This window comes from Jaculus jaculus, chromosome 3 (assembly GCF_020740685.1).
Source record: "Jaculus jaculus isolate mJacJac1 chromosome 3, mJacJac1.mat.Y.cur, whole genome shotgun sequence".
NCBI lineage: Eukaryota > Metazoa > Chordata > Mammalia > Rodentia > Dipodidae > Jaculus > Jaculus jaculus.
This window is the reverse complement of record NC_059104.1, coordinates 148,010,997-148,132,892: the sequence shown is the minus strand read 5'-3', so window position 1 is coordinate 148,132,892 and position 121,896 is coordinate 148,010,997. Positions and strand designations below refer to the sequence as shown.

The 121,896-nt window shown below is 45.3% G+C and overlaps 1 protein-coding gene and 1 pseudogene across 1 annotated transcript; both read right to left on the bottom strand.

Annotated features, from left to right (window-relative positions):
• Positions 1-1,612: 1,612 nt before the first annotated feature.
• Abhd2 (abhydrolase domain containing 2, acylglycerol lipase) lies at positions 1,613-114,322 on the bottom strand. The gene is made up of 11 exons (XM_045145076.1): positions 114,190-114,322; positions 86,542-86,640; positions 82,085-82,284; positions 36,840-37,015; positions 34,821-34,988; positions 19,045-19,228; positions 14,464-14,556; positions 13,592-13,702; positions 11,093-11,162; positions 8,192-8,276; positions 1,613-5,705 (listed from the first exon to the last, which is right to left on the bottom strand). The coding sequence occupies exons 3-11, from the start codon at positions 82,276-82,278 to the stop codon at positions 5,509-5,511; spliced, it is 1,278 nt and encodes a 425-aa protein (XP_045001011.1). The 5' UTR covers positions 82,279-82,284; positions 86,542-86,640; positions 114,190-114,322; the 3' UTR covers positions 1,613-5,508.
• On the bottom strand, positions 71,033-71,099 carry LOC123459762 (annotated as a pseudogene).
• Positions 114,323-121,896: the final 7,574 nt, after the last annotated feature.

Here is a 121,896-nt window from a genome sequence, read left to right as displayed (position 1 = left end):
CATTGCTAGTTGCAAATCTGAAACACCTCAGAGAGTGCTGGAAGATTCTGTATCCCCTGTCCCCCCAAAATCCAGCAGCATGGAGGCTTTCAGAGTACAAACTCAAAAAATACAGTATTTCCAGGGCAGCATTTTAAGTTTCAGAAAACTCAAAGAGAACACAAATGAAACAGACTAGAATCAGGAATGTCAAAGTGATGGCTCTCAAAAATCAATTTGGAAGCAGATCTGCCAACACAAGATCATGGTCAACTGGACCCTAACCCCGAAGAGGAGAGAGGAGGACTGGCTCCCTCCTTCTGCCCTGCCCCTGGCGTTGCTAAGGCAGCTACAGTGGCAGAAAGAAGTCAAAAGCTCAGGTACAGTGAAGGTCTGTCTTCCTGAGGCAGTGGGAGAGACCCACATCACTTGAGACTGGTGTGGAGAGGATTCTGCGAGGACTTGTGCTTTAGGAAAACTAAAGAGGCCAAAATGAAACGTGAGCTAAACCTGACCCCGATGGCTAGGAACTTGGTCCCCTCACATCAGCAGCCTGGGAGAGCAGTGGTTGGCGCTGGGGAACAAGGAGGCTGGAGAGTATTTTCAGGGACTGTTAGCTGCTCAGTGTGGGTGGTCTGGGAGAAGAATACCCATCGAAATTAAGGTATTTCTATAGGTGCTAGAAATGGACTGTCCCCACTTATGGCAGCATAAGATTTCTTGGCTAACGGGGACCAGAAGGGGGAAGAAAGTAGGCTTTGGATTTTGTTACTAATTGACAGGAGTCTAGTTAAAAGTTGAGAACTTCATGAAACTCAGCATGTCAGACTCAATCCATCAGTAAGAAGCAAACTTCAACTTACTTATTAGGCACACATGAAAGCTCTACCCACATACATGTTTGGAAAGACCAGATTGGAAAATATGATGGACGGACTCTTCCAAAAGGAGTAATGATCTATGTTTTGGGAGTTTGGGGAGCTGGTGAACTGGACTCTGTGGTCTGCTGTTAGGGGCCTCCGTGGGTGGATGCCTAACTGGCTGTAGCATCTGGAGCCAGTAGCAACAGTGACAGGTTAGTAGAGGCAGCCTTTGCTGTGGACGGCATTCCGGTCCCCTCTGTGAGCAGCGGCCTGGTCCTCTTTCCTCAGCTCTAACTACAGTTTGGAAAAGGCGATCTTAGTTTAGAAGAGGACTTCCCTCTGCTTGGATGGCACAAGTGGAAGAAACCCTTGTCTACAGATACTTAACCTCTAAATGCCACAAGCAGGCCACTTTGCATGGCTTTCTGAAGTAGCTGAGTGATCCAAAGTGGCTTTGAACAAGAGTAAGGCCAGGAAGACCGGACCCGAGATGAGGTGTTTGGGTCCTTTGCGACCACTCATGCTGTTGAGGGCGAGAGGTGTTGAAAGAGCCTCCAGGCCACTTGAGGAAATTCTCTGGTTTGGCTGTGACTTTGCCTTAAACTTCTATAGTGGAAGAGTTTGAATTCCTGTTACACTATAAGATTGTCTTCATACCAGTGGATTCTCTGGACGCAAGTTAAAGCTTTTTGGGCAAGGAAAAATAATTCCAGATGACATTGTGACAGAATGCTGCAGTAAAATGATCCCTAGATAATTTTCCTATATGCTTAAAGGAGACACATGAGAGCCTTCAACTCTGTTTTCTTTTTTTCTTCTTCTTCTTTTTTTTTTTTTTTAAATCTGTCACTCTAACTTAGCATCAAGGCCAAGGCCATAGGAAAAGAAAAGCCTCTCACATCTGACACCTGCTTCCCTGGCAAACACAAATAAGAAGACGTGCATTGTTGTCCCAGAGCTGGCGAAACCCATCTCAAGTCACTCAGTTACAAAGGGAGCCCTCATTCAGATGCCAGCCATATAAGCTCAGCTATCCCGACAGTTCAGCTGAGTGAGGTTGTGCTTTAGAATGAAAGCCCAAGGAGGAGGGGGATCTGCCTGGCAATTCTCCATCCCCTGCCTGGTCACACTGTGCCCCAGTGGCCCTCACCAGCCAGTCACTGAACAGCAAGGAAACTACAATGACAATGGAGAGAAGGAAGAGAAGCTGGCCCATTCACAGAGCTCTGGATGATACCCGTGGTCCTAAGTAGGAAAAGTTAATTTCCCCAAACCCCTCTCTTCAAGTCCTCTCAAGTAAAACCTTAGGACTGTGACCCAGCTGTTTCTACCTGCAAGTGCCTTAGATGCTAGGTTCAAACAAACAGTCTGAAAGCAGATGAAGTGGTCTTCGAGATGACCTAGGGTGATGTAATGGCTTAAGACAGGGGATGTGAACCATTACTTCATCTTAGGACTTGCCCATACATACAGTATGAATGAGAGCTGCTGGGGATGAGAAACTGGGTCTCCTGGACCCTAGTTCCATAAGACCATGGGAAGCAAGAAACCTCTTCAGGTATATTTCAGATATGTATCATAGTCAAACAGCAGGTACCTTGTAAGTGGAAAACACTGCAGAGAGGTTAAAAGTACGGTAGTGAGAAACAACTATATTCATTCTGCTACAGAATCACTGGTTTAAGGTAACTGCAGGAAAGATGAAGAACTTCCCCAAGGCTATGAAACTCCCTTGTAGCAGAGATTCAGAGGATTGACACTTTTTTTCCCCAAGCTATATAATTATAATTTAATTGGAATCAACATTTTTGAATTGTCTGGGACAAAGGGAATATAGTGAAGAAATGTACTTTCTCCCTTGCATTTTAAAAATGTAATTCCAACCACAGAATTATCTAGACCTATGCAATTTATATCCTTAACTTGATTTTAGAACAGAATATTCAAATACTCTAAAAAATGAGCCTTGTTTTAGTCCAAATAAGACATTAATGGCAAGAAGACAATTCACTTCATTATCAGAAATGAAGGACTTTGGGAAGAAAAGCGAGAAAGCCCAGAGGAAGGAAAAAAGATGACCCACATAAAGACAGCTCCCTCGTTCATTAGCCAGTTGGCATCTCCACATTCAGTGCCTCTGTGCTCCCATTCAAGTCTAGACAAGAATCTTCCTGTACGGCTGCTACAGTCACGTTCTCATTTCCATGCTGGGGAGCTCAGTGCTTGAATAAAGAGCTTCAGTTGATTTCATGTGAACCAAAATGGAATGCAAGTGCTATTCAGAGTTACACATTAAGGAGATTTCAGCTGGGAGAAGCATCCCCTGCCAAGTTCTGGGGGTAGAATTCTGGTAGTATAGTAACAAAGGCTGTGTCCCAGGCCTGCAGGGCATTCCAGAGTTGTTGGACAGACCTGGATCCAAGGATAGACCCTCACCTCCTTCCATGTGAGTGACAAGGGGACTGAGTTTTTTTCTGTGTGTGTGTGTGTGGGGGGTACCTGGCCCATTGCTTTGTCAGTATGTGGACAGATGTGGCCTCAGGCAAATAAGGAAGCCCCTCACTTCCAGAGATGTTGACTCAATTGTTACATTACTGGCCCCAAATCCTGAGGAATGGAGGCAGTAGCACAAACTATGTCTATAAAGCTTCTAGAACACAACTGTGGTTGAGGAGAGGGGAAACTGGCAGAGGAGCTGTCTTCCAAACTGAGACATGGATGATAAAGTGCCAATCTGTGTTAGAAGAACATGCAGCGGAGAAATGACAACTTGGAGGGTATATGACAGAATTTGGTTACAGTTTTAGAAACTACAACAAAGCAAAGCAGAGACCACAGGAATCTCTGTCTTTTGAAGGAATGGCCATTGGTGATTTATGATGTTACAGGATGATCTGGTGATTGTCAGAAAACAACTTCTTCAACTTACAGACATACTGTCACAGTCAGCGGGGCCAATGCCTCGTCTACCTCCACCTGTGGCCCTGAGGGCTGACTTTCAGGTGCTCAGGTGGCTCCCTTAAACATCCACACAAGCCACTAGCTATATTCCAGTCTGTCCTGGAGCCAAAGGAGATGAAACAGAAAATACTTAAAAGAAAACAAACAATATTCAGGCAATTCATTTATAGCTCAGTTTAGTTCTAGATAGCAACTGATGATTTTTCAAAGTGCAGGGTTCTTAGAAATTCAAGTACTCTTGCATTAGAGAAAAGGGGTACTTGAACCCTAGAGTGATATGTCTACTTGAGAAGACATTTGGGAAAGATCTAACCAACAGACAACACATAAAAGATATTTAATTAAAAAGCTGGTTTCAAATTAACACCCTCTTCAGCTGGAAATATATTTCTCTAAACTCAGGTCCAATTTTTGAATTGTTTGGTAGCAAAATCCAGAATAAGAGGGATATGTGTTAAAAAAAAAAACAACCTAAAATATGAGTGAGTGCTTAAAGACACTCACCATCACCTTTTCATGTGAAATACGAAACGGGGAAGGGCAGGAAAAGGCAAACAGCAAGTGCATGGCTGGCCTAGGGAAGGGACTCCCAGGCTCCCCGGGAGGGGTGTTCTCGCAAACCTCAGTACGCTGAGTTTGTCATTGAACTTCAGAACTGGTGGTGGTCTCGGCAATCTACCTGGTCCAAGTCCCTCATTTCATGAGGAAGGGGATCAAGTCCAGAGGGACTTATTCAGGGTCATATAGCCGGGGAGAAGCAGAGCCGGGGCTCAGCCCAAGTGCCCACTCCCACCCAGGGCTTTTTTGGGGGCGCCACACTGAGACCATACACAGGGCAGCCACAAGACAGGGCTTGCTGCTCTGGAGACTCCTGGAAGCCGAGAGACATTATGGACTACATATTTCAATAGAACAAGCCACCAAGAGGATTTCAAGGTGCTGCAGTACGGTGTTTTCCCAGTTTGCCTGCTGATGAGAATCCCCTGGGGCACTTGTCAAAAATGAAAATCCCCGGGCCCTTCCCAGATCCACTGAGTCGGGCTCTGAGGGGAGGGACCCGGGAGGCTGACTTTTTGCCCAAGTGCCCCATGCAAGTCTCAGCAGCACAAGGTGCAAGGGAACAGTCTCAGGAGACGGCAAAGGAGAAACATTGGCTTGTGACTCAACGGACTTTCCTTTGCCATTTCAGAGACCACATTTTGCCCAGCAGGCCTCAAGCTTTTGGAGCAAGCGTCACGCTGATTGATAGCTTCAACATTTATATGCAGTGCTGCTCTCTTGTCAGGGTCTACACCGGGACATAACAGCCATCACGCAATCACATCCATCCATCCTTGACTGTTCTCAGGGAAAGGCCTTTTGATTGGCAAAGCAAAAGTGCTGTTCAGACACATTTTTAATAGGGAAACTAGTGTAATCGGCTTGAAAGCAATCAGATGTTGAAACTGGACAGGAGAGTTGAGAATCCTGTCGCTTGTCACCATGGCTAACAATGCAACGGAGAAAACCGTAACTACGCACGGAAATAGCCTGAAGCTCCCAGGAAGAGCCACCTACTTGAGACAGGTTGCATGGTGAGGCCCCCCTAGGACTAATGGTGTGAGGTCAGATCCAGGTCACTTTGGGAGATGGGAGACCTGAAAGAGCCAGCGAGGGGGCGCGGGTTCCAGAGGAGGGTTGCTGGAGCACGCCAGAGTCCGGAGCCTCATTCTAGCTCAGCCTCCACCTGCTCCGTGTCAGAGCACTGGGACTTGTTCCGTTCCCATTGGCAAATGGCATTGGCATACTCCACCACCAGCTTATCCATCCATGTCAGGGGCTCGGGGAACAGCACGGAGCCCTCGAAGAAGCCCAGGTGGCCCCCATGCAGAGGCAGCACAAACATGACATTCTCCCGTTTCTCTGCAGGGGAGAGATAGCCCGATTACTGCACTGTATTACTGTCTAAGACAAGAGAGCAAAAGTGAGCTGGCTGAGTGGCCTGGGCTTTCCTCCCAGATAAAAGACACTTAAGTGGACATTCAACCTATGTTCACTCTGCCTTGCCTACCTAAGTGGGCATCTAAGTCAGAGGGACCTTGTCTGTTTGGGAGCCTGCTCACCTTCGTTGTAGAATGGACCCCCAAATGGGCTGAATGGTAGAACACTTGCCTAGCAGTTGCAAAGCCCCTGAGTTCAATCTCCAGTACACAAAAATAAGTAAGTAAAACCTAGTTCAAAGAATGGGCACCAGCTTCAGAAATCCTTGGAACTCTGAGTGGTTCTCAGACTCACAGGTCCAGGTTGCCCCAAACTAAGAAGCTCTGGAGTGGAAGCAGGTGGGGGTGCAAGGGAGGAGAACTGAATCCCACCAGGGATACCAGAGCTTACCACGTGACTGGCCACACTTCCCAACTTGCATCTGGATTGCTTGGGATGTCTCATTTGGAAGAGACAGATTCTTTTAAAAAAAACTATTTATTTTTGTTTTTCGAGGTAGAGTTTCACTCTAGCCCAGGCTAACCTGGAATTCACTATATAGTCTCAGGGTGGCCTTGAACTCACAGGGATCCTCCTGCCTCTGCCTCCCGAGTGCTGGAATTAAAGGTGTGCGCCACCACGCCCGGATTTAAATTTTTTTTAAAAACAAATTTATTTAGAGAGTATGAATGAGAATGGGTGCACCAGGACATCCAGCCATTGTAAACCAACTCCAGATGCATGCATTACTTTGTACATCAAGACAGATTCTTTAATGTTGACTCTGATTAGATAACGTGAGGGTGGGTGGGTAGGCTCTGAGGAGAGGCTCGCAGCATTTAGAGCACTATTTACTACAGAACAAGGACAAGTCAACACACTCAGTGATTTTTCATGCCATCAATCTTTAAGACTAAAACTCAACTTAAAGTTGTAAGTTATGTTAGAGGATGCCCAGGCCCTCAAATGCCACATGGTAAATGGGCATGCTGGGAGTTGATGACCTAACTTCATTACATGAATCCATGCTTGGGTGAGTTGCACGGGATGCTGAAGATGTGTACAAAAGGGGCTTCCAGGGGGCTGGAGAGATGGCTTAGCAGTTAAGCACTTGCCTGTGAAGCCTAAAGACCCCGGTTCGAGGCTCGGTTCCCCAGGTCCCACATTAGCCAGATGCACAAGGGGGCGCACGCGTCTGGAGTTCGTTTGCAGAGGCTGGAAGCCCTGGCTCGCCCATTCTCTCTCTCCCCCTCTGTCTGTCTTTCTCTCTGTGTCTGTCACTCTCAAAAAAAAAAAAAAAAAAAAAAAAAGGGCTTCCAGGCTCAACAGGAAACATCTGTCTTCCCTGGGGAACAACTGAATGAGCTCCCTTGTGGCTCTACGGGGCTCTCTTCTTATCTCACTCCCTTTATTCTTCCTTTCCAGTTGCTGTTGCATTAGCCCTGTGAATGTTCTAAGAGTCCAAAAGGAGAGAAGCACTGTTGCTTTCTCCCTTGGCTGTGCACGAGGCTGAGTGGGCTGTGCACGTACAGGGAGCCTGAGGCAGGACGGGGGTTGATGGGACCTAGCTTCTATCTCATAACGTGCCTCCCCCGCAAGCAGCCTTCGTCCCGAGCTGTGTGATGGAGCTCTGCATGCTGTGCTACCTACTCTTGTAGCTGGGGGTTAGGGTCAGCTCTTCCTTCTGGTTACTGTTTGCAAGAGGAAATGTAATCACAGAGGACTGTGTGCTGCCTTAGGGATCTGGAAGTATGCAATTCACTAGCATTTCCTCCTGCCCGCTTCTCTCTGACTTCCTTACCCAGCACGGAATGTGACTGAGCTAGCTCGAAACACGAATGCTTCCATGAGCAATGTTCTCTGCCATTTCAGCTGCTTGTATTTTTATCCTCAAGGCAGATGGAGAGGCTGTCATCAGAGGGTGGAACTGGATTTTTTTTTTTGTTGTTTTTTTTTTTTGCTTTTCAGGACAATTTTAAGTCTAAATAATTCTTTAAGTCAAACCCTCCTATTTATGGAGCCACAGACCCGAGACAGTAGTTTTATAGATCACTAGGTAAGTTCCTTCAAGCCCTCTTGGCAACGGACATCAAAGATGGTCCTGTCTCCTGTATCAGGATGGAAGTCTAGAAGGTTCTGTCCAAGGCTCTCTGCAGTCAGGACTACCAGCCTCAACAGAAGAAGAATGCTGCCAAGGCCGGGTGTGGCGCACGCTTTTAATCCCAGCACTCGGGAGGCAGAGGTAGGAGGATCACCATGAGTTTGAGGCCACCCTGAGACTACACTAGTGAATTCCAGGTCAGCCTGGACCAGAGTGAGACTCTACCTCAAAAAACAAACAAACAACAACAAAATAGAATGCTGCCATGAGAGGCTGGTTCGCAGGAGCTGGCCAGCACTTAAGATGACTGGACTGTGGTAATACTCACCTGACAGAGACTTGGGAATGGTTAGAAGACTTTCATGCACCAGGGGGTCATCAGCCGCATTAACCAGCATGAGAGGCACATATATCTGCAGCAAAAAGGTAAGGCAGAGTTAAAACTGCTTGCTCCACCCCAGCACTGGGAAGACAAGAGGCAGGGGGATTGCCTAAAATTTCAGGCCAGCCTGGGATTCACAATGATTTGCAGGCCTGGCTGCATTACAGAGTAAGACCCTGTGCCAAACTCTCCTCTGTAGGCTGGAGAGATGGCTCAGCAGTTAAAGGCGCTTGCCTTCAAAGTCTAAGGATGTGGGTTTGATTCCCCAGCACCCATGTAAAGTCAGATGCATCTGGAATTTGTTTGCAGTGGCTAGAGGCCCTGGTGTGCCCATTTTCTCTCTCTCATAAATAAATAAATAAAAATTAAAAAGAAAAAAAAAAAAACTGCTTGCTCCTTGCCAGGCATGCCTTTGAAGCACAGGGTGAGGGATGCCCCATTGTCCCTGGCAGTGTGGGATGAGTGACAAGTGCTATTCTAGTCATAGCCCGGAAGAAGGTATGAGCAGGAACGAAGCTCCCAGGGTCCGAGGAGACCTGAGCCCTGATGGACACGGGGCAGTACTCAATGGTACTCCCAATCTAAGTGTTTCTGATTATCTTCTGATTGCTTAGCCATGCCTCTCAGAAAAATGACTTCAACAAGAAAACATAAATATTCATACAGCTTATACTGTGGGAAAGAAAAGTGACATATACTGCACCTGAGAGCAAGGAGACTTTCTAGAAGAATCTGAAGAATGTAATGAGTGGGAAAGGGTGTGGTGGTATATATCTGTAATTCCATCACTCAGGAGGACTGTAAGCTGGAGGCTAGATTGGGCTAAACAGGTAGGCCTTGTCTCAAAAAACCAAGGATTAGGGATGTAGCTCAGTTGTAGAGCACTTGCCTAGCGTATGCAAGGCCCTAAATCATTCCCTAGCATCACCCAAAGAACAACAACAGACAACCCCCAAAACACACAACTAGGAGTGGGCTGGTGGATAGGAGGGCTCAAGGCAGGGTTGTGTTCGATATGCAGTTTAGAACAGTCCCCTTTGGGCTTTGAGTGGAGATGGCCCTAGCGGGCAGTTTCTCAACTGTTGTCCTGAGGCAGCAGGTGGTGCTAACCTGGATCTCTCAGGTTGGCTCTATACAGCTCAGTATTTCTATAACAGCTTAAATGAAGATGCTGAAAACCCAGGTAATGATGGTGACCCAGCAGGGCTTAGGGCAAAGACAGCCATGTAACTGCGATTCCTAATTACCTGCTTTAGCTGGGGAACGGTGGGCCAGAGGTAGACATTCAGGAGGCCAAATGGGGAGTTCCAAATTTGTATAAAAAGAGCAACTGTGCAAAGGCCAAATGAGAGACTGGCTTGGTGGTGTTTCAGGTTAAAAAAAAAAATACATGGATGGCTGGGCATGCTGGTGTACACCTTTAATTCTAATAAACTTAGGAGGATCCTTGTGAGTTTGAGGCCAGCCTGGGACTTCAGAGTGAGTTCCAGGTCAGCCTGGACTAAAGTGAAACCCTACCTCAAAAACAAAATAAGGGGCTGGAGAGATGGCTTAGCAGTTAAGCGCTTGCTCGTGAAGCCTAAGGACCCCGGTTCGAGGCTCGGTTCCCCAGGTCTCACGTTAGCCAGATGCACAAGGGGGCACACGCGTCTGGAGTTCGTTTGCAGAGGCTGGAAGCCCTGGCGCGCCCATTCTCTCTCTCTTCCTCTATCTGTCTTTCTCTCTGTGTCTGTCGCTCTCAAATAAATAAATTAAAAAAAAAATTTAAAAAAATAAAAAAAAAAAACCAAATAAGACAAACAAACAAACAAACAAAAAACCCAAAATACATGGGAATTTGGTGAGCCACAACCTCAATGCATAAAGAGTTTACTTTTTTTTTTTTTTTTTTTTGGTTTTTCAAGGTAGGGTCTCACTCTAGCCCAGGCTGACCTGGAATCCACTATGGAGCCTCAGGGTGGTCTCGAACTCATGGCGACCCTCCTACTTCTGCCTCCCAGTGTTGGGATTAAAGATGTGCACCACCATGCCCAGTGATAAAGGTTTACTGTAGCTGCTATAAACTGTACTGATGTAAACAATCTATCTTTCTTTTTAGTTTTAGTTTTGGACATGATCTTACTGGCTAGGTACTTGCTATGTAGTCCAGACTGGCCTCAAACTCACAGTAATCTTCCTGCTTCAGCTTCCCAAGTGCTATGATTATAGCTATGTGTCACTATGCCTGGCTGTTTCAATAGGCATGTTCCTCATTACTTTGAAATCTCTCTCTTTTATTCTATGCTTGCCAGAGCATGGCAGGAATTTGGAGTTCAGTACTAGGCACCATGCTAATAATGGAAAAGAAAGAAAGAAAGAAGGAAAGAAAAAAGAATCCAGGATGGTGAGAAACCCAGATGGCTCTCCACTAAAAGCCATGGTAGAAACCACGCAGGCCAATGCTGCCAGAGAGGGCTCAGGAAACAATGAGATGCTGCAACAAGTTTAAGGTCCTCTGTTTGACCCTCGGGAGGGAGCAGATGGGTTTAAGCAGCTCAAGAATTGGAGCAGGGTGGTCTCAGAGGGTCAGGCCTGGTGGCTCTCATTTGTCATCCCAGCACTTGGGAGGTAGAGGCAGGAGGATCAGGAGTTCAGTCACTCTTGACTACAGAGTTGGAGGCCAGCCTGGACTACATGAGACTTTGTCTCAAAAACAAACAAGCCAATGCAAAACAAACAAAACGATAGCAGCAGCAGCAGCCACATTCTGGCCCTACTTCCACCAGGAAACTTAGGAGGGACACCTGTTGTACTGTGGGCCAAGCTGGACGGAGTGATGCTCCTACTGAGTCATTGATGGCCACTCACCCTGTGCAAGTACCTCATGCAGCTTTCTTCCTCATAATACTCCTTCAGGGAATTATAGCCATGGAACTTCCTGCAGCACATCAAAAAAAAAAAAAAAAAAAGCACATAATATTTGTCATAAAATTGAGTGGACTATTCTCTGGTTTCTGCACTAATTCACTGCAATGGTAGAAAGTACACAGGACAGGTATCAGAGTTGGGTCTGAATGCCTAATTTTAGTAAACAAATGCTATTTATTTACTAAAACAGATGTAGGTGGCAGAGTTTGGGGTCAAAAGGCCTTGCTTAAGCGTATGGATTCGAATCCTGCCTCTGCCGTCACTGGCTGGGTAGACTCAGGCAAGTGCGCAAATTGTGTGAGCTTTGGCTGTTCATCTGTGAAATGGGTCAAAGACAGGCCTTCCTTGACGGTGATGGAGATTTACGACACAGCAGTGCTTCCTGTACAGGGATTGACCTGGAGAAGGCACCCAGGTGCTATCTGTACCGATTGTCAGTGGTTGTGACATCTTGTTAGGGTGAATAAAATTATGTATTACCCTAGACCAAGAAAATGAAATTCAAACACATGTGCTAGAACTTTCTTTTCAACAGTTATTCCTGAACTGCTGTGATTTGGAATGAAGAGTGTGATCTGTACTGATTGTCAGTGGTTGTGACATCTTGTTAGGGTGAATAAAATTATGTACAACCCTAGGCCGAGAAAATGAAATTCAAACACATGTGCTAGAACTTTCCTTTCAGCAGTTATTCCTGAATTGCTGTGATTTGGAATGACAATATGTTGGAAAATAAGAGGAAGGATGGGGGTTTGAAGTTGCCGGTTCAAGAAAACCTTCAGCGCTCAGCCACAACATCCTGTAGCTCTGCCTAGCCCTGAGCTCCAAGAGGCTTGGTGAGTTCAGCCCAGAGCTCAGATCTCCAAGACACCCCACCCTGCCCCCCCACCCAAGCAGTGGATCTCTTCCACTTTCACCCTCCTCAGGCTGGAAATGACCCACCAAGCTCAGTGCAGACCGTTAGAGAACTCCTGGTGGGCACGAGGCTGTGTGTAAAGACCGCATCCAGGGTCTCTGTCCTTGTCAATCCCGTTCTCTGTGGTCTCCCCAGATTAGGCCATTCTTCTAGTGTGCTCACGATAGATCCATGAGGAGGCTGCTGACACTGGGTGTGACACTGCTACTATCCAATACCATGAGGAAGAACTTTAGAAGAGTTGAGGGACATTTCCTTTTGGGCTTAAATTTGGAAGATGAATGGGAAATTTAAGATATTTCTTTTTCTTATCAGGTCCCATAGTAAGTTACATACTATATCTTTTTTTTTTTTTTTTTGGTTTTTCGAGGTAGGGTCTCACTCTGGCTCAGGCTGACCTGGAATTCACTATGTAGTCTCAGGGTGGCCTCGAACTCATGGTGATCCTCCTACCTCTGCCTCCCAAGTGCTGGGATTAAAGGCGTGCGCCACCACGCCCGGCACATACTATATCTTAAGAGAGGCAAGTATTATTCATTTTCATCTTTTAAACACACCAGAAGCCAGCATAGGGGCTCACATTTATAATCCCAGCATTTGTGAGGCTGAGGTAGGAGGATTATCATGAGTTTGAGGCCAGCCTGGGCTGTAGAGTGATTCTTGATCAGCCTGGGTTAGAGTGAGACCCTGCCTCAAACACAAAAACTAGTTTCCAATTGTCTTGAGAAACTGTTAGGCGTGTTCAAGTTTCCCTGGTGGACAAAGGCTACTGACATCTCATGAAGAAGGAAAGTAGAGATCCTAGGCCCTCAGGTCAGTGGCCACCTACTGGCCGAATACCTGCTTGCTCCAGACCATATCTAAAAAGGCATCAAATGACAATGCGAAGGACGGCCTTTTTGAAGACAGTACCAAGGTCAGGGATCAAGCCTACCTTTTTCAGTGACATTTCTAATGTCACTCAGGCAGGTGCTGATACCAGGAAAGAGAACACTGTCAGGTCAAGACTGTAGGTGCTGGGGATCCAGATGAAGAGAGGAAACAAGAGGGGTGGATGGAATGTGTGCTTTACATGAAGAGATGCATATCCAGGCGCCCACAGAAAGAGACTGACTGTATGCTTTCTTTCAAACACATTGGACTCTTGGTCCATCTTTTGCTTTTCTCCTATTGGTACAGACTTAGTCAACTAAGTATGGATAAACATGGCAAAAGAAGTTATTTTCTTTTACTTCACTCCAAAGGCAGATGTAGGTGGACTGCTCTTGCCTTGTGTTGGGGCAGGACTGGAAGAGTAAGGACCTGGACCACCAGGATGTGCACGCCTAGCCCCTCAGTCCAAGCTGTCTGTGCCACGTGGGATGCATGGCCATATTCTCTACCCATTTTTCCTAGAGATTGGGACTTTTATGTGCAATCTCTTTTTGAGCATGACACACTACTTCAACGAAAGCGGGTCTAGGTAGAGCTGACCTGTGCCTTGCAGCCTGGCACCCGCCCCACAGCACTTGTTGGGGACCCACCTCATCACGTTGTCGTCAATCTGTGTCAGGGATGTTGCTGTGTAGAGCCGGCTCAAGTCTGTGTCTTCCAGGCTCTGGGGTTTCTTAACATGGTCTCCGAAAAGAGCTTGCCTGGAACAAGGATGGAAATAAAGTGATGCAGAGGGGCAACTACCACCACTGGACCTGCTTCTCTGCCCACAGGCAGGCCAGGAGTGTCCTATCTCCATTGGCTAGGGGATGTGATAAACACATACCACCGTCGGGTATGGTGGTGCCTGTCTTTAATCCCAGCACTCGGGAGGCAGAGGTAGGAAAATCTCCATGAGTTCAAGGCCATCCTAAGACTACATAGTGAATTCCAGGTCAACCTGGGCTAGAGGGAGACCCTACCTCAAAAAACCAAAAATGAAAAAAAAAATCACCATCAGCTACTGTCACAGACATCTGTGGCAGGCCACCGCTTGCTGGGCGCTGCTCTAAGTGCTTGACAGACTTGAGCCCACGGGCTCTGGGCAGGGTCAGCGAGGCCAATGCACAAGGACCCCAGCCTTGCGCAGGTGGGTGCTCTGCTCTGACACATGCTTGGTCAGACCCCAAAGGCCAGCGAAGCAGAAGCCGGTGGGCTACCTCAACAGCGACGGGCCGCTTTAGGATTGCTGTAACTGGGGAAAAATGGTGTATGACGAGGTCCCTTGTCTTGTCGGAGTGGGGGTATGGGGCAGCAGCAAGCCACTTAGCAAATTCACAGCTTGGGAGAGTTTGTTCTGTTCAAGCCTCTAATCTGGTCACGGAGTGGGCACCCATTTTTCTCCCTTCCTGGACAAGCAGAGTTCTGGCTCTTAGCTCCGGGAAGAAGCGGGTGTGTGCTGAGCCGAGGCCGCCGCGCGCACCTGTGTGAGAGGATGATCTTCTTCATGTTGTCGGCCATGAGGAAGTTGTAGAAACGCCGGCACTGGTCCCACTGCATGAAGGTCTCCTGGGCCCTGGAAGGACCACGGGGACAGTGAGAAGCCAGGAAGGGCTCTGTGATGGCCAGGAAGTGCCCATGGGGGTGCTGCTGCGGAGCAGCCCGCGGGGACAGTGGCTTGATATGCAGCACTCAAACGTGGGGAGAACCACAGTGCCCTCTGAAGATGAGCCCCCACGCCCCGCAGGAAACCTCCAGTGCCAAAGAGGCACAGCTGGGTATTGGTGGCACTCGACACCCTCCTGGACTTCTTTTAAGTCACAGAACCTGCTAGAAACAGAATCTGCTTGGTTAAAAAAAATAAGTGGAGAATGAAAAGGTGTGTGTATGTGGTAAGTTCATAAAACACACCCTGCAGCTTTAAGTAGAGAATAAGTCTCCCTCCTTAGGCTAGAAGGCCACTGTGTGCTGCATGGGAACCTCCCCACACAGTGCAGGCACAGAAAGGCCAGGCCAGGCCACCATGGATGGAATCCTAGCTATGGTAACACCAGACACATGCTTGGTGGTCTGACGGAGGGGTCTCTCAACCAGTGAGCCACAATCTGGCCCCTCTTCTCCCTGACCTTGGCCTCGGGTTGTCTCTTGCTGAGAGCACAGTCTTTCAGAACATCCCAGAGCTTTCTTGCCCTCCTTCATGTCTCCCTTTGCTAAGCTCCTGAGGGGTGGTCTTCCTTTCATAGCGCCGCCCTCAAAGCAGAGGGACAGCAGAGGTAAGAGAAGGAAGATGGTGCAGGTCAGAAAGCTAAGTTATAAACAAGTGCATCAGCACTGTGGGAGGCTGTAGGTGTGGGGCTGCTTGGTGAAAGGCTCTAAGGTTCACAGAGTTCCTTCCCACGGGAGAATGAGGACAAGGATGCTGGGCCAACGTTTCATGTAGCTTATTTTGGCTGATGTTGATTCCTGTTATCTTTAACAAAATATTTTTATTTGTGTGTGTGTGTGTGTGTACACCAGCATCTCTCATGTTATCGACAGGAGAGGATCTCTGTATCTCTGATCAAGTCTTTAGCAAGACAAATGATTTGTAGGAGATCATAACACAAAAGGTAGTTTTCTTCTTTTTCTCATTCTCTTCCTCCTCTCCTCTCTTAAAAGGCCTAATTTCTTTAATATCATCAGCATCAAATTGGAAGAAATAAGAGGGGAGAACAAAACTGAAAGATGGAGAAGTGCTTCCTTGGGAATTCGTGTTCATGAGAAAATGAGAGAGCACTTACATGAAACCGTGGGAGCACGGGAGTCAGGTGGACAGGATTCAGGTGTCACAGGGGGATGGGAACAGTAGTGACTCAGGAGAGCCAAGGGAAACTGAGGCAGAGAGGAGGATGTTATGGTATTAGCCGTGTGTTGGTGAGTGGAGCACATAACTTAACTTGTGAGAGTACAGAAGACCCCAGAGGTATGAGAAACCACATGAGATAGGCAGGACCCCGGGGTTAATTAAGATAAGGTCAACTCTGAAACCCAAATGTCTAAAATCCCTAGGAGAAGACAGGCCGAGAACACTTTGGGGGGAGAGCTGCCAGGACAGAGGCAAGAAGTGAATTTTACATTTGAGATGCAAGTTAAGACACACGCAGGCCTCATACTGCCCAGCCACCAGCCTTCTAGGGCTGAAAAGGCTCCTCTCTGCCTGTGATTGCAGAAAACAAAAAACAAAAGGGTGATATTGGTTTAAAATTTAAAAAAAAAAAAAACTGCCCTTCATTCACTCAGTCCTGGTTAAAAGGTTGAGGGAACCTAAGTCCTGGGCAGCATCAGCACACAGGGGACAAGGGCGTGTCTCTGACCTGTCCCAAATTCCCACTTGGAGGACTGAAGGGTCTTAGCTGAATGTTTATCATGCTCCAGAGGATAGAACAGCCGTTTTTCCTCAGTGCATGAGGCTGATGTTACAACAGGCAACTTAAGACAGTCTTAGAGGTCTTAAGGAAGGGAATGTAGAGACTAAGGAAAACACCTCACAGAATCTACTTTTCTACTTTAACTTTGCCTTATTTTGAATACCTTGCTGTACTAATCATGTGCCTTGATAACAGCAGGTGGCGCTATTGCAGCAAAATGCAATGAAATTGCCATTGTAAAGTTCTGCATTGAGAGGAGGGAGGAGACAAATTTGTTCTAACCCTCCTAGTTATCAAATCCAGTGCTTTCTGTACACAAGGTCAGCATTCACACGAAGTTCATGGTGACGCCCATGTTACAGATGAGAGGATGCTGAAAATGAGAAAGCAAGAGGACTCTACACCTCTCAACTCCTTCAGGCCTTGCTCCCTTCCTTGGGTCTAGTGGAAGGCTGGTCATCCCTTGATTACCTTTTCCTTTCCTCTTAAAAGTTATGTATTTATGTATTTATTTTTAATTGAGTGTAGATGTGTGCATGGGCACACCAGGGTCTTTTCTGGCTGCAAATGAATGCCCATGTGGCTTTACATTGGTGACTGGGGAATTGAACTAGGGTTGGCAGACATTGCAAACAAACACCTTTAACCACTGAGCCATCTCTCCAGCCTTGAGTAACCTTTTCTTATCCTGACGGCTGGACAGGATAGGAGTCTGACTAACTCTGGTTACATGTGGCTATGCCTTTTCAACTGGCTCCAAGAGTGTGTATGAGAAGATTCCCCACAAGAGGAGGAGGGGCTGACCTAGTCCTGGAATGTCAGAGCTAGATCACCAAATTCAGACACCTCTACACAAACGAAGCATCAGAAGTCATCTAGGCAGCATGCCAAAGGCCTCAGATGTCACCAATCAGAATCCCCAGAAGAAGGGGTCCCTAAACTGAATTTATTTCTCACATGATCCCCCAAGTGACTTTTTTTGTTTCTTTTTTAGGAGGTGGGGAGTTGTTGGTTTTTTGTTTGTTTTGTTTTAGGCCTAGGCTGGTCTCAAACTCATGGTAATCCACCTACCTTAGCCTCCTGAGCACAGGGATGGATTAAAGGCATGAACCAACCTGCCCAGCTTCCTCAAGTGATATGCAAGAAAGGGAGACAGTCAGCAGTTCATTAGATTGGTCTCTGTGACGCACTGACTTGACCCATCTCCTTCACTTTGCAGTGAACAGTGGGGATGATGTTAAGTAATAATTACATTCTGTGGTCTGGGCGCTATTCTAAGCATCTCATACACATGAACTCATCTGACCCTCATCATGGTGCTGAGGAAAGCTGGGACTTAAATCGTTGGCCCTAGAACTCAGGAAAGGTTTCATCAGGCACATGTTTCTGGTCCATTTTGGGTATTTTTAGAGTTTCTTTTTTGGTTAGTTTTACTCTTCATAAACAGTTTGAATTCTGGGCCAACAACTTCCCTTAAATTCCATTATCATATGCCTTTAGATATAATATAGATTGTCTCTCTCCACCAGAAAATAATGAAATAGGTTTAACCTGTAGCATGTAAGATATAGGTGAGACCAAAATGAAAGACCTTTACTAGGGCTGGAGGGATGGCTTAGCGGTTACGGCGTTTGCCTGCAAAGCCAAAAGACCCAGGTTCGATTCCCCAGGACCCACGTTATCCAGATGCACAAGGGGGCACACGTGTTTGGAGTTTGTTTGTAGTGGCTGGAGGCCCTGGTGCACCCATTCTTTCTCTCTCTCTCCCTCTTTCTCTGTCAAATAAATAAATAAATAAAAAAAATAAAGAAAGACCTTTACTAACTAAAAGACTGTTGGAGTGGGCAATGTGGTCCAGTGGAAGAGGGTTGGCCTAGCATGGGCAAGGTCCTGGGTTTTAGCATCAGCCCTGCACGGAGGGGAATAAACAAATAAATTAAATTAAATAAGTAAATTAGAATAAACAAAAAAATAAAAAAAAAAGAAAGAAAAGACATTGTCATGAAGGGTATGACAGGAAAAGCAAATGCACGCGTTTCACGGGTCTGGAGAGCTGTGTAACCCTGAGGGAGGCAGAGCAGCCGGCAGGCCCACCAAACTCCTCCTACCAGGACGTCGGCTGGCAGCAGACTGAGAGGTAGATAACCCTTTACTGCCGAGGGCAGCCAGTTCCCTGGGAAGGGGTCTCGAATGCTTTAAAGGTGAGGACACTGATTAAATGACGTCCACAGATCCCTTTCAGATGCCACCTGAGACTCAACTCGTGTAAGGAGGAGGGATCTGGGACCATGAGGCCCTTCTCTCAGATGCTGGCTACTAGTTTCCCATGTTCTCATGAGCCCAGAGTTCTGCTGTATTCCCAAGGCAGGAACAGGAACTCCAGGGAAGTAGCAGCTATCAGGGTGGCTTTGGTGATCCAACTGCGGGTCCGAGTCCCAAACACAGTTAAGCATCCCAAGTTTAACACTAGGGCAACTCTGGTGTATATGCAGATGCAAAACCAACTGAGTCCATGACCCAGAAACGTCTGCCCACTCTGCCATGGTGCGTCCCCCGAACTTCGCCTGGTGTCCTGGGTATCTCAATAAATAAATGATGCCAACTGAAGGACCCGATGGAGGAAACAAGCGCGCGTGCACGCGCAGTGGATAACTCACCTTAACGCGCTGTACCCCTGGCACACGCTCACACAGCACAGGACCTTTTCCTGGTTTGCCTGAGTCTCCCCCAGGTATTTGCACACGATGTTACCACCCAGGCTGAAGCCCACGACGACCAGCTGGGTCTGCGGATACGTCTTCTTGATGTAGTTCACCATGGCTCCAAATTCCCACGTGCAGCCTGCAAGCAAAACGGGGAAGCTCAGTCATTTCAGGTGCAACAAACACTGAAGAAAGCTGAGGCGTTACTAAATAGGTGCCCGCTTACTAAGGAAGGAGAGAGATGTCTGTGTGTTAAGAGAAAAGGAGAGATGGGCAGGGACGGCTGGGCTAGATGTAGTGAAGTTTCCTGATGTCCCATAGTATTAGAGAAAACTGAGCAGTGCCTGTGAGTGGAGGTAATACATATCAAATAGTTTACAATGCTCCTGCAAAGGTGGGCCACAAGATACTGGTTTAGAGGCTCATGGATATCCACACAGGTATTCAGGGGTGTGTGTGAGCCCCTGTGTTCACACATGGATGTAAATAAAAGCAAGAGCAAACCTCTTTGGGATAGCTTCTTGGGCTACAAATTGGAATGCTATACTCATGTGTACAATGATTCATGCTGTTAAAACCTCAGAGGACGTTATTCACAGGATCTTCTTGTCAGCTCTGGGAGGGAAGGAAGGTGTGCTTGAGTCCACAGAGACACCCGGGATGCTCTGTAAGGTAGAGTCTAAGTGTTCTTGGTGACACAGGGGCAGGGTGTCAAGGCAAACACACTCATTCAGAAATACAGAGGGGCTGTCAGAATGGACAGAGTGTCTGGGCCTGGTCTGCCCAGGAGGGTGAGCTCAGCTGCATCCAACCTCAACCCTGGGAAGCTGATGGAGCCAAGATGTGCTTTTGCAGCTTTGCTTCAGGAGCCGAAGGGTGGTGGCCATCTACAGGAAAAGGAATTCAGGACATCCTTCTAAGGCCCACCCTCGAAGTGCAGGGAGGCAATGTACAGGGAAACCTAACAGGGAGAGTCTGAGATGCTGTCAAGAAGCGCAGACCCCACAGACCAGCATGAAAGGGCAGATTCACAGAGGAAGCAGGACTGCCGAATGGTCCCAGCACAAAGGTTTGATGTCCCTGACAGACCTGAACAGCAGCTTTCTGAACCAGAAAGCCATGGGGAATGCTGCCTTAAAAAAAAAAAAAAAAAAAAAAAACTTAAAAAAAAAAAAACACCCTTAAGTGAGGTAACCCAGGCCCAGAAAGCCAAGCGCCACATGTTCTCTCTCATATGTTGATCCTAGCTACAGATGACTGGGCTTCTGCATGAGAATGAAAATACTTAGTAGCAGAGGCCAGTTAGGTAAAAAGGAGACATAAAGGGTAGAGAAAGGAAGGGAGGAGGATACTTAATAGGTTGATACTGTATATATGTAATTACAATGATTGTAATGGGGAGGTAATATGATGGAGAATGGAATTTCAAATGGGAAAGTGTGGGGGTGGGAAGGGAGGGAATTACCATGGGATATATTTTATAATCATGGAAAATGTTAATAAAAATTAAAAAATAAAAAAAAAAACACCTTGATTTATTTGCAAGCAGAGAAAGAGGGAGAGAGAGGAGGAATGGGTGCACCAGGGCCTCTTGCCACTACAAACGAACTCTGGGCATCTGGCTTTAGACGGGCCCTGGGGAATTGAACCTGGGCCCTCATGCTTTGCAAGTGAGACCCTTTAAATGCTGAGCCATGTCTCCAGCACTCCTCTACTTTTTTTTTCTTTTCTTTTCTTTTTTTCCAGGTAGGGGTTTCACTCTAGTCTAGGCTGACCTGGAATTCACTCTGTATTCTCAGGGTGGCCTCAAACTCACAGCAATCCTACCGCAGCCTCCTGAGGGCTGGGATTAAAAGCATGCACCGCCACACCCAGCTCTCCTCTACTTTTTTTAAAAAATTAATTATTTATTTATTTGAGAGTGACAGACACAGAGAGAAAGACAGATAGAGGGAGGGAGAGAGAGAGAATGGGCGCGCCAGGGCTTCCAGCCTCTGCAAACGAACTCCAGACGCGTGCGCCCCCTTGTGCATCTGGCTAACGTGGGACCTGGGGAACTGAGCCTCGAACCGGGGTCCTTAGGCTTCACAGGCAAGCGCTTAACCGCTAAGCCATCTCTCCAGCTCTCCTCTACTTTTTTAACATAGGGTTTCATGTACCCCAGGCGGTCCTCAAGTGCCTTATGTAGCCAAGGATCTTGAACTTCTGGTCTTTTTGAATCATCTCTTAAGTGCTGGGATTACAGGAATATGTCACCACTTCAGGTTTGATGTGTTAGGGATCAAATACAAGGCCTTGTGCACACTAGGTACATTCTACCAACTGAGCCTCATCTACAGGTCCCCCCATCTTTCTTTTATAGGGAGGTGCAATCTAAGCTAGGGCAACATAAACACATGTAGGAGCTTTTAAACATAATCAACTGGGCTGCGTGTTAGAAACAAGCATTTCTGGACCTTACCCCTCAGAGGAGCTGACTTATAAGATGGGTTCCAGGCCAATAGAGCTGCATAAACTTTTTTTTTTTCCCTAGTAATCCATATAATGGCACAAAATTTATATGACAGAAGATGTAATAAAAAATTAATTTCCCATCACTGAAGATGTGCAGAAAGAACAAATTGAGCCAAAGGATGGGGAGGAGAGCTCTGGAACATTGTCTTCTAGACACTAAATGGCTGTCGCAGTCAGGACCTCACACGGCTGTCATTGCCTGCACAATGTTGGGCCCATCAACATGTTGTCATAGATGACGGAGGAAGCCAAAGGAAAATGACATCACAATAGAGGAGGGACTAGTTGAAGAAAAGGTTCAGTGGAATAGAGGAAAAAAGAAGTAATGGGAGGGGATAATGATCAAAATAAATCATGCACATGTAAAAAATGTTTCCAAAATAGGGGTGGTGGCCTGTGGTGGTTTGATTCAGGTGTCCCCCATAAACTTGGTGTTGTGAATGCTAGCTCCCCAGCTGATGGATATTTGGGAATTAACGCCTCCTGGAGGGAGTGTATTGTTGGGGACAGGCTTATGGGCTTTATAGCCAGTTTCCCCATGCCAGTGTTTGGCACACCCTCCTGTTGCTGTTGTCTACCTTATGTTGGCCAGGGGGTGATGCCCACCCTCTGCTCATGCCATCATTTTCCCCTGCCATTGTGGAGCTTCCCCTCGAGCCTGTAAGCCAAAATAAATCTTTTTCCCAGAAGCTTCTCTTGGTTGGGGGATTTCTACCAGCAATGCGAACCCGGACTGCAACATGGCCTGTGCCTGTGATTCCAGCAGCACTTAGGAGGCAGAGGTAGGAGGGTCAGGAGTTCAAGGTCATCTCGGTTTCATATAGAAGTTCAAGGTCAGGCTGGAGAGATGGCTTAGCAGTTAAGGCATTTGCCTGAGAAGCCAAAAGACCCAGGTTCAATTCCCCAGGACCCATGCTAGCCAGATGCACAAGGGGGCGCACGCATCTGGAGTTCGTTTGCAGTGGCCAGAGGCCCTGGTGTGCCCACTCTCTCTCTCCCCCCCCCTCTTTCTCTGCCAAATAAATAAATAAAATAAAATATTAAAAGAAGTTCAAGGTCAGCCTGGAAACTGCACCTCAACAAACATAAAAGGGGGAGGGACTTATGAGGCCATGCCCCGTTCTTAGGATTGATAAGCAGTTAATGTTTTTAGGGAGGGGAGGAGGGAGAAAAACGTTTTCTTTTTTTTTTTTTTTAAATTTTTATTTATTTATTTGAGAGCAACAGACAGCGAGAGAAAGAGGCAAAGGGAGAGAGAAAGAATGGGTGTGCCAGGACTTCCAGCCACTGCAAACGAACTCCAGACGCGTGCGCCCCCTTGTGCATCTGGCTAACGTGATTCCTGGGGAATGGAGCCTTGAACCAGTGTCCTTAGGCTTCAAAGGCAAGCGCTTAACCGCTAAGCCATCTCTCCAGCCCAAGAGAAACGTTTTCTTTGGTGGTACAGGCACTGGTTGAGCTGCCCATGCTCCTGAAGTAACTAATTAAACTCACTGGCTCACACACACAAAACATGAAGTTAGAAGGGCGACTACTTAGGAAAAGGGAGTGAGTGGGTGTGGGAGAGGGACAGGAGAGGGTAGTGGGGTGCATATTATTAAGGTGGATTATGTATACACAAAATGTCATACTGAAGCCTACTATTGTGTATATACTTTATATGCTACTAAGAAACCTTCAAGACAAGAGGTAAGTTTCCTGTACTTTCTTTTATGTCAGAGGCAGCATACACATTGTTTAATACTGATCAGTTGGAACATCCTGGAGCTCCTGGGGCTTGGCAGGTGGAAACAGATGCTTAAGACCCTGGGAAGAACCAAGGGCCTTTTGCCCAGTAAGAGCCAGGTGCATCTGAGAAGGAAGCATGCTGCTCTCTAGGGAAACTCTGGAGCTTCAGGAACCTTCCCCCCTCCCCCCCCCCACTTTCTCTCCCTCTGTGTCCAGCAGAGGCTGGAGCGTTCTTCCAGCCTTCAATGAAGTCCTGATGAATTGAGAGAGCAGCAAGGCCTCTGCAGATTCTGGCCTGCAGGCAGCCTTGATCTTTTCAAAAGGCCAGACTTTCATCTTCACTTAGGTCAAGTTCATCCAAGTTTCTCTTTTTAAAAAAGGCTGCAATGGAAGGAATAAGAACCTCCAGGGAATGCTAGATATATAAGTGGAGCGTGAATGCACTCAGCTGGTATCACAGGTGCTTGGTTATACAACAAATAAGGAATTAGAAATCTCCACCATAAGCTGGCTATGGCACATACCCAGAATTTCAGCATTTGGGAGGCAGGAGGAGGAGTCACTGGGCTGACATTAAGGTGTAGTGGTGGGCTTGAAATTCCACTCTACAGATGTTCCCCCAGGAGTTCCTGAAGTGTGCTGTGTGGTTTTTGGCTTGCGCCCCCCCCCCCCCCCCCCCCCCGCTTCGACCTATGAAAGCAGGCCAGCTTCTTCTGCCATTATGGAACTCTCCCTGGATCTGTAAGCTTCAATAACTATCCCTTTCTCCCTAACTGTGCCTGGTCTGGAAGCTCATCTCAGCAAGCCTGAAGCCACCCAGTAAGACCCTATGTCACACAACAACAAAAACCAAACAAACACAAAACAACTGTTAGCCGCTCTGAACAAAATGAGAAAGGATTTTTGGAGGTACCCGCCCATCTGTTGCTGGGCCATCACTTTAGACTTCATTCCCTTTCTGCATGCAGTCAGTCAGCAACCTGACAGATGGGGGTACTGCTCAGACTTTTGGAAGCATCTGAAATGGAGCCTCTTTCCAAACATTTCTTCAAAGCCAGGTTTCCTGGGGCCAGTCTCCAACATCCAGGGCCTCCCTCTAAACTCATAACCACCAACAAAACCTTCCTGTCCTATTTCCTTTCCTTCCTTCTCTACCTAGTTTGACCTATAGTTACTATGTAGCCTAGATTGTCTCTAACTTGTAGCAATCTTCCTGCCACAACCTCCCAAATGCTGGGGTTACAGACATAAACCAATGCATCTGGTCTCAAAAACAAACTTTAGGCCAGGCATGGTGGCGCACGCCTTTAATCTCAGCACTCGGGAGGCAGAGGTAGGAGCATCACTCTGAGTTTGAGGTCACCCTTAGACTACATAGTGAATTCCAGGTCAGCCTGGGCTAGAGTGAGACCCTACCTCAAAAAAACCAAAGAAAAAAAAATTTAAAAGCCAAACTTTAAATATATACAACTTCTCGCTGTTAATGTTTCTTACAAAGACTAAATCAGAAAGCTTACACAGAGGTTAAATATCATTGCAAAAGTCTGGACATGAGGCTCAGTAGTAGAAGTGCTTGCACAGCATGCTTAAGGTCATGGGTTTGGTTCCTTAGCACTACAAAAATAAATAAATATTACTGCAAGAACAATACTAGAGCTCTGTGGCTGCCAAAGTGTGGCCCACTGTATGGGAACTTGCTTCAAATGCATGTTCTTGGGCTTCTGCCCCGAGCTCTAAAAGTGGGGCTTAACAGATAGTGGAGTTCACCCCACCTCCAGAGTTTCTGGCAGTGGGTCTGAGTGGCTGAGAGTTTGTATTTCCTATGCGATGTCAGGTGATGCTGATATGGTCCAGGGGCCACATTTGAGACTTACTGTCCTACTTCATAGGAAAGGTAGATGACATCCTCGGTCTTCTATTTCTTTTGTTTTCTAAAAGGTCAGTTGAAAGAGGTGTTTCATGTTATTCAAAAACACGAAAATTAGCTGGGCGGGGCGACACATACCTTTCATCCCAGCACTTGGGAGGCAGAGGTAGGAGGATCACCATGAGTTCGAGGCCACCCTGAAACTACATAGTGAATTCCAGGTCAGCCTGAGCTAGTGTGAGACCCTACCTCGAAAACCAAAACCAAAACCAAACCAAAACAAACAAACAAAAAAACAAGAAAATGAGAATTAAAATGACAATTAGAAAGCATTTTTCACTGCTTGCATTAGAAGATCAGTGAATTTGTGAGGCTGGAGAGGTTTTGCTGGTAGCAAGCCTACAGGTGTAACCACTGTGAGCTAGTGAGTGCACACTGGTGAGCCCGGCCTGGTGACACACACAGCCCTCGGGAGGTGGAGGCAGGAGGGTCAGCTCAAGTGATCCTCTGCGGTACAGCACATTCCAGCACATCCTGGGCTACGTGGCTCACAAAATACAACAAGCACAATCCTTTTGAGTCTTTGAGGCTGACAGCGGGAGGCTCCTGAGGTCAAGGGCAGCTTGGGTCACAAAGAGAGAGCTCCCGTGTCAAATAACAAAGTAAAAATAACAGTCCTTTGGCCCAGCAATTCAGATATAATACTCTCATGTATGTGTCAAGATATATGTACAGGAATGTTCTCTGCAGTGTTGTGTGTGGCAGCAAAAGCGTGGGAATAATCCACTTCCTTACTGAACATGGGTTAACGAAGCACCACACCGAGGTGATGCAGAATGGAGCATGGGACTGAGCTACCCCACAAAACGGAGGGAGCAGGAGCGAGGGCACCAGCTCCTGCATGTGCTTGTGTTAGAAAGGGTTGTATGTGTGCATTTACGTGATTGAGTATTTGCTAAAAACAGTGGCAGATATTGATTTTCTGAGAACTGTTACAGAACTGGTCTTCTGTGAAAAGAACCTTCATTTCACATAGTCTACATAAGCCTTGACACTGAATGTTTTTTACCAAGTACCTTCATTACATTTTTTAATAGAAATCTAGCTAGTTTTAACATCTAGCTAAGAAAAGATCTCCTTAGGTCAGTTTCAACTATGGTGAAGGTACCTAACACACCAGGGATGCTGGACCAGTGGTTTATGCTGGGGACAGTATTTGCCTGCATAAGAAATGGCTCTGAGGGTCTTAATTAAATTGTTATAAATCCTTACTTCTCCACTATTTCTTTGGATTTCGGCTTAATGCCATCCCTTGGCTACTTATTCATATCTTTATGCATTGTAACATTGGGTGAGCCTCTACTGAATTAAATATTCTGTAAGGTAAGGATGTCTCTGGCCTTGCTCCCCACTGCATCTGTGAGAGCAGGGGTTTAAGAAGGGATAGGAGAAGCCAGGCAAGGCAAACACTCTCCGCTAGGAGTGTAAACAGACAAGGAAGCAGGACGAAGTCACGAGAGGACCTGTCCTCTCTCACACGGGGAGTGGTGGTGCTGGACTTTGAATTGTGTGTAAACTCAAAGTGCAATTCCTTTGCCTTGTATCACACACCTGCACAAGCAGTAGTACGAGGGTTAACAAGGAAACCATTATGAAAGCCTTACTGTCTCCCTATCTGATTCCTCTTCCACCCATTCATCTTTACTCAGGTTTGAGACTAATTATTTAAAACTTGGAGCAGATGTTCCAATGTCACTGGGGCAGTTAGAAAACTTGAATTTGCTACACGACTGAGGAGCAATTATAGCTAATTGTGTAGGCACGTTGGGAGTTTCCATTTAATTAAACATAAACACATCTGATCTAGATAAAAGGCCAACGCTGCCTGGCACTGGTCAATCTGCTGAGTGTTCTATGAAGAGCTGCCGCTCGTCGTAGGCAAGGGAAGGGCAATGCCAAGGTGTGCCTGGTCGGTGCGAGGATAAGTTGCTGTAGGTGGTGTTGGGTCTTCCTGGGACCTTCACCTGATGTCAGGCACCAATGCCCTTCCTGGCAGAGAGACCCATGCTGGCTGGTTTTACTAAACACTATGGTAATCTATTTCAATACTGGGGATTTTAATGAGGTTCTACATATTTGATCCTTTTGGGATTTGCACCAATAACAAGATTATGTATCTAATCTCAAAGACCAGATGAAATATGAAACACTAGCGTGGCTTTAGAGATAAGCCTGACAGAACATTCTTGGGATGTTAACCTACTGAGAATGGGAAAAGCCTCTTGACTTTCTTTAAACCTCCTCCCCTATAGAAAGACATGGTGAAGACTTTTACTTCAAATACCATTTCCTGGTTGGCAGAGTGCTTGCCTAGCATGTACAAAGCCCTGGGGGTTCCACCCCAGCCTGGTGGACATACCTGTCATCCCAGCACTCAGGATGTGAAGGCAAGAAGATCAGAGGCTTAAGGTTATCCTTGGCTACATAGTATGCTCGAAGCCAGCCTGGGCTACACGAGATCCTGTCTCAGAAGCCAACAAGAAACGACAAAAACCCACATGGCATGAACATGACTAAGAAGATGAAAATAAAGGGATACAGAGACGTGCTGCTTGTGCATGGAGAGGTTGAGTCCTCTCTGTATTCTCCACGTCAGGCATGAGCCTGTGCACCACAGATGAGGGGTGAGTAGAACGAAGCCTGCATGACGTGCGACGAGAGCACGTGGCCCTGGCTGGTGACAGCGCCGCAGGGCGGGACTCTCTCTCGACACTGAGCAGCACGGCTTGCTGACGGCGGGGCTGGGGCCCAGCAGCCCCTGCCAATTGCAGAGTAAAGGTATGTGAGTCATTTTTTAAAGCTCTTGGGAAGCTACCAATGTGGTATGTTGAGTCACTCAGGAAGAAAATAGCTGCAGAAATGAAGCAAGAGCTCTTCTTGGCCCATCACATTAGCTTGCCTTGTCCTTACCTCTGAAACAAAATGAGTCCTTTGACTTCCGTCTCTCCAGTATCAAATGGCTAAAAGTGCCCTCCTATGACTGAAGACGTCGCATGTTCAGATCTTACCAGACTTCATACTGTTTCTCCACTATTCTACCCTAGGCATGAACCCTTCACCACATTTCCTGCAGTATCAGGCCCCGATTCTCAGTCCTACTAGGTGTTTCCCTAATATTCTGGAACTTCTGCAGTGCCCGTGCCCTAACCTCTCTCTCCCTTGCTCCTTGTTCTCTTCTCCCCTATGTTCTCTGTCATTATGAGAGTTGCCTGTTCAGAGCAGAGGTAACACAATTCACAGGTGTCACTCTGGAATCATGAATACAATCCCAAATTGAGTTTCTATCAGCCAAAATGGTAGTTACAACAACTTTACAGAAACATCTAGGTTCATGATCTAAGCAAATATCGTAAGACAGACTGAACAGTAAAAAATAAGGAGTTTTTTTAAAATTTACTGTCTGGGACTGGGGTGTAGTTCAGTGGCAGAGAATTTGCTTAGTATGCCCAAGGCCCTGAGTTTGAGCCACAACACGCCAAAACTCATAAGCAACTGGTGGGCATGTTGGTGCATATCTGCAATCTCAGAAGTATTTGGGAGGTAGAACTAGGAGGACTGAGGGATTAAGGCCATCCTTGGCTACATAGCAAGTTCAAGGTCAGCCTTGACTTTGTCTTAAAAAAGACCTGGGCTGGGGAGAGATGGCTCAGTGGTTAAAGGCACTTGCTTACAAAGTTTGCTGACCCAGGTTCAATCTCCTAATACCCACATAAAGCCAGATACACCTAAAAAAAAAAAGACCAAGAAGAAAAGTACTAAAAGAAAAATCATCTATGACTCTTTGTGATGAAGTGTCTCAGACTATATGTGATCTGTGTAGAACGCTATAAATTGGGAGACCATATGGCCTAGCTTGCCTGAGAGTCTTAGAGTTTAACTGCTGTGCAATTATTAAGATCTCCTTTGACTTCCAAAGTGTCTCACTTGGGATGCTAGAGTATATGGTCACCCTAGGGAAGAGCCTCCCTCCTCTATTCCAAGACAGAATGCTGCCCTCTACACAAGCCAAAGCTTTCTAGTTCTACCTTGAGGTTCTAAAAAAATGCTTTAAAAACAACAACAAAAATCCCAGTATTAAACTAAACTGGACACTAAAGAGCTCCTCCTCCAAGGAAGAGAATACACTAGAATGACTTCAGGTTTGCCTCTCAGGGTGCGCCACCTTGTGCGCATGTGCGATCTTGCACACGTGTGTCATCTTATGCATCTGGCTTACGTGGTACCTGAAGAGTAGAACGTGGGTCCTTAGGCTTTGAGGACAAGTGCCTTAACCACGAAACCATCTCTTCAGCTCAAGGTTCACTATTTTATTTTTATCAGATCAGCTAATATGTAATTTATCAAAAGAGAGATATTTAATATTTTATAGCTTGAAGAGTCTATGAGAAATCCTAAAAATAAATACTCAGGACTCATCAAAAGCATCAAGATAGGGAAAGACAAAACCATGCCAGGTTTATGTGGTGCTAGGGATCAACCCCAGGGCTCCATGCATGCTAGGCAAGAACTCTGCCTACTGAGCTACATACCTTGCCCTAAGAAAGAAAAGTATACGTATATATGATTTTTCTGAGGTGTTTACCTGCAAAACTTGTGTTCAAATTTTGGAACTGAGTCTGTAGCCTAGGCTGGCTTTGAACTCATGGTGATTTTCCTACCTTAGTCTCCTGAGTGCTGACATTATAGGCATGAGCCATCATGATCAGCATAATTTTTTTTTTTTTAAACCTCAACAAGAACAGCATCTTAGATTGGTCCTTGTGGAAGTTCAAAGGTTCACATGAGGTCAACTGTACGAAGCTGATATAGAGGCAAGGGTATTATTCAACTGTTCAATATACATGTTGCCTCTGTCTCCTAAGCTCCCAGAAAACACAAAGCTAGAGTGGAGAGCACATAAAAAAACAATAATCATTGTCATTTTCTGACCAATGATTACTGCCAGTCTTCTCAAAGCCCTTCTCAGCATCTCCACCAGGTATGCAACCCCTCATCTGCGGGTCTCTGAAGCCCAAGTGCTTGCTCTGTGTCAGCCTTTCCTGAGCAGACCTCTCTAAGTCATGTACCATAAACAGGAGATTAATAAAAATAATATACATAGCAGTTAAAAACTAAGATTAAGCCTCTGTCCCTGAGAAGGTCGCCAGTAGTAAATACTCTGTTTTGGACAAATTCAGTAAATAAAAATAAGGGAAGATTTACAAGAAGCATAAAAAAACCACCAGCCAACTGTGATATAAGGACTTGGATTCTAAATTGAAAAAACTATAATAGAAGGGGAGAAAAAGGAGAGTTGACAGTTGGGGAAGCAAACTGCTCTTGGGGAGAGCTGCTGTGATTGTGACACTATTGTGCTTCTGTTTAGGTTATGGGCTGAATGATGTGCCGGAAGATTCATATGTTGAAGTCCTAACCACCAGTACCTCAGAATGTCACTGACTTAAGGCTACAGTAAAGTTAAAATGGGGTGGTCAGGATGGGCCCCAATCTAATACAACTAGTGTCCTTTAGTAAGAGATTAGGACACTGACAGAGATACCAGACAGAGGCACAAAAAAAGGATGGCATGAACACACAGCAAGATGGCGGCTGCCCACAAACCAAGGAGCAAGATCTCAGAAGAAATAAAACTGGCCAACATCTTAATCCCAGACTCCAGTTCCGTAACTGTGGGCAAATAAATTTCTGTTGTATAAGTCACCGAGACTGTGGCACTGTTATAGCCCAAACGAATTATAGCAGTTTACAAAGTGTATCGGATACAATACAATGAAATGGTAACAGACAAAATGATTGGCTAGGTAGGACTTGCTTTAGAATAATCTTTGCAAGGGGATATAGGAAGGGAGTGTTTACAGAAGAAATAAGACTACCCATGAGTTTCTTGAGGTGGGTTGGCATACTGGGATTTACTCAAGGTTTATTCTTCTATTCTCCCTATTTTAGCATGTTTTGAAATTTTCTATAATAAGTAAAAACATAAAACTAATGAGGAAACAGGGGATAAAATTTAGGTCTGTGGCTCTAAAGACCCTGTCTGTACCACAGGTTCTCTGAAAGCTAGGACCCCAACCCTGACATCTTTTAAGAGGTTCCATGGAACTGTTTTGTTGATTCAGTATCGAACTACTGAGATAACTAGAAGCTCTTCATGAAGACATAGAAAACAAATGCCAGGAAGAGGAAAGTAAGAGCTACCAAAATAAATTCTTCAACTTAATTTTTAATACAAAACTCCTATTGAAATTGTAATAAACTGTGCTAGAGTTTGCCAGTGTTAACTATCCCTTTGTTCACCTCATGAAGTTAGGCTTGGCAATGCTCTGTACTTTGGCCAATAAATAGTGACCAGAAATTTCCACAGTTAGGTTCTTTCCATTATCTGGCAGGTAATGCTCCAGCTAGATCCTTGTATGAGGATGGTAATGATGAGACCTGAGGACCCCCAGGCTATGACATAATGTATAGTATGAGACAAAAATAAATCTGAGGAGCTGGGTGTGGTGGCACACACCTTTAATCCCAGGACTTGGGAGAAAGAGGTAGGAGGATCGCTGTGAGTTTGAGGCCACCCTGAAACTCCATAGTGAATTCCAGGTCAGCCTGGGCTAGAGTGAGACCCTACCTCAAAAAACCAAAATAAACAAAAAAATAAATCTGAGGATTGAAGAGATGGCTTAACAGTCAAGGTGCTTGCCTGCAAAGCCAAAGGACCCTGGTTTGATTCCCCAGGACCCACATAAGCCAGACGCACAAGGAGGTACGTGCGTCTGGAGTTTGTTTGCAGCAGCTGGAGGCCCTGGCACACCCATTCTCTCTCTTTCTCAAATAAATAAATAAAAATAAAATATTAAAAAAATAAATCTGAGGGGCTGGAGAGATGGCTCAGTGGTTAAGGCATTTGCCTGCAAAGTCTAACAACCCAGGTTCGATTCCCCAGTACCCACATAAAGCCAGATGCACAAAGTGGCTCATGCATCTGGAATTTGTTTTGAGTGGAGGCCCTGGCCTTGCCCATACTCTCTCGGCTTGCAAATAAATAAATAAACCAAAAAAAAAAAAAAAATCTGAGCTTTGGGAGTTGTTTCTTTCGACAGCCTAAGCTAGTCTATCTTGTCTGACACAGAAGCTCACCATGTGCATCTGGCTTACATGGGAGCCAGAGAATCGAACCTGGGTCCTTAGGCTTTGCAGGCATGTACCTTAAATGCTAAGCCATCTCTCCAGCCCTGATTCCATAATTTTAAAGTTCAACTGAGAGAAAATAAAAAGCCAGGAAAACAAAAGCACAGCTCCAGAAGCAATGACTCAGGGTCAGTACTGCCAAGTATCAAGCCATACCACAAAGCAGCAATAATTAAAAATCGATAGTGGAAAAACAAAATAAAACACCAGTGAGTCAGGTGTGGTGGTGCACACCTTTAATTCCAGCCCTTGGGAAGCAGAGGTAGGAAGACTGTTGTGAGTTTGAGGACATCTTGGGACTACAGAGCAAATTCCAGGTCACCCTGAGCTATAGTGAGACCCTACCTCAAAAAAAAAAAAAAAAATCAATAGTGACACTGGGTACATATTCTACAAATATATCTGTGCTGGAAGAACAAACAGCCCATACGGGGACAGCCGACACACTTACGAATTTAGTATGTGATAAAGTAACTAATCTGGGCTTTGCTCTAATGGATCATGACCTGATACATTAAAGCAAAGCCCAGATTAGTTACTTTTGAACTGGAAACATGCTAGAACTAAGAAACCTTCATCATATACTAAGGGAACTATTTATTCAAAAGGCAATTAATTTCTGCTAAAAGAACACCCAAGGAAACGCTGGTGCTCACTACCATCTTCCAAGTTACCAAAGATCTTTCATATTTTAGATTTCAATAAAGTAACTGAATTCTGGATTTTATACCACTTTAAGGTCATTTAAGAAAATTTTCTCTGTGTGAATGGGTTTGTGCATGCCACAGCACACCTGTGGAAGTCAGAGGACAACCATATAGTGTTTGTCCTCTCCTCCCTTCTTTTTGAGACAGAGTCTCTTGTTGTTTTGGCATAAGTGCCCCTGTCTGGCTGGCCCACAGGTTTCTGGCTTCATACTCTCCTACCTCCGCCTCCTGTTACTATAAGCACAGTAGGGTCACAGACCTGTGTACCACCACTTTGCGTTTGGCTTTACATGGGTACTGGGCAGGATTGGTCTTGGCTTGCAAACAAGTGCCTTTAACTTCTGAGCTATCTCCTCAACCCTAAGGTTATATGTTTGACTTTATCCCCTTGGGTTAAAAGATGCACATCAGGGTGTTGGAGAGATGCCTCAGCAGTTAAGGTGCTTGCCTACAAAGCCTAAGAACTGGGGTTCAATTTCCCAATACTCACGTACAGCCAGCTGCCCAGAGAGGTGAATGTGTGTAGAGTTTGTTTGTGGTGGTTAGGGGGCCCTGGCACACCCATTTTTTTCCTCTCTCTTGGCTTGCAAATAAATTTAATTTTTCGAGGTAGGGTCATTTTAGCCCAGGCTGACCTGGAGTTCACTATGTAGTCTCAGGGTGGCCTCCTACCTCTACCTCTTGAGTACTGGGATTAAAGGTGTGTGCCACCACTACTGGCTAATAAAAACATTTTGTAAAAAAAGATGCACATCAAAGATTGAAAAGATGTCAATACACAATACCCCTCCCCCACACACATGACATATACACACACATACATACATATAAACCAACAATGAGCCAATCAGCATAGCTATGAAAATCATCCATCTCTTCTAGGACACCTGTCTTTCAGGAACATTGTGAAAGTCTAAAACTATATGAATTTATTTGTAAAATTTTGTTGTAACAAAAAATGAATAAAATAAAATAATAAAATTGTTTTTTAAAACTGTGGGCTTTCCCTAGTTGGACTCATTTCATGAGAGTGATCTCATACCCATGAATTTCTCAACCTTAGATTTAACTCATTAGCCCAAATATACCATGCTCTTAAAGGAAGCCACCCATGGCCATTTTTCTGTGTGTACTGTCTTCTCTAGAGTCTATTCCCCTATACCAAGCTCCTCTATTTACCAGCTCAAATGAGAGCTCTCAAAGTCAATCATTTGCTTAAAGCTGAAAGCCAATCCCTGTCCCCAAGGAACTTGAAGATCCAGTACAAGTTGTTAATGTGTCAAGTTCTTCCTTCCTGACACTCATGAGCAACACACACTCTAACCTGCTAGTCACAAGGGCCACAAGAAACAAGTGTCAGGATGGCATAGTTGGGAAGGGCATAAGTTCAGCTCCTGGAGCTGCCTGGCTCCCAGCCCTGATCTGATGCCAGCAGGGCTCCTAGGCAGGACTTCTCCCATGAGCCCCAATTCCTGCCTCTAGTGGATGGGGGCGGTTGCAGTGTTCATCTCAAAGTTGCAGTGAGGCATGGCATCACAAATGCCCCATGCAAGTTGGCTGTGATGAAAGTGTGCCCCACCATCTCTCTAGATAGCCACAAATCTATGCTTCGAGCAGAACAAAACCGGGGGTGGGGGGGTGGGTTTCACTTGGCCACGCCCTTCGCTTACCATAGGTGAACATGCGCGGAGAGGTCAGCTCAATGTTGGGTAGGGCACCCAGGTGATTCAGCACGGCACATCTATAGCCGTTTTTCTGGGCATAGTCAACAAAGGTGCGGATGTACTGCTTCTCGCTGTGATTGGCAATTCCAGGACAGATGACCATGGTGACGTCATCTACAGGGGTGAAAAGAATATCCTGATGTGTCCATTCGATAGGTTAACACTGGCATAAACAATGGGTTGATATGTTGGGTCATGGGACTATGCGTCATTCTTTTTTATGTCTAAATGCTTCCGTATCATCTTTATTTTCCAAAACGGAGGTTTGTTCCTTTCACAGTCAGAAAAAAAATCATAAAACTGAGAAAATAGTTGCTTTTCTTGGGTGCAGATATTGTCTTCCCCAGAATCACCTTCCCCATCCTTGGGATTAGGAATGATGGAAAGACAGACAAATACAACTAAAATATACACAACTAACAGTCCATTTTGCCCCTTCCAGTTCCCCATGTGAGGACTAGGCAGAACAAATGGTGAAGGTCAACTTTTATTCTTTTTTTTTTGAGACAGGATTTCATGTACTTGGTCTTGAATTAGCTATGTAGCTGAGGATGACCTTGAACTCCTGATCTTCCTGCCTTCATTTCCTGAGTGCTGGGGTACAGTTGTGTGTGTTACCATGTATGATTTAAGTTTTATGTTTTAATTCTAAAAGTCAAAGCATCAGAAACAAGAAAATGAAAATAAGCCAGGCCCAGCACACGGGAGGCAGAGGTAGGAGAATCGCCCTGAGTTTGAGGTCACCCTCAGACTACACAGTGAATTCCAGGTCAGCCTGGGCTAGAGTGAGACCCTACCTCGAAAAACCAAAAACAGGAAAAAAAGAAAAAAAATTAACTGAGTGTGGTGGGAAAAGGCCTGTTTATTCCATGACTAGTTCCTGGGACTGGCTCTCCTGCACTGTAACACACGGGCCATAAACAACTAGATGAGTAACTTTTGAGTGGCAGATGCCATGAAGCAGTAAAGAGGGAGGCATGACGGCTCTGCTGGGAAGGGAACATGAGTTTGGTGAGTCAGGGCCTCCCTTAAAGGAGGTGACATTGGAGCTGAGACCTGAATGACAAAGAGGCAGCCATGTGAAGGTCTGGGAATGAGCATTCCAGGCAGAAGGGATCTTATTAGTGGATACTCAGCAGTTCAAATTAGAGTGAGAGAATACATTTACTGGAATTGACTCACAAATAATGACCACATTCATAACAAATTAGGTGCCTTTGAGTAAGCCAAAGAAAAAATGTTCCCTTTTGGTAAGAACCACATTCTAAAGGATGCTGGCATCAAACTCCAAGTTTCTCAAAAGGCCTCCTTGAGGAGCATTTTAAAATGAGTATTTATTGTATAGACTGGAAAGAACAATGACAAATTTCAGTAGCAATGGGACCTGGAGTTGTTTGTTGTACTAGGTGTCCCTGACTCATGAACAATAAAGATGGCCTTAATGTGTCCTTTTGTTCAAGGAAATTTATGCAAAAGGCAGGAGAGAGCATTTATACACTGTTACTCAACAAACAAATCCATCCTACACTCCAGGCTTCAGTTTCCAGCAGTAAAGTGTTAACTAACATCACCCACCTCAATGGGTTGTGAGGATCATGAACACAACAGCAAATGCACAGCATGTATACAGAACAGTCTAGGCTCTGCTGGCCACCACTAACCAGAGGCCTAGTCCTGGGGGCTCTGGGCACCAAACTCTCCCTCACCCCTTTGAATCAGGTTCTATACTTCACAAACAGATCAAGCTCTTCTCCAGGGCATTCTGGAGAGCTGTACATAGATAGACCAGCAAGCTCATGGTGGAACTGGTCTTTGCAGGTCTCTCCTAGGAGAGGAATCCTGGCAAACTTCTCGCCCCCAGATCCAATGGGACAGTGAGTGGTGCAGACATTTACACCATGCTCCCCACTGACTCATGCTACTTCTCCGAGTGGTGGCCTCATTCCATGACCTAAACGAGCTCACCTCCAACACAGTGCTCAGCCAAGGGCTCGAAGAGGTCAAATGTAGATGTGGCTCCATCGGACATGGTGATGAACTTCCGGTGCCCATAAGGGTGTGGCGATCTCACCCGCCCCATCTTCCCATACAAGGCTGTCTGGATGTGTCCACTTTTCCCCCAGATCAGTGGTGGAATGTATCTGAGAGAGAAGAAAAGGAGAGGTCAATTTCCTCCACATTCCTTGAACAAAGGAACCCTAACGCACTTCAGCTTTTCCTGACACATTACATCCACTAGGCAGAAGTATGATGGTTTTGTTAGCTTGCTTGTTTTCTCCATTTTTTCTTTTGGGGCCTTTTACATCCAGGAAAGCATCTACCACTGAGTTATATATCCCCAGTCCAAATATAGTTTTTTTTCAAAAAATTACCTTATATTCATGTCATGACTTGTCCCCTTTACATGAATAAATTTATTAATATATCCTGCATCAGATTAGTTACAGATATCAACCAAAATAACTCTGAACCCATGTTCATGCAAACAGCCCTTAATTAAACTCAGCAGGTCACAAAAAGCAAAAAGTCATGGAAACAGAAGAGGAACTAGCTGGGGAGAAGGGGTCCAGAGGTAGGAGGGGGGAGATAATATGAGTATAATGAGGGGTGAATATGATCAAAATACATTGTATACAGTGCATGAAATTGTAAGAAAAAGAATAAAAAAAGATTAGGCAGGACATGCTAATACAGGCAGGATTTCAAATAGAAGAGGAATAATTCAATATAGGCTATTTCCTACAGGATAAAAAGAGAGCAAGTAACACATTTTGAACATATTCTAAGTTTATTATCAAATGAGCTAGTGCATATAAAATAGCCAGCAAGGTGACGTTCTCAGTGAGGCACACTTTCTTCCATTCCCTGACAAGGCTGGCCACAGCTGCTGTGGTTGCTCCAGCAACAAAAACCGCTGCTCTAAGCAACACTGGGAAGGGCGTTAGACTCTTCTTAGAGCCTCTGAGACAGGGAGAAAGAGAGAGAAGGGAATGAGGAAGGGCATCACTCTATGTTCTAGAGAAAGTGCTAGAAGGGCACAGCAGTGTACCTGTTGGTTTAATGAAGGATAAAGGCTTGTTAGCCTAAGCAAGGCAAGATACCTCCCATATAACTGTCCTCTGTGAAAACACAGTGACTCTGAGCCTTGATAGGCATCAAGAATGCAAGAACCATAAACTTGTTTATTACTGGGAAAAAAGTGCTGTAAGTTACAACGAAGAAATGAGAATGGCTAATGACATCTGTATAATATGATCCCATTCACTGAAAATGATATTGGTTTTTCCCTAGTGGCTTTTCACCCAAGCTTGATGGCTGGCCATCAAATATATAGGTCGTTTTTTGAGGTAGGATTTCACTCTAGTCCAGGCTGACCTGGAATTCACTATGTAGTCTCAGGGTGGCCTCGAACTCTTAGCTATCCTCCTATCTCTGTCTCCCAAATGCTGGGATAAAAGGGGTGCGCCACCATGCCCAGCAAGTATATATACTTTTTTGTTTGTTTGTTTTTTGTTTTTGGAGGTAGGGTCTTGCTCTAGCTCAGGCTGACCTGGAATTCACAATGTAGGCTCAGGGTGGCCTTAAACTCAATGTGATCCTCCTGCCTCTGCCTGCTGAGTGCTGGGATTAAAAGCATGTGCCACACCACACCCAGCCAAAGTATATACTTAGTTAAAAAACAATGGGACTAGTGAGAGGGCTTAATGGTTAAGGTGCTTGCCTGCAAAGCCAAAGGACCCAGGTTTGATTTCCCAGGACCCACATAAGCAGAAAGTGGTGCATGCATCTGGAGTTCATTTGCAGTGGTGGAGGCCCTGACATGCCCATTCTCTCTCTCTGCCTCTTTGTCTCACCATCTCAAATAAAACAAAACAAAAAAAATTTTAAACTCAGCTGTTATCTATTTAAACAACAAAAACAAAGAACTGAAAAAACAAAAGTAACAAAATTTCCTTTGGCTATTCATATGTTCTGCATATCGTGATCACATGGACTCAATCCTGATGCCACACTCCTGACTCGAGGTCAAGTTACTGTCCTCTGACAGAAAGCTGGAAGAAGTTATTCTACATGCAGTTCAATGGGAGAAAGAGAAAACACCAGTGAAGATACTTAACAGTGGACACTGCAAGCCTTGTATTTGGCCAGCCAGGCCAATGAGCCAACGGGTGCAATAGTGGCATGTCTGTCATGGTGGAAACCAACTGCCCTCTAGTTGGACTGGAGGCCCGCTCCATGGAAGGGAATACATCCCTGATACTGAAAACCTACAATAGGGGTAGCCATGAGCCCTAGGGGTGTAACGTCTGCTGCTGTCTGGCTAAATGTATATACTATGCTCATCAAATTGCCCAGTATGCACTTCTCTTAATGTTCATTCCCTTATATTAATGCTATTCTCACTTTTGGTAGAGAATCTTCTCTTTTCAGATGGCAGTGACCTTGGGATGACTCAGAAGGCATCATGGTGCTGGAAAGAAGTGACAGGAGTGCTCAGCACTGCAAAATTTCTATCACACCTTCCAAGGCTCAGGGTCTAATGCAGAAGAGGTGGCAGAAAGAATGTAAGAGCCAAAGGAAGGGTAAGACTCCTTACAACATGCTCCCCCCAGACACAAAATGGCCTGGATATCTATGACCTCACAGTGCTTGACACCATCTACAAAAGACCATCATAATAGGAGGAAAAAATCATGACATCAAAGTAAGAGAGAGACTGATTGAGATGGGGAGGGGATATGATGGAGAATGGAGTTTCAAAGGGGCAAGTGGGGGGAGGGAGGGTATTACTGTGAGGTTATTATCCTCTGAATCCCCTCTGAGGCACCAGCTCCCCAGTGGCATTCTAGCTGTTAGCCTTGCTCCCCATCTGGTACTCCAGTGTCTACCCTGCCATTGGAATGAGAATCCCAACACAAATCAGGCCACAGCCCTTCGCCTGGCCTAAGAGGGTGGCCACACCCTGATGCTCACTTGACTCTGCATACACAATAGTAAATGTAAACCAGTGGCCCAACTCCACCTCAAGTGGGCAGTCTTCATGCACAGCTACCTCTGCTTCACACCCCAGGACCCTCCTGGCCAGCAGGGACCTACTTGTCTGTAGGACTCACTCCCAATCAGGGTGCTGGGACAGCTGTCCTGCCTGGGCACCGCCCTCTCTAGCACTAGCTGGCTTTTCAAGCCTGCACTTCCCACCACACTCTATGCGTTTGTCTTTGGTTCTAACCCCAGGGCCCTGACATACATTGAATGCTGAGGGAGAACTTGCTGAAATGAACAGAACACACATCTACTTAGCAAATACAAAAACACAGGTATAGGGTTTAAAATGTATTTAAAAACTAATATGTATCATAACATGGATTTGGCTATCATCTGATTAACATTTAGGGATTGTCCTCTTTTTAGCTCACTTAACTCCATTCTCAACACAGTGGAATGAATCTTTAAAGAGAGGGAGTGTGTGTTAGGAGGCAACTACCTCAGAATAACTTGGGACTTTCTCTTTAATTTCATTACAATACTGATAAAACACTGTTTTTAGTTAATGTCACAATAATACTCCAGGATTTACAAAGCTGAGTTTTTGAAGTAACTTCACTATGGTGTGTTTTTACTATAAGTTTTTGTATTTACCTAACTTATCCACAGACCACAAGAAAAAAATTAAAATTAGAAAGCAGAATAGATGTCTAGGATAGTGTAGGTTGGGGGGATGGAATAAGGATCCATAGGGTAAAATATTTTGCAATTTATAAAAACTCTGAAGTAATGGTAGGCACACAGAGGAACAAGCCTATTTTAACTATGTATATGGTAGTGTCTGAAGATATAGTTACCGGTCGGTCTCTTATCCCTGTCCCTATAGCTGAGCAGAGGAGGGGAGAGGGGAGGAAAGGGAAGAAGAAGAGAGGACGACTCTCTGTCAGGAGAATCTAGGCCAGCGTGGACCAGTTGAACAGACCGAATGTGGTGGAAGAACTGCTGAGCAGACCTCAGCCTGGCCCTTGGGAGACCTGGCAGTGTTTGCTTTCACCCTTTGGACGACCCAACCTGAGAGGCTGCACAGGGGGAGCCTTGGAAGATGAGGTGGGACCAAGAGCAAAGTGCCTTCCCCAAAAGACAGATCAATTTACATTCCTTCCAACAATGCAGGAAAGAGCTTGTCTTCCCCACCCTAATCAATAATTGGGATCATTTGTCTTCTATATTCTGGCCACTTTAATGGCATCTTATTCAGTGTGTTTAAAGTTGATTCAACCCATGCTTGAAAATCTCATTTGAATTTGTATTTTCATGACTCATGTGTTTACCATTTTTTTAAATTATATTTTTAATTGGTTTACAAAGTAATAGGTCCCCTTATGGCTTTCTCATACAAAGTTGTTATTTTTATTTCTTTTCTGTGAATTCCCTTCATATTGTCTATTTTCTATTTTAATGTTTTCCTGTTAATTTGTATTATTTAATTACCCTTATATTAAGCCATTATTTGTTGCAAATATTCTCTCCTAGTTTTTTGTATATTTTAAGAATTGTTATTTTTTATTTTATTTTTATTTATTTGAGAGAGAGAGAGAGAAGGGGTGTGCCAGGGCCTCTAGCCACTGCAAACAAACTCCAGATGCATATGGCCCCATGTGCATTTGGCTTACGTGGGTTCTGGGGAGTCGAATCTAGATCCTTAGGCTTTGCAGGCTGTGATAGTTATGGTGTTGTCAACTTGATCTGTTTAGTAATCCACAGAAATCCCTTTCGGGTGGGTCTCGGAGGTTGCTTCTAGGAAGGATCAACTAAAGGAGGAAGTCCTTCCCCCAGAGTGAGACCTTCCCCCAGAGTGGGCGGCCTCGCTCAGAGGGGTCTTTACATAAGGAAGCTCTGGGTCAAAAGAGCCCTTTACTTCTCTCCCTTCCTTCTACTTGGTTGCCGGAGCTGCTCGCTACCTTCCAGCATGGATTGAAGACCAGCATCAACTGAAGACCTGCATGGATCGAAACCCAGTGGCTCCTCAGGAAGCCTCCAGGCTTTCCAGCACCATCTGCAGTGCCGGGTAGGGATTGCAGAGGCATCTGGCCATGTGGACTGAGCAGCTACCAGGTTCCGTGATTCTTGGGCTTGCAAATGCTATTGGACTACCGTAAGCTGATCCAATAAATTCCCTTTTTAAAAGAATTGATTCTAGCAGTTCTGTTCCCCTAGAGAACCCTGACTAATACACAGGCAAAAAAAAAAAAAAAAAGCACCTTAACTGCTAAGCCATTTCTCCAGCCCTTAAACATGATTTTTAAAAACTTTATTTATTTCCATGTGTGTGTGTGCATATGTATGGGCACACCAGGGCCTCATGCCACTGCAAGTGAGTATCAGACACTTGGGGTCCCTTTTTGCATCTGGCTTACAAGGGTACCTTATGATTTGAACCTAGGCTGGCAGGCTTTACAAGTCAGTGCCTTTAACTATAGAACCATCTCTCCAGTCCTCCACTGTGTATTTTAAGTTGATATTTTTCTTTTAGATATTTTTATTTATTTTATTTTATTTATTTATCTATCTATCTATCTATTTGACAGAGAAAGGGGGGAGAGAGAATGGGCACACCAGGGCCTCCAGCCACGGTAAATGAACTCCAGATGCATGCGACCCCTTGTGCATCTGGCTAACGTGGGTCCTGGGGAATCAAACCTGAGTCCTTTGGCTTTGTAGGCAAACGCCTTAACTGCTAAGCCATCTCTCCAGCCTGATATTTTTTTTTTAAAATTTTTATTTATTTATTTGAGAGTGACAGACACAGAGAGAAAGACAGATAGAGGGAGAGAGAGAGAATGGGCGCACCAGGGCTTCCAGCCTCTGCAAATGAACTCCAGACGCATGCGCCCCCTTGTGCATCTGGCTAACGTGGGACCTGGGGAACTGAGCCTCGAACCGGGGTCTTTAGGCTTCACAGGCAAGCGCTTAACCGCTAAGCCATCTCTCCAGCCCTCCAGCCTGATATTTTTCTTTTTAAAATCTTTTGAATAATTTTTTGGTGTGTGTGTGTGTGTGTGTGTGTGTATGTGTGTTTGTGTGTATGTATGAGCCATGGCATCTGAGGAGGTCAGAGGGCCACTTCGTGGGGTCAGTCCTTACCTTCCACCTCATGTGAGGAAAGGTCTCTTGGTGCTCACTGCTGTATTTTCCAGGCTAGCTGGTCATGAGTTTCCAGGCTTCTCCCGACTCTACACCCGTCTCACATTTGGAGGCTGGGGCTACAGAAGCCCACCGCTTTCACACAGGGAGGGTCTGGGGACCTGAACTCAGGTACTCACATCCGTGCTACAAGTGCTCTGTCTGCTGAGCATCTTCCTCGCACTCCTCTTTGTCTTTGTGGGTGGGGGGGAGAACCGGGGCTCACCGAATAGTCCAGGTTGACCTTGAATGGGCAATTCTCCTGGTCCTCAGTCTCCTAAGTGCTGGGATTACAGGTTTATGCTGTGCTGTCCATCTTAAATTTATTTTTGCCTTACATAATTTTTATATTTTGAGGTTAAATTTAACAGTTTTAAAAATTCAAACCTTTGGGGCTGGAGAGATGGCTTAGCGGTTAAGGCACTTGCCTACGAAGCTTAAGGACCCAGGTTTGATGCCTCAGGACCCATGTTAGCCGGATGCATAAGGTGGCACATGCATCTGGAGTTTGTTTGCAGTGGCTGCAGGCCCTGGTGTGACCATTCTCTCTCTCTCTGCTTCTCTCTCTCAAATCAACAAAATAAAATATTAAAAAATTCAAACTTTTATGTTTTACATGTTTTGTTTATTTCAGACAGGGTTTTTGTTTAGCAAGGGCTGGCCTTAAACTCATCATATAGACAAGGCTGGCCATGAACTATTGACCTTCCTGCTTTCATCTTCCATCTGCTAGGATTCTGGGCATGCAACATCATACCTGGCTTTGAAGAGTATTTTAAAAATATTTTACTTATTTATTTGGGGGGGGGCAGATAGAGAGAATGGGCATGCCAAGGCCCTTAGACTATTTCTCTAGCCCCTTACATAGTATTTTAAAGAGAATTATTCTAATATCCAGTTATACATATATTCCTATAGTTTAAAAAATATGTTATCTGGAGCTGGGGAAATGGCTTGGTGGTTTAGGTGTTTGTCTGTGAAGCGTAAGGACCCTGGTTTGATTCTGCAGGACCCAAGTAAGCCAGATACACAAGGGGGCGCATATGTCTGGAGTTTGTTTGCAGTGGCTGGAGGCCCTGGTGCTCCCATTCTCTCTTTCTCTCTGTTGACTCTCCCTCTCTCAAATAAATAAATAAAATAAGCCAGGCGTGGTGGCACACACCTTTAATCCCAGCACTCAGGAGGCAGAGGTAGGAGGATTGCCATGAGTTCAAGGCCACCCTGAGATGACAGAGTTAATTCCAGGTCAGCCTGGACCAGAGTGAGACCCTACCTTGAAAAACCAAAAAATAAAAAATAAAAAATAAAGCCGGGCGTGGTGGCGCACACCTTTAATCCCAGCACTCGGGAGGCAGAGGTAGGAGGATCACTGAGAGTTCGAGGCCACCCTGAGACTACATAGTGAATTCCAGGTCAGCCTGAGCCAGAGTGAGACCCTAACTCGAAAAACCAAATAAATAAATAAATAAATAAAATAAAATAGTAAAAAATACATTATCCTTGGGCTGATGAGGTTAAAGGAACTTGTTTGCAAAATTGGCTGGCCTAGTTTCAATTGTCCAGGAATCCTATAAAGCCAGATGCACAAAGTAGCACATGCACATGGAGTTTGTTTGCATCAATAAGAGGCCTTGGAGCCTTCCTCCTCTCTTCTTGAAAATGAATAAATAAAATATTTTAAAGATATATTGTTCTATGCACTTATCTCTGTAAGTAACATGAAGAAATGATATAATTCATTTCTTCCTTGAGGACAGACAGGCTCACTGTCCTTACACAATAAATAAATGGTCCATCCATGTCATACTGATTCCATATATACCAACCATCATTCAACCATCATCTTCAATAAATACCAAGTTCCTAGGAAGTTCAATTTATAGTAGCACTCTATTCAGGTTCACCCTCAGCCATCTGTCTGTCCATGTTCAATATGACTGCTTTTATGAAAACAGTTATGGGATACTTTGACAGCCGTTAGTGCAGGCTGCCTTCATCATTATTTTTCAAAATTTTCTTGGCAGGCTATTTTTATTTTCCTGATGAATTATGGGATCTACTTGTTTAATCCCATGAAAATTTGGGGGATTCTGGCTGGAAAGATACCAAACATTATCCTGGAGATAACTGACATTGTCCCATTTAGAAACATGGTGCATCTCTCTCCTACACCATACAAGAAAACCTTATAGGTTTCTTCATGTTTTACAGAATACACACCGGGTACACATGGTATTTCTAAAGCTATTCTGAGGAGGGGAAGCATGGACATGCTTTACTCTTAACAAAGCTGGAACAATGTCTTCTCCTTCCTTATTAATCCACATGCTATTCTATCCGGTGTCATACTGAGGCCTGTGGTTAATAATAGGCTTGTTACTAAGAAACGAGCTGGACTGCAACAAAATTGAGGCCAGCCTGTCCTTATCTTCTGAAGCGATTTATAATCAACATCTGGCTTTACTAACAGAATTGCCCACTGGGAAAGACCATGAGGGAGAAATCTGGACTTCCCTCCCACCCACACCCCCAGGCGTGCACACGCATGTGCGCACGTACTCACACACACTGAGCGCTGGGCAGATGGAGCAGGGTGGCTAGTTTCTAGTCTCTCTCTCTCTCTTTCTGAGGTTAAGGCCAACAGATTGGCCTTTTGTTATGTGTGTGTGTGTGTGTTTGTGTGTGTGAAAAAGAGACAGAGAGAGCATTAGAGAGAGTGAGACACACAGAGAGAATTGGCATGCCAGGGCCTCCAGCCACGCAATAGAACTCCAGACACACGTGCCCTCTTGTGTGCATGTGCGACTGGCTTATGTGGGACCTGGAAAGTCAAACCTGAGTCCTTAAGACTTCATAGGCAAACGCCTTAACTGCTAAGCCATCTCTCCAGCCCTCTAGTCCCTTTTGAAAGTACGTCTGGGCTGAGGACATGGCACAGTGGGGGAAGTGCTTACTGTGCAAACACGAGGACCTGGGTCTGCTTAGTGTCATATTTCTATAATCCTAGTATTAGGGTGGAGACAGGAGTAGCTCTAGAACTTGCTGGGTAGCTATTCTAGCTGAATCGGTGAGTCCTAGGTTCAGAAAGAGACTCTGTCTCAAAAAGGAGGAAGTTGGAAAAAGCAAAGTTGACCAATGCTTACTTTGCCTTAACTCTGTGAGTGACCAATTCTTCCTTGTGAAACCTGGGTTGTTTGGTGTTAAATCACTTTATTGTTTGCTTTTATTTCTTTTTAAAAAAAATATTTTATTTGGGGAGTGGGGAAATGTGCCAGGGCTTCTAGCCACTGTAAAAGAACTCCAGACACATACACTACCATGTGCAGTTGGCTTATGTGGGTACTGAGGAATCCAACCTGGGTCTTTAAGCTGGAAAGCATCTTAACCACTAAGCAGTCTCTCCAGCCTGCTTTCATTTCCTTTGATTCTCTCAACCAACTTAGGAAGATTTGGCACACCGCATATGTTTCAGATATATTATCTGAGCTTGAACTCTCTTACCCCAGCAAATCCCAGCCAGTCCTTTCCAGTGAACCAAATGCCTATCAGTAACTACTACTTGGCATTTGAGTGGTTATCCGATAGAATAGGTTTGGTTAAAGCAACAAAACCCTATTCTAAGTTAGGGCAAAGAAGGGACCTCTAGAAGGGATGTGGGAGAGCTTATCAAATGAACAAAGGGCCCAAGAGCCAGGCATGAAAAGCAACACCCAAGGGAGAAATCGGGCTTCTTTAGGGCTATGCTTTTTGCAGTAGCATCTCACTCCACTCAAATGTCAACCCCGAGGACTGGGGTACAGAACAATGATTACCTGTGAAATGGGGTGTTAGGGGTTCAAGAATAGTCCTTGAACCCTGAACTCTATGTTCATGTCTATTTTTAACCAAAAAAATGGATAAAATAAGACTGGGAAGGATAATTATTAAATTATTATATTTATTTAGGAAAGTACAAAATCAAGAGAAGGAAAATACTCACTCTCTGATCACTTGGAAACTTCCAGCTGTGGGTGAGATTTTCCCTCTGCTGGGCCCGGGCTGGCTCAGTCCAGAACCAGGTCTAGGCCCAGGCCCAGCCAAGAAGGACTCGGCCTAGGTCCTACCCCAGGCCAGGAGGCCCTCCCAGCCCTTACTCTCTGCATGGGTTCTTCATTTCCTTCAGCTCTCTACATGGCAGGAGCTCCTTGAACTTTCTTTTCTATTTTCTTTCCATGCTTTTTACCGATTATCAGCTCCGTATCTAATCACATGGACTCCTAAACTACACATGGATACTTCTTTTTTCCCCATTTTGTTTCCCCTTACCTTCCAGCCTTCCCCTTCCCAGACTCCTTTGTAAAATCTGAATAAAATGTGGTCTTTTAAAAAATAAATAAGTAAATAAACAAGAGAAGGAAAACAAACACACCCACTTGGCCTGAGAGCCCACATGGTGGGCCTGGAAGAAATGTAAAAGATAGAGAGAGGAAAAGAAAGTACAATGAGCTTCTGCCATGTGAAGTGCAGGAGGGGGTAAAGAGACCACGTGACAGAGTAAGCTGGGGGGGAGGGGGTCTCCCCTAGTCTTGGTCTGGCTGGGCTGAGATGGGGGAAGCTTACCAGAACCTCAACGTTCAAGAGACAGCTAAGAAAGCTTGCCCTCCTCTGGTAAACATATTTATAACCTGAGGGTGGTGGGTCCTACCTTCCAGCTTGGGGGAGCCAGAGAGACAGCTGACTGGTCTGGGTTAGAGTCTGGCTGGGGAAAAGACTAGCCATGATGCCAAGTTTGGAGGCGGAGCTTGACCAACCACAATATCAGGACTAGATTTAAATTCTAGGGCAGGGGACCTCCCTCCCAGGAGGGAGTCAGGCTGTTTGTTTACCAAACTTAACTAGTTATTCAAGTTTTTTTTTTGTTTTGTTTTTTGTTTTTTTTGAGGCAGGGTCACTCTAGTTCAGCCTGGCCTGGAACTCACTCTGTAGCCCAGGCTAGTCCCAAATTCACAGCGATCCTCTTACCCCAGACTCCTGAATGCTGGAACACAGGTGTGAGCCACCATGCCTGCCACGAGTGTTTTTTTTTTTTTAATTTTATTCATTTTTTTGCTGGGCTTGGTGGCACCTTTAACCACCAAGCCATTTCCCCAGCCACTCAAGTGGTTTTTAACATGCACCTAATTTTCTCAAAGCAAATCTACCCGTGGAAGTTTGTGCAACTTTCTTCAAAGGAGACATCTAGGGCAGCAGCTTGAAAGACTCCGGTCAGGGGCTGCGATGTAGCTCAGTTGGCAAAGTGCTCACCTAGCATGCACAAAGCCCTGAGGTGGGCAGGCAGCACTGCGTATTCAATCCCAGCACGCAGGGAGGCTGAGGTAGGAGGATTAGATGTTTCAGGCCATTCTCAGCTACATGAGACCCTGTCTCAAAAAAAAAAAAAAAAAAAAAAAAAAAAGACTCCTAGCCAATGATTGTTACTGGTTTTAAAGAAAAGTAGTAAACATTTGAAACCAGCACTTTTGCTCAGTACTTTTATAGACCAAATTCAAATGACATGGACCTGATCATTTTAAAACATTTAATTCAGTAACATTTAACATATTTGCATCAGGCAGCCATCACTTGTATCTTAGTTCCAGAATATTTCATCACTCAAACAGAAATGCCATATGCATCAAAAGCAGACACCCACTATTTCCTTTTCCAAAATTGGCCTCTGACAATTTTTACAATGGACTGCCATAGTCTGCCTATTGTATGTAAATGTGGCCTTTTAGAATTATTTCATTAGCACAGTGGATCCAAGGTTCATCCATGCTATAACATGTTATCAGTACTTCATTGCTTTTTATGGCTGGATGTTGCACTGCACAGATGGCATATTTTCTTTGAGCATTTATTCAATGACACTGGGTAGTTTCCACCTTTTGGCTACTGTGAATAGCACTGCTGGGAGCATTTGGATATAAGCTTTTGTTTGGACGCCTGTTCATAATCCTTCAAGGTCTGTAAAAGAGTTAGAATTTCTGGGTCATATGGTAAGTTTATGCTTAACTTTCTTTTTTTTAATAAAGAATTTTTATTTATTTATTTGAGAGCAACAGACAAAGAAAGAGGGAGAGAGAGAGAGGGAGAGAGAGAGAGAATGGGAGCTCCAGCTATTGTAAACGAACTTCAGACGCATGTGCCCCCTTGTGCATCTGGCTAACGTGGGTTCTGGGGAATCGAGCCTCAAACCAGGGTCCTCAGGCTTCACAGGCAAGCGCTTAACCACTAAGCCATCTCTCCAGCCCAGTTTATGCTTAACTTTCTAAGAGCCTCTACTGTTTTCCATAGCAGCTGTACCACTTCATAGTCCAACCAGAAACACATAAGGGTCCCAATATCTTTGCATCCTCACCAACACTTGTTATATGCTATTAAAAATATATATTATGGGGGTTGGAGGGATGGCTTAGTGGTTAGGGCATTTGCCTGCAAAGCCAAAGGACCCAGGTTCGATTCCCCAGGACGCAGGTTAGCCAGATGCAAGGGCCAACACCTCGAGGCTGTCCTCTAACCTTCACACAAACACCATGACACATGCTACCTCCTAATCCCCATTCAGATGCATTAGTGGATAACTAAATACATTCCACCAGTCTCCTTTTTATCTCACAATGGCTATTAGTGGTAGAAATAATCAACTCACAGTAACACTGGCAATGGTTTAAACTGTAGAATCTCATATTATCTAAAAGTTGACATAAGAATTTAGTTTTTTAGGCTGGAGAGATGGCTTAGCAGTTAAGGTACTTGCCACCTTTGAAGACAAAGGACTCATGTTTGATCTCCAGGTCCCACATAAACCAGATGCATAAGGTGATGCAAGCGTGCAAGTTTGCACATGGGTACAAGGTGGCATGCATGGCTGGCGTTTGATTGCAGTGGCGGGAGGCCCGGTGTGCCAGTTCTTTCTCTCTCTCTCTCTCTCTCACATAAAAAAAAATTTAGTTTTCATACAAACATGTAAATCTGAACAATTTAACCTAAAAAGAGCTGAATTTCATGAAACTAACAGCCGCAGGAGAATTCATTGTATTTCAAGCTATGGCTGGTGATAATACATATAACTGATAAAAAGCCTTGGGATACAATACATCTCTTCTTCCTTCCTAGGCCACCTGAGACAAACTAACAAAGAAGATGATATCAGCTGGAAAGTAAGGATTGGGGAGATGGGGGAAAAAATTCCCCGTGTGGGTCAGCTGAGGGACAGTGGATGGGGAGGCTGGGCAGGCGAAGGAGCCCATGAAGGTCCTCTGAGGAGTTTTGCCTCCTCCACGACAAGGAAAGAATAAAGTTCACGCTTTCTCCAAGAGGAGTGGGAGGAAATAGCTACCACGCTCTAATTACCTACAAGAATAAGACTCATGCTAAGGCACAAGCTACCATAATCTTACAATAGCAGAGAAATGACATCAGCAGACTGAAACCTGGAGGCTTCCCCTTAGTGATTAAGTCACATTAAGGATGTTCTCCCAACAAAGGCCCCAGCAACGGAAGTCAGGGGTGTTTGAGAAAGGAATCATGGCTCTATCATCATGAATTTGTTTATCTTTTTCTTTCACCACAGCAGGATGAGAACTGAGTCTTTATCCAAAGCATGTCACGGGTTTTCAAAGTCCTTTTTGTTCATGATCTTAAATGCCTTTGACATCAGTTTTATGAAGTGGGCTGCCTGCTTTTCCATGAAGACCCTGAAGCTAGAGTTAACAGCTTGGTTGGCTACACAGCTAATCAACAGAATTAAGGCTTCGACTAAGGCACTGACCACAGTGGCTAGCCTTATTTGGAAGATGCTTTTAATCCAGAGATTGTACAAGTCATTTTTAATTTTCTTAAAATTTATTTATTTTTTTATTTATTTAGATGAGAGTGACACAGAGAAAAAGAGGCGGAGAGAGAATGGGTGCACCAGGGCCTCAAGCCACCGCAAATGAACTCCAGACGTGTGCACCATCTGGCTAACATGGGTCCTGGGGAATCGAGCCTCGAACAGGGGTCCTTAGGCTTCACAGGCAAGCGCTTAATTGCTAAGCCATCTTTCCAGCCCTACAAGTCATTTTTTTAAATGTAAGTTATCTAAAAACACAATGTAAATAGGGTTTGCAGCAGCATATGTAGCCAACAGCTAGCCTGTAGCTTTAAAAATATATCAAAGTAGCCAGGTGTGGTGGTACACACCCTTAGTCCCAATACTTGGTAGGCAGAGGTAGGAGGATCATCGTGAGTTCACAGCCAGCCTGGGATTACAGAGTGAGTGCCAGGTCAGCCTGAGCTAGAGTGAGAAAAACAAACAAACAAATATATACATACATATATATATACATATTGTATGTATATGTATTATATGTCTATATAATATATGTATGTGTGTGTGTGTGTGTGTGTGTATATATATATATATATATATATATATATATATATATATATATATATCAAAGTAGAGCTGGGCGTGGTAGCACATACCTTTAATTCCAGCACTTGGGAGGCATTAGTAGAAGTATCATTGTGAGTTCGAGGCCACCCTGAGACTACATAGTGAATTCCAGGTCAGCCTGGGCTAGAGTGAAACTACCTTGAGAAACAAAAACAAACAAAAAATCAAAGTAGCAGATGAGAAGCTCAGTGGAAGAGGTCTTTCCTACCACGCAGGAGGCCCTGGGTTCAATTCCTAGTACTAATACCGTAAAACAAACCAACCAGTCAAATTCCACCTACCCCCGCCCCCCAGCATTAGCGTGTGTAGACCATTTTAAAGGCTAGCTCCAAAGGTCATCTCTGCTCCAGCAACAGGGACATGGACATCTGTGGCAGCTACTACTGACAGACATTAGCTTCCCGAGGATCTAGTGAATGAGGCCATCTAAGCCAGAGCTGGAAGCAGAGAAGACAGAGCACACACTTGGCTCAAATTCTGGGGCTTCAGCAAGTACAAGACAACAAAGTCACTGCAAAGGGGACTCAGGAGTGCTTTCCTCCCATTCGAACTTTTGCTGCCTTCTCCCTTTGGCCACTCTGCTTTTAAGGTAGGGTCACAACTGAACTGGAGCTTGGATCTCAAGGTAAAAGCAACACTATCAACCACAATCAAGTCACACGCTGACCACCCCTTAGGAAAGGAGGAAGAAAGACAGCGTCTCCGGCCTCTGACCCCAGACTCCCGAGCGTCAGAACTGCAGTCAGGCTTGTGCACTGTGTCCACACTCACACTGCTTCTCCAAAGTGAAGCTCAGAACGTTCTCCTCCAGCTCTGGACAGACGTGTCAAGGACTGTAACTACGGCTTTGTGGCTAAGGTTGAAGATCGTGTTGTGAAACTGATAGAAAAAGGAAAACATAACACATTTAAAAAAATTTTGGTGTGTGTGTAGTATGTAGGGTGTGGTGTGTGACGTGTGCATGCGCAGAGTACATGTGCAGATGTGCGTGCCCTTGTGTCAAGGCCAGAGGGTCATGTTGGCTATCCTGTGTTGCTCTTCTGCACGGTGGTTAAAGCTGTTGTGTTTTTCTTTTTCCTAGTCAGACTGGCTGAATGGCGAGCCTCAGCAATTCTCCTGTCTCTGCTCCCCACAGGCCTGGGGTTATAGGAGTGCATGGCCAAGCCTAGCTTTTTAGGTGAGTGCTGGGGTTCACTAGACAAGTGGTCTCAGGTTCGCATGCAGACCTGACAAGGGCTCTTACCCACTAAGCCATTTCCACAACTCCAAAAACCTATCTTTTTAAATTTTTTGGTTTATTTTTATTTATTTGAGAGCTACAGACACAGAAAGAAAGAGGCAGAGAGACAGAGAAAGAGAGAGAGAGAGGGGGGGGGGGGAATGGGCATGCCAGGGCCTCCAGTCACTGCAAACGAACTCCAAACGCATGCGCCCCCTTGTGCATCTGGCTAATGTGGGTCCTGGGGAATCGAGCCTCGAACTGGGGTCCTTAGGCTTCATAGGCAAGTGCTTAACCAGTAAGCCATCTCTCTAGTCCCCAACACCTATCTTTAAATGTGAGGCTATAATGAGACACTCCCTTTGTAGAGAGAGACACACAGGCCCTGGCATTGCCAGAGGGGACTTGGGGCTCCCAGCTCACATGCAGTAAGGACCAGGGGCTCCTTTGGGGAGAGAGGCCGGCAGAAGTGCCAGCACAAATGAGGCTGTATGTGTGTTATTCTTAGTTTTCTGTTTCTGCAGTGCCTGGGACAGTACCAGGGCTTCATGCATGCTAGACAAGTGCTCTGGCACAGAGCTACCTCCTCACTGTCTTCTTCATAGCGATGAATTTGCTGAAGTCAAATGTGTATAAAATGGGGCTGGAGAGCTGACCTACTGGTTAAGGCACTTGACTGTGAACTCTAAGCACCCAGGTTTGACTCCCCAGTACCCACGTAAACCAAATGCAAAAGATAGCACATGCGTTGGAGTTCATTTGCAGTGGCTAGAGACCCTGGTGTGCCCATTATTCTCTCTCTCTGCCTCTCTCTCACTCTCTCAAATAAAATATTCTTTTAAAAACCCATCTTTAACGCTTTCTAACTGGACTGGAGGCCTAAAAACTTACGACGGGGGCAGTCGTAAGCCCTAGGGGTGTAACGCCTGATGGTGTCTGGCTAAGTGTATAATCATGTTTGCCAAACTGCCCGGTAAGTGCTTTTCTTAATGTTCATACCCATATATGAATGTTACCCTCACTTTTGGCTAGAGAAGCTTCTTTTTCAAGATGGCGGTGACCTCTGGGATGATTCAAAAGGCACCACAGTGCTGAGAAGAAGTGACAGAGTAGAGTACTAAGCATTGAAACATCTCTATCACACCTCCCAAGGCTCAGAGTCCATTGTGGAAGAGGTGGCAGAAAGAATGTAATAGCCAAAGAAAGGGTAGGACTGCTTACAATACACTCTTCCAGACACAAAATGGCCTGGATATCCATGACCTCGCAGGGCCTGGCACTCCCTACACAAAACCATTATAACAGGAAGAAAAGATGATGACACCAAAATAAAATAGAGACTAATTGAGAGGGGGAGGGATATGATGGAGAGTGGAGCTGTGAAGGGGAAAGTGGGGGGAGGGAATTATGGTTTCTTGTCTATAACTATGGAAGTTGTCAATAATAAAAAATAAAAATTAAAAAAGAAACCCATCTTTAATTTACCCCCTGCTTACATTCAAAGGCACTGGGCAGAAGAAGGGACTCCTAGCACACAGTGGTCAGTCTTCAGGACTCTGTCAGGTGTCCACGGTCCCCTCTGATATTCACCTAGAACTTATTCTTTTTTTAATTTTAATTTTTAAAATTTTACTTGAGAGTGACAGATAGAGAGAGAAAGATAGAGAGAGAGAGAATGGGGCGCCAGGGGCTCCAGCCACTGCAAACAAACTCTAGATGTGTGTGCCCCCTTGTGCATCTGGCTAACGTGGGTCCTGGGGAATCGAGCCTTGAACCAGGGTCCTTAGGCTTCACAGGCAAGCGCTTAACCGCTAATCCATCTCTCCAGCCCTAGATCTCATACTTGAGTGGACTTAAAAGGGCACAAAGCAAGATGATGACTATCTTGAGGGTCCGTGACTGAATCATCTGCATCACAGTTCTGGCAAGTACTAAGGAGAATTACGTGGGACCAAAGCGCCTCCCAGGACCTCCCAGGCCCAAAGGCTCTGACTGTTCCTAACAGATGCTGCTCAGCTCCTCATACACATCTCTGTCACTATGCACTCTGCCCTGCAGAACTCAGATGCTTCAGTGACTGAGGCAAAAAGCAGAGGAGTCACGCTGTCCCGCAAGGCAGTCCCAACAAAAGAGCTCTCTCCATCAGGTCTACAGTGTATGTCCACAGGGCTGTTTTCATTCCTGTCCTGACAAATGCACTCTCCAGAGCTCACCAGCGGTGAGCTGGGACACTGGTCTGCATTTAAGTCAGGGGATAGCTAGGACTGTTAGGAGACGTGGGCTCTGACATTTCCTCAGTTTCCAAAGAGAATGCCCATCTCAGCAGGCCTCCACTCTACACCATGCACACATTCAAGTAAAGAAAAACAAATTCTCTACCTCGGGAACAGTATTTGCTCACTGAGGAGGTAACCTTTACTTTGACCAAGAGATTTATTTTGATAGTGACACATGGACAGATAATGCGTATCTATGACTGCACTGTCAGCACCTGGGACCATGCCAAAGACAGTAAAGGACAAAGCCTACCTCCCCCTAGTTACATATTGATTCAATAAAACTCAACAAATAAGAATGCTGTAGTGCACACAGTGAGCAGAGCAAGGTACAGTGACTGCCCTTTCAGGACTCAAATAGGAGTGGGGCCCATGAGAGAGCACCGAGATATCTGCTGTCCCAGACAGGAGGGGCAGGCAATGTGGTCAGGGAGGCAGAAGGTGATACCATGAACAGGCGAAACCCCGTGGCTGAGACGTTACCAGTGTACCCCAGTATGGGCTGGGGAGTCTGAGGTTCTCAGAGAGTAGAAACACCTCCAAGCATCCCTTCAGAATCTGGGCTAGTCATGCCTCTCATGAATCTTCACAACTCTGAGTGCTGGTTACCTTCCTGTTTTGCAGATGACAAAAACAGGCCTGGCCTGATTTAGTGTCACACAGCCAGAAGTGACTCAGTCCAGAACTTTTCTTGCTAGGTTACACTCAAGACTCACCAACTCCTCAAAGTTGAAGTTAAAATAGCAATAAAATATCTTTGTGCCAGTTATTTTTCTCTGTGTCTGATCACTTATCAAACTGTTCTATGAAATCATGTATCAAGTTGCTAAGAAGCTGCTGGAACCTCTCCATGGTGCTTTGTGAATGCATCCAACAGAAAAGCATTCCTTTGGCTTCACATATTTTCTGCAACTGTAACTATCTTCTGAACAGTAGTGGAGGAGATACATCTGCTGGGTAATGATTTCAATAATTTGGCTAATTTCTAAAATGAGGTTGGAATGCTAACAGAATATACTAGGTCTCTCCTCAAAGGTAAAAGACACCCCAGAGAGTAATGACAGTGAGGGCAAGAGAAGGATGGTGGTGCTTCCACCAAGGTGGCCAGTGTCTGGTTTGGGGAAACACTTTTGCTTGCTTTAATGGGTGTGGGAGGGGCACATACTGGGAGTGATGCTCTGTAGCTTCAGAGGCTGAAAAATGAGCTCTGGCCTTCGTGCGTGTGTGTGTGTGTGTGTGTGTGTGTTTGCACGTGTACAGCATGTGTGAACACATCTTGTGGGTTCCTATCCTGGACTCTGACAACATGCTGGAAGTAGTCCCCCCAGGTCCCCAGCTCTGGAACCCAGGTCTCCTGCTGCCCCTGCCAGCTTCCCTTTAGTGCTTCTCTTGTGCCCAACCTGGCTGTCCTGAAGTCAGGAGTTCAACAGCAGGAGTGACAATTAATCTTGATTGTCAATTTGAAGGGATTCAGAACCGCTACTGAAACAAACTGGGCATGTCTATGACAGATTTTTAATTAGGTGAATTGAGGAGGCAAGACCCATCCTCTATGTGGGTGGCGATAAGGAACGCCGTGGGCTCAGGTCCTAGACTGACTGAAGCGGAGAACGCTAGCTGAGCATCAGCAGTCATCACTGGCTGCTTCCTGGCTGTGGACCCGGTGTGATCGGCTGCTCCAAGCTTCTGCTCTCAAGCCGGCCCGGCCATGACAGACTGGAACCTCAGACTGTGAGCCAGAAAAAACTCTCCTTTCCTTAAGTTGTACTTGTCAGGTATTTTGTCACTGCAGCAAGAAAGTGACGGACACAGCAGGCCTTCGGAGCTGCTCCCTTGGGCTTTACGCGGCTCTACTTGGACACAGCTGTCAGAAGCCTCTCTTTTCATGGCAGCCATGGAGTAGCCCCTGAAGGCACCTCTCACCAGCCCTGCTGGGAGGCAAGGCTGGGTGAGGTGCGAGAAGAGGAAGATGGCATCATGGCTTTGGAAACAAGCAGCTCCGGCCTCTTCCCTCGGGGCACACTCCCAAGCACCCAGGTACAGCTGCTGCCCTTTACTTTTTCACTGCTCTTGCTCAGTGCTGTTCCTGATGGGCAGGATTCACCACGGCAGCACTCATCCCAATGCAGGAACTACTCTGCTTCTGCCTGAAATGTCCAAAAAGACCCGGGAAAGCAAGATAGAACTCATCTCTCTCTCTGATACTGGCTTCTAAGTCCAAGACGGAGGGGCAGCTGAGCTGCACGGGCACATCTGTGAACCCTCACACATACTGGGTGTACTATTAACAGGAATGTTGCCAAGAACGAGCCCAGGAATGACAATAAAACTACTTAAAATGAAACCACACTTTTTTGCTCTAAGTGAAAAGAAATTTTCAAGTTCAAAGGAAAAAGTTTTAAAGCATCAGAATTGTATTCACATGTCAGATGCATCTGGTCCCTTGAGATGCATTTCCTGATACCTAAATAGCACTGAGGACTAGCTATGGTCCACTCTCCTGAGGTGCATCACCCCTGGTTTTGACTCCATGCTCTAAGGGAAGGAGGTTGTAGTTAATGCCATCCACTAAAGAACCAGTCCTGCAAACTGCTCGCTGGAGATTAGTCACCCAGCCTTGGCAGGAAGTGCTGTGGCTCCTGGGAGAGGGCTGCCAGGATGCCAAGCACAAAGCCCCCAAACATTATGTGAAAAACTTTATTCTCTGCTTCACTTTTCCTACTGAAGAATTATGGATTAAAAAAAAAACCACAAAAACAAAAACAAAAAACGCTGGGGTGCAGGAGAAATGGCTCTGAGGCTCAGTGTGCTTCCTGTGCAAGCATAAAGCCTTGAGGGGCCTGAAACTACCAGAGTTCAAGTCTCCAGATCCCAGGGAAAACCGCTGGGTGTGGACACAAGTGCCTATATCTCTAGTCCTGCTGGATGGCAGAGACCCCATGACACAGTAAAAAGAGGATCCGGCTCAAAAACAAGACCAGGTGGACGAGCGGCAGGACAGAGCAGGACATGCGACATTTCACTCTGGCCACCACCGCAAGAGTAACCTCTGCCGTAAGCACAGAGAGTGCTACAAAGGCACACACACATGCATCACACACACATGCACACATACACAAGCAAAAATTTAAAAAAAATTGGGCTGTGGAGATGGCTTAGTAGTTAAAGGCATTTGATTGCAAAGCATAGCATCCTGGGTTCAGTTCCCCAGCCACCCACATAAAACTGAATGAACATGTGTATGCAGCAGCAAGAGACCCTGGTCTGCCTATGCATGCAGGCACACATGCATGCATGCAAATAAATAATAAAAAATCTGTCTGTACTAGCCAAACCGGACATGTTGATACATGGCACATAGACAGCTTTGTTTTGTTCCTATGTCCCCCAGCGACCTCTCTCCTGTCTGGAGGACACACATACACAATGTCAATGACCTGCTGTCTGTCCAACCTAGTACTGCTTTCCATGACTTCCCAGGCCAAGGTCACTTCTGTGCCAGGCTAGGGAGGCAAGAAAGATAAGAACTTGAAAATGCCATCATAACTGAAACTATTCCTGGTAAGGGAAATGTGGACTATTTACATGTGAAGCTTCTGGATTATGTCTACATGGAATGCTCATTGAAGAATGCTTCAAATTAAAAGATGACTAAGGATTAAATGTTGACATTCTATATCAGCAGTTGGTACCACATGTCATCTTCCTTTGATGTGCAGCACGTAACTCACAAAATGACAAGCAATGGTGTTAGACAAAAGATGTGTTCCTAAAACTATTTCATTAAAAGTATACTGGTTTTGCCAGTAATTATATAGATCGTTATTAAGAAGTCACATTAAGAACCTGGCTCTATTCTTGTTCCCAGGAAGTTCATGATCATGAGATGGAGATTAAGAAGGAAATCCCATAATGCTCCTTTGGACTCCAGGAACTGGAACAAATGAAGTTGTACATCATCTACATCATGAACACATCACTCCTCACCAAATTGCCTATGATTTTAGCAGATACCTGCTAAGAACATCCGGATGTTTTATTAGGAATAAATGAGCACTTGAAATTAATATGGAGAAACAAACCAGCTACAGTAGCCAATAAAGTCTACAACAGAAAAGTAGATGATGAGCCGGGCGTGGTGGCGCACGCCTTTAATCCCAGCACTCGGGAGGCAGAGGTGGGAGGATCACCGTGAGTTCGAGGCTACCCTGAGACGCCATAGTGAATTCCAGGTCAGTCTGGGCCAGAGTGAGACCCTACCTCGAAAAACCAAAAAAGAAAAAAAGAAAAGAAAAGTAGGTGACGATCGGGCTTCTGCGTGAGAGTGAAAATACTTAGTGGCAGAGGCCAGTAAGAAAGGAAGGTGAGAGGCTGTCCTTGCAGTGCTCTGCCGCCCACAGCAGAGCACACCGTAGCCTGCAGACTGCTCACAGCGAATGTTCAGGGTCTCTAAATTTGCCTCATCTCTTCTGGGAAACTTAGAAAAGAAAGGCAGGATGTGAGTAAACACTCTCAAGATGGATTGTTCAATAAAATGTTAGGCCAAGAACTACTGCATGGTGTTGCAGATCTAGAATGCCAGCACCTAGGGATTTTAGAAAAGCCTACCGACGCAAGAATAATATTGAGGGCGCACTGCATCTCATACCAATGTCAATTCCAAAAGGATTAAACCTTTCAAAATAAAAATAAAATTAGCTGGGTGTGGTGGCGCACGCCTTTAATCCCAGCACTTGGGAGGCAGAGATAGGATCACGGAGAGTCCAAGGCCACCCTGAGACTACATAGTGAATTCCAGGTCAGCCTGAACTAGGGTGAGACCCTACCTTGAGAAAACAAAATAAATAAATAATTACTCATGTGCTAGGAGAAATTTCAGGTTTTTTAAATAGCCCTTTAGTGAAGTGAGAGTAGGCCGTTGGGTTGACTGGGCCCCTGAAAGTAAAAAAGGCACTTGCTAGACATCAAAAATGATCTGATTTCTTTTCTCTTGTCTAGTTCCCTAGATCTGCTGTTCTACAAACAACCAGGACCCCTCTTGGGAGAGAGGTCTTTCCCAGAAAACACTGTGGTTGGTTAAGTTTAGCCCTTGGAACTTGGTGTCAGGGCTAGTTTCTTCCTGAGACAGACCCCTAGCCCTAACCAACCAACTGTCCCTCTGGTTCATCTGACCCAGAAAGCAGGGCCCACCACCATAAAGTTATAAAAACATTCGCGAGGGGAGGGCACACTCTCTGAGCTGCCTGATCACTTGGGAAATCCAGCTGTCGGCGAGTTTCCCCTTGGCTCAGCCCGTGACCCCCCCACCCAAGCCCTTACTCTCCACGTGGGCTCCTCTAGCTCCCCATATGACAAGAGCTCTGTAAACTTTCTTCACTTTCTTTTCTTTTCATGGTTTTCCCAGGCCCTTCACGTGGGACTTTTAGCCATGTGGGTGCCTTTTCCTTGGCTCTGTACTTTCCTAAATAAATATAATAATTTAATAGCTACCCTTCTCAATCTAATTTTGTTCAATTCTTTGATTAAAATTAGAAACGAACCTAGGGTTTGGGGTTCAAGGACTTTCCTGAACCCTGAGCACTCCATTACAGAAGGGTTCCTCTCTTAGATAGAATTCTTTCCTAAGGAAAGCAGCAACCCCACAAGCACAAAAGAAATGGCTAAAAATTTGACTACGCACACATTCAAAAAATGTCTACCATGGGCAAAGTCAAAGGCAAATGACAAACCAGGAACAAATATCTGCAATTCCTATCACAAAGGGATCACTTCCCCAGTCCATATGGAGCTCTTTCAAATGATCAGAAAGGCCAATGACCATGAAGTGAATGGCCGGAGGCTGACAGCAAGCAGGTGGTTATCAAAAAAAGAATGAAACTAGTTCTTAACTGTGTAAGAAACGCATCAAAGGAATACAAATTAAAACCACAGTGAGAAAATACTTTTTACCAGTCAGCCTGGCTACAACAAGAAGGAGAACAGTCAGCTGGTTTGGGGACACAGGCGTTCTCATACAGTGCTGGTGGAAGGGGCCTGAAGACAAGGGCCAGCAAATGTACATTCCCTTTGACCCAACAATTTCATTTCTAGGCGGCTGTCTGACACTGACATGTGTGAATACAAAATGATTCACTGCAACACTGGGAAAGAAAATACTGCAAATAAAACCTGCACGTAGGACACTGCTTAGAGAATTGTTTCTGGACTCCTAAGCAACTTAAGACACAAACGTTGGAAATTCCTCTTAGATTAGGAAATATCTCCAGAGGATTTTAAGTAAAGAAAAAACAGCATGATGGTGTGGATCTGTAATCCCAGTACCCGGGGATTACAGAAAAGCCTGCTGAAGCACAAACAATGCAGAGGGAGCTCTGGGGAGACGCCTGAGCAGAGAGAGCCTTGAGCAGAAATGCACACCGACGGGCAGGACGCAGCTGTCCTGCAGCTTCCAGTGGGGCTGGAAGAAGCTACTGTTGACGGCTCTGGGTCAGCCCTCTCCCAAAGCACGTGAGCATAAAACATTTCCTCAAATGATCAACAACTCGACCTTTGTGAAACACCCTCAGAGGTAGTTGAGACACCAAATCTTCAGTCTGTTCACATTGTGAGAACACCCACAAAACCATACAGATGACCACATTCTAGGAAGTTCTGCTAAAGCAAAGTCTATCTCTCTTGACACATGAAAGACAAACACAGAGGTCTGTGGTTGGTGTTTCTTACACTTGTCTGGAGGGCTGTGGCCGCAGCTGCAGGCTAGCTGACAGGTCCTGTTTAGCTAAGCCTGTCCCTCAGTTTTCTCCAGACTGTCTTTAGGATGGATACTATTTGGATAGTGGATTTCCTGGACTGGCCCTAGAATTTTGCTGTTGTATTTTCCACTATTTCCGTTTTTTTTGTTTGTTTGATTTTTTGAGGTAAGGTCTCACTCCAGCTCAGGCTGACCTGGAAGTCACTATGGAGTCTCAGGGTGGCCTCGAACTCACGGCAATCCTTCTACCTCTGCCTCCTGAGTGCTGGGATTAAAGGTATGCGCCACCTCGCCTGGCTTCTGTTGTTTTTTGATTCTATCTGCAAGAGATCCTCAATTTAACTTTCCAATGCATTTTTTTAAAGCTCTCTTCTGATCTTCCAGTTTTATAGTCTTCTGTTCTTGCCTCACACATACACATCTTGTTTTCTCTGAGTATGTGCCCTGCAGCTTTATCTAAGTTTGCTGTGTTTCCTTCACACCATTTCTTCTGCTTGCAGCCCTGGCGTATCTCGCCGGCAAGGCCGTCCTCTGGCTTCCGCCTGCTCTCCTTGTGAGCCGCGGTGTGCACAGCCTGTACCGTGCTGTCTGTCTACACAGGCAGGCCTCTCGATCTTGGGGTTGAGAGGGTCCCCAGATAACAGTATCCCTGGGACTTTTCTCCTGGACGGTCAGATTTCCTCTAAGAGGCACTATTTTGCTTCTCTGGAACCTGGCTGCGGCTCGTGATTCCAGGCCTGCTAACTCCACTTCCAAGCTCAAGCTACTGTCTCCTGCAGGGCAGTCATCTGCTGTGTGAAAGGGGAGCTTTCTAGAATCTTCACGTTTGCATGCTCAAAGGTTCTGGATGCCTCTAACATCTGAGCCTCTCAAACAGTCTGGCTCTCTTGGGACCCCCTTCCTGTGCAGCTTGGGGACTCAGCTTTCTCTGGCCTTTCAAGTCATTTCCAGTTGACCATTTGTTTTGCACTCATGTGTTCCCGCTGCCTCTCCCATTCTGTATGTTTTCATGAATGAGTCCCTTTTAACTTTATTATCATTTTGGGGGAGGATTTAGGAAGAGAAACATGCATTTAATCTGCCACTTTTGTTTCGTGTGTGTGTGTAAGGGCAGGCACACACGTGCCACAGTATACGTGTGGAGGTAAGAGGACAACTTCAGTATCAACCTGCCTTCACCTTGTTGAGGCAGGATCTCTCTTTGTTTACCATTGCAAATGCACCAGGCTAGCTAGCCCCAGAGGCTCTAGGCAATTCTCCTGCCTCCACTCCATGTCTCACCATAAACAAGCTGAGATTAGTTGCTGGTGTTACAGTATCTGCCTTTATGTGGGTTCTGGGGATCTGAACCCGGATGCTCACATGTGTACTGTGGGTACTTTGTTCAGCGAGAGATTTCCGCCAACCTGGCTCTTTTCATCAAGGCTTTATGCTTCTGGGTTTTTTGTTTTTTTTTTAATTTTTTATTTATTTATTTGAGAGCGACAGACACAGAGAGAAAGACAGATAGAGGGAGAGAGAGAGAATGGGCGCGCCAGGGCTTCCAGCCTCTGCAAACGAATTCCAGACGCGTGCGCCCCCTTGTGCATCTGGCTAACGTGGGACCTGGGGAACCGAGCCTCGAACCGGGGTCCTTAGGCTTCACAGGCAAGCGTTTAACCGCTAAGCCATCTCTCCAGCCCAACTTCTGGGTTTTTTTTTTTCTTACTTTTTTTAAAAAATTTATGAGAGACAGAAAGAGAGAGAAAGAGAGGGAGAGAGAAAACTGGCATGCCAAGGCCTCAGTCACTGAAAACGAACTCTAGATACACGTGTCATCTTGTGCGTCTGGCTTATGTGAGTTCTGGGGAGTCGAACCTGGGTCCTTAGGCTTCACAGGTAAGCACCTTAACTGCTAAGTCATCTCTCCAGCTCTGTGTTTCACTTTTTGTTTAAATTATTTCTTTGAGTTAACTCCATGGTAATAGCATCACCACTTTATTCATAATCTATGCATCCATGCAATAAGCATTTATTTATCACCTTTTGTGTGCTTGGCCTTACACTGGGTCGTGAGGACATATGTGATAAGAAGAATAAAGGGCTCATGAGGTCAGAGAACTGGGATCAAATCTCAGTTCTGACAGTGCTGGGACTGGAAAATTCACCTTGTTGGAGGGTGGAGATAGGACAGTAAGTAGTAACAACACTTATTTTGGAGAGTAAATGAAAGAATAATATGGGAATTATTGAATACACTGTTGTTAATAGTAAGTTACTTTGCAATTTACCAAAGGATATAGATTAATATGTCATTTCAATACAAGGGAATGTAAATTCTCAGGTGTGTCCAACCTTTTGACATTGTAGCACATTGTTATCTACAGAGTTTATGCTCAAGAATAGTACAATTGAATTACAAAAAAAGTCATGAAAAAAATTTCATAAGGGGGCTGGAGAGATAGCTCAGTGGTTAAGGAATGTGCTTGCAAAGCCTAAAGGCCCAGGTTTGATTCTCCTGCACTCATGAGGAACCAGATGTATAAGGTGATACATGTGTCTGGAGTTCATTGCAGTGGCTAGAGGCCTGGGTGTGTCCATTTTCTTTCTGTCTCTCTCTCTGCTTGCAAATAAAATTTTAAAAATCTCATAATGGCCAGGCTTGGTGGCACACGCCTTTAATGCCAGCCCTTGGGAGGCACAGGTAGGAGGATTGCTGTGAGTTCAAGGCCACCCTGAGACTACACAGTGATTTCCAGGTCAGCCTGAGCTAGAGTGATACCCTACCCCGGAAAAAAAAAAAAAAAAAGAAAATCTCATAATGTTTTAAGTAAACTTATAATTTCGTGTTGGGCTGCCCATAGCTGCATGTGGCCTGCAGGCTGCGGGTTGGACCTACCTGACTATAAGACCACACAGGAGAGAACCACCCACTCTGAGTATGGAGAAGGGCATCCAAGTGTCTGTGTTCTCTTAATAAGGAGGCGCTGTGAAGGTCATAAGTGCATTCTAGGTAGGAGGTGCATATAACAGAGAGAACATGTTTGGGTCAGGAACATGGAGGGATCTGGGGGGTCTAGCACATAGCCATGTGGGGAAGGAGGAGCAGGTCCAAGGCTAGACCACAGTCCAGGCAGTGAGGAGCCACTGAGGTCTGAAGCAGGGCTGTGCTGTGATTGGCTATGATAGAACAGCAGCCTGTGGGAGATAAGAGAGGTGAGGCGACTGGTCACTCCAAGTGAAAGCGGATGAGGCCTTGTGTTAAGGCACAGACAATGGACTGGTGAGGTGACAGACGAAGGGCAGACAAGGAGGTTCTACTTATAGGCACTGGTGTCTGGGGCTATCATGCTCCCCACTTTAGCAGATAAGTGTGTATTTACTTCTTCTGAAGATATTCATGGCCAAGAACATTTCTTTAATGAAAAGGGAAAGGAAATGGTTCACTTCAGGAAAGCAGCCTTAGAGAGCTGTGTGTGTATAGGGTGTGGGGTGGGGGGAAAAACAACCATATCCCCTATCTTGTTTTGGTGGTAACTACAGGAACACATGTGATATTTATCAGTTGGGACCTAGTGGGACTTCAGTTATCAGATCCCTGTTCTTATTGACATAAACATGTAGCACAAGCAAGAAATAAATGTAGTTGTTAAGACTCTGAGACTCAGGGGTATTTATTACAGCATAAACTAACCTATCTTGACGGATACACTGTCTGATTTAATAATGACAATACTTTCAGATTTTCCTGAGTTTCAAACAATACTTTAGCTTTTAACTCTTCATCATTTGGTATTTACTACTCATATTTCTTCTTGCAGAGATTATCTAGACATCTTCTTTATCTATTGATCCATACCAGTGTTGTTGACAATTTAAATGCACTCAAACAACCTTAGCGTATGAGGTCTTTTATCATGTGTACGACTGAGCCAGCTAATAAATATCAACATGACTATAACGACAATGACAGTAGCTGTGATGTTTCTATGTGTAGGCATCCTGTAAATCACTCACATGCTATCTCTTTTTCTCCCATACTTATCTATAAAATAACTACAATTATTCTGATTCACAAATAAGGAAATGAAGAGTCTGCAAGGGGAAGTAACCCAGCCAGCGGGGAACGGAGATGGTACAAGAGAGTGTCACGGGACGCCTCAGGTACGAGAGCTCCAAGCCGCATCCCTTGCTAACGTCCTCTCTACGGGAACAGTGAGCGGACCTGCTCAGTCTTGTGGGTCTTGTCTAATTTAGCTCTCTTCTCTAGTTTTCATTTCTTTCCTTCCTTTCTCGGATTCTCTAGCTTCTTCAGTTTTCTTTTTTTCTTCTTTTTTTCTGACCTTTCTACCAAAATCATATCATCAAACACCTGATTCCTTCTAGCCAAGGTCAGTGGGCTTTGCTCAGATTGTATCCCTCCTGACTTTTTGGGGTTTCTAGTGCCTTCTTTATAGCTTTCCTTCTGTGGCTTTCATGATACTTAAGGTTCTTGTCTCACCTCTTATTGCCTGCATGTGGCTCCTTGGCAGCCTCTTCCTCCCGCCCAGCTTACGGTCTGCCTCAGCTTGCAGGCCTCAGCATCGCTCAGCCCCGCGTCACGTCCTTCCAGCTCCCCTAACGTGCAGCTGACCTGGAGTCCTGGAATCCGCGTGTCTGCCTGAGTCCATTCTAAGTTCTTACCATCACATTTGCTCTTATTCATATGCAAATTCCACAGACAAGCCCTCAAATAAGCAGCTTTCCCTCCTTCAGAAAGCAGCTTCTCCATGTGCCCTCTCTTTTTGCCAGTGACTTTATTCTTTCTCAACTGCTCTGTAACCTTGGCATTCTCAGTGAGTCAGCTCTTTCCTCCACTGCCCAAGGCCATCCCATTATCCACCAACACACCAGTCCTACCTTAGTGTTTGCCTCCTCCTTCCCTTTCCTGTCACCACTAGGAACAAGTCCAAACTCTTTTCTGGAAAAGTAAGACTCATGAGATCTGATCTCTTTTCTTCCCCTATAGACATGGGACTCAGTTATGCAGTCAGGTAGCTCTGGTCACCAAATCATACATAAAGACTTGACAGGTTGTCAGGAAGCAATGGTAGAAATAAGACAGTATGATAAAAAAAATTAATGATAATAAACAAAATCAAAGGGCAGAATAGATAGTGGGTTCAAATGCTGAATAAATAGCTCTACGATCATCTCTAGGAATTACAAGAGACAGCCAAAGCCTGCCCAGATGAAGAACCACAGAATGTGGGCATAGGGCATGAACGTTTGTGCAGTTGGGGCAGGAACAGTCACTTTAATATCCTGGTCCTGGATGAAAGGCCCACACAGTAGGGTAAATGGGGATGGGTAAAAAATGTCAGTCTAGAAGACAAGCTAGTTTTCTGCCAGAGTGTGTCTCATATGGGTCCACTGAGTGTGTCCTTACTGACCTCAGTGCCCTAGCCGAAGCCAAGTGATCTTTCAGAATTGCATAGTGCCTTCTTCATCCAGGTTTCCACGGTGCTATCTACCCCTTTTTCTCTAAACTCCTCTCATCCTGACAGCTGATCACATGTTCCTCCCCAAACCAGCTATAAGCCTCAGTGCGCTGACTCTATGCGCAGGAGCAGCTGTGTGGAGCACAGAATTTTAAGTGTCTTTGTTCTTAAGCTTCTTAGAAGACAGCTGGTAGCTCATATCTGTAATTCCTTGGAATGCTGAGATAGGATGATTTTCACAAGTTCAAGGCCAGCCTGGGCTACACAGTGAGTTCCGGGCCATCCTGAGCTATAATATGAGATCCTGTCATAAATAAAAAGACAGTAGGAGGTAAGGAGAAAGACACAAGTAAAGATTTACTGCTTGCATCCCTGTGACAAGGGAAGGGCTCAGAAGAGAGACAGAAAACGAGTAAAAGGTAGAAGAGACTAGAGGAGCTAGTGATGGAGAAGGGTGGAGGATGGCGGGGAGAGAGAAGGGGAAAGGGGGGAAGGACTCTGACGTACAGCAAAGATGGAAATGAGAAGAGAGTTTGTGAGTGCATACAGAAAGAGGTGAGAGTAATATGGGGTGAACAGACTGGAAGAGTAGATTGCTACATATTACTTATAGATTATAAAGATATTTATTTATTCACAGAGAAAAATATTCCTTTATTCAAAACCAGGAAAGGAAAAGCCTCTACTATTATGGTTTAATAATTTCAAATTTAATGACCAGGTATGGTGGCAAACGCGTTTAATCTCAGCACTTGGGAGGCAGAGGCAGGAGGATTGCCATGAGTTCAAGGACACCCTGAGATTGCATAGTGAATTCCAGGTCAGCCGGGGCTAAAATGAGACCCTAACTCGAAAAACAAACTAACAAACAAACAAAACTGATGGAGTCTCTCAGTTCTTATCTGTATGGCATGGCTGTTCACATCACTGTCAAAGCTTATGGGGTTCAGCTGAACACAACAGTTCAGCATCTTGTGGAAGGACCATCTAGTGTACGGGAAAGTCAAGTGGGCTGTGGCAATGGAGTGAATGCTCCTGCAAAGATGGAAAAATATAGAACCTGCTGCTTCTCACAAACCTCTCCTTTCCTAGGTGGCCACAGATGGTTCTGAGTCAGCCACTGACCTTGGGTGAGGCTCCCCAAATGTTTCAGATTACATATTTTCTAAATGGTGTTAAGTAGCCTGGTGTGACAGCATGTGACCATGAGAACCCAGGGACCTCACGCTATGATTAGAAACTGACCCTGGGTGGATATTTAGCATGCTTCACGAGCTGTCATGTGGCTGACTCACTTCCAATTCCACGGCTCATGGTGACACTGTGAGCTGCTCCAGGTGGCACATAGTCCCTGACAAGGACACTTCTCAACCTGGTAATAAATCTGATGATAAAAAGAACTAGAGCTTCCCAAACTTTTGTAGAGGGATGGCTTTCCCTACAAACCCAGGAAAACGCTTTGAGTAACTACAACGTGCTATTAGGTTCTGATTCCAAAGCCAGTCCCCGCAAAACTTCAATTGTAAGACAGCTATTCTTGATGCTTCTGAAGGCAACCAGGGGCCAAAGCCAGGCACTTCACTCTTCGTGGCTTCAGACCAATGCTTAGTCTCTTTGCCATGGCTGGCATGCTGCTAGGGAATTTAGAAATTATACTCACTTAACTTTAGAGAATATGTTCAAACTCAGTTGGTGGTCCTAACTATACCTTATCAATCAATGACACAGTTTGTAGCATAAGGTATATTATCGATTATAATGAAGGGAGATGTGTTGAGAGGCAGCCAGAGAAAAAGAATAGCTAAAGATCAAAACTAGTAAGTTCATGGGATCAATAAAACATGAGATGCTCATAAGAGATGGTTTATATTAAGAAATTTTAGATTTTCTAGCAAGTAGGGTCTATTTTCTGTTCTGAGACATTGGAGCAATTTTCAGGTAACTACCCACTGAAAGGGAAAACAAAAGTAGATGCGACCTCAGACAAGACTTGTAAAGTAAATGAAGTTTAAGGATTGCTAGAAGTTAAGGATGAGCGGTAAACCAAGTTGGGTGCTGGCACTTGGTCTGGGAAAGATTGGGACACAAAAGTAACTCAGCAACAGGACTTACAGTAAGGAGCCAAGACCCGTTTGCCATCTGTATGTACTGGGTTTGATAGTGGGTGGTGGAATTAGTTGTAGCATATGCTTTGTTTTTTTTAAAGTTTTTTAGATCATGTAACCTAGGAACTCAAGCTAGCTTTGAACTTGCTATGTAGCCAAGGATGACATTGAACTCTTGATCCCCCCGACCTCTGCCTTCAAGAGCTGAGATTGTAGGTGCGTGCCACCAAACTGCCTCTCTTTTGCATTCTGGAAGTACAGTAGTGTTGCCCATCAGGCTTGGTGAACAGGACAGCCAGTATGAAAGGCATACATTTTGATTGCTGGGAGTGGCTGCTCTAGTCTGCATGGCTCATCTTCCACCCGAACTAATGAAGAGAATCTCGCATGCTTTTGGATTCTGAAGCTTTCTTTTTGAAGTTCTTTCAGAGTTCAACAAGAAGCTATAATCTAGCCGGACATGGTGGTGCACACCTCTAATCCCAGCACTAGGGAGGAAGAGGTAGGAGGATCCAGTGAATTCTATAGCAGACTTGGGTTCTTGTTTTGATTCAATACAAGATACCTCAAAGATGGAAAGATGCCCCTTTGCTGTCAAAGGCAGCCCATCTGTTCAATAAATACCTGCTAGGGCACAGAGAGGGCAGGAGGCCAATATCCATGAGTTAAATAAGTATGTCCAAATGCCCATCTACTTACAGTAACCCTCACCTTGTGACAGAAGACGACAATGAGAAATAGTGGAAGTGGTGACCAGGCCACTTGCTTGCCTGAGACTTCCTCATGGTCAACAGAGAAAGCCCATGTCCCAGGAAACCTGTCAGTCCTAGGTAAACTGAGACATGTGGTCAGTCTTGTAAGAGAAGACTATTACCTCAGGGTCAGTAATCCTGTGGGCTTTTTTTTTTTTTTTTTCCTGGAAATTGTGTAAAAAGTTTTAAGATGAAGTCACTGGAACCTGTGACCTCACGTGAGGCTGTCTGTCCATATTCAGTCTCACCCGGAGAGAATTCTGAGGGCTTCAGCTTTCCAGACCTGCAGGTGCTGTGGAGGCGGGAATGCTGGAACGTCATGGACCCGCAAATCAAGAACTTACAGCATCTAAGGAAATACCTGAACAGCTCCTAGAATGGGTAAAATCAGGTATCTAGGCAATTAGGAGTTAATCCTTCAAAAAGGACAACACTTTAGTGCTGAGCCAGAAGGGAAGGATTTAAGTCTGGTCTGGAATGTGGGTGAACGAGAGGAAAGTAGAATTTAAGCTCAAGATAATGAAATTCTTTCCAGCTTCAGCTCCCTCTAACAAGCTGTGTTGGTTCCAGAACTTTTCCTGGGCTGGGGCTGGCCTAGGGTGGAAGCCTGCCTGAGGGAATGTGTGAACGTGCATCTGCTAACTGTCCATGTCAACGGCTTTGGCATGGGCATTGGCACTGCCACTGCAAATAAGCGGCTTTATAAAAAGAAGGCAGGGCGAAGGCTACCGGAGAGTGGGCGCTCATACACGGAGTCTGCGCTCTTCAGACCTCCATGTGGGTTCTACACTCAAGAGAGCTCTGAACCAGCACCTTTTGTGTGTGTGAGGGGAAGAAGGGGAGCAGTACACGCCTAATAATTTAAAACTTTCTTAACTCACTAGGAAAAAGTAGCTTATCTTACACATCTGTGACAAACAGAGCATGCGTTCATATGGAACCTGGCTTTTTTTTTTTTGGGGGGGGGCGGGTAGTATTTTCTAGCACAAGCCAGAAAACCTACTAGACAAATTCTAAAAGAGCTGTAACACTTAGAACCTGGCTTTAAAAAAAAAAAAATCTTTTATTTTTATTTATTTATTTATGAGAGAGAGAAAAAAAATGGGCACACTAGGACCACTGCAAATGAACTCCAGATGCATATGCCACCATGTGCATCTGGCTCATGTGGGTTCTAGGGAATAGAACCTCACAGGCAAGTACCTTAATAAGCCATTTCTCCAGCCTGAACCTGGCCATTAATATGTCAGATAAAAGAAAATGGTGATTTACTATTAGAAAGTAAATATGTAAGGCTGGAGAGATAGCTTAGTGATTAAGGCACTTGCTTGCAAAGCCAAAGGACCCAGGTTCCCCAGGACCCATGTAAGCCAGATGCACAAGGGGGCTCATGTATCTGGAGTTCATTTGCAGTGGCTAGAGGCCCTGGCATGCCCATTCTCTCTTTTTGCCTCTCACTCTCTCAAATAAATAAATAAAATATTTCTTAAACATTAAAAAAAAGAACAACTAAGAAAATTCTTTAAAAAAAGAAAGTAAATATGCAGGACTGAGATAGAAAAGGAATTAGTATTTTGGGGAAGAAAAATTAAAAGCAGATTTGCTCTGCTTTGACAGGAACAGTTAGGAAGCACATAAGCCAGACACGGTGGCTCATAATTGTAGTCCCAACACTCAGAAGGCTGAGGCAGGAGAATGGGGAGATAGAAGTCAGTGTGGGCAACTTAACTAAGGTTCTGTTTCAAAACAGAACAGAGTCGGAGAGATGGCTCAGTGGATTAAGTGCTTGCTGTACAAGCCTGACAACCTGAGCTTGGGTCTGCAGATTCCACATGAAGCCAGACACACGGTGTGAGTGAGTATCCATGATCCCAGTGTGCCTACAGAGAGAAGGGAGGTGGAGCCAGGAGAATCCTGAACCTTGTAAGCTGGCTGGCTTGTTAAGTGTAGTGTAAATCAAGAGAGACTCTCCTCAAAAATAAGATGAAAGGTGAGGACCAACACTTGAGGCTGTGCCGGGGTCCAGCCCTGGCTTGAAGGAGGGTCCCCAAAAAGAGGTGTGAAAGGGAGCAGCGAAGTAACGACTCGAAGTCAAGTTCTGGTGTAAGCTGACAGGCTAATGCTGAAGGCAGATGAGCTTTTCTATCTTTTTCTCTCTGCCTCCTTTTCTGTTTCTATTTTTTTTTATTTTTCTCTTTCTATTTTTCTATTTTTTTCTTTTTCTATTTTTTTGTCTTTTTTTCCTGTTTTCTGTTTTTCCCTGTTTCTATACTTCCATATTTCTATATTTCTCTGCTTCTCTGCTGCCACAGCTCTTAGTCTTTTATTTTCTGATCACGTCATGCAAGAACAAACTTCAAGAAAGGTACAATTTCACAGAATTCATAGAAACTTTTTGTTATTCCTTATCATCAAACAATCCCACAATTATTCACCTCAAGTAAAGTCGTCAGGCCCCTGTAATGATTAATAACTGTTTTCATGTTTTCCCCATGTATGTGCGGTCAAGCACTTGTGATTTCCTGGACTTCTACTTTCAATTACTCTATTAAAGGTGAGAGGTAAAACAACCACAAATGGGGCTTCCCATCATTAATCACTGATCCAGCAGATCCATTTATCCTTTAATTATTTATTTTGAATTTTCCTTTTCATGTCCCTCCAATACTTAGACTTTGGTCCCCCCAATTGAACCATTTCTGACTTCGGTTGTTTTTCTGTAGTAAAGAGTCAATTGCAATTGCCACCATTTAGAAAAATTAGTCATATAACAATGTTTACATTGTTCTAGGAGGTTCATTGTTTCCTCCTAAGTTTACTGTACTCCATGCCTGACTTTCTTTAAGGCCTTTAAAGAAAACAATTATCTTTGACCCATTTTCTTGTTTTTCCAATTCTATGCCAGAGCCTCTTTCAGATATATTGACCAACACTTTACTGACACCAATTTTTACTGGAAAAGTAAACTTAGAGATTGGGACACCAAGTGAAAGACAGAGAAAAACAAACATTATACAGAAAACCACATATTTCTGTAGCATAGAGAGCCAAAGATTTTTCTATAGAGGGGCCACATTGGACTTCAAGGAAGAGACAGCTGGGCTGGAACTGCGTCAAGCAGCTCTTCAGCGCTCGATTCCTCGTGATCCTGAAATGGCATGCTTGCCGTCTTTGGCAAGGCTGTCCTCTGACCTCCATATGTGTGCTGTTGCACATGTGCACCCATAGTCACCCACAGTGCACATATATACACAAATATATGTATTATTTATTTACTTGAAAGAGAGACAGAATGGGTGAGCCAGGGCCTCCAGCCACTGCAGACAAACTCCAGATGCATGTGCCACCTTGTGCATCTGGCTTATGTGGGTCCCAGAGAGTCGAACCAGGATCCTTTGGCTTTGTAGGCAAATGCCTTAACCACTAAGCCGTCTCCCCAGCCCCCACAAGTACATATTTTTATTAAAAAAAAAAACTTTTAAAATGAGAGAAAGAGGCAGAGAGGGGGCGGAGGGAGAGGGTGGGCACATCAGGGCTTCCAGCCACTGCAAATCAACTCCAGATGCATGTGCCACCTTGTGCATCTGGCTTACATGGGTCCTGGGGAATCAAACGTGGGTCCTTTGGTTTTTCAGGCAAGCACCTCAACCACTAAGCCATCTCTCCAGCCCAATACATGCAATTTTTAAAAGAGAATCACAATTATGAGGACACCAATTTCTTTAAAATGCCTATATGGGCTGGGGGGATGGTTTAGTGGTTAAGGTGCTTGCCTGCGAAGCCAAAGGACCTGTGTTCAACTCTCTGAGTCCCACGTAAGCCAGATACAAAGTGACACAAGTATGCAAGGTATACTAGGTGGCACACATGTCTCGAGTTCAATTATAGTGGCAGGAGGCCCTGGCACGCCAATTCTCTCTCTCTCCTATTTTCGCTCTCTCACGTTAAAATAAAAGGCCAGTCTGTTGGGCTTGCCCAAAAAGAAAAGTCTACAGTAAATTCCATCATAAGGTGTTTTTTTAAATGACCTTTTATGAGGCTGGAGGGGAGTCTCAGCAGTTAAGAACACTTGCTTCCAAAGTCTGACAGTCCAGGCATAAGTCCCCAGTACTCATGTAAAGCTAAATGCACAAAATGGCACTTGCATCTGGAATTTGTCCTGACATACCCATACTTATCTCTCTCTCCTCATAAATAAATAAATACAAGTTAAAAAAAGTCAAACCTTAAAAAAATGACTTTTTAACCCCTCCATACCTGGCACATGCCTTTGGTCCCAGCTGAGGTTGGAGGATTGCCATGAGTTAGAGGCCAGCCTGAGCTAGAGACCCTGCCTTGAAAACCAAACAACCTCCCACGCTCAAAGAGCTGAGTCTCAAAGTAGATTCTTAAATGTTCGTGAACTCAGACAACTGGATGACTGTGACAAGAAAGTGAAACTATGAGCTAACAACGGTCAGAACATTTAGTAAGATTCCTGTTTGGGGCCTGGACTCTGAGAAGTCGGGAAAACCACACACGGGGACTGCATCGTGATTTACAGAAGGGCCATGGGCTTTCTGCAATTCTCTTCTGAGTGAAGCAGCTCCCAAGAGGTAGGGTTCCAAGAGGGCATCAGGGCATAGGAGAGCCATCTGTTATTTTTGGCTTGGCACTAGAATGGGTGTGATCCTCACAGGCAAATTTCAGGTGCCTCAAAAAGCCATGGAGAACAGTAATAGCCAGTTCTGAGTAACACGGGCAGCAGCTGGTGGCAAGAGGAGACTATTGTGTTGGTGACTCTGGGGAAGCCACAAACATGGCAGTGGCTTTGCTCTCCCTGCCTCCCCTTGCGGGACCTGACAGGGGCCCCTAGGTGTCTACTGCACCCCAGGAAAGCATAAGCCATGCCAGGCTTTTCTATTAGCTAAGCACCCCATCACACCTCTCCTGAACGCCTGCCTTAGCTGCTCACAACCCTCACTGACAAGCCTGCTAGTTGAGTAAAAAGGCCGCAGCCTGGCGCCTGTCTTTACTTTCTAACCTGGAGGTGCTGGTAGAAAACTTCAGCCAGAGCCGGGCGTGGTGGCGCACGCCTTTAATCCCAGCACTCGGGAGGCAGAGGTAGGAGGATCGCTGTGAGTTCAAGGCCACCCTGAGACTCCGTAATGAATTCCAGGTCAGCCTGGGCTAGAATGAGACCCTACCTCGAAAAACCAAAAAAAAAAGAAAACTTCAGCCAGGACCCCAGGAGAGGGTACAGGCTGCAGACTATCCTTACACATTTGGGCTACCCTGGCTCATTTAAGACCAAAAGCAAAACTCTTTTTCCAGAGACAGGGGACAGTCTTCCCAGAAAAACAAAACCCTGTCAGTGGTGAGGGCACACCTGACTCCTGGGGGCGTCGCGGAACAATCTGGCCATGGTGTGGTTTCTCTTGCCCAGCACAGACAGCAAAATCAGAACATCTCTTCCCAACTTTGTTTATGGAAAACAAAAGACAGAATGACACTGAACTTAACATTTGGAACCTCCAAGGATCTATCTCAACATGGGCTATATACGTACTCTACCGAGGGAGAAAAAGATACAAATTCTCATGAAACCAGATGGGATGCACCAAGTGGACAACAGCAATCACATGCTACAGATGGAAAAGGGGTTCGTTTCTCAGAATTGATGCCAAACTACACCAGTACTCTCACGGGTTTTGGTAGAGAGCAAAGAGGATACGGGGTAACTACAGACAACAGCGCAGGGGGCAAGCCCAGGCTCTGAGAGGATGACAAGGCTGAACAGTAACTTTGGGCACACTGTAGAAAGCCTTGGGTGCAGGCCTGAAGCCTACTTAAGTGGCTTGATGACAACTGGGTGGCTCTGAGGCAGATAGAGTTAACCTGAGACATGCATGTAAAGCCCAAGGGCATGGTGGTTAGTTACACAGTTAGCTGAGTATATAGGCAAAAGGGCCTGGACTGTATATTTAAGGTTTGTGTAATTTGTTATCTGTAAATAATTGCACATAGAGTGCTTAAAAAAAAAAAAGCCAGGGGAGAGAATGTTCCAGAGTGCAGAGATAGGAGAGGACAGGAAGCTCCTTCTCTCTAGCGTCTTTCCTCGCCCAGTCAGGACCCCTGCCCCAGGGTCCTCCTTCCCGGTGGGTGTTGTGAGCATGGGTACCAGAATCAGAGCAGGCCAGGGAGATTTGCCCATTTTACTGCAATAGGAGGAAACAGGACCCGAGAGGCCACTCTTTGTCCAAAGTTCTCTTTGGCTAGTTTGGAGATAGAAGACATATGTTTGAGTCTAGCCCATCTTTCTCTACACAAGATGCTGCTAAAAACTAGGAAAATTTGGATGAAGGACAGAATTCTAAATCTATTTTAAAAAAAATCAAGTAGCTGGGCATGGTGGTGCACGTCTTTAATCCCAGCACTCAGGAGGCAGAGGTAGGAGGATCACCTGAGTTTACGGCTACCCTGAGAATATATAGTGAATTCCAGGTCAGCCTGAGCTACAATGAGACCCTACCTTGAAAAACCAGTAACATAACATAACATAATCAAGTATTAGAAGACAGCATCGTGGTATGTACCTGTAATTCAACCCAGCACTTGGAAGGATGACACAAGATGGTGAGTCTGAGGACAGCCTGGGCTATATATGAAGTTCAAGACCAGTTTGAGCTGAACAATGAGACTCAGTCTCATAAAACCAAGAGCTAAAGATGCAGCTATATGGCAGAAAGAAAAAAGACAGCTTGAATGTTAGGCACAGGTAGAGCAGCACGATTCAGGAATACTCGTGACAGAGTAAGAGTTGAAAGAAGTTTCTCGGGTGAGAGAGGATTAGCAGTTAAGGTGTTTGCCTGCAAAGCCTAAGAATGCATGTTCAAATCTCCAGGTCCCACATAGCCAGACACACAGTGATGCAGGCACGCAATGTTGCACATGCTCACAAGGGGGCGCACACATCTGAAGTTTGTTCACAGTGGCTGAAAGGCCCTACCTAGTGTGCCCTGACTCCCTCACTCGTTTTGCCTCTTTCTCTCCCTCTCTTCACTCTCAACAATAAATAAAAAATAAAAATAAAAGAGGTTTCCATGTGGGCTGGGAATGTATATAGTTCAATGGTGGAACACTTGCCTAGCATGTTCAAAGTCACCCCCAGCAGTGGAAAAATAAGAAAAGCAAAACAAAACAAATTGGGATTTAGCTCACTGGTAGAGCTCTTGCCAGGCATGCACTAGGCATCCCCAGCAGAGTCTCTCTCTCTCTGCCAGGGCATTTAGCAGAGGCAGCACACATACACAGGAGAACACAGAGACGCTCACCAAAATAGTAATGGTGAATTATCTCTGCCTAGAGAGTTACAGTACAGATGATGTTTTGTGTGTTTTGCTTCCTATTTTTAAAAATGAGTATTTATTAAATTATTCTGAAAAAAAAAAAACATTGAGATTTGCGTCACCATCTAGACTGTTCTTGCTATTCATAACTGAGCTTGTGGTCTGCTTATTTCACAGAAAGCACACGGCCCCTGAGAACACAGCGGTCCCCGGGTGAACGCTGACCTGCTCTGCTAAGTGAACAGGTGGTGCTTCATCCCACTGAAGCAAAGTCTTCCTCCAGCTATGACGAGGTTCATTTATGATATGTCTTTGGGTTATCTTTTTAAATTTTTTTATTTTATTATTTATTTATTTATTTATTTATTTATTTATTTATTTGAGAGCGACAGACACAGAGAGAAAGATAGATAGAGGGAGAGAGAGAGAATGGGCGCGCCAAGGCTTCCAGCCTCTGCAAACGGACTCCAGATGCGTGCACCCCCTTGTGCATCTGGCGAACGTGGGACCTGGGGAACCGAGCCTCGAACTGGGGTCCTTGGGCTTCACAGACAAGCGCTTAACCGCTAAGCCATCTCTCCAGCCCGTCTTTGGGTTATCTTAAAAGAGTTAAAAATGGGCTTTAATGCTGAAGGGGGAGATCCCTACACTTACAGCATGCTCAGAGATCACCTTTCATCAGCTTGTTTCCTGTCCCAGAACAGCAGGAGGATATGTCTGGATTTGCATGAAAGTCATAATGAGCAGCTGCCTGCAGTCAGGCTACTGAGCAATAATGATAGTTCACTGTAGATCAGTTACCTGACCCTTCAGCTGAGGTATATGTGGAGCCTGTGGAAAGGTCTCCTCCTAGGAGAAAAAATCTTCAAAGTCTCAGGAGTAGTACTTTTTACCCATAACAGCCATTTCCTGTGCCCAGCTTCAAACACATGAGAGGCCGTTCAGGAAATGTGACACAGAAAAAGAACATTAAAGGACAGGAGCTTCTTCCAGAGATGGGAATAGAAAGAGGTCTTGCAGGAGTTGGAGGTCACTTAAGAGTCAGTCCTGTCAATGACGCTCCTGTGGGCTTGCCTCTTCCTGTTCTGTGCCTCAGTGCCCTCACCTGTGCCCTGAGAAAACTCCCGGTCCACTTCCCCAGGATAAGAAGGGCACAGCGTGCACACAGGGAACAGCCCCTCTGTACTTTGAGTCAGGTGCCCTCTCTGCCACTCCTAGTTGCCCTAGCCTTACAAATGATGGGAAAAATGAATCTGACCTCTGAGTCTTTAAGGGGACTTGGTGGCAGAATATTTCTGAGAGGGGCTCAACAAATTTCAAAGGCAAGGACAGGGGCAAAAGAAAATGGGTAAAAGTAGGAAAGAAAGATACTTTCAACCTCGAATCATTTGTCTTGTTCAAGTCAGAGGGCTCATGTGTTTGAAATTTAGCTGCTTAAATAATGTTCCAACACGCTCTCAGAGGGCTGGTCCTGTGAATGAAGGGAAAGGTCTTGGAAGCAAACTCTCTGGGGAACCTGCCTCTTCACATCCACCTTCAAGCCACACCTAATTCCTAAATAAACATCAGCTCTACCTTTAGCCTAGGCGTTCTGCAGCCACCTAGTCGGGGCCTCCATACAAGAAAGTCTTGGGACAGGCCAGTGACCACGGGGAATTCACTGAGGTCATAGCTCAGGTTGCTGCTCCAAGGAGAGGGGACAGAGACTTTTTTCCCTACCAGGAAGTGGGTGAGGGTCATCTTAGTAGAAATCACATGGACACCCATCTGGTCAACATCTTAAGCTCATAAGGAATATGTACCAGGAAGGGGGAAAACAAAGGGACGTTGTGGGACTTATATCTCCAAGTTATTTTTCAATTATTTATGTATTTATTTGAGAGAGAAAGAGGTAGAGAGAGAGACAGAGAGAGAGAGAGGGAGGATGGGCATACCAGGGCCTCCAGCCACTGCAAATTTACTCCAGACGCATGCACCACCTTGTGCATCTGGCTTACATAGGTCCTGGGGAATGGAAACTTGGTCCTTTGGCTTTGTAGGCAAGTGCCTTAACCAGTAAGTTATCTCTCTGGCTCCCAAGTTGTTTTTTTTTTTTTTTTTTTTTTTTTCGAGGTAGGGTCTCACTCTGGTCCAGGCTGACCTGGAATTAACTGTGTAGTCTCAGGGTGGCCTTGAACTCACGGAGATCCTCCTACCTCTGCCTCCCGAGTGCTGGGATTAAAGGCGTGCGCCACCACTCCCGGCTTCCAAGTTATTTTTAAAAGGGCAATAAGACAAAGGGGTAAAATCTGTCCTGGCAGCTTTCAGTTACACTTGGAAGAGTCAGTACAGAATCAGTCCTGACATGGCATTTTCCTGGAGCCTGGGCACTAGCAGTTTTCCCATGGCTTCCTCTCTCTGATTCCTTAGGAACCAATTTTGGGAACACATTTGCACTCATCTGCATATAAATTCACAGAGTTTTAAATACCTTGGTGGTATAGTTTGAATGTGAAATGTTCTTCATGGGCTCACGTGTCTCATCAGTAGGCCCCCAGCTGGTGGCACTATTCTGGGAGGTTGTGGAAACTTCTGGACATACTATTGACTGGCTGGTGGTCACAGAGCCTTAGGGGTGGTTCCGACCTAGACTCTGCTTCCTGGTTGCAGGTATCAGCCACCTTACACTACAACTGCCCCGCAGAACTGCTGCCCCCAGCCGTGAGCTAGTCCCGCTGGCACGGCTTCCCTGGCACAGTCAAGTAGTGTACCTCTCAAACCGTGAGCCAAAATAAAACCTCTTCTGCCTTAAGTTGCTTCTTATCAGGTATTTGGTCAGAGCGATGTGAAAGGTTACCAATAAGCTTGACTTTTAAAAGCTCTCTAAAAATGAGAAGACCAAGGAACTGGGTCTAATGATTGCAGCTAATCTGAAACTGGGTGCAAAAGCCACTAGCCAGTCCAAAGCAGTGTTACCAAATCAAATATTAAAGAAACATTCAAAATAAAAATATGAAGCCGGGCGTGGTGGAGCACGCCTTTAATCCCAGCACTCGGGAAGCAGAGGTAGGAGGATCACCGTGAGTTCGAGGCCACCCTGAGACTACATAGTGAATTCCAGGTCAGCCTGAGCCAGAGTGAGACCCTGCCTTGAAAAACAAAAAAAAAACAAAAACAAAAAAAATATGTAAAGTACTGGGTAATTTTTTGTTTTTTGGTTTTTTGAGGTAGGGCCTCACTGAAGCCCAGACTGACCTGGAATTCACATTAGAGTCTCAGGGTGGCCTTGAACTCATGGCAATCCTCCTACCTCTGCCTCTCGAGTGCTGGGATTAAAGGCGTGCACCACCACGCCTGGCTACTGGGTAATTTTTAATGTGCACAGTTACCAGACACACTTTGTAGAGCAAACACCGTATAATAAAAACACCATATCCTGAGTCTGGTGCCTGTCTACTGTGATGGACAGTCCCTCAACAGGGCAGTCAATACGACAACATTTATGCTGGTCACACCCTCTATCAGGACTAAGCAACGTCTGTCTTGTATTGGAGTCGTGGCATCACTGTCACAGCTATGAGAGAACTTACCAGGACATCCCAAACACCCAAAGCCCACATGGAAGGTCTTCAACCTTGACTACAAGCCTCTGAGAATCAACCAGATGGTCAGACTAAACAAAGCAAGATGTCTCTCTTTCCCCTTTGTCTGCTCTTAGAAGACAGCTGCATACCCATTGTTACCAGCCCACTAAAGAGGGTGGTGATGATCATGTGTGGAGGGGGCACATTTTGAGATGGCTCTGCATGTGGCTGCAGCCTGTGACACAGACCAGGCAGAAGGGACAAGCGCTGAGAGGTGCAGAGCGAAGCACCGTGACTAGAAGGGAAGAGGCGCGCAGGCTGACGGGAGGGCATGGAACACTTCTGCGGGAGGCTTGCCGAGCCCCACAGGATGACCAAGGTAATCAGAAAGCATGACGGGAAAACTGAGCACCGTATCACCTGGATGTGTGATTTGGAATGCAGCTTCCTGTCATTTCATAGCCATGGTTTCTTCCATGGAAGCATGCTTACTCTCCTCCAAAATACCGGTGTGAGTGTCTGAGGGGAAACTGGCCCACCAGACCTGGAGGTACTCCCTCCAAGTGAGTGGTCTTAGCCAACTTGGCTCCAGACATTTTTCAATGTCCAAAGATGGAGAGGACTCCACAAGGAAGCCTTTGTGCATTTCAATGACTATGGGTAAAGATGGCTTCTCTGTCTTTAGACTGACGGCAGGACATTTGCCACAATGCAAAAATATTCTCCAGGTTTTCTATATCTATCTAAAGATGGCTTCTGTTTTCTAAAAAATCTTATCATGGATGATGACACCATGCTGTGGAAAAAGGGATGTTTCCAAGCAACAAAGATCTGATTCTTTCTCCTACCCTTCAGGATTTAAACACCAGACTGCCTGCTATCAAGACTGTGGTTATTTTAACACCAATGAGGCCATTTTTTAATCTATGCTTTATGGACACAATATGAGAAGAGATTTTTGTTCGTGTGCTTTGTGTACTGTAGACAGAACCCAGGACCTTGTGCATGCTAGGCAAGCCCCCCTACTGAGCATCGACCAAGCTAAGGAGACTTGGAAGTTCTCTAAACATCACACAGGGCCACACAGATCAGCAGGGAGGCATATAGAAGTATGCTGGTCTACTCACTCTTTGGTCAGAAGCGGACAGGACTTGAGCAGGAAGCGTGAGAGCCCTGAGTCCTGGAAGTAGAGATCAGGAGGGGCGGTGGGGCTCTTCAGGTTCAAACACCGGACGATCACATAGAGCACGGCGGCTACAGCAGCCAACTTCACCCCATCAAACACGGCAGGGAGCTCGGGGGTCTCTAGCATGGCGTTCATCTTGATCTGTGGAGCGGAAGCACAGGTCTGGGTTCACAGACATGTCCCGCTGTGGGCAAGCTCCCAAGGTGTCCATGGGGTGCTGCACACAAACCCCACCAGGGCCTGGCAGCACCAACGCTTTGGCGACAAGCCCAGTCACAAACACAGTCCTGAGTGTTGATGACTAAGGGAGGTGTTACTTCTTTTTGTTAATCTCATGAGCATTTCCAAGGTGAGCAAATTGGAAAGTGTGGAGCAAATTTTTTTTTTTTTTTTTTTTTTTTTGCTAGAGAGGAAAATAAGAACAGTTAGGGCTGGGCGCAGTGCTTTGACTTCTGGTAACAGGCCACTTCAATCTCTCTGCAGACCTAATCCGCACCTGGAGCACCAGGTGTGTGTTAAGTGTTCTTTCCAGCCCTGGACTGTCCCTTGGGTCTGCAGGTGCCACCAGGTATGGCTATACTACCTGCTGGCCCCAACACTATTTTCAGAGCAGCTGAGATAAAGCCATTTTGGCTCCACTCAGCCATCTGCTCCACGGACACTGTGACGCTGGAGTTATGTTTAGATGCAGCCTGGCCTCACTCCTGGGGGTTTCAGGCAGTATGAAATGGAGTTAGACAATTTTTGGTTTTTTGGTCACTCCACAGGGTACCTGACTATAGCCCTTAGTCCAAAATTAGGCTACAGGTAGGCCAAACTCAACCACTAGACCAAAATTTAAAATTGTAGTACATATCTTAGGGGGACTGCTCAACAGTTAAAGGTGCTTGCAAGCCAGGCGTGGTGGCACACGCCTTTAATCCCAGCAGGGGGCAGAGGTAGGAGGATCGCTGAGAGTTCGAGGCCACCCTGAAACTACAGAGTGAATTCCAGGTCAGCCTGAGCTAGAGTGAGACCCTACCTCGAAAAACAAACAAAAAAAAAAGGTGCTTGCAAAATCTGCTAGTCCAGGTTTAATTCTCTAGCACCCATGTAAATTCAGGTGCATAAAACGATGAATGTGTCTGGAGTTCATCTGAAGCACTAATAGACCTTGACATATCATATTCTCTCTCTCTAATAAAAAAAATTGTTTAAATAAGGAGTTGTTTTGCTGAATGCAAAATAAAAGGAAACTTATATGAAAAAATAAGTAAAATAATAAGTATATGAAAATTCATATGCAGATCCTAATGTTTCATTTTTTGAGGTAGCTTTACCTTATATGTAAAACACACACACACACACACACACACACACACAAAAGCAAACATCAACAGCAGCAAAGATAACAGCAGCCAAAATCCAGTATTTTCCTATACTGCAAACAAAGGGAACATCAGCTGTTAATTGCAGAATTAGGGAAACCAGCCTTTAATCCCAGCACTTGGGAAGCTGAGATAGGAGGAACACTGTAAGTTTGAGGCCAGCCTGTGACTACAGAGTTCCAGGTCAGCCTGGGCTAAAGTGAGACCCTACCTTAGGGGTGGGGAGGAGAGGCTGGAGAGATAGCTTAGCAGTTAAAATCTTGCCTGCAAAACCAAAGGACCTCTGTTTGATGCCTCAGAACCCATGTAAGCCAGATACACAAGGTGGCACATGCGTCTGGAGTTTGTTTGCAGTGGCTGGAAGTCCTGGCACACCCATTCTTTCTCTCTCTCTGTTTCTTTCATGTTCTTAAATAAATAAATAAATAAATAAATAAATAAATAAATATATTTAAGCTGGGCATGGTAGCACACACCTTTAATCCTAGCACTCGGGAGAGAGGCAGAGGCAGGGGGATTGCTGTGAGTTCAAGGCCACCCTGAGACTACATAGTGAATTCCAGGTCAGTCTGGGCTATATTGAGACCCGACCTTGAAAAAATTAAAAATTAAAACAAAAGAATAAGGGAAAGCAGCTATGTGTACCCCAGCACTTAGGAGTGGGAGACAGGGGGTTATGAGTTCAGGGACAGTCTGGGCTATGTAAGACCCTGTTGCAAAATAATTTTTTCAAAGAGTCAGGGAAACCACAAATCTAACAAAAAAGAGAAAATGTTGAAATGGTGATTCTCACAGCTCAGGTAGCCATGGTAACTGCTTTCTATGGAATGGTCTCAATTAGCCTCTGCTAAAAACAGTCATCTAAGAACTCTGGTAGCCAATGATGGGGACACAAAAGGCTGGGCCAAACAGTTTCTAAAACATGTTTGGGGCATAGTGGGCTGAAGTCTCCTGAGACCTGCAGCAAGTCTGGAGGGCGCAGAGACTTGTCTAAAATCCAGGTGACTCCTGCGCATACAGGGCTGAAAGCCACAGTGGGCCATCTCGAGCAAGGCTCTACCACCAGGACAAGAAAAGAAGGTTTGCAAATTTCCCAGATACAATCTTGCACCAGGGCTGGACCTTAGAATGCACTCTCAGTGGCACCACCTTTTGACCTGGGATAAAAGTTTGCCTCAAACGTGACTCCTGGTAACAAGTCACCTCACTCCTAGAGTCATGCGCCAAAGCTGCATATAAAACAAAGATTCCCAAATTGGGGTCTAGGGCCCAGGAGCCTCATGGAATCATAGGTGAAAGGTATGCATGTAGTTTGCCAGGAAGAAAGGTTTATATGATGGGGAGGTAATATGATGGATAATGGAATCTCAAAGGGGAAAGTGTGTGTGGGGGGAGGGAATTACCATGGGATTTTTTTTTTTATAATCATGGAAAATGCTAATAAAAATTTAAAAAAAAAAGGTTTATAGCCTTTTCTGTTTGTTTTTTTGAGGTAGGGTTTCACTCTAGTCCAGGCAGACCTGGAATTCACTATGTAGTCTCAGGGTGGCCTCGAACTCATGGTGATCTTCCTACCTCTGCCCCGAGTGCTGGGATTAAAGGTGTGTGCACCACCATGCCCAGCGCGGCTTGGGTTGTTGACTTTAACCATATTCTTAAAGGTACCCTAAATTTTTCTATCCTTTTCCCCCCTGATGTGTTTGTGTCTCTGATGTGCATGAGTGTGGGTGTATGTGTGCATGTATACAGGCATGTATGTGCACATGAGACCAGAGGTTGATTTCAGGTGCCTTCCTCAATCATTTCCCACCTTATTTTTTGACACAAAGCCTAGAATGGAACCCAGAACTCACCAATTCTACCAGACTATCTGGTCAGTTTGCCCTGTGGGTCTGCCTATCTCCTCCTCGGTTCTGGGATTACAGGCTTGTGTCATCCATCTCAGCTTTAAAAAAAAAAACAAAAAACTTTATTATGGATTTATTTTATCTGAAAGAGAGGGAGGGAAGGAGAGAAAGAGGCATATAGAGCGAGAATGGGCACATCATGGCCTCCAGCCACTGCAAACAAACTCCAGATGCATGTGCCACCTTGTGCATCTGGTTTACGTGGGTCCTGGGCAGTTGAAACTGGGTCCTTTGGCTTTGCAGGCAAGCACCTCAACTGCTAAGCCATCTCTCCAGCCCCCATGCTCAGCTTTTACATGGGTGCTAGGAACCTGAACTCAGGCCCTCATAGATGTGCAGTAAGCACTTTACTGACTGAGCCATGTCTCCAGCCCCAGCATTGCTTTTTTAAGTCTGGAAGTGGAGGACTGAGGTAGTTTGATTCAGGCATCCCCTATAAACTTAGGTGGTCTGAATGCTAGGTTCCCAGCTGATGGAGATTTGGGAATTAACGTCTCCTGGAAGGAGTGTATTGTTGGGGGCGGGCTTATGGGTGTTATAGCCAATTTCCCCTTGCAAGTGTTTGGCACACTCTCCTGTTGGTATTGCTGTTGTCCACCTTATGTTGGCCAGAGGGTGATGTCCACCCTCTGCTCATGCCATCATTTTCCCTGCCAGAGCCTGTAGGCCAAAATAAACCTCTTGTATTCCCACAAGTTGCTCTTGGTTGGGTGATTTCTACCAGCAATGTGAATCTGACTGCAACAAGCACCAAAAAGAGAAAAATGAAATGCTTTGAGTAGGCATAGAATTACACAGTTGTAATCCCAGCACTCAGAAAGCAGAAGTTCATGAGTTTGAGGCTAACTGGGCTATATATATAGCAAGACCCTGTCTCAACATAAAAACCTATCAGAAATTCCAAAGTTTCTCTGACGTTGTGCAATTAAAATGGAAATAAAGCTTAACTTTTTCCTTGTCCTCCTCACTGGAACCAGAACAGAGGAAGGCCATGGTGGTCTTAATGGTCCCCTTGTTGGTCCTGGGTACATTAAGTGAAAAACTGGTTTGCTTCTCACAACTATTCACTAACACATGGGAAGACAGGGAAGAGAAGACAAAACAAGAGTCTTAGCAATACATACCTATGTCACTATTTCCTTGCACAGAGAATATGGATTTTCTTAAAGGGTCGTACAGCTGGGCCAATCAGGTCCGGTCTCTTACTCAAATTAACCTAAAAGCTAAAAAGATTAGATGGTTAAAGTATAAGAAACGAAATCATTCTTTCTTTTTCTCTCCTGTTTTTTTTTTTTAAAAAAAACTTTATTTATGAGAGTGAAGAGAGAAAATAGGCATGCTAGAACCTCTTGCCATTACAAATGAAATCCAGATGCATGTGTTACCTTGTGCATCTAGATTTATATGGGTATTGGGGAATTAAATGTGGGCCATTGGGCTTTGCAACATAGCCCTGCCTGGCTGTGAACTTGTAGCAATCCTCCTGCTTCTGCCTCCTAATTGCTGAGTTTATAGGTATGCATGTCATCATGGCCTGACCAAAATAATAATAATAATTGAAACATAAGCAGAATACACCTCCCTCTGCATTTAAAGCCTTTAGGGTAAAGGACAAAATTTTTTTTTGTTGTTTGTTTTGTTTTTTCAAGGCAGGATTCCTCTCTAGCCCAGGCTGATGTGGAATTCACTATGTAGTTTCAGGCTATTTCAAACTCACAGTGATCCTCCTACCTTTGCCTCCAGAGTGCTCGGAATGATAATTTTTTCAATTAACACATGTACCAGGCTCTTAGATATCTGGTCATTTTTCACAAACACACTGGGAGAGAGCCTTTGTGATTTCAGCGAGACAGGTGGACTCTTTCAGACTTGAAGGACAGCTCTATAATGCACCACAAGTTCCCAGTGCTTTTACCCTGTACCCCACAACCTGATCTTAGCGAGTGCTGAGGAGGACAGTACTGTTTGTTTCCATGTGGCCAACGAAATAGCTGAGGAGGCCCAGCATGCCTTCCCTTCCAAACACAAGAGCAACAACAGGAAAAAGGAGAATTGGGAAAAGTAAGAAGGCACCAGCTGGGCTTTAATACAAGGTTCTAGAAACAAAACAGAACTGAAGGCAATGGGTAGGGGCTGCTGCACCCTCCAGGTGGGGGTGGTGGCTGAAGGGCACTAGGAGCTACACGGTCTCACCACGGGATGGGGACCAGAGTTCCCAGACCCCGGGGAGGTGCAATGAAGATCTACAGAGTCCAAAGGAGAAGGAGAAGCCAAGATAAGACCATGCGGGACATAACCAATATTTACGTGGTACATCAAGTTCTGTTCATCACACTGCACCTGTACTAACTCATTTCATCCTCCCATACCATCTGGGGTGGATGCTATTATTACCCCATTTTACAGAAGAGGAAACTGAAGCATAGGAAGATTAAGTAACCTGCCCAAGGTCATGCAGCTGTCAGACAGAAGAGCCAGGAGTCACCTCTGGCTCCAGAGACGCTCTTCCTAACCACCACGCTGCATGACTTGAAAGCCAGACAGGCAGCAAGGAAAAGCAATGGGGCACAGATCCAGCAACATGCAAAACACCAGAGGCATGCTCACAGCCACAGCTGTACAAGCAGAACTCAGATGCAAGTCTTTTTTTTTTCAGATATGCCACACACTAAAATGAGTGAAGACCCAAATGAAAGCTAGCTGAGAGACGCAATTAACCTTCACAGCGATCATGCTCAACCTCAAATTTTTATGATCTTTTCACATTCCAAGACAAATCAGCCACAGAGGCCCAGGGTGTGGTGAGCAGACGGCAGAGGACTGTGTCAGTCACCTCACAGGACACCTGAGCCCAGCAGCTCTCTTGCTCCAAGAAAACAATGCACAGATCAGACTCAAGAGCTAAACTGACAGCCTATGGCCTGGCGCTGTTTTTGTTTGGCCTGGTTTTTTGTTGTTGTTATTGTTGTTTTTTTAAAGCATCTGTATGTGTGTCAGAAAGAGGGAGAGGGCTGGAGAGATGGCTTAGCGGTTAAGCGCTTGCCTGTGAAGCCTAAGGACCCCGGTTCGAGGCTCGGTTCCCCAGGTCCCACGTTAGCCAGATGCACAAGGGGGCGCACGTGTATGGAGTTCATTTGCAGAGGCTGGGAGCCCTGGTGCGCCCATTCTCTCTCTCTTCCTCTATCTGTCTTTCTCTCTGTGTCTGTCGCTCTCAAATAAATAATTAATTAAAAAAAAAAGAAAGAGGGAGAGAGAGACAAGTAGATAGAGAAAGAAAGTGAACATAGACATGTCAGGGCCTCTTGCTGCTGCAAATGAACGACACATACACTACTTTGTGCATCTGGCTTTACATGGGTACTGGGGAACTGAACCTAGGGCAGCACATTTTGCAAGCAAGTGCCTTTAACTGCAGAGCCTCTTTCCAGCCCAGTGTTTTATCTTTTTTCTCAGACAGAGTCTCACTCTGTAGCCTAGGCTGGCCTTGAATTCAGGGAAATCCTTCTGCCTCAGCCTACTGTGTGCTGGGATTACGGGTGTGAGTCACACTTGGATTTGCCTGGCATTTAAAAAAAAATAAGTTTAGGGGCTTGAGAGATGTCTCAGTGGTTAAGATGCTTGCCTGCAAAGCCTGGGTTCAATTCCCTAGCACTCACATAAAGCCAGATACACTAGGTAGTACATGCACCTGGAGTTTGTTTGCAGTGGCTAAAGGCCTTGGTGTGCCCATTCTCTGTATTTGCCTCTCTCTCTCTCAAATAAATAAATAAATAAATAAATAAATAAATAAATAAAATTTAGTTTATTAGGGACTAGGGATGTAGTTCAGTTAATAGAGGGCTTGCCTAGCCTGCACCAAGCCCCAGGTTTTGTTGCCAGCACTGAATAAACTGGCATGGTGGCACATGCCTGTAATCCCAGCACTGGCTGGTAGAAGCAGAGAGAACAGAAGTTCAAGAGTCTCAGCCAGGCGTGGTGGTACACGCCTTTAATCCAGCACTTGGGAGGCAGAGGTAGGAGGATCACTGTGAGTTCGAGGCCACCCTGAGACTACACAGTGAATTCCAGGTCAGCCTGGACCAGAGTGAGACCCTTCTTCGAAAAACCAAAACAAAAAAAGAAGTTCAAGATTTTCCTTGGCTACATAATGAATTTGAGGCTGGCCTGAACTACACAAAACTCTGTCTCAAAAAGTAAATGAGTAGGGATCTGGAGAGATGGCTTAGCAGTTAAAGGGGCTTGTTTGTAAATCCTGACAGCCCAGGTTTGATTCCCCAGTACCCACATAAAGCCAGATGCACAAAATGGAGCATGGATCTGGAATTCACTTGTAGTGGCTGGAGGCCCTGGCATGCCTATTTTTTCTTTCTGCCTCTTTCAGTCTCTCTAATAAATAAATAAATAAATAAATGTAAATAAGTTAAAAATTAAGTTTATCATTGCCACTCTATTCACAATAGTTAGGAAATGGAACCAGCCTTAATGTCCCTCAACTGATGAGTGGAAAATGAAGATGTGGCACATTTACACAATAGAGTTCTACTCAGTGGTAAAGAAAAATGAATTTGCAGGAAAATGGATGGATCTGGAATGGATTATACTAAGTGAGGCAACCCAGGCCCAGAAAGCCAAGTGTTGCATGTTTTCTCTCATATGTGGATCCTAGCTACAGATGATTGGGCTTCTGTGTGAGAAGGAAAATACTTAGTAGCAGAGGCCAGTAAGTTAAAAAGGAGATATAAAGGGAAGAGAAAGGAAGGGAGGAGGGTACTTAATAGGTTGGTATTGTATATATATAAGTACAATGATTGAGCTGGGGAGGTAATATGATGGAAGGGGAAAGTGGGGGGGGGGAGGGTATCACCATGGGATTTTTTTATAATCATGGAAAATGTTAATAAAAATTAAATAAAAAAATAAAAAATTATTTTTATTTACTTACTTACTTATTCATGAATGAGAGAAAGAGAGAGACGAAGAACAAATATGGGCATGCCAGGGCCTCTAGCTACTGCAAATGAATTCCAGATGCATGTACCACCATGTGCATCTGGCTTACATGGGTTCTGGGGAACTGAACCTGGGTCCTTAGGCTTTATAGGCAAGTACCTTAACCACTAAGCCATCTCTCTAGCCCAACCCCCAAACTTTCAATCATAAATAAATGGACGGACACTTCTCAAAAGAAAAACAGAAATGCTCAACAGATTTTTTTTTTTATTTCAACACTTAGCTAACAGGAAAATAAAGATTAAAACCACTTTGAGATTCCGTCTCATCCCAGTCAGAATGGCTATCATCAAGACAAACGGCAACATATGATGGTTGACTGTTTTTTTTAAACTTATTTGTTTATTGATTATTATTTTTGCTAGCAGAAGAGAGACAGAATGGGTGTGCCAGAGGCTTCAGGCACTGCAAACGAACTCCAGATGCATGTGCCACTTTGTGCATCTGGTTTTGCATGGGTACTTGGGAGTTGGACCCAGATCATGAGGCTTTCCATGTAAGTACCTTAACCACTCAGCCATCTCTCCAGCCCAGAACAGGGAGCTCTTATTCGCTCTTGGTGAGAGTAGAAGCTGCTATAGCCACTATGGAAATCAGTGTGGAAACTTCTCAAAAAGCTGAATAGCGGGCTGGAGAGATGGCTGAGTGGTTAAGGTGCTTGCTTGCAAAGCCCAAGGACCCAGGTTTGATTCCCCAGAACGCATGTAAGACAGATGCACAAGGTGGTGCATGCATCTGGAGTTCATTTGCAGTGGCGAGAGACCCTGGCATGCTCATTCCGTTTCTCTCTCAAATAAATAAATTTTAAAAAATTAAGCTAAATATTGAACTACTATATGACCCAGCTATACCACTCCTAGGCACACACCTGGGACTCTATACCCTACTACAGAAACACCTGCCAACCCATGTTTATTGAAGCTCTATTCACAATAACTAGGAAATGGAACCAGCCTAGATGTCCATCAATTGATGATTAGATAATGACAATGTGATACATATACATAATGGAATTTTATTCAGCTATAAAGAAAAATGAAACTATGAAATCTATAGAAAATAGAGTTGGAACAGATACCAAATGAGGTAAAACTTGCACCCAGAAAGGCAAAAACCATAAGCTCTCCCTCAAATGCAGATCCTAACTTTGAATGTTCATGTGTATGTAAACAAGGCTATAGGCTAGGAGGCTAGATAGAAAAGACATGACAGCAAAAAGATGTATGGAGAGGGGAAGGACAAAAGGTCACATGTGACATGAAAGTAGATAAGACTACATGGGGGTGGAAAAAGCTACGAAGGGAGGGAGGACAAAAAATTGTTTGAAAAAAGAATGCCATGAAATCTAGTTATCTATATGTATGCATGCTAAGAAAAAATAATAAATTTTAAAAAAGAAAACTTTGCTGGGTATGGTGGTGCATGCCTTTAAATCCCAGCACTCAGGAGGCAGAGGTAGGAGGATCACTGTGAGTTCAAGGCCAGACTGAGACTACAGAGTAAATTCCAGGTCAGCCTGAGCTAGAGTGGGACCCTACCTCGAAAAACCAAAAAAAAAAAAGAAAACTTTAAGGGCTAGAGATGTAGCTCAGTGGTAGAACATATGCTTAGCATGTATAAGATAATGAATTCAGTTCTTGGCACAGGAAGGAAGGAAAGAAGGGAGGGAGGGAGAGAGGCTTTAAGATAGTTACTAACAAAATATAGGAAAAACAATTCAAAATACTTGTCTCTAGAATCACCTAGAAATCTCTGGTTATGTCTTTGAGGAAGTTTCTAGATTTGGTTAATTGAAGTGGGAGGGTTAATTTCATGGGCCAGTATCAGGACAGAATAGAAAGGAGAAAGCGAACCTTTCTCCTTTCTGACTATACATGTGGTGTGAGTAGCTGCTCAGCCGCCAAGCCTTGCCACCATAAACCCTTCCTCCCTGAAGCTTCTCTTTTCAGGTATTTGGCCATAACAATGAAAAAGTAACTAATAAGTAAGGAAAATAGACATATCAACATTTACAACAAACATTTACAACAATGGCGTATGTGGCTCAGATTAGAATATGCCTGGACTTTCAGTCTGTCAGAGAAGACAGGGAGGCCCAGTCAGACCAATGATTTCCCAAAATGGGAAAGAAGTTAACATAGCGCTCTCACCCCCAGGCACATGACACATGCTCAGCGGAAAAAGGGCTTTTCTGGCACAGAATTATTTTAAAAATCTGTAGGACTTTATATAAAGGGACCTGGAACAATGTGATAGACAGTGTCCTCCTACAACTTCTTCTTTTTAAATAGCAAATGCAACAGAGAATTAATTTTCTCAGCCCTTGAAAAACGACATGTTTTAAAAATGCAATTCAGGGCAAGCAATCCTATGAATGGTTTGTGATTATTATAGTCCAAATATGTAGCCTTCATTCAAGGCTTGAGCACTGATGTCCTGACAGCAGGCCAGTTCTGCATGCCCCTAGGATACCTCTACTGAATTTCAACAGGTTTGAACAGCTACGGATAGTGTGTCTAGCACTGCGCAGAATCACAAGTACCATTTGCATAGAACCAGGGGGAAAAGAAGTTTATATAAAGACTCTATGTAATTCAGAAACTGGGAGATAAGAATAACTTAGTAGAGAAAGACCTGAAATAGCTACATCTAAAACCAGACCTTAGCTACTAAGTGTTGTATTTAGAATTGTGTGTACATTGCCTGCCTATGTATTCATCTGTCCATCCGTCTGTCCATCCATTCATCCATCCATCCGTTTTTACCTACCTATCAGGAATTAGTAGCCCATTTTAGAACAAAACTCTTCATGTTCACTTTAACTTATCTTGCATTTTATTGTATGTTGTCTTATTTATTTTTGAGGTAGGGTTTTGCTGTAGCCCAGGCTAACTTGGAATTCATTGTTTAGTCTCAGGATGGCCTCGAACTCACAATGATCCTCCTACCTCTACCTCCCAAGTGCTGGGAATAAAGGTGTGTGCCACCACGCCCAGCAATATCATATTTTATTTTATGGTGTCCTTTCTTCCCAAGTCTATCTGTCACTAAATATTAGTGTTAATATTCTGAATTGGTCTGAACATAGCAGACTCGGAGTCTATGGCCATACCACCCTGAAAGCCTATCTCGGAAGCTAAGCAGGGCTGCGTCTGGTTAGAACTTGGCTGGAAGGCATACCAAGCTTAGAATGCACGGTACTATTTGGCGTGCCCCTCCCCCTTTTCCTGGCAGGTGAAATCCAGTTAAAATGAGCATGAGGCAGTGTAGATGCGGAGAAGTCAAAGAGGGGCTGGCAGCTGAAGAAGGGAAGGAAGCATCTCCCACCCCAACCCGACCCCCTTTGTAACAGACGGGGCTCCCAGCACCCCTGAGATCAAGCCCTCCTCTGTGGGCTAGCCCCACACCTCATCTCTGCTATTTCATGCTGCAACTGATAGTTAGTATTCCATTTGCTGTCTCTGTAATACCGAAGGAATTCAAGGTGCTGCCAAATGCCCTGCTCATTAAAGGCTCTCTCAGCGCTGCCCTTGCCCTAAGAATGCTGGGCTGGTATTTCCTCCATTGTACAGGCCTGCGCTGGGTCTCCCACGCTCCTCACTGCTCTCTCATTGAGTGGCCGTTTAAGATGGAGGCCCAGGGGCAAGAGAGGCAGGCTTCCCGCACTGGCAAAGCCCTGTTCGGGGAGTTCTGAGACCTGAGCCCCAGGGCCTGCTCTGCCCCTTACTGCTTAGTGACCTTGAACAATTCACTTAGCCTTTTGGGCCCTAAAAACTTCATCTGTAAAATAAGAAAATTGGATTAGAAAATGCCAAAAGTCTCTTTCAGCTAGAAATAGCTGAGATTCTGGGGATACAATTGCAATCACTGGCTAACGAAATCTCTGTATTTTGTAACAGAACAGAGCACAGCCCCTGCTTTCTAGCCTATTTAGACTATATGCAACAAAATTCAAAATTCATGGAATAAACAAACAGGCCTCGGGGCCCTTGGTCTTTCTTCAAATAAATTAAGCAGTTATATTTTTAGCTGTGCCATCTATAACAGCAATTCCATCTATGAAGTAAAGACCCCAAAACATTACCTGTTACCATCATCACTAAATTTCTCCTTCCTTTCAGTAAACACAAATCATATACGAGACACACTTTCTTTTCCTAACTAACACAAAGACCTTGTCAACAATCAAACAGCCAGTTGATGGTCTTGGACTTTCTACCACAAGTTTACAGTTAGAACCAGGACATACTCTGCTGAGTCTTCTACAATGGTAGAATCATGTTAGATTTCGTAAATCCCTGGACAATAGACGGTCATCAAGTTCAAGAAGCCAGGTGTGGTGGCGTATGCTTGTAATCCCAGTGCTCTGGAGATGGAAGCAGGAGGACTGTGGTCTACATCGCAAGTTCCAGGCCAGCCTGGGACACAGAGAGACTCTCTCTCAAACAAACAAACATACAATTTTTTTTTAAATCCCCAAAGAGTTCCAACATATGTGACTCCTGTTTCTACGCTGAAAGGAATTCTTGGAATGACACCTGGATCCTTCCAAGTACCTTCCCCACATCCTGTTGAGGGTCTCTCTGGTCAAAGCAAAGTCGGCCACTCATACTCACCTCCCACTCTGACCCAGCACAGGAAGCTTCTGACAGCTGAGAGTCTTAGGGGGACAGTGGAAGACCACATCACTTTGCCACAAAAAACATCCTGTCTCTACCCCATGTCATACCAATCTTTAGTCTTTTGTACCCAGTACGCCCTCAACCTTGACAGCATGAGTTTTTGAAGAGAAAGCAGGCAGGGAAAGGGTCAGCTTCTCCCCTTTGAATTCCATTTAGCTGAAGAAGTCATAGCTGTCACATGCTACAGGAGGTGATGAGCCCCAGAAGATGACTAGAAGTGAGCCCAGTGACCCCTGGAGTCATTCACTGCCATGGATGGGAGTGCCTTAGAGGTATGGTCAGGAGGTTTCAAGATATGGTCTCCTCAAATCACCAGTGAAGATACTCAACAGTGCACACTGCAAGCCTTATATTTTTCCAGTCAGGCCAAATGAGCCAACGGGTGCAATAGTGGCACATCTGTCATGGTGGAAACAAGCTGCCCTCTAGTTGTACTGGAGGCCCACTCCATGGGAGGGAATATATCCCTGTTACTGAAAACCTACAACAGGGGTAGCCATGAGCCCTAGGAGTGTAACGTCTGCTGCTGTCTGGCTATATTTATATACTGTGCTTATCAAACTGCCCAGTAAGCACTTCTCTTAATGTTCATACCCTTATATTAATGCTACTCTCACTTTGGTTGAGAACCTTCTCTTTTAAAATGGCAGTGACCTTGCGATGACTCAGAAGGCACCATAGTGCTGGGAAGAAGTGACCACAGTGCTCAGCACTGCAATATCTCTATCACACCTTCCAAGGCTCAGCGTCCATTGTGGAAGAGGTGGCAGAAAGAATGTAAGAGCCAAAGGAAGAATAGGACTCCTTACAGTGTGATCCTCCAGACACAAATGGCCTGGATATCCATGATCTTATAATGCCTGACACTACCTACACAAGACCATCATAATAGGAGGAAAAGATCATGACATTGAAATAAAAGAGAAACTGACTGAGAGGGGGAGGGTATATGATGGAGAATGGAGTTTCAAAGGGGAAGGGGGGAGGGTGAATGAGGGTATTACCATGGGACACTGTTTACAATCATGGAAGTTGTTTATAAAAAATACATAAATTTTAAAAAAAGATATGGTCTCCTCTACAGAGACCTGGGCATCACAACAAGCTGGGTACTGTTCCCACTCCTGGGAGATGTACCATCCCTGCGCAGTTGAGCACCTGAACCTGCAGCTCACAAAACTGCTTCACTTCTTAGGAGACCCACATAGGACTAGGCCTGTGTCCTTTTCCCTCAGAGTTCTGGAGGATGCAACATTCAGTTTAAGTACCCTTGGCTTGAAAAGACCCTTCTGCCACCACCACTTCAAGCCCCACATGATGAGGTAAGAAAGCTCAAAGCAGGGCTGGAGAGATGGCTTAGCGGTTAAGCGCTTGCTTGTCAAGCCTAAGGACCCCAGTTCCTCAGGACCCACGTTAGCCAGATGCACAAGGGGCGCACGCATCTGGAGGTCCTTTACAGTGGTCCTTTGCAGTGGCTAGAGGCCCTGGCGTGCCCATTCTCTATCTATCTATCAGCCTCTTTCTCTCTCTCTCTTTCACTCTTAAATAAATACATAAATAACAAAAATTTAAGAAAGCTGAAAGCAGCCAGGCGTCATGACGCACGCCTTTAATCCCAGCACTCAGGAGGCAGAGGTAGGTGGATTGCTGTGAGTTCGAGGCCACTCTGAGACTACATAGTGAATTCCAGGTCAGCCTCAGCTAGAGTGAGACCCTGCCTCGAAAAAGCAAAACAACAACAACAAAAAAAAACCAAACAATAAAAAAGAAAGAAAGCTGAAAGCTGCAGTAACCACAGGGCCAATTCTGTTTTCAAAAACTGCCAAGGGGCAATTATTTTTCAGCACCAGTACTGAGTAACTGTCCTTGGCCATACCACCCTGGACACACCCGATCTCATTCGTTAGTAACTCAGGGCTGCTGGGGACAACTGAAGCCAGTTCTGGTGCTAGGCAGTAGCTGGGGCTGGGAAATAAAAGCAACAAACAAGAAGACCCCTCACTGGCCAGTCAAGGTGACACACATGTGAAATTCCAGAACTCTGGAGGTGGAGGCAGTAGGACCTTCAGTTTGAAACCAGCCTTGACTACAGAGAGAGAATTCATCTCCAAAAAAAGGGGGACTGAGGGGACTTCTCACTGACCCAGTCCAACATCTCCCACAAATTAGGTCCTGCAGGGTGGAGGCATTGTCCCAGGTCACACACAACTTGGTGAAGCAGAACTGGTAGACAATTAATGCTATGTTAGCACATCGCCTTCAACTATGTTCAACATCCAGCCCTTAACACTGCCTTGTTGCGCTCGCTCACTCAGGTGGTAACAATCTGACCACACTCTTCTATGAAGTCATCAGGTCACACAGTCAGTTGCTGAAGTTTTCAGAAGATGGCCGACAAGTTCTAGTAAAAGAAAATGCAAACTTCACACTGAAATGTGGGGGATGGCTACTCACCCACGAACTTTCACAAAAGAAACTCACTAAACTAAAAATAACCTGAAGACTGAGTTGCCAGTTAAACAGGAACAATTAATTGGGTAGTTTACACGCCCTTACCGAAAGGCTGAAGGGAAGCCTGCCTCTCCCATTCTCAAAGGACCCTGGGGCAAGAGTATGCAGTGGGCTGGAGGACCCAGGAGAAAGCACTTAGCAGAGCTTTCTCTCCCTCACAGAAACCCATTCAGGCCCGAGAACAAACAAACATCACCAGCCAACTTCCTCGGTGCAAAGTCCAGAATTTTCCAAGTGGACATTTTAACAGAGATTCAATAACTCTAAACATTATTTTATAGGAAAGGGGATAAGTGAAGAGAAAAATTCCAGGTTTACTGCACAAAAGAACCTCTCTGGCATATCCTGGGAGCAAGAGGACCCACCACTCTCCTGGGTGTGCAGACAAGCTTCTGGGAGGGAGAGAGGGTGGATGGAGGCTGAAGGGGAGCCTGACCACCTCCGGCCTCGAGCTCACCTTGCGCGCAGCAAGGCAGGGAAAGTTCTGCAACAGAAAGGACTACCCTGTTCATGAGGAAATAACCACAGGGAACCCTCCAGCTCCCAGCATTCTGGTCCACGGTCCTCTGTGCCAGCAGAGCACCGTGCTTGGCTAATGGGAACAGGAATGCGTACAGCCTTTATGAAGCTGACAATCTCGCATCTCACCGAGGTGGGCATCAAGCAGGGCCGCATGGAGACCTGATCCACACACCCGGCCCTTCGCCTCTCCACAGGGGAAACTGATTCTCCCCACTCCCCCAGCCTGCCAGGACTAAGCTCTCTCACTTCCTAGCCTCTTCCTCTGGCTCTGGGGCTCTCTGATGAGGGACTGCACCAGCTGTGGGAGCAAGAGCTGCCCCAGGGCTCCACCGGCTTCTAGACGGCAGGAACTGCTCAACAGCGTCATCCTTCCGAGACTGAGAGAAGGCTCTGAGGGCATGAACACAGCCATTGAAAGCATGCCTCATTTTTTCAGTCTTATAAACACCTTGGAAGCTGTGAATAGAAACAAGATCTCCTGCTAGTTTACAGCAGCAGGCTCAGAGGTCGCATGATTTCCACTGTGACCAATTCTAGGAAATAGATGCTAGCAGACAAGGCAGATAAATATGTACCAATGGCTTGCATATGGAGGAAGGGGTGTTGTGAGGTAGCCACATTAGGTCCCCGGGAAGCTCCCTCCCAGCCTCTGCTATCAGTTCTATGGGTTCTGAGAGCTGAACAAAACTCACCTCCAACTTAGAAGTCACAACTCAAGAACAAGGACCTGGAGATGCTGGATTCTGATGTCAGAGGAGGGATAGGATCCTCTTTGTGTCTCTGTATTATTTCCAGTGATATCTACAGGCATTCTCCCCTTAAGCATGCTGTACTGTATGATTCTGGTTGGGTTCTTTGCCTTCTCTGGGGATATTAAAGTTTTGCTCAAGAGCCCATGTTGTGGATCTGAACAACACAGGTTTTTTAGGATCAGAGGGCCTGGGTTGAATCCAGGTTCTGCCAAATAGTCTTGTGTGAATTTGCTAAACTTCACATAAGTTTTTGTTTTTTCTAAAAATAAGGGAAAGTTCCCTTAGAAGTTATACAGGGAAAAAAGCTGATAAAACTATGTGGGTTTAAAAAGTATTTTAAAATTGGAAAATATCCACAGAGTCAAGATAAGGTTCATAAAATATTTGGAGCTCATTAGAGGAAAGATTCAACACTTCAAAGTTAGCAAAATATTAGTTTGGAAGCAACTGTGGGAGAATTTGAACACAAGTGGCTGGATAGGACTTGGTCTACAGGCAGTCTCGAGCTTGCTTTTATCAGATTTTTGTATGGAAGATACTGAACCATCTAGAAAAATAGAAATTAAAAGTGAAGCTTGCTGGGTTGATATATTTTGGGGTTTGAGCTTAAATACGTTGCTTTGCCAAGTAAAGAAATAGAAGTTCACACCCTTAAATGTTCCTATCTCCCCATCTATCCAATACAAACACCCCACTGTTGTTCTGGGCCTCGCTCCCTCTTCCTTCCCACTCTGGAAACAAGTTTTCTCAGCTTTTTTAAAGTGTGAGGGCGAGCCCAAAATGCCACCCTTAGCCTGCCAGTGGCCTTCCTCATTGGATTTTGGCTTTGCTTGTAGCCAGCAGGCATTTGCTCCAAGTCCACATCTTGCCTGCCTCTGTGAGTTACAGCATGCCATAGAACAAGTGTGTCCCATGCTGTCTCTGGAGTTTCTCATCTGTGTCCTTGCTGGGCCTTCTGAACACACAGGAGTTGCCACCTTATGCCACCTCATCAGTGTCCTGAGAGGCAACGAAGAGGCAGACGTGGAAGATGATTTCATTGGAAGTGGGCGCACCTTCATGGAGAAGGCAATGAAAAGGGGAGAGCCCGCTGGAAAAGCATCCATGTCACTGGGAGGCAGGGGCGGGGTGTTCTGCATGCTCCACCTCTCTTCTGACATTTCACCCTGCTCCCCACTATGTCAGAGGCATCAACTTCAGTCTAACTTCTTTGGGGCTACAAATCCTGAAGTCCCAACTCTAAGAGTTCAAACAAAGGAAGGAGGGAGGAGGAGGAGGAGGTTGAGTCACACTTGGGGAAGCTGAAGAGCAACGAACATAGACCGAGTGAGAAGAGGAGTGGGTTCAGACACCAGGCAGGGCTCACAATGGAGCCAAGGCCCAGAATACCAGACAGATAGGGCAGAGGGAAGGATTGGGGATTAGGAACCATGAGTCATTATGGAATGAGGCTTCAGCACTCTACTTAAAAGGAGAATTCCAGACATCAGCCTGGAAGATGGTGCCACATACATGCACCGTGGCCCGTGGCATATTCTACTGTTTATGTGAGGGACTGACACAAAGCTGGAGGCATTTACTTGGCTACATGTAACCAGACTCATGGCTCTGTTGGCCCGACCATTTACCGCTGGAGCAACACTACAAGCCCTCGATGACATCCAACTCATTTTGTAATAACCTGCTGAACTATAAAGGAACTTTCATGGAGGGGGGTATCCCCTCTAGACCCTAAGAGCACTGTGGCTCACCTTCATATTTTGCAAACCCCTCTCACAACTAGAAAATTTGCTAGTCTTACCTCTACATTAAAATGATGACTCCCTTAGCCGGGGGTAGTGGCACGCCTTTAATCCCAGCACTCGGGAGGCAGAGGTAGGAGGATCGCTGTGAGTTCAAGGCCACCCTGAGAGTACAGAGTGAATTCCAGGTCAGCCTAGGCTAGAGTGAGACCATACCTCGGAAAACAAAGAAACAAAAAAATGATGACTCCCATCTGATTACCCTGGGATTCTGGCTGATGATCTCCTAATTCAATCTTCCTTCAGTCTACACTAATGGAGGAAGATGTTGGGCAGATAGTGGGCATCTGTAAACAGACTGAGGCTGTGGGGAAAGCACCAACCTGAAGCATTCCCATGTGATCCCTGGAGCAGAATCCCATTAGGGCAAGAGGTGGCAGCTGCCATACCACTGTGCTGACAGAGAAAGCTCAATGAGACCTGGGCTGTCAGCAGCTTTTGGATATATTTTAAAGAACATCTTGTTGATAAAGCAAATAACTTTCCATCCAAAATGAAAGTTTTCCACTTCCTGTCATTCAGAGAGGCTACTATCCAAGGCCATATTTCTTCCACTTTCTTCTCTGCTTGTCTAAAGAACATCTTACTAGGCTGCAAAGCTATAAATATACTTCACAAACTGCTGTCTGACAAATAAATAATAATTCAAAATGAGAACAAACAGTTCTGGGTAGGAGAAAGACGGAAAGCCCCCAGGAGGGAGACGGAAACCTAGCCATTGTGAGAAACTCGGAAGTGCTCTCAGAAGACCTTGATGTCTGCTGCTCGGTCCAAACGTCCAATGCCACAAAATGTGTCTGTATTATCTCTCTGACATGTGCTCATTTAGTCCAGGAAATATACATCTCAACAGCACTAATCCTAGGTTAAGACCAAGAGACTGATGGGATTATAAAACAGGGATCCTTTTTAGCATCTAAAGGAAATAGTTAAGCGTCTATGGTCTCTTGAAAACAAGTATGGGGAAGGAGTGCAGAACAATAGGTGTCCCAAAGATTTCCGCTTTACAGACAGGCTCTCTGGTTTTAGTGCTGGGATCGGACAAAGGCTGCTCACAGGGCCTGGGGACAGAGAGATCTGGCCTGAAATCTCAGCTATACTACAAGCTACTTTGTGACTTTAGGCAAGTTTCTTAGCCTCTTGGTGTCTCTGTTTCCTTACCCATTAACTGGGAATAATGACCTTCCATGAAGAGTCACTGAGAGGCATAAATGAGGTAGATTAGGCCAAGCACCCTTCACCAGAGCATCATGCTAATACAATAAAAATTTTAAAAACGTAGGCACTTGTGAACTTGGCCATGGTATGCTTGGCAGAGAAGGCAAAGATGGCTAGAGGGTGCTAGTCCAGAGCCAAATATTTGTCCAGATCCTCCAGCATGGTGAGTCTAGTCTAATCTAGTCCCCAACTTTCCTATGACCAGTTCTCACCATCTCCACCTTAACTGGCTACTACAGGCGATGACTAGATCACACATGCTTCCCTGTTCCACACCACTAGCAGCTCTACTGGCCAGACAGCCAAAGTTCAAGAGGCCTGTGCTGAAAGCCAGTATTAAACTTTGGCTCTGGTATCGTTATCTTCAACTCACTATCTCATTAAATAAAGGAACAGAACAAGATGATAATAAAGTCTTCAACTTGTGCCACTACACAGCTTATCACATGTTGGTGATTTTAATACATGACTTCATTTGCTCCTCAAACAAGGCAGAATGTCTTTGTGTTGACAGCAGAGACCAAGTTCATAATTTACAACTTACAAAGTGTATGCTCAGACATTACCTCATTTGGTACCCACAGTAGCAACATGAGATGCGAGCAAGGAAACTGAGGCCCAGGAGTCCCACCCCCTGCCAGGCCCTGGGGAAGTCTCTAGGAATACAGAGGAGGCAGGAGGCTCTCTGTGTCAGAGGCTCTTTGCAGTGCTGGATAGAGGCCACCACTTGGGCACCCTTTGCAGATATTCTGTAAGGGCTCTTCTCATTCAAAGACATTTGTATTCCTCTCATGAGCTCTTTAGCGTAACACCCATCTCATGTGGAGTTCGTAATAACACAGTGGTGGACAGTATTAATGACAGGCCATGGGAAAGGGGCTGTCTTCTAAATTGGGAAAAATACCTCTGGCTCTCATTTCCTTGGCATTTTCCATCATCTCTCTATTTAGAAGGATACATTTTTCAATGGCATTGACAAGAATGAGTGAGCACTTTATTTACACGATCAGAATAGAAGAGGGAACTGCAGCCAGAGTATCTGGAACCGGAGAAGCTGAAGTTTACAGTGTGAATACAGTGTGGGCCGCTCAGGGAGCACGAGCGGCCAGAAGCCCAGGCAGCAGTCAGGAAAGGCTTCTCTGGGCCAAGCACAGCTAACAGAGGCACATGGTGCTCAGGCCTCTGGGAAGGTGCTGAGGGTAGACGTTCGCGATCATGGCCAGTAGAGCAAAGGCTTCTCAAAGGCTTGCTGAACCAATGAATATAAGGAATACTGCCCAGCTCTGGAGATTCCAACAGAATCAACAAAATTCTAGGATTATTACTTCCCTTTCCTTTATGGCAACAAGAATTCTCTAAGTGTATCCATGAGACAAGTTAACAGCTTGCCAAGCAACATATGTGGCAATCTGCTCAAATGCATCTCTCCACGTTACCTGATTAGAAGCAAGGAACACAGTGATATAGACAATGTGTCACCTGTTATGTAAGAAAGAATGGTAACCTGATACAGCACACACATTCACGAAAATATATGAGACACTAGTGACATTCGTTGCTTGCAGAAACATTTTTCACTCCTCACCATGATGTGCCTTTCCAGTGCTAAACTGTGTGAACACACTGCCTATTCAAAAGAAGACAGATCTCTCTGTAGGGAAAACGGCTTCATTTCCTCAGTAAACTTCAAGAGGCAGGGAGAAGGAAAAGACAGGAAAGGAGAAGACAAGTGAAGAAAAAGCATCTTTAAAAAAGACAGCAGTTCAGGGGTAGAATGCTAACCCGGCATGTACAAGGCACTGCCAGAAAGGGGAAGGGGATTTTTAAAGGCCAGCCATGGTGGTGTACATCCATAACCTCAGCATTTACAGGATAAGGCTGACACAGGAGAATGGCAAGGTCAAGGCCAGCTTGGACTATATACTAAGACTCTGATGCCTGAGACCTATTTTAAAATAATTGTGGAGGGCTGGAGAGATGGCTTAGCGGTCAAGCCTGAGAAGCCGAAGGATCCCGGTTCGAGGCTCAATTCTCCAGGACCCACGTTAGCCAGATGCACAAGGGGGCGCACGCGTCTGGAGTTCGTTTGCAGTGGCTGGAGGCCCTGGCGCGCCCATTCTCTCTCTCTCTCTTTACCTATCTGCCTCTTTCTCTCTGTGTCACTCTCAAATAAATAAAAATAAACAAAAAAAATTAAAAAAAAAATAATAATAATTGTGTGGACTAGGGAGATAGCTCAGCACTTAAAAGACACTTGCTTGCAAAGCCTACCAGTCCAGGTTCAGTTCCCCAGTGTCCACATGAAGCTAGATGCACGAAGTTGTATGTGTATCTGGAGTCTGTTTACAGTGGCAAGAGGCCCTGATATGTCCAGACTCTTTCTTTCTTTCTCTCTCTCTCAAATAAATAATATAAAAAATGTTGGTATAAGATTATATGTGTGTGTATGTATGTATACATATGCATACATATGTATGTATGTGTGTGTGTGTGTGTGTATATATATATATTGTTTTTTTTTTTGAGGTAGGGTCTTACTCTATCCCAGGTTGACCTGGGATGCACTCTGTCGCCTCAGGCTGACCTTGAGCTCATAGCAATCCTCCTACCTTGGCCTCCTGAGTGCTGGGATTAAAGGCATGCATCACCACACCCAGCCCAAAATAAAAACATATTTAAAAAAATAAATGTGGGCTGGGGAAAGTAGCTAGGAGAATATAGGAAATCCAGTGGTCACAAGCTGTTGATGGGGCCTCACTAGAAGATTCTGCTTGTTGGATATCTGTAAAATTCATACAATAAAAAATAGCAAGTAAACAAGTGACTATTAAGCAATAGGACAAAAGGTCTTTGTGAGCACTGAGGTTCAAGTTCACCTCCAACTTGCAGCCGAAGTCAAGCCACCATTGTCCCTGGGTTGATGTGTCACCTATGATAAATAAGCTTCATTGTCGGCTGCTGCCATTCTGAAAAGGTGATCGGATCAAGTGAGTCATTTACTTTAATTTTTATTTATCATATTATTTCCTCACTTGAAGAGTCCCTACATCATTTTCGTGCTTAACTCCTCTGTATTTTTCTCAATACTGGGGTTTAGCTGGCTCCAACTCATCAGAAATCCACACATACAAATGGCACACTGAGGTCACATGTGGATCCTAATGTAATTAGGTATCCCAATATTCCAGGCCAGGCCTTGAAAATATTTGCAATTATCATTTATGTGAAACCAAAAAGTCCGAGTGTTCTTCATTTGCTGAGAATGTAAAGGACCTCAAGAACATATCCTAGGCCAAGGACTGGGAAATACCTAGCCCAAGGTTAAGGTGATGGCGCTGGACAGGAGAACAAACTGTGCTAGAGACCTGGTAGGAGATCACACACATCTTAGAAGCAATTTAAGCCATCTCCAATAGGCTACATCATAATGTATGTGTGTGTGCGTGTGTGTGTGTGTCTGTGTGTGTGTGTGTGTGTGTGCGCGCGCGCGTGTGCGTGCACAGGGGAGCAGATGCCACAAGGCGAAGGTCAAAGGGCAATCTCAGGGTCTGTCCTCCCCTTCCACCTTGTTTGAAACAGGTGGACTTTGAAACAGACTAGCTGGTCTGAAAGCTCCAGGATTCTACTGACTTCCTCCTGTTGCCACAGGTATATTTGGATTATAGACACGTGTGCTACTTGTGTCCAAATTTGTGTGTATTATAACTCAACGTTAGGCCGGTGTGGCAAGTCCTTTTAACCACTGAAACCATCTCCCCAGCCTTACATCATGAATTTAGTAGGCTTAAGTATGTGCTTTCAAAAAATGGATGTATAAGCACCAGGTATGGTGGCGCACACCTTTAATAGTGAATTGCAGGTCAGCCTGAGCTAGAGTGTGACCCTACCTTAAAAAAAAAAAAAAAAAAAAAAGGAAAGAAAAAGAAAAAGAAAAAAAAAAGGATGTATAAATGTCACCAAAGGGCCTTACTTAATCCCAGCATGTTGAGGTTCTACCTTAATCTCCTCCCACCCTTCAGTCTTTAAGAATTACACATGAACAAATCCAAATTCCAATGTCAGGTGATGTTGCTGTAACGTGCTGCAACTTTGTGTGATGGCCCTATGAGGTAAGGGATGGTCTGGTTTCCCAGCACAAGAGTAGCCAGCACTGTTTGAGGAAACCAAAAGAGGTAAAATTGCCTTTTGAATACAATCTTCTAGGCCCTCCCAGTTGCCATGATTCAATGGCCATTATTGTAACCTTCTTCCTAAACCACATACATCCTGTGTAGAAGAAGATGGTCTGTATTTTTTTTTCACAATTTTTAATTAACATTTTCCATGAATATAAAAAATATCCCATAGTAATACCCTCTCTCCCCGCCCCCCCCCACACTTTCCCCTTACCTGTGGTCTGTACTTTTAGATACGGTCCTCCCAACACTTTTTCTGTTAAAATAGTTCTTATATGAAATGACGATGATGATGAGATATGTTCGAGGTTTGTATTTCCTTATTTTAAAAAAATGAGGCGGCAGGGTGTGGTGGCACACGCCTTTAAGCTCAGCCCTCAGGTGGCAGAGGTAAGAGGATCCCTGTGAGTTCGAGGCCACCCTGAGACTCCATAGTGAATTCCAGGTCAGCCTGGGCTAGAGTGAGACCCTACCTCGAAAAACAAAACAAAACAAAACAACAACAACAACAAAAAAGAGAGGCCTTCCGATTTTTTTTTTTTACTGCCCTCATCGATATAGCTAAGAAAACAGAACACAAATGCATATCAACTACAGTTGTGCACATTTGGGGGTAATTTTTGGAAACTTCTGTCTCTTTTATCAGAGAGGGACTAGAAAAAGTAGACAACTAACACCCCCTCTGTCTCCTCATGTGCATAAGGCGGGTGTGGTGCTACTGATAATCTAGTCGGCAGGCTGTCAGCAAAGACCAGGAAGCAATGACTCAAGAGGGGACTGGCTGACTAACACCTTGGACATCAATTTCAAGGTGACTCTAAATCAGCCTCAGACGTAAATAAAAGCAAAGTGAAGGCTGAGGCGCGTCCAAAGAAAAAACAAGGAGCCACGGGCACAATCTGGGAAGCACAAAGACTAAAAGGCCCTCTTCATCCCAGTGTGGTTACTTAAAACGCAAGGGCAGCCACAGGAAATTCCAGAATGAAGAACCTGCGAAGGGAAGTTCCTCAGACCGGGCGAGAGCCTTGGTTAGCGCAGCTTGGCTCAGATGGGAACTTGGACAAGGCAAAGTGATCTGGCGACTCCGGGGAGAAAAACTCCCAAGCACACAATGCTATGCAGGCTTGGGGAAGGTGCTGTAGGGAGGATCAAGTGCCAGAGCTGGTTTTTCCTGGGGTGAGAGAAAAGAAGGGGTGTGGCACTTAATGATGCTCCCCACACAGGAAGTCCTGTAGGGAAGGGCAGGGCTCCTCCCTGCTGCTCAAAGTGAGACCATGGTGGGTGCTGTGGCACAGAGCACAGAGGTGCTGGAAATATCCACAGTGAGGCTGAGAAATGCCTCTGGACACAAAGAGCACAGCATGCCAGCCATGCCCAGAGGGCAAGGTGAAAGGCCCAAGGTTTGATAATTCATTCTTCATTCTCGACTGTTAATAGTCCACAGGTCTATTTCCAGGCTTAGGGTCGCAGGACATACTGAGAAAAAATATCTGTCCCCAAACTATGACAAAATGTTTTAAGATCTCCATGCGAAGCTGCTGCCAGAATAAGACTACCTCTTAGCGCCCATGGGCACAGAAGACGGAGATCTAAAATAGTCAGCTTCATAAAGAGTGACGTGGACGCTCTTTTCATACTGCCAAGAAATACTGAAGTGAAAAGGCAAGGTTCTAAATAGCATGTATAGAATGCACTTCCATTTGTGTAAGAAAGGTGGGGTGCATGGAATATTCATAATGAACTGGGTCTAGATGTATACAAAAAGATGAGACATGCATGGCCCACCTCGGCAAGATGAAGAAATAAATAATGCTGCTTGCCTCTGAGCAGCAGAACTAGGTGGGATCAGGGGTGGACAAAGATGGATTTACTTCCTAGTTTCTGTGCCTTTCAAATGTTTTTCTCTCACCATATAAATGCATTACTAAATATTGATTTATTTTTGAGATAGGTTCTCTCATACTATAGCTTCAGGCTGGCCTTAATTCATGGAAATCCTCCTCCCTCAGCCTTCCAACTCCAAATGCTGGGAAGACAGGCACGAGCCACTGCATCCCCCGCCCCCGGGGTGTGTGTGTGTGTGTGTGTGTGTGTGTGTGTGTGTGTGTGTAGCATGTGTGGTGTGGTGGTAGAATATGCAAGTGTGTGTGCAGAGGCACATTCTCTGTGCATGCGTGTGGCGACCAGAGAAGAATGTCAGGTGTCTTTATCACTCATCTGTGTGTTTCCTTGAGATGAAGCCTCTCATTGAACCCAGGGCTGCCAGTTTTAGTTAGAATGCTGACCAGCGGGCAGCAGAGATAGATTCTCTGGTCTGCACTCCCCATGGGACTGGGGTTACAGTCAAGTGTGGCCACACCTAGATATTGAAGTGGGTGCTGGGGAAGTGGACTGAGGACAAATTATGCCGTCTCAGGCCCTCATGCTTGTGCAGCAAGTGCTCTTACTACCTGCTGAACCACCTGCCCAGCCCACTTTGCTTATTAAAAAGTGGGGGAGGGAATAGCTCAATGGACAAGAGCTGGCTCAGCAGGTGAACGGTGCCTGTTGCAAGCATGAAGCCTGAGGGGGCTTGAAGCTGCCTGAATTCAATTGTCCAGGACCCTTATCTATAGCTGGGTGTGGCCACACATATCTATAACCCCAGTCCTATGGGGGACAGAGACTAGAGAACTGCTGGGGCTCCCAAAACTCACACTCTGCATTCAGAGAGACTGTCTCAAGGAAGTAATACCCTGATATGCGAGGAAGGACATCTCCTTGGGCCTCCACGCGCCAGTGATCACCTCTACACATAAACATGCACACACTCCTTACACCTCACAGACTGCACATGACCCCCAAATTTAAATTTAAAACACTAAAAATTTAAATAAAATTTTTTTTAAAACAAAACAGTCTTTCTGCAATGAAGCAAACACAGTTACTGGCCTGGTTAGCTGTATTCCTGGCACACACCAGATGCTGAAATTGCTGAACAAACCTCCACTTAAAGACAACAAGAGAAAATCACAAGCCAGGAAACCCAAGGCTATCAATGCTCAGTTCGCTAATCAACTCTTTACCTGTCTGCTACTTAACTATTGGGAAAATTCAAAGAAGGGGGGGAGGGTCTGTGTGTAACAAGGCCTTCACCAACTGGGCCCAGAACACACATTTCAGGGATAATAGTAGGGTTCCTCATCTGTGCACAGCAGCCATTTTATAAACAGACAATGTTAAAAACCCAAACATGATGCCCTGAAACCAAGCCAACAGAAATAAGTCTGCAAATATAAAGATGATCCTTAAGAGAGCTGGGGATAGGGGCGTCACTCCTCAAGTCCCAGTACTTGGGAGGTACAGGCAGAAGCGTGAGAAGATCAAGGTCATCCGTGGCTACACAGTGAGTCTGAGACCAGCGCGGACTATAGCAAACCCTATCTCAGAACAAAAAAGACCCTTAAGAGAAATAATGTAAAGTACCCAGCATGTGTATGCTATCACTAGGTAATGGGAGCAAGGGGCTTCAAAATGGCCTAAATCATTTATTCACTTTAGAAAGGTAGCAACTACACAGACCAAAATCCTGACCATGAAAAGGTGCAGAGAAATCCTAATAGCAGCCCACATCACGGAGTTTTCTGCACATTCAGCATTTGTTCCTGGGAGAGCTTACCAGGATGAAACGAAGAAGACTTACACACCATGCCCCACGTCACCTACAGTTTTCACTGGCTAAAGAGAGCTAAAACTCTACATCCAAAAAAAGGTAAAATGTTGGGCTAGAGAGATGGCTCATGGTTAAAGATGCTTGCTTGCAAAGCCTGGCAGCCTGGGTTCAATTCCTCAGTACCCAAGTAAAGCCATATGCATAAAGTGGTACATGCACCTGGAGTTCGTTTGCAGTGGCAAGAGGCCCTGGCGCACCAAATGGGGGATAGAAAGATGGCTTAGCAGTTAAGGTGCCTGCCTACAAGGCTAAAGGACCCAGGTTTGATTCCCCAGGATCCTCGTAAGCCAGCTGCACAAAGTGGCATATGCATCTGGAATTCATTTGAAGTAGCTAGATGCCCTAATGTGCCCACTTTCTCTCTGTGCCTCTTTCTCAAATAAATAAATAAAAATAAAATATTTTAAAAATAAAACAAAATGTTGCTGGCAGTTGTTTGTGGCAGAAATTCTGCCACATTCCATTGTGTTGGAACTACTCAACTGCCAGGGGTTTTCACAGAAAAAGATTTTAAATAGAGAAAGAGGCAGAGACACTACCTAGAAAAACCAAAGAAAAAAAGGAAGAAACATCTGGGGAGGTGGCTGGGTGGATAAAGGGCTCGCCATGGAACCCCACTACTCCTGTAAAAGCCAGATGTGTCTAATCCAAGCACACCTACAGTCTCTGGGAGCCAGAGACAGGAGAATCAGAATCCGGCTGCCACCTAGCCTGGTGAGCACAGGACAAACAACAAAGAGACCTTGCCTTAAACAAAGTGGAGGGTGAGGAATGATATCACATACACACAGAGAGACGAAAAACAAGTAAACAAACAAAGAAAAATGAGAGACTTCCCCTTTCCCCCACAGGACCAAAGAGATCGTGCTAAGCTACCATGCTCCAGGAGTTGTGGGCCAGGGAGGTGGGAACCACTGTACTGCGCAGGCTGTGCCAGAGACTACAGGAGAAAGGTGTAAGGGGTGGGGGGAAGGGCAGAATAATGATGACTAGGAAGTCAGGCCTTCCACTGGAAGGCCATGGGGAGAAAACAAGATGGCAAAGAAAACTATTACTGTAAAATATCTGAGTGCTACCAGAGCCAGAACAAAAGCCCCAATCTCCAAATCCATAACCCGAAGTGTCAATCAATAAGGAATGATGCTCCTTGGTTCACCCTAGAAAAAGGAAAACCAAGACAGAAGAGAAAGGTGACAGGCATCTTTCCATTAGCAGGGACTTGGCAGGCAAACTGAGGATGGTAGGTGATTTTAATCAAAAGCTTAAGAGACAATGGAAATGAAAGCGAAAGTAAGAAGGGATGAATGGGAACTTCTTCAGCTAAAATGAGAGGAGACAGCTGCATTTGCTGTCTGGTTTATTTCAATCTCTTTAAAAAAAAAAAAAAAAAAAAAAGATAAAGCAAGTACATTGCCAGCAAGAATCTGTCATATATTTGTGTCTCTGCCAGGCCAGGCCTGGCGCTGCTGCTACCGCTCCCCCGACTCAAATGACTAAGGAACCTGCTTAAGTGCATTTGACACACGATCCCCGAACTTCCGAAAAGCACTTAATTCAGTGGCTCATAAAATCTTAATCTAAAAATGTTCATCCATTTATAATCAAGCTGAATCACTCTGACAACTGGGAGGAAGGCTGAGCAGAGGGAATACATGTTTGGAAGGACACTGGATACTGGGACCTTGGGGACTGTCTACCACTTTGAGAGATTTACTCCTGCTCTTTCAAAGACGACAAAAAGGACTGGTGTCTGAGAATATAATTACATGCCAATAACAACCATCAGAGAGACTGAATTATCTGGTTGAATACAAGAAATATACAAAAGAAAAAAAACACAGGGTGACTTAGAAACCCCTGCAGGTATCTATGTTAAAATAAAATCTGGAATATGTTTAATGATGGGAAGATATGAAGCGACATTAAAGGGCAACAGAACATTCTATTTAGCAAATCTATTGTGGTTACCATGTGCCAGGTTTTGATCTAAATGTTTCCAAAAGTGTGCGCTTCTCAAAACAATCTCCTAGTCAAAGTACCATTGTCATTCTTGTCCCAAAAGTGAGGACACAGGCACAGACAGGTAAAGTAACTTGCCCCACAAGGAAGCCGGCTACGATTCGAACTGAGACACTCACTGCCAAAGTCTGTGCTTCTAACCTCTCTGGGCTCCCCTAGAGCTTAAACACTGAGCGCTAAAGACTGGGAGTGAGATACAAGTAATGCCTCGGCAAGATCTAAGGTCAAGAGATCAACTCTTTAGTCATGGCTCTGTGATGACCAGTCAGTCTTGTGACCACCTCAGTTAGATGAGCTCTAAATTTCTAGCTTTAAAATATCCTAAGTCAGGGCTGGAGAGATAGCTTAGCGGTTAAGTGCTTGCCTGTGAAGCCTAAGGACCCCGGTTCGAGGCTCGATTCCCCAGGACCCACATTAGACAGATGCACAAGGGGGCTCATGTGTCTGGAGTTCCTTTGCAGTGGCTGGAAGCCCTGGCATGTCCATTCTCTCTCTCTCTCTATCTGCCTCTTTCTCTCTCTGTCTGTGGCTCTCAAATAAGCAAATAAACAAACAAAATTTTAAAATAAAGTAAAATATCCTAAGTCAGGGCTGGAGAGATGGATGGCTTAGCAGTTGAGTGCTTGCCTGTGAAGCCTAATGACCACGGTTCGAGGCTCGATTCCCCAGGATCCATGTCAGCCAGATGCACATGAGGGCGCACGCGTCTGGAGTTCGTTGCAGTGGCAGGAGGCCATGGCGTGCCCACTTTCTCTCTATCTGCCTCTTTCTCTCTCTGTCGCTCTCAGACAAATAAATAAAATGAACAACAACAGAAAAAAAAATCCTAAGTCAGACTGGAGAGATGGCTCAGTGGTTAAGGTGTTTGCTTGCAAAGCCTAACAACCCAGGTTTGATTTCCCAGTACCCATGTAAAACCAGATGCACAAAGTGGTTCATGTTTCTGAAGTTCGTTTGCAGTGGCTGGAGGCCCCGACACGTGCATTCTCTCTCTTCTCTCTCTCTCTGCTTGCAAATAAATTAATTAATTGAAAAAAATACCCTAAGTCTTTGCTGACAATTAGCAGTATGGACTGGTATTCTTTCTGATTTCTCAAAGCCTAATTCCTACTCAAATAAACAAGTTGACATAAGGTTATTTCTCTGTGTTCTGACCTTCAGAGGAATATGACCTCTCTATTCAGACAAATGACAGAATGTAGTGAAAGGGGATAATGGATGGCTTCTATTCTGCACTCTCTTTAATGTGGTTGTAACCAAATGGCCCCTGAAAAGCTCTAGGCACAGATCATGTTGACCCTGCCAAAGCCGAAATCTCTTCTGAGCCTGTTCTTGGAACCTGTCTTTGGTCCAGGTGAAACTGACAAGCTGGAGATGAAACGACCAAAATAGAGGAACCAGAAAGACTAATGCCCTGTAGTTCACGTTAAGGAGTTTAACAGTGGTAACATAAACCTCGTGGTTTATTTGTCTTCCCGTATAATCCATTTCCTTTGCTCACACCCACACCTCGAAATTCATTCTGGGTGACTTCAACACCCACTTGGAACCTGGTGGACTCCCGTGAGTATTCTTTCCCATCTAGACATTAAACGTCACCCAGAGTGCATCGGAGAATGGAGAAGGGCCTTACAGATGAATCATGCAATCCTCTCCTTCCTAAGCATCCCCGACAGGTGGCTGTCATCCGGCTTGTGCCTGGACACTTCCAAGGTCGAGGCTCTGGCTGCCTCTATTTGGCAAGCAGCCTCGGACGCTGCTGGACAGATCTCGCTGTGGGGAAAACCCACGAAGCACCTAGAACAGTTGCCCGTGAGCGCAATAAAGTGTGTCTCCAAGTGGGTCAAAAGCTGCCTCCCTGAAACTTTAAACCCTTTAGCCCTGGGTGAACAACTGGACCCCAAAACGCGAAGGCCCATGGAAATACGGGGCTGTAAAGCCCGGTCCCTTTGCTCTCCTCTTCTTCCGGGTTTGCAGCATCCAGGACCTTCAAGCCTCACCCGGCAGATTCCTCCCCAGGTCCCAGAGACCCCCAAGAGTACGCATCCATGGAGGGGACGGGGAATGGCAGCCGGGAGGCCGCGATCAGGGTGGTCCCCAACCTCGGTTCCTCGAGCAGAAGAGGACAAAGGACCCTCAGGAAGGCGTATCCCCCTCCCCTCCACATGGTTCAGTCTGCATCCGCCACAGGGCAAGCTGGACTTCGGGACACCCACACACACAGCGCCAGGTGACGGGCCCCCGCCCAGGATCCGGGGGCGCAGTGGTCCGGATCACGCCGGGGGTGACCGCGGGCCTCGGGGCCTTGGCCCGAAGCCCCCAGGGCGCGATGCCCGGACAGCACGGAGCTTACCCCGCAGTGGTTTTACCTGCGCGCGGTGAACTCCAACAGCCTAGACTCGCCCACAGTCCGGCTCCCACAGCTCCCTCCGCCGCTGCCGGCAGCGCTCCTGGATATACCGCCGGAACCCCTGGCCAGCGCAGCTCCCGCCGCTACCGGCCCCGCCCAGGCAACTGCCGCCACGCCCCTGACGACCGCCTCTGCCACGCCCCCGGCCGCAGGAACCCAACTGCTCATTGGCTAGCTCAGCTGCTACTCTTATTTGTTCGGCTCGCTGGTGGCACCTGTTCGGCATTCCATTGGTCAGTAAAGCTGCCTGTCAGAGTGGAGGCGGGGACTCCTAAACAGAGAGCCCTTCGATAATTGGCTACTTTTGACGCCTTCGGCCTGTGAGCCTAGTCGCTATGGAATAAGACCCGCCCCAGAGGGGGCGGGATGAGGGTGGGGAGGGGAAGCAGGTCTACAGGGTGGGTGGTGGTTGAGGTTGGATCCAGCAGGCAGGCAGCAAAGAGAGTGGCTATTGTGACTTGCCAGCTTGGTGGTAGGGCTGGGTTAAAATAAGGTGTCCCTCTGGGGCGGAACAGGGTAGATAGGTCAGCTGACAGCTCTGCTGCGGGGTGGTGGTGGGTCCAGACGGAAGAACCGACTCACCTATATAGTTCAGGGCGTGGGTTGTGAAATCTAGAGAAGGGGGTGAATGGGGTGGACATGCAGGACCTTAGAGATTTAGTTATTGTCCTGTTGCTCTTTCAACTCTTCACCTAGCCTTGCCGGTTTGGAGGCTTCAAGAATGTAGAATCAAGGGTGTACTGATGGTGTGGCCTTGGGCCAGTAACCTTTCGGCATTCTCGAAGATTTCATTTGGCAAGTGGGGGTGGCATTGGTAACTGATGAGAAGGTAAGGTGAACAGCGCCTGGCCATTCCACAGACATCCACCCACTCATTCCCTCCATCCATCCAATTAGGCCTGCTACTAAAATCCTATGAGCCTGGAGACTATGCTGGTGGTGGCATGTTGATTGCTCTAGTGACTGGAAATGCAATTCCTCTGGGGCATCCACTGAAGGTACAGAGGGGTCTGCAAAAGTGGACAGGAGATAAAATGGAGGAGGCACTTGCCAGAGGAGAAACACCAGTTTTGAAGCCACACTACATTTTCCTCCACCATCTCAGGATTGTGACAAGGCAATATGGGCTGGCTCAAGGAGGGCGCAGAAGCTGGAGAGTGATGGCTCATGCCTGTCATCCTGGTAGTAGGTAGAGGCGGGAGGATTACTACAAGTCTGAGTTCCGCCTGGACTACAGTGAGACCTTGTCTCAAATAATAATGGGCTAGAGAGATGGCTTAACCCCAGTACCCATGTAAAGCCAGATGCACAAAGTGGTGCATGCATTCTGGAGTTCATTTGCAGCTGCTGAAGGCCCTGGCATGCCCATTTATTCTGTCTGTCTCTCTTATATCTCTCTTCTTGCAAATAAATAAATAAATAAGAGTATTAAAAAATATATAGCAATAATAAAGGAATGTGAGCACATAACAGCCTTTGAAGGCTGGTCAGTGCTGGACCAGAATCAGTATGTGAACTATCTGTGGGACACTCTGTAAACTCATTTCCCAGTCTGAAGGTGTGGGACAATGCAGACTATGGACAAAAGTAGTCTCTTTTTTTATTTCCTTTTATTTTAGAGAGAGAGAGGGAGAATTGGCACACCAGGGCCTCAGCTACTGAGATCTAACTCCAGATGCTTCTGCCACCTGGAGGACATGTGTGACCTTGCACTTGCCTCACCTTTGTGCACCTGGCTTAGGTGTGATCTAGAGAGTCAAACATGGACCATTAGGCTCTGCCTAAGGCAAGCACTTTAATCACTAAGCCATCTCTCCAGCCCAGAAATAGTCTCTTTTCACTGAGTAGAGCCTTAGACCTCTGGAAGAATCCATGCCCATGGGATGTCAGGATGAAGGAGGAAAAAAATGTATTTGCCATTGCTGGGTTTTTCATGCAGTTGTCATATAACTTCAACAAAGCCTCATCCAACTGCTTATTTCTCTATATTCTCTTCCATCTTGAGAAAGAAAACTTCAGGTTTTAGTAGCAAAGGGTTTTAGTAAGGGACACCTTTCCTCATAATCCTAACTCTTCCTGTTGAAGCAGATCAGACTTCCAGAAAGGAGATAAGTATGTGAGGAAATGTGTATGTTAATCAGCTTGGTTTAGTCATTTTTACTAGTAAACATATATCAAAACATCATGCAGTATGCCATAAACACGTACATGACTTGTAAATTAAAATAGATTTAAAAGTGATCACTTAAAAATAGATTCACTGCCAGCCAGGGGTGTTATATTGTGCAGGAGTGTATGCATGTGTGTGGGTGTGCACACTTGGTTCTGATCCACAGTTTTTCTGTTTCAGTTTTTTAAATAGAGCTGGTTGGTGGCCACACACATGGCTATACATGTGCTAATGCTGGTCTCCTCCTGCCTGTGTTTACTGCGGAGGCTGAGCCATCATCATACATCTGAAATGCTTGCGATGGCTGCTGAGATCCAAGATGAGTTCTCCAGCTTGAATCCTAGCCACAAAAAGCAGCTGTTTGCGGTGAGCTGCAAACAGCTCACCATTGCTAAACAAGTGGACTTTTCCTCTGGCCTCAGGAACCTAGGATCTGCCCAAACTTCTAGAAAAAGACATATCTGTCCAGTTTAGGGATTCTCAAGCATGGTGTGTCACTGAGTCTCAAAAAGAGGTGCAGACTGAGCCCAGGCAAAGGAGGGAGCATGACAGGATGTACACATCTCCTTTGTGGTTTGGTGGCTTAAAGAATGATCCATTATAATTTTCCAGCTCCCAGCACTGTTCTTATTTATCTCTGGTTTCCGTTTCCTCCCTTCTGCCAGAGCTCTTTCCATATTCTGTTTAATCATATTATTTCATTCTACAAAGCATTTCTGTGGGAGATCATTTAGGAGGCAGAATAGCCTTGCTTTTGCCTTTAAGTTTAGTAGCCTACAGGGATTGAGGACTTGGTGAGCTTTGGCATGTGACAGATACTAGAATGAAACAGTAATGCAGATTTCAAAAAGCAGGAATGGGGCTGGGGAGATGGCTTAGATATTGGGGCACTTGCCTGTGAAGCCAAAGGACCCAGATTCAATTCCCCGAGACCCATATAAGCCAGATGCACAAGGTGGTGCATGCATCTAGAGTTTGTTTGCAGTGGCCAGAGGCCCTGGTGTGCCTATACTCTCTGAATCCCTCTCTTTCAAATAAATAAAATATTTTTTAAAAAAAGCAGAAGTATGGGCTGGAGAAATGGCTTAGTGGTTAAGTGCTTGCCTGTGAAGCCTAAGGACCCCAGTTCAAAACTTGACGCCCCAGGACCCACGTTAGCCAGATGCATAGGGGGCGCACGTGTCTGGAGTTCATTTGTAGTGGCTGGAAGCCCTGGCATGCCCATTCTCTCTCTCCCCCTCTCTCTCTCTCTCCCTCCCTCTTTCTCTGTCAAATAAATAAATAAATAAAAATAAAAAATATATTTTAAATAAAGCAGAAGTAGGCTGGGGATATAGTTTAGTTGATAACATGCTTGCCTAGCATACATAAAACCCTAGATTTGATTCTCACTACCACATGAACTGGGAATGTTGGCACACACCTATGATCTCAGAACTCTAGAGGTGGAAACAGGAGGATCAGAAATTCAAGGTCATCCTTGGCCACATAGTGAATTTGAGGCCAATCTGGGAGACATGAGACTATCTAAAATAAATAAAATAAAATAAAATAAAAATTTTAAGAGGATGGGAGAGCTGGACATGGTGGTTCAAGCCTATAATCCCAGCACTCAAGAGGCTAAGGTGAGAGGATCACCATGAGTCTGAAGCTAGCCTGGGCTAGAGTGAGACACCACCTCAAAAAAAAAAAAAATTAAATTAAAAAAAAAAAAAAAGCTATGGCCTGAAGAGATGGCTTAGCGGTTAAGACGCTTGTGAAGCCTGAGGACCCATGTTTGACTCTTCAGATCCCACATAAGCCAGTTGCACAGGTGAGGCAGGCACTCATGGTCACACATATACCCAAGATGGGGCACAAGATGGCACACGGCTTCTGGAGTTCCATTGCAGTAGCTGGAGACCCTGGCACACCAATTCTCTCTCTCTCTCACTCTCACTCTTTCACATTAAAAACAAAAACAAAAACAAGCTAAGATGAGGATGGGAGATGTCTCAGTTGGTAAAGGGCTTACATGGCAAGAACATGAATTCATACCCCCAGAGCCCATGTAAAAAGCCCAGCATGCCTATAATCCCAGCTCTGGGGACGTGGAAGCAGAGGGACATCTGCAGCTTGCTGGCCGGCTTGGCTGAGTTGGTGAGTTCCAGATTCAATGAATCTATCCAAAAATAATATGGAAGAGAGATTGAAGAAGATACCCAACATTGATTTCTAGCTTCCACGTGTGTGCACATGCACACACACGCATGTGCACTTGCACATGCGTACACACACATCCAGACATGCATTTTAAAAAGCAGGACAGAATCTTTGTATGATGGGTACGGGGAGACAGAGCATGCCTGGTCCCATTCTGGGTCAGCTGGAGCTCTGGAACTTTACTGCCTTGGAGGAGGCTCTAACTCAGTAGAGCCTTCTTAGGATTTCACCTGTTAAAGTCCTCAAGGTACGCTGGGAGCCTTGGTCAGGGTGGAGAAGGTGCGCTTCTCGTTCTCGCTGGGCAAGCCCAGCAATTTCCTCGGCTTGTCAGCCATTCCGGATCCTCAGGGAGAGGCTGAGTAACCACCGGCTCTGGAACCTCTGCTTCTGGGCCTGGAGTACTGCTGCGGCCTTCCCTAGCTTTGTGGCCTTGGGGAAGCGTAGCGCTGTGGCATGCTCTCCTTTGTAGAAATGGAGGTGGCTGAATCTGCTTCCCTCCTGGGATTCTGTCACTGGCAAATGAATTCATAGATGCACAGTCCTCAAACACCGCCTGCCAAATGCCAATCTCTTAGTTAACGAGAGGAACCCATTTAAGAGCCTTTCTCCAAGGTCTAACTCACTTTTTTCTAAGTTTTTCTTTCCCTTAGCAGCTGGAATCACAAGAGCACATAAATATGTACATGTATGCATATACATGCACAAATATGCAAACACATGTATGTATATATAACATTATTAAGGTTTTTTCTTATGTGTAGTACATGTCATGTGGTGAGTATGTGGTGTATGCACGTGTGTGTGTATGCACCCCTTATGCATGCGTGTGGTGGTCAGGAGAGAATGTCAGGTGTCCTCCCCTATCTCTCATCTGTGTGTTTCCTTAGACAGAGTCTGTCAATGAACCCAGACCTGAATAGCCAGCCCCCAAAATTCTGCAGATTCTGCTCCTCTCAGGACTGGGTTACAGGCCTGTGTGGTGATACCCAGCCATTTATGTGGGTGTTGGGGATCAAACTCAGGGCAAACTGGGCCCTCATGCTTGCACATCAAGTGTTCTTACTTGCTGAGGCATTTCCCCAGCCTCTTATTTGGTTTTTAGTTGAGACAAAAATCTAACTAGTCAATAAATAAATAAATAAATAAATAAATGTGAGTAGCTCAAATTGGCCACAAATTCATGGTCCTCTTGCCTCAGCCTCCTAAACGCTGGGACGGACAGGCGACTGCCACCACGCCCACTTCTTTTCCTTTGGATTATCCTTCCTAAAGGGGGTTCAGAGGATTGAGTGAGGGTTTTGGGGATTAGACCTCATCAACATAATCACTGTGAGGGCAATGGGTGAGGCTGAGGCTGAGAGAATGTTACTAAAGCTGCAGCCTGGATGTCGATCCGAATTCCCCTGACCACCTGATTCAGACTGAGGAATCCAATATTGTCACTTTCTTGTCACCCCCAGTGCTGTTTATGGGCAATCCAGGTACAGAATGTCCTGTGCTTCCTGGCCAGCTTCCCACTGATCATGGAGATTGTTTATTTGGAAGTTCTAAGGCCCAAAGAGGACAAGCAGGATGAAATTCAAGGAGCTGGCTCCTTCTGTTATTGGAAAAAACTTCCCACTGGCCATTCAAAACAGTGATGGGGAAATAACCATGTGTTTGGTTAAGGTTGCTTTCTTGAACTTATATGTGAAATTGCTCATAATAAGATCATGAAATGGACAGTCTTGGAAAATATTTTTTCCAGCTGAGGTGACTCTTAAATGGTCCCAGCTTGAATGATACATATGATGGAGGACTCTGCATCAAAATGGTCATGAAACACACGTGTATGCACACCCATCCATAAAGATGTTCCAGACTTATAATCAGATAAATTCAAAGTGCCAGACAGGTGATTGATGTCTTAGTCACTATTCATTCCTCTTCTTGGTGTCATTTTTAATTACAGCCATAAAAATTGACTTCTACCTGCTATTAATTCCAAAGGTGTCAATAAAACCTAGCCATTAAATAGTGTCTCACAAACCTTTTCCAGCCCAAATTCATGTTCTGGAGCGATTTTAAAGCTGTTTGTATCCTTTCAGAGACCCTCCTGTGGTTTGATCATATAGTTAAGTTAGCAAGACAGTTACTGAGCCGGAAATTTCGTACTAGGGAGATGACAGCACTACAAGCAAAGTCCCATTCCTGTCTAGGTGGGGAAGTGGGACAAAGGGGAAATGAGCAATAAGTAATACTGCATAATTGGAGTCATCAATCTCTATTCAGAGGGATAAACCATTTCTTTGGAGATTTGACCTGGTCCTTGCAGGCCTATAAGCTGAAGTGGGTCACATTTCGGGTTGTGAGGGCAACGAGAACAGAAGCCTCTAGGCGGGAGAATCCAAGACCGTTTGTCCAGAGAAGGGTCAGAGTGGAGAATGCTTAGGAGAGATGCCTAGATGGGCCCAGTGGCATGGGCCAGAGAATGCCTTCCCCTGAGCTACTGTGACATCCTCAAGGATCATCCATGTAACTGCTTGTGTCAGAACTTCATTCCTCAGCCACTGGCACTCTACAAAGCATGCTTCTTAAATCCCGGGGCATCTGCAGACCACCTTCATAATTTTGGCTCTACCTCTGTATCCATTCCTCTATAACTTACTTATAATTTAATGGTTTTACTTAAATACTTTTTTAAAGACAGAGTCTTGCTATGTAGCCCGGGCTGGAGTCAAACTTGATCCTTCTGCCTCAGCCTCTTCAGTGCTAGAATGACTCGTTATACACCACTCTGCCCAGCTTTTAGCTTTGCTTTAAACATTTATATATTTATTTGAGAGAGAGACAAGAAGAGAAAGAGGGGGAAAGAGAGAGAGAGAATGAGCATGCCAGGGCCTCTAGCAACTGTAAACAAACTCTAGACACTTGCACCGCCTTGTGCATTTTGGCTTACGTGGGTACTGGGAAATCAGGACTGGGTCCTTTGGCTTTGCAGACAAGCTCCTTAACTGCTAAGCCATCTCTCCAGCTCTGGATTTACTTTATATTTGTTTTGTTTTTAGGGGTCTCCTGTAGCTGAGGCTACCTTCTGACTTGCTATGTAACAGAGGTTAGCTTTGACCTGTTGATCTTTCTGCCTCAAACTTGAAGTGCTGGGATTACAGAATTGCATCACCATAACCAGCTGCAGCTTTAATTTTTAAAAAATATTTATTTATTTTCATTTGCAAGGACCGAGAGAGAGAGAGAGGGTGCCAAGACCTCCAGCTGCTGCAAATGAACTCCAGACACATGCCACCACTTCGTGTA

Excerpts from the sequence above, each read along its gene's own strand:
- Abhd2 (XM_045145076.1), bottom strand. The coding sequence starts at position 82,278 with ATGAACGCCATGCTAGAGACCCCCGAGCTCCCTGCCGTGTTTGATGGG. Across the intron at positions 37,016-82,084 it reads TGTCCGCTTCTGACCAAAGA|ATACATTCCACCACTGATCT; the intron begins GTGAGTAGACCA and ends CTTCTCTCTCAG. Across the intron at positions 19,229-34,820 it reads TCCGCGCATGTTCACCTATG|GCTGCACGTGGGAATTTGGA; the intron begins GTAAGCGAAGGG and ends TTTTGCTTGCAG.